The sequence below is a fragment of the Thalia democratica genome, chromosome 9 (genome assembly GCF_965202585.1).
Source record: "Thalia democratica chromosome 9, ktThaDemo2.hap1.1, whole genome shotgun sequence".
NCBI lineage: Eukaryota > Metazoa > Chordata > Thaliacea > Salpida > Salpidae > Thalia > Thalia democratica.
This window is the reverse complement of record NC_139173.1, coordinates 16,288,063-16,432,241: the sequence shown is the minus strand read 5'-3', so window position 1 is coordinate 16,432,241 and position 144,179 is coordinate 16,288,063. Positions and strand designations below refer to the sequence as shown.

General features: G+C 25.6%; 5 protein-coding genes across 5 annotated transcripts in view; 2 read left to right on the top strand and 3 right to left on the bottom strand.

Annotated features, from left to right (window-relative positions):
* Positions 1–4,956: 4,956 nt before the first annotated feature.
* Positions 4,957–24,561, bottom strand: LOC145844850 (beta-hexosaminidase-like). Its single transcript, XM_082952270.1, is given in 17 exon segments — positions 4,957–5,251; positions 7,011–7,147; positions 8,738–8,901; positions 11,587–11,761; positions 12,943–13,066; positions 13,288–13,389; positions 13,712–13,882; positions 14,068–14,187; positions 15,518–15,730; positions 15,860–15,969; positions 16,069–16,155; positions 18,635–18,762; positions 19,649–19,809; positions 21,224–21,461; positions 21,603–21,705; positions 22,033–22,187; positions 24,540–24,561. Coding segments are annotated over 17 exon segments (2,505 nt in total).
* A 22,621-nt stretch (positions 24,562–47,182) lies between these two features.
* LOC145844089 (uncharacterized) lies at positions 47,183–67,737 on the top strand. Its single transcript, XM_082951436.1, has 13 exons — positions 47,183–47,229; positions 47,348–47,600; positions 49,899–49,992; positions 51,499–51,621; positions 52,846–53,083; positions 54,318–54,554; positions 56,334–56,516; positions 56,875–57,595; positions 58,391–58,588; positions 61,359–61,524; positions 62,445–62,517; positions 65,883–66,017; positions 67,559–67,737. Exons 1-13 carry the CDS (start codon positions 47,189–47,191, stop codon positions 67,560–67,562), a joined length of 2,466 nt encoding a protein of 821 aa, XP_082807562.1. The 5' UTR covers positions 47,183–47,188; the 3' UTR covers positions 67,563–67,737.
* A 10,544-nt stretch (positions 67,738–78,281) lies between these two features.
* Positions 78,282–79,920, bottom strand: LOC145843943 (uncharacterized). The gene has a single exon (XM_082951223.1). The coding sequence runs from the start codon at positions 79,882–79,884 to the stop codon at positions 78,481–78,483; it is 1,404 nt and encodes a 467-aa protein (XP_082807349.1). The 5' UTR covers positions 79,885–79,920; the 3' UTR covers positions 78,282–78,480.
* Positions 79,921–102,607: 22,687 nt separating this feature from the next.
* On the bottom strand, positions 102,608–113,403 carry LOC145843894 (ceramide kinase-like). Its single transcript, XM_082951158.1, has 6 exons — positions 112,748–113,403; positions 109,878–110,060; positions 108,517–108,700; positions 107,492–107,681; positions 106,886–107,037; positions 102,608–104,129 (listed from the first exon to the last, which is right to left on the bottom strand). Exons 1-6 carry the CDS (start codon positions 113,364–113,366, stop codon positions 103,907–103,909), a joined length of 1,551 nt encoding a protein of 516 aa, XP_082807284.1. The 5' UTR covers positions 113,367–113,403; the 3' UTR covers positions 102,608–103,906.
* A 27,642-nt stretch (positions 113,404–141,045) lies between these two features.
* The window catches only part of LOC145844101 (uncharacterized), an 11,978-nt gene continuing 8,844 nt past the window's right edge, over positions 141,046–144,179 (top strand). The window contains exons 1-2 of the mRNA XM_082951450.1: positions 141,046–141,639; positions 143,392–143,494. Of these exons, the coding sequence (XP_082807576.1) occupies positions 141,064–141,639; positions 143,392–143,494 (679 nt within the window). The 5' untranslated portion in view covers positions 141,046–141,063. The remainder of the gene's footprint in view (positions 141,640–143,391; positions 143,495–144,179) is intronic.

Genomic DNA, 144,179 nt, shown 5'->3' with positions numbered 1-144,179 from the left:
CTTACCAAAGGCTGACGACCCATAGTTTAAATAATCCTTGAATGCATGTAAAGTTGCTTATTTTATAAGTTTTGAATTTAAATTATTTTTGCTTTCAAAATGTAAAATTTTTAATATTTGTTGAAAAAGTTGTTTATAAGAAAGGTTTTTATAATTTATACTTTCAATATTTATTAGGAAATCAAAAAAAACTACTTTTTGTTTAGTATTATGTTTTTTGAAAAGTTAATAAATGTTTTGTCTGTTGAATAAAGGCATACAAAGACTTTTTTGTTTAACTATGGTCGATATTTTTTATATAAGTAAGTACAACTACCAGTATTTAAAATTAAAGTTGTATAAAAACTATTTCATATTGTTTACCTTAATTATAATACTACTTTAAAGTTTTATAGTTGTTTCCTTTTTGTGTTTGTAATTGTGAATTGATAAACAACCAATTATCAAACCTCAATCTTTTTAGAAAAGTACTTTCAATTTTTTAATAAATTTTTTTTATCAATTCATTCTTTTTGTTTTTAAATTATATAGATAACTTTATTAGTCTATTGTTAAAGAATAAACTACTAAAAATTAGTTTTTCAGATTTTTATTTGTTAAAACTAATTAATGCTTAAACACTTTGCTGACAATCTAATGTTCAAAATTTTTAAATGATCATTCTGAACTCAGTAAAGTCCAAGTAAAAAATATGTAGATTAAAGTAATTTTTCAATTTTTTTTAACAGAAACATGATTTGAAGGAAACGGAGTTTTTGAAAATATCTTTTTAAGTATTTTACTACGGTCATTTCGAAAGCAATACTTTTTATCATTTGCAAATTTATAATTAAATTTTACGTTTGGTTAAGGTTTGTTAGAATAAAGTATACGAAACAGAATGATACTATACTATTGCCTTTTAGTATACTTTAATTAAAGTTTACCGAGACAATAAAAACACTAAAGATAATTATTGCCCGTAATCCGTATTATTCTTGTGGCCCATTTAAACCTAAAATGTCCTTTCTAACGCTCATAATAATCCTGTTATGATTAAAGATAGATATCTTGATGAATACAAGTATTAAGTTGGTTTCTTATGTTTTACTTAATAAGTATGAATTTAATTTTTATGTACAAAGAAAGTAAAGTTGTTTTTAAATAACCTTTATGATGATATTAAAAACATAAACTAGAGATAACTATACTTTATTTTCAGTATTGTAAACATTGTTGATATTCGTTAAATTATTATTTATAACTTAATGCTACTTTTTCAACATTAACACAAAAAACTTTGTTGACTATTTAAAGTCACTTTAATGTAAGCTTCAAGTTTTTTATTAAAACGTTGTATCAAAACTGTAAAAAGTTAACTTAGTTGTATAAAATTTATTACTTTGATATGTCAATGATTTAAAACACAAGTACTATATATAGTATTAAACTATATACTAAATTTTGTTAGTTTAGAACAGGGGTCGGCAGGCAGTTGGTGCTCGCGGGCCAAATTTCGAGTTTTCTAAATCTTCGCGGGCCACAGTTTTAGTTTTAGTGATAATTGAATAATCTTTTGGCATTAGTTTTGGTCACACAAGAGATAGTTTTACTTTTATTTACTTTATTACTTTAAATGACTTTTAGCCACAAAAAGAATGCCTATTTAATATATAAACATCTATTGGAATAGAATTTACATTGTTAAATTTACTTAAGTCTTAAAAGGGTATGTACTTTCGTAAACACTTAATGAGTTAAACTTAAAAATTAATTTTTTTTTACAACCTAACTTTCTATAAAAACCGAGCTTGAAAAAACATTTTTGGGTCACTTTTATACATTTTTTATGTTATGAACCACCTTTTCATATTTAAAAAAATGTTAACTTTTGAAAATAGTTTTTGCGTCTTAATAGTTTGCACTCTTTTGAAAACTTAGTAATTAATTAATTAAATAAAATTGTTAGCTATTTATATGTAGATAAGCAAAATAAAACTTTTAACATAATTAATGCTCGAATACTTTAATAAAATACTTTATTAGTATTTAATTAGTCTTTTACACGGCTGCCACTTCAGAAGCAAAAATGTCTGAATTATATTAAAAGTTTATTAAAAGTTAAAATAGCTAAAAACTTTTTCTTAATCAAGCTTAAATACATAACTAAAATATAAAAAAAATATAATAAAAAAAAATTATAATAAAATAATTATTATAAAAAAGCACAATATGTAAATAGTCAAAAAAAAATTACAATTAGTAAGCTAAACTACAGTCATAAAAACTATTCTAAAAATTCGAAGATTTATTCAAAGAGTTTGAAATAAAAGTTTGAGATACACCTGAGTTTAAAAAAAAACTTCTTAAACGGCTTTAATTAGTCTGAGCTTTTAAAAATTTTAAACTAGCCTGCCTGTTTGTTTTGCAACCCTGTTTGAAATAAAATTCACAAAATAAAGAAATATTGAAGTTTATTAACAATTTATTAATTATATAACTTAAAAATTATTGTATTTCAGCTTGAATAGACAATTAAGTTTTTAAACATTTGTAACACATGTATAATAAATTATTAAGCTATTAATGAATTAGAAAAACGTATTTTTTATTGTGCATTCTAGCAATTCTTTATCTGCAATAAAAATATTGCATTTAAAAAGAGCAAATTTGAATTATAAGACGAGCTATAAAAATTATAATACGTTAGTTTGGAGTTATTTCGAAAAACAAAAAAAAAACCGCTAAGTCAGTTTCAACAACGCACATGATTATTTTCAGTAACTACAGACTGATCAGAAAAAAACTGTTAAGGCAAATTAGAAAGTAGCAAAAGTAATTACTAAAAAAAGATAGCGTTTAGAGTTGAAAACTCATTTAAATATTTTTTGTTGGCGTTAGTAAAACATTTTTGTTTATTTTTTCAATATCAACAAGAAGTCGTGTTTAGGAAATGTCTGAAGATTATAAAGCCGCTTAAATCAAATTAGGACTTAAATTAATCTTTTAAGATGAGGAACTAATACAACAAATATTGCTCATTTAAAAAAAAATATTACAGATGGTTTTACTAATTTTGACATTTTAGAAGAATTTCTAGGTTTAGTTCCAAAACAAAGCACAATAATAGGTAAAACCATTTAAAAGCAAAGGTGCAATGCACCAACAAAAAGTTTTTAAAAGTACAATTTTTGCTTCTACTTTTAGTATAAAATTAAATTAAAGGTGAAAAAAATGTCTTTAATAATAAAGAAAAATTTAAAAGATACTGTTAAGCTGTTTTGAGTTTTTATTAATAAAATATAATTATGTGGTAGATTTTTGGTGTCAAAACGATATTTCACTACTTTACATGTAAAAATAGTTTAAAATTCCAGGTTTTTTCAATAATTCTCAAATTTTAAGGCTTTTTCAGACTTTTTAAGTATAAATTATTAGATTCCAAGCTTTTCAAGGATTTTTTGGCAACATTAATTGTTCACAGTTTTATGTATACAACTAAAATAAATAATAATTCAAATTGTATCAGCTGCAAGAATTAAATTTTAAAATATATGTTAATTCAAACAAACACTGTGCATTGAAAAAAACATACAGCATAAACTTAATTTACTACTCTTTAAAGCAAAAAAGTTAGTCCGAGTGATCAAAACTAGCCTGATATTTTAGCATAAAAAAAGTAATTTAAGCCAAAAACTGAAAAATGACTAAATTGGACTGAGATTTGAAGTCTTCAAATAATCATAGTCTGAGTGTGTGGCAATTTTTATTTGCTTATTTGATCGAATTTGAACTATTTCGATTAAAAATGTATAAACATAATAAACTATTTTTTCTAATTTAATTAATAGCAATTGTTTATATTAGTATGCAATGCATAAAAATTAAAAACTAACTTATTTTGCCAAAAAACACTGTTTAAAAAATCAAAAAGTATACCTAACAAAAACCTTTTTAATTTATGTCATATATTGTTTTGAATGTGTTAGTACACACTTAGATATTACATGTAGAAACAATAATGTTAGAAATATATGCATAAACTAAAGTTAGTATCGCTAAGTATTAAATAAAAAGTGGTTTCAAATGTAAGCATCTTTGTACATTGGTTTGCATAGGAATTAATTAAAATGCAAAGAAAACTTCTAAAAAATTAAAGGTATCAAAACCAAAATAAAATTGACCTTATTTTTTATTATTATGTTATTTTAAATGTTTTTGCGCACACTAATATATAACATTTAGTAATAAAAAACATCTGTAATAGAAACTTAGATAAAAAAACGCGTAAAAAAAACAAAACTGTAAAGAAATGACATTTTAATCAATTATTGTATATTACTTTTGTACAAAACGGAAAACATTTAGTTTATTTACAAAATAGGTATCATATAACTATCTTACTAATTTAAAGAACTTTTTATTCTCGTTTTTTAGAAAATAATTTGCTGTTGTAAGAAGAAAGTTATTATGAAATTAAGAAATAAAACTAGTGGAATGCTAACCTTTCTTTTTCAAATTTTTAAACTAAATAAGTAAAGCCTTTTAATTGTTTTAAAATGTTATTCAGGGACTTAAAACTAAGTTAATCAAACAAATTTAATTTAAAACATAACTTTGCTTAGCGGGCCACATTTACATGCTCGCGGGCCGCAAAATTTTCTTTAATAATAACGAAAAGTACTTATACAGAAAAACTTTGATATATTTAAAAACCTTAATCGAATTTGATACGTTCCTTACTAAACGGAAACTTTTAAGTTACAAGCGAATAAAAACTTGTGTGTTAGGTCTTTAACCTTTACACAATATATAATATTGTTTTATAAAAACCTACCGTATTCAAGAATTACAATAAAGTGGATTAAATTTGTTTTAAATCACAATTTAAGTATATAAAAAATCATAATGCTTAGTGTTAGGAATACTTTTATAAAAGCTAAACGTAAATAGTGAGTCTAAACGTAAGAATAGACTTTAAAACTGTTTAGCTAATAAAGCAAATAAAAGTAGTCCTAAGTAATAAACAGATACTGAAATTTTTAGGCGCATATAGCTATTATTACTCTTTAAATCTTCTAAAACAACTTCTCTGCTGACTCTTTCAGTTTTAGTATCAATAGTTCGAAGCTTAAGCCTTTTGTGTTCTATTGTTATTGACTGCCCGCATTTAATAGTTTTCCAGTCTGTAGTATCTAAACTTGCGTCTGCATACTGTACGCTAAACCGTTCAAATTCACACTTAGTTTCAACAGTTTCTTGTGAGACTAATCTGTTGTGACAAGTTTACTTTTATAAATAAGAATTTAATGTCTTAATTAATAAAGTTTTTCATTAGTTAATCAGCTTATATTTTATTTTTATAACATTTCCAATAGAGTACAAACTGAAATATGCAATCAATAGAAAACATCTATTTAAGCTAGTTTGAAGAAAAAAATATTTATTTCTTTTCTGTCATAATTTTAGTATAAAAGTTTTAGAGTGGTAGTTTTAATGGTGCTTTAAGAAAGAAGTATACTGTCAAAACTCTAGATGAGAAAAAAATGTTTCTTTAGTTTACATGTCAGACATTTTTTGTATTCCCAATAGTTTTCCATCTGTATAAGTAATTTAAAAAAAGGCATGCAAGATTTTATCCAGATTAAAAAATCTTTTAAAATAACATAACCTGTTTGTAAGTTTATCTATATTTTTTTGTAATTAAAAATAAAATAATTAATATTAAAGAGGTAACACTGGTAAACTAGCAAAAATAAAATAGTCTTGCAATTTAAAAATCTGATTAAAATAAGTACAAAACATATTTTAAATAAAAAGTTCTAAGCATAAACAAAATATTAATAAAATTTTCAGTAGTATAAAAGTAAAACTTAATTAAATAAAAATAAGTACTTGGAATAAGACTAAATATAATATTTCAAACAAAACAAATCATTAACGCTAACAAAACCCTTTATTAAAAAAAAAGTGTACAATTTAACCATTTATTTAATATACAGTACATGGATATTTTTCTAACTTTATCTTGGTTTTTATTGCACTTAAACTATATAAAAATAAGTTTTTTTAAAGTTTTGGTCAGTAGTGCTCGACAAAAAAAAAGAGATGTATACTTAGTTATATAATAAAAGACAGTTTCTTACAATCGTTTATGTATGAGATATTTCTATCTCATACAATCCTCAGAAAAGCTTTGGTTTATTAGACATGTTTTACAGAAAACTATAGTTTAAAATTTTATAGTTATCGTGACGTAGTAATAGTGGTAAAGATTTTCGTACATTAAGTTAAGCTTGAATTTATCCTGCTTTTTGTTTTGCTATTAATTAAAGAACTGGTGCATTTGTTCTTGAATCTGCATTTCTTCAAATGCACAAATTGTTAAATTAAGAGCAAAACAAGAAGCAGCGTAAATTCAAATTTAACTTACTGTATAAAAATTTTCACCATAATTACTACGTCACAATTCATAAAGTTTTTAAACTCTAAATTTCTGTAAAACATGTCTAATAAACCAAAGCTTTTCTGAGGATTATATGAGATAGAAATACCTCATATATGAAACAAATATAGAAAACTGTCGTTTATTATACAACTAAATAAAAAACTAAATAAATGTTTTAAGTTTTTTATAACAATATTAATATTTTACGTATATTTAATTTTCTATTTATTTAGATAACTTTAGTATATTTATTAATATAAATATGTATTACCAATAACATATTTATTCATTGCTTAAAGTTGAGCGTAAATGTTTAAATTAACTTTTTATTAAAACTTAAGACTTCGTTTTAGCCTTTACATAACTTTTAAAAGATTTTTTTACCTGACTTCCATAATATAAAAATCGAAGGAGTTTAATATTTAAAATTTTATTATTAAAAACAAATCAACACTTAGAACTTTTTTTGCCGTATTTTAAAATAAAACGTTTTATAAAAATATGTTAACAGTTTAGGAACTTTTTTAAGATATTCTTATACCTCATTTAGAAAAAAATCCTTTTCTAGTAAAACTATTCTTACCTAGCTGCCGGTGGAGCAATTCTGTATGATACATTCATTGCGTCCAGAATGTCAAGTTCTTTAGTGTTAAGTGTGTGAAGAAACTTTGTGTAATCAAGCTCCATTTCTGTATTGTCGCCAGCTCTTTCCCAAGCTGCCTGTTAGTTGAGCATTTATGTTATAAACTTTTTTAAACAACGACATGTAACAAAAAAATTGTACCTAACATCATTAGAACTCGAAAGAACTTTTTTCTTCTGTTATAATGAATAGCTTATTAGAGTATAAAATTGTCGATGCAAAACAATTCTAAAAAGTAATGACTAAAAGTTGTGTAATTAAATAACATTATATACTACTTCAAAACTCTTGCATTTAAAACAAATAAGATTTGTAAAATTTATACATTAGTTACGGTTTTCAAAAATTGTTAAAACATGTACATTAGACATTAAATAAAATCCAAACGAAAGAAATCGATTGCTTAATGCAAAACACAGTTTCGAAATGACATACTATAAGAACGTTCACGCCAACGTGTTACACGACTTTATTTCTTACGTATGATAAAACATGATAATAAAAACTAAAACTGTATACAAAAATTGAAAAAATTGTACTTTAACTTAAACATTGACATTTACTAATTAATCTTTTTTTTTTCATTTAATGATATAAACTTTGAAAATAGTAGCTTAGTGCTTTTTCGGTTTAAAAACTCATTTTAAATAGACTACCTTAAAGCGGCTAAAGATAATTTCAGTCATTAAATGTTAAAAAATCATATTGAATCTAGCTTCAGTTTGTTTAAAAAAAAAAATGCACTCAGTATATATATCTTAATTATATTATTAATACTTCAAAAACGTGATTGAAAATGTTTTTTTTTGCGCCTATACAAGTACAAAAAAAAAACAAGTATAAAAAATAAAATGTTGTTCATTTAATTACCAAATTAAAATTCGAAATAAAACAAATTTTGCCTACTTAGTTACCTAAATAAATAGTTGTATATAAGAATCGATCTGTATAAAATCTCATTGATGTTATAAACTAACGTAAAATTTATAAAAAGCAAGTTTTTTTTGTATTATATGTACAAAAGCATACAAAAAATTGTTTAGTGTTCAATGAAAAAGAATTTTTTCAAACATTAAAAAAAAATATATATTAAAAATACACACTTCGAAAATTTATTTTATACGTGTTGTTAGATTAGGAAAAAATTACTTTCTTGCACTACTATTCATTACACTCATGATATAAATTTAATTTTTCAAATATCCAATGACATTAAGTTAAAACATATCTATACAAATTTCTAACTCATTTTAATATTTATGTCACTGATAATTTAAATTTTCTAAAAACTTTATTGTACTAAAAAATTGTTTATAAAACTGTACAAAATATAAAAACATAATGATAAAACTTCTATTTAGTTATTGCAACTACTGGCTTTTTAAAAAACTTGTCGATATTCTAACATCTATGTGTAGATTTAATTAAATCTTACTTAAATGATTTTTATTGATATAAGAAACATTCATCAAGTTTCAAAACTTATTTATTTTATATAGCTACAAAAACTTGCATTTGAACTAAAACTGGCTAAAAGTTTATTTTATCAATAGACTTTGTTATTTTATGAATTTTATTTTAAGTAGTATAAAATTGATGTACTCAGGTTTCAAAAATATACGAACTGTTATTTTCTAATTTACCAATTAATTAAGTTGAACTTTTACCTCATGCCAAGCTCTTTCTGCAAAGGACAACAATCTTGGAAAAATCATATACTCCAACTGTTCATTTGTTCTCACAGTTTCGCTAAACAAGGCAGCTTGCATGCCAATGATGTTTTCTGGACGTTCGAGAGGTGTACAATCTGTGTCCTCACACATCTGGTTTTCTGGTAATCAAAGTTTAAATATTTATTTAAAAACTTTTAATTGTGTTCATTGAAAAAATTACTGTGTTACAGCGAGCCACGTATTGAGTAAAATAAATTTAATTTGACTATTTTCAATGATTAAGAATACCAATTTCTACAAAAATAAAAAGTATTGTTTATAAAATCAGAAAAAATGAATTTTTACAAATCTGTTAAGATTATAAAATTATTTGTTTTAGCTTACTTATTGAACATATGAAATCTTAAAAAATTGTATGATTAAATAAAAATAATCTGGAGAATATATTAACTTTATTTAATTTATTATTTACATTAAGTTTGCCAAAATACTTGATAAAAGAAACTAAAACAAGATAATTAAAATCTTTTTAATTTTAATTGCAACTGAATGGCTTTTTTGTAGTCATATCAAAATTTTTTGTATGGAGTTTAAGTTGGAACGGATCTAAATTGTACGAAGACAAAATTGCACGAGGTTACTAAAATGCACGAGGGAACTAAATTGCACGAGAACAAAATTGCAGGAGTGCACAAAATTGCACGAAGTCAAACTTGCACAAAGCCAAAATTGCACGAGGGAACAAAATTGCACGAAGCCATTTTGCACGAGAGTTAGAAAATACAAAAAAAAAATAAAAAGAAAAAATATACAGAAAAGAAAAACTAAAAATTAATTTAGTAAAAAATAAAAAAAGTTATTAACCGAGGGTAAGGGTTAGGGGTAACAGTGATAGTAAAAAAAAAATAGAATAAAAACTAATAAAAATCATAATGATAATAAAATTAAAAATAAAATAAAACAATTTGTTACGAAAAAAAAGCTACCGACCGAGGGTAAGGGTTAGGGGTAACAGTGATAGTAAATAAAAAAGAAATTAAAGAAAAAATTAAAATTAAAATTAAAAAAAATTTACCGACCGAGAATAAGAATTAGGGGTAACAGTGATAGTAAAAAAAACTAAGTTAAAAAAAAACAATAAAAAACTAAAAAAAAATAAAAATTAAACCATGCAAAGTTATCTCCGTGCAAAAGTGTCTTCGTGCAAAATTGACCTTCGTGCAAAATTGACCTTCGTGCAAAAGTATCTTCGTGCAATTTTGTGCACTCGTGCAACTTTGTCCCCTCATGCAATTTTGTACGCTTGTGCAATTTAGACAGCTACCCGCTTAAGTATAATGTTTAGTAACAAACATTTACTAAGAGCATTTTAGGTATTTTTTATCAATATATATTTTTAATGAACTAATATTTCTTATGTTTAATTACAAATTTATTGAAATTATTACTGCATCGGTCTAAAATACTAAAATATTTAAAAGCTAGAATAATTGTTTTTTTTTAGCAAACTATAAAAACTTTTCAAGTTTAGGAAAAAAACTTAGATACATTTTAATTAGATTCAAAACTTTTTATTTATACAGAGAATATAAAATATATACTAACACAATAATATTTTTTGAAGCTTAAAAAGCTGATGGTGTTTATTTATACTAGACCTAATAAGGATATTTGACTTTAAAACAAAATTCCAAAGTTGTATAGATTAATCTTAGTTTGTAATATTTCAGGTTCAAAGTTTCAATTGTTAGTTTTAAAGTAGAAAACGTCTAAAAAATATGCTAAAACTGGCTTAATGATATCTAAAATTAACGAGTACAGGATTGTGTCTTTTTTTTTTTCTGATCCAGTACTTAAAACCAATTTAATACAAATTCGTTTTGCTTTTTTCTTAAAATTCAGTACACTTAAATTGCAAAACATTCTAGATAAACTTTTTTATTAATTATTACATGATGCCCAATCGTTAAGTAAAGCATTGATGATTCAGATAAAAAGTTTAAATGACTCCTAACATAAAAAAGTAAAACAATGATTTTTTCTTTTAGACAAATCAACTAGTTTTATGTGTTTACGTAACTTATATTTTTAAATAAACAATAGTTTGTTTAACTTTTTAATAAAAAACTTATAGAATAAGAAAACTCGAACAGAATTTTAAGACTTTTGAGGTTTCCAAATAAGTTTTAAATGATTATTTTTCAAAAATATGTAGAAACTAAAAGTGTTTACTTGCAGTACTAGCTCATTCTACACTTTTTATATGACTAATCTAAATATAAAAACTTATGTTTTAAATATTTTTTAATAACATTATAATAGTTTGAAATCAATTATAAAACTTACAAGATGTATTAATTTTTTGAACTTTATACCTCGGTTAAAAAGAACAAATAAGTTCAAAAACCTTAAAGTTCTTACAAGTAAAGTCCTATTAAATTTATTGTTGCCAAAAAACAAAAGGAAAATTAAAAGAACATAAATAAATAAATTAAGTAGTTTAAACTAAGTATGTATTCCTCGTAAACTTCAAGTAAACAAGATAAAAGTGGGTAAATACTTTAACAACCTAGTTTTAGCGAAACTATATTTCAAAGGAAAGATAAAAAGCTTACTGAAATCATAAAGTTTACGTTTATGGTGATAAAGATGTTTATTTAAACTAATGTTTAAAACTAAATAAACTTTATCAAACAAACACTTAGTTTAAGCGAAAATTAAGCAAATAGTTTGTATAACGGTTCCTAATTCATTTTCATAAGCTAAATAAGTTATTGTTAAATACTTAGCTTAGTGTTAATCATTATAAAAAGTATTCTTTAAAATTTATTTAAATAACAAACTTGAGTAAGCTTCGCCACTTCTTTTGAAGTCCGAATTGTCATAAATGCTCAACGGTTTAAAGGAAAAGGTTTTTTTAAGATCTGTGAAACGAGATGCCCAATAATAACCACGTTCTTCCGGATCTGGTTCGTAAGGCATGTCAAAGTACAGGTGAGTTGCTTGCGCGAGAACAACCTTTAAGTTAGTTTTAAATACAATTGATACAAACTAACTATCAAATTTTCTTAAAAATTGTAAAACTTTCGAACTTTGTATGTAGAGCTTGGATAAAAATATAACCTAAAAAAAATTTTAGTATACTTTAGTTTTTGGTTGGCTTTTTAGAAGAAGTCAAAGCACCTTATTGTAAGACAGTAAGTATGTTGAAAAATAAAAAGGAATCTATAAAAACAGTTCGTTTGTGTCTTAGTTAATCGAAAAGTTTTCATTTAAAGTGTTTGAAAAAAAGTTTTTCTAGTCTTAAGAGTTTATCATAATGCTTACAACATTTGCCAATTTTTTTAATTGGCAAAAATTTCCAAGATCTAATTCTTTATCCAGTTTAAAAAAATTTACATAGAAAATGTTTCAGATTCTTAAGCAATTATTCTTTACTTAAAAAACTATATATAACAGTATTAAAAAAAATATTTACTATTTAGCAATTATCAGGTTAGTATATATTACTTTTAAGTAGTTCTCCATTTAGAAAAATTGAGAAAACGATGTTTATATAACAACATACATTTACTTTGTGATAAAACTGTATAAAATACAACGCCTACCTAATACTTTTTTAGACATATAATCTGCATCATTTTATTATTCTAGCTAGACACACATATATACACTTTATAGTAGTGACATCGATAAGGTACGCACTTTGAACTAAGACTAAAGTGCGTATTTATGTGATATGCGTACCCTTTGACTTCGAGGAAAATATTACTTATAATTCACTGTATAAAAACTAATATCTACTTATTTATAAAAAAGAACAATAAATTCTAGTTTATTTTAGATTTCTTTTTTCAAAACTTAATTATTTTTAGATAATGTTTTTGTTCCTTTAACTTCATTTTTTAATTAAACTTTTTCTCTTCCTTTGATTCAACTCATTGAAATAATTTAATGCGTACTTTAGGCAATCTGTTACTTTTTAAAGAACGTATCTTATCGATTTTCCTATTTTAGTCGGTCTTAAAAGCTAAAAGCCTTTTTTTTTGCTAAATTAATCCTACAACTTTTTTGCAAATAGATTCAACTGTTTATTGAATCATTTAATATCAAAAACTTTTTAAGTTTTCATTTGCTAAAAATAGAAAAAATTTAAATAGATCACCAGAAATGATAGTTTTATAAATATTACTTTTTACCTTATAGTTAGAATTTGCCAGTTTGTATGCTCGGTTTGATAAACCCCATTCCCATACATTTTGCCAAGCGTAAGTATAAACATCGTTAGAAAATAATTCATCTTTGTTATACGGTCCTACATCTCTGTACAACAAGGATAATACTTTACAATTAAGAATTGTTTATATAGTAAAAGTTAAGTTTTTAATATTAGTAACAAACAGTTACATACTTAATATATATTTTAAGACTATTTATCTTTACATGTATAATGTTAATTGGGTCGTTTATACACTAAACAATATTTAAAAATGTTTTTAATGATATAAAAATATAAAATGTTAAAAAAGTAAAAAAAGAGATACCCTATTGCTCCATCTTCCCAAAGTCCCAAGTCGATTGAACTATCAATTTTATACACCATTTCAGCGCTCTTTCTCAAAAAGTACTCACCTAACTCTTCGATGCTGTAATAAACTAACATTTAAAATAACAAACAGTAATACTTTTATACTGATTTTACATCTAATTGATAATTGACTTTGTTGTATTTATAACAGTTTGCACTTTGTGATTAGAAGTAAACTCATATTTTACTAAAAGTTTACTTTTTGTTTTGTAAATAATTAGTTTAAATTTTATATCAGCTCTAAACAATAAAAAAGCATAAAATAATTTTTCATTTAGTAGTAACATTCGAATAGTATAAAAAAAATTAAAGTCATAACTTAATGATCAATAAAATAAGTAACCTAAGATGTTGAATAAAAAATAAGTTTTAGTTGTAACCTTTTTGGCAGGTGTGTTAAGTTTTCATGTTTGTTTCTTTCTATAAAACTTAAACACTCCGGTGACCCTTTCCAAACATTTGCAATTTCATCACCTCCAAGATGAAATATCTTTAGATCTTGTGCACCTTTGTGCATTTCATACAAGTCCCTAACTATATCTTCAATAAAACTGTTTGAAAACGTTTATTAGGTTTAAGGTTTATTTGATTAAACATGTATAATCTTCTATTTACGGTAAATTATATAAAACGTAAATACATTTCAAGATAGACACAAATGGTAACATACTTCCAATATGTAACTCTAAATAGCAAAATCTTAGTGACAATAGAATTTTATAGAGATAAAAATAACCGAAAAGTTCCATCTAGGCAGGGATTAACGGCGTTATCAATAAACATTTGAACGGATAAAGCTCTTGTAGTGTCGTTTAAGTCTTGAATCAGATTAGATGCATTGCCAGTCTGCTGGTACCTTTAAATATTAGTAAACTTAAACGTTAATTGTTTTCCTTAGTAAAAATATAATATATAAACGTTTTTTAAGTCTTGAAAATACCAACATTTTAAACTGTTGTTTAAGTAGTATTTTTTTACTGAGGTACAGTTTAAGTTTAAACGTTATAGTTAAAAAGCATTTTTTTTTAATGTAAAACTCAGACCATAAAAAAGGCTTATACTTAATATTTGAACTACTATAAATATTTAATACTTGTGTAAAGCTAAAGTGCCTCAATACAGAAACCTCAGACCTATCTTTTATTTTTATATTGAAAAAACAGATTGTGTAAAACAATTTTTAAATATATTCTTAGTTCAAATTTAGTACACCGTAGGTAGGTGTCAAATATGCACGAAGGGACACTTTTGCACGATTATAAACATTTTTTATTCTGTTTTTTTTTTTACTTTCACTGCCACCCCTAACCCTTAACCTTGATCGGTAACGTTTTTTTTTCTATCATTGTTACCCCTAACCCTGTGAAAAATTCGCCCTTTTTTTATCAAATTGTATTTAAGTTTTCGGCCATTTTTGTGTGTTGGCGGTAAGTGCTTTTACTTTATTGCGTTCTTGTTGATGTAAGCGGTTTTTTACACTAACTTTGATAGTGCCAATCTGTAACTGATTTTTTTTAATTGCTGTAATTAATTCATTACAAAGATTAAACTATTTGCAAATATAAAACTGGTTGTTGTCATTTCTCACATATTTTTAATTAACAAAATTAGAATACTTAATATTTATTTTCTTGTATTTAATATTTAATTTCTTGAACATGGAGCAGGAAAATGTAGGTCTTGCCCCCAGCACCAAACGCTCTAAGCGTTTGGCTGTTAAAAAAAAACAATAAGACTGAGAGCAGCTTTAGCTCTATATATAAAAGTAATCCCTTAACGCAAACCTCAAGGGTTACAACCCTTACCCTAAGTAAGGTATTTTTTTAGTAATTTATTATTTCTTATATTTTTTACTCCCGTGCAATAGTGTCCATTCGTGCAAAGGTGTCTTCGTGTATATTCAACTAGTCCCCGTACACGTTAGCGCTTATTAAAATATCATTACTATTTTTTATCTGATTTATTTTTTCTTTTGTATAAGAACACTTTTAAAACTACGTTACCCGCGAGAGATTTGCTTTGGCAGTTCTTACCCGCCAACTAAAATAGTGTTCCTAAAAAAATTCTGTTTCTTTAATTGTTTAAAAATCTGTGAATTTGTAAATTTTGCTGTGGTAAAAATTTGTGACATCACTAATAAAAATCTTATAAAACAATAGATCTATTTTTTTGCTGCTATAATATACTTTGAAAACTTTTACTTGGCCAAGTTTGACTTGAGCGCGGCGTTAGCGTGTCCTGGAAAATCGAACTCGGGTATTACTTGCACTTTGTTAGTTTCCGCCTCTTTAAGAATTTCGATGTAGTCTTCTATTGAATAAAATTGTCGCTCTCCATTGGCACCTGATCCTAGCTGCGGAGAAACTCCTTCTGGTTGACCCCAGTCTTTGCTGTACTTTCTAAAAATTTGTTAATATCAAATATAGTGCAAAGCATATAGAAACTAAAACTTGTCTCATCTTTGTTATAGATGGCTGAAGCACTTTGGTAAAATGAAAGAACCAAATGACATCATTTATCATTTTTACCTGATACTACCGATTCGAGTGAGCTCTTCCCTACTCGGAATTTCAAGTCTCCATCCCTCGTCGTCAGTGAGGTGTAAATGTAGTTTGTTTAGTTTGTATCTACCCATCACCTAATTGTTTTTGTTTTCTTTTATTTTAAGCAGTTTGTTTATAATATTGTTGAATAAACCTGTTTATTTTTTTTAGAATTAGATAATTAAGTTTTATACCTTTATTATCTTTTTTATTTCATCTTTACTTTTAAAATTTCGTGCTACATCAATTGCTAATCCTCTATAACCGTATCTAGGTGCATCCTACAAAGCATAAAAAGTTAGTTGCAGATAGATACTAATTTTCTTAGTTAAATACTAGTAATAAGATCAATTTGAAAACAATTTGTATGAAAGCTCAAAAAACTGTTATAACGGATTTTATAATGTTTTAGTCAAAATTATACCAAGTGTTTAGGAATGTTCTTTAGAACATTTATTTAACTTAAATTAATTTTTTTAAACATCCTTTCAGCAGAAAAAATTATTTTAAACAACAAAATGTTAACACATTGTAACACATTGTAATTAACAAAAAAATATAACAACTGTACCTTTATTTTACTTATTTAGATTGTTTGCTGTTTTCATTAATTTGACATACATATATTATACATATACATATATATATATGCATAGTTGACATATTTGACACACACATATATATATATACATATATACATAGAATTAAGTTATTTAACTTGATAAATTAAATCTTTCATACTGAGCCCACATATATAATTACATGTACACTTTGACTTATGTTTTAAGATGTTATTACAATAGACAAACTGAAGATATGTTTTGTTTAACAGAACAGTGAAACAATTGTATTTGAAAACTTAGTGTATTATTAATATATATATGTATATATAAATTATATAAACTAAGTATTTTACTCTTTGTTTTTAAAAGTAAGATGCTACTTTGTTTAGATAAACTTCTTTGTGTAACAAAAGTACTCACATATAATTCTAAGCTAATAACCTTTAAAATCCATAAAGGTTTTGTAATATATTTATTGTAATTTATATTTTGTTTAGTTCACTTGTTTGTTTGGTTTGTTCTGTAAAATAAAGATTATGTATGGATTTTATTTTAACTATTTATTTTTAATCTGTTGTGTTTCTAACGCATATTTTTTTACATATAATTATTTGTTTTATGTTGTAGTTACGTTTTAAATTTAGTTAATCGTTAATGAATAAAAGAATTTATAGAAGCTTAAATTTAGTAACAGTTATATTATTATTCAACGTAATTTTGTTGTGGGCTTAGACCTTAGTTTCGCCTACATAAAACTTACTTATGGTTTAATTACATCAAGCTCAAGTTCTTCTACTACATAACAATCTATTGTGTACTTGCATTTATTACTTTATTAAGAATAAATACGTACTATCAAATATTGAATAACAACTTATTAAGACTTTTTTTATGTTTTAGAGAGTTTAATGTTCTGGGAGTCTTTTGTCTTTTCTAAATAAACAATGAACTTTACCGCAAGATCAACAACAACAGCATCCGAGACAATCCTACGACCGGTTTCGTCCTTATTAGGACTCATCAGGCAGGAATAGTCGCGAGAAACCGCTATTGTGATCTTAAACAAGCGGGCTTAAGTACAATGTACTGAAGCGACCGTTTGTGAGTAAAGTTGAAAAAATGACACAGCTTAATCATTCACAGCTCAACGTCTCAGACATTGTCAGCTTGTTGTGAGATTATAGTCTGCGCTCGTTTGATCAGTTTTAGCCAGTATTTATTTCGGCCATCATCAACAAGTTGAGATGTTTTATGCCATCGATAATAAACAATGAACTTTACCGCAAGATCAACAACAACAGCATCCGAGACAATCCTACGACCGGCTTCGTCCTTATTAGGACTCATCAGGCAGGAATAGTCGCGAGAAACCGCTATTGTGATCTTAAACAAGCGGGCTTAAGTACAATGTACTGAAGCGACCGTTTGTGAGTAAATTTGAAAAAAATTTGTGGTCTTTTCTAAAGAAATCAGATATTCTCTAATTTTATAAATTTTGGAACGAGTTTTTACGTAAAATATTAATGCAATCAGCTTTTGTTAAATACAACTGATTTTGTAAATTTACTTCTTTTAAAGGTTTTGGAATTAAACATGATTTATTTGTTTTGTTTAAAAAAGTTGTTGAAAATTTTATTAAGTGATTTTTTTAGTATTTAAAAGCCTTTAGTGCAGCTAAAAAATAGAAAGTAGATGCTAAAACTGATACAAACTATTTACTTTTTTTAGCATCTATAAACAGTTTTGTTACTGCAGAAAGTGATTATTAATAAAAAATAACGTTATAACCTTGAACAGATTGGAATTTATAGTATGCGTGTTATACTTAATTTTGTAGTATTAGAAACTAAAAAAACTTTTATTTCCAGTTTAGGTACAGTCCAACCATCTTGATGTGAGTCATCTAGAAGCTTCGATAAAGTTATACAACCATAAAAAACTCCTGATTCTGTCATAGAACTAACTGTTGCATGTGTTCTGGTATAGTAGTTGTATAACTATTTTACTACATAAAAATGACCGAACAAAAAAATATAACTAATAAAAAAATAATAATTCGTAGTTTTATTATACTAATTAAATGTACTTTTTTATTTAAGAACTTAAAAAGAAATTTTAATTGACAAAATAAATTTTTTTTATAAATCTAATAAAATGATAAAACACATAACAAAGGTACCAACTTGTTTGTAACTACTTGATAAGATTCTTCTTCACTTAAATTTGAAAAGTCTAAATCTACAGCAGCTTCTCGTAATATAACTGTGTAACTGTTTTCGTTTTCAACGTTATACATGGATTTTGTTTCAAAGCAATTACAGAGATCTGTGTTGACAATTAATACTAGTTTTAAAGTTATAAATATTTTTATGCAAGCAGAATAGTTTTCAATGATTAATTGTTTTAACAAAATGAAATAGTTAGACAAAAATATTAATCATTTTAAAAATTCATTATTGTATGAAGCCATAAAACTGAGGCCAACAAAATTCCAAGTTTCAATAATTTAGACAGAACTACTTTGATTTATAAAGTAATTGCTTATAAAAGCTTTAAAAAACAGAATTTTAAAATGAAATATAGTCCAAACAACATTTTTTTAAAGTTTTTGCTTATTTAACATCTTCAATAAAAGTACGCCTATATAAAAAAGAAGTATAAGGAAAAAAATGAAAAAGTTAAAACATAATAATTAGTTTTCAAAAAAAATTCTTCCTTCTAAAACATAACTAGTTTGATTAACAAGTTAAACTTATAACTACTTTAGTTATACAATATATATTTCAAAACTTCAAAAATTAACTTATAAACAAAAAAAAACTATTTTATACATATGAAAAGTAAATATCAATAAAACGTCGTATAACTAAAAAACTCTTGACATTTTTTTTATTAAAATTACTATAAGGAGTTTGAGCTAAGTTTATATCTAATTTTAACTTTTTTGTCCAAAGTTATTCTTTGTAGTCTAGGCTCTGAAAGTTACTGCTATAAGAAACCAACCCTACATGAATCAACGGTGTTTAAGTACACAAGTAATTATTAGTTTTAAAGTTGAGTGCTTTTTGTAAGTTTTTACTGCAAATTTTTTTTTTTATTGATCTTAAAAAATTATGTTGCTGAAAAACTTATCGCAGTTTGCTGACACCTTTATTTGTGTTTTGTCAAAAATACTTCTTTATTACTTTAAAGTAACAAAGTTTAAACAAACTTTCTGCTTTTAAGCAATTATTGGCGTCATTTAACTCGCATTTAATTTCTACTTTAGAAAAATAAAACATTTCTTCCTCCTCATCACTGAGTTCAACAACTGAAAATGGTTCAGGCGTTAGTCTTTTTGTTTCTCCATTTAATAGTTTTGGTTGTTCGTACCTTCGGTCAATTTTTAAACTTTAGTTTTGCTGAATTCAGCTAAAAACTATATTTAATCTAGAATATTTAAAATATATATTTAAAAAAAACTCTAAACTTAATGTCTCAGAGTAAAATGGAATAAACTAGACATATGGGGTGAATTTTTTTATAAATTCAATATGTATGTATAAATCTTTTTAGAATTTATTTAAATTTAGCCAAAGAAAACAACAGTTATTTTTTTCAAATGAAGCAAAAAAATTCCTATTAAAATAAAAGTTATCAGACTTAAAGTAGTATCTAATAAAGTAGTAATAATATAATGGTTTAACTTTATGAGTTTTTTACAAGTTTATTACAACACCATCGTTAAGTCATATCATATAAGTCATACAATAATGCTTTTGTTTACTAAAGCACTATTTTTTATTACAAGCGAACAAAGTGGATCTTTTCAATTTAACTTACTTTATGTTTTTTAAAACTTTAGTAGACTTATTTGTCACAAATATTAAAAAGTTTTGTTAATAAAGTTAAGAGCTATTTTAATCAGGTACAAACAGTTTCTTAATAAAACTTTGACATAAAAAAATGAAAAATAATTTTAATGATGACCAAAAGGTCTTCCTAAAAATGAGGACTTTTGATTATATTTTTAACGTCGATTTTTTCATTGTAATCAATTAACTTGCATAATATTTAATTAATAAAAAAAACCGTGTAACTGTTTAGTTAAACATAAGCTTAATTAATTTTAGTTTCTACCTAGTGGTTTAAATGTCAAACTTAATTTCCTTTTATACTACTCCGTAATTTTAAATTAAATTAGTTTGAAGTATCGTATATTAAAAGTTCAAAAAAAGTGTAGTACATTTGAAAAAAAAAAGTTTTTAACTTAACTACTCAAAATGTTTTTAGTTTTTTTTTGACTTAAATTTTTGTCTACATGACAGTTAAATAATGTTTTTTAATACAATTAAATTTTTTTTCTTGTTGTATTAAGCTTTGAATAAATTGATAAACATATGTTTTTGCGTTTCTAGTTTGTTGTACTAATTTACTTCAAACTAAACTATATTAGCTGACCTGTGCATTGTGCAAGTTGAGATTAAGATTTATTTTACAACATTTTTAATACATTAATACGTTTATTTCAAAGTAGAATAATAATTCAAAGTCGATCAAAAATAAACTTTTAACATTTTGTCTATTATTTAATAGTATTTTATAGTACCCTAAACTTTTTCAAGTATGTAGAGTTACACTTAACTTGAATTGAACTTTTTGTTGCTAACTTAGTTTATATAATGTTCTTCCGACAGGCTATTTTTTACAATTAACAAATTGAAAAAAGTACTTATTTTATTCAAACTAGTTAGGGTCTGCAAATTATAATACAGTCTTTAACGTGTGTTTTTTAAATTTAACTAACAATTTAAATCTCTCTTCTAGGGAATATGGCGCCCATTTGTCATAGTCATAGCGTTTATACTGTGCTTCTTCAGCAAAGCTACCGACAAAATCTGCTATATCAGCTGTTGAAACGATCGGTACAGCGCTCAGAGAGTTCGAAACAGAAGCAACAAACCAGTTCGGCATAAAATCAGTTCTTGATACACTCCAGTTTTCGATTGTTACATTTAGCTCAACAGTAGCACCAACTTTTATCACTTAAAGTTGTTGCAATCAAGTTATGTTTAAATATAAAAACTTTTGACAGTTTGAAACTATTATTTATATAGGTGTAAATTAGAAAAATGGTTTATCTTGAAACTAACAACTTGTAACTCGAGGCGTCATTTTAAATAAACTTCCTTCCATGTGCTCAAAGCCAAAACCAATTTCATTATCAGGGTCAAAAACCTCTTTTTCTAGCACCATGTAAATACAATTAAAATATATTTCCCATCCGTTCTAAATTAAAGTTTTTATATAAGGTTGAATATCCTCTTAATTTTGATATATTAAAAAATATTCTACGGATAACTATATACTTTATATTATATTTATATATAACCCAACTATTTATTTTATCTTGAAAGCCGTTCAAATAAAGTATTGTTACAAGTTGAAATTATAGTATTTTTTTAGTGTATGTTAACCTTAGGGAAACACTAGATAGTAAAAATTTCAAGCATTAAAGACTTTAAAAAATTTTATTCGTTAACACAGTTGTTTAAGTAATTGTGTTAAGGAAAAAATACTTTGGTAGTTAGAAAGTTAAGATAAACATTTACTTACCATATCAATAGCCATATTTCCTTTATTAAATAAGGAAATTTTAGTTGTGAAATTACGGTCGTTTCCATTTAAGTTTGTTAAGACTCTAAATTTTACATCTAGATTTTCACCAATATAATCTAAGTCTTTTTGTTGCAATGCATTGCTAAGTAGACCTAAATTTGTTTTTTATATGATTACGGTATTTATGTTCTAAACTTTTTACTTAACAAAACTTCAACTTTTCTTCAAATCTTAATAAAAATATTGTGTAACTCTCTGTGAAGTATAACAAAACGTATAGATTAATTTCTGTTCGACGATTGAAATGACCATTACTGTTTTTACTTAAAGATGCTTACTTGAAATATTAATAATACTTTTTTTTTAAAGAGTTTAATTTAAAACTAAGTTCAGAAATTTATTTCCGATTTTATTAATGCAAAAATTAAAGTACGTTTGATAGAATTAACATTTTGATGTCCGACTCCGGTAGCGCTTAAAATACACATAAATTGTACTTATATATATAATTTTATGCAAAAAAAAGACAAAATCTTTAACCACTTTAATATAACTTAAAATATTTAAAACAGATTAAAAATAAAAAACCTGATATTGTGATGTAACAAATGTATAAATTTATTCTCATGATACATGTAATTGATAAAAACCTCTCGTAGTATTGTTTTTGGTAGTTTATAAACACCTTTTTTGCATACAAGTGAAAGTAAACGAGCTACAAAAAAAAGTTGTTTGAAGTTTTTCTTCTTTATGTTTGTTTTTTGACAAATCACAATTGTAAACATTCCATAACAAGAAAGTTTTCGATTTACGACCAAAACACAAAAACTTAATTTAGTTTTGCTTAAACGAACAACTTTTTTGTTTTAGAACTTAAACTTATAACAAAATTTCTATTTATAATTATAAAGTTCACTAGTTTCTTAGAAAGTATGTTTAATAAAGTAAATTAAAACTGTAGAATCTTTAAAAACTATTTTACTTATTAAATTTTTTCTTATGGAATAAATTTTAAAGTAAAACAATAAACCGTTAAATAAAATTGTCTTTTTTTCGTTACGAGTCTTGAAAAAAATATATTAGATAAAAAATGGGTGCTAAAGCTATTTATTTAGACCGCTTTGATTTAGTGTAATCACTAAAAACATTATGCAAAATACCTAAAACATTTTATATATAAAGTACTTGAAGCGTCCCACATTATAACAAAAAATGCCACTATACTTTGATTAAAAATTAAGTTACTTAATGTAATTTCTTAAATAATTTAGCGTGATCAAGTATCTGAGAAAAACTATTTCTGCTTTTACTATACCAACTAACCTAAATATCCAACTTCAACACGTAGTATATAATCTTTTAGATAAGTTAAAAAGTTATAGTTTGTTTTTATGAATGCACCTTTATCCTTCCTTATCTATTGAGTCAAACTTTTTTCATTATTTTTGAGCACAGCCCTATGAAGTTGGGACGTTATGTTTTTTACTACAACAGCTCTTTAAAAAATATCGTTTATTTTCTAAATGTGGTAGTATTTAGCAATTAGTTTTATCTTAATTTTTTCTTTATTATATGTTTTCCAAAACATTTTTTAAACTTATATTTCTGACTGCACCAGCATATTAATGAAGCAAAATAGTGTTTTTCTTTTTCGAAACTTGTTTAATGCAATATTATTTCGAATTTTTTTTTTAATTTTTTGGAAATTTCTTTTTATAGGGACATTAAAAGATTTATAAATACACATTAAAAGTGGTTGCAAGATGATAGGCTGCTAAGTCTATAACTTTTTGATTTACAGGAAACCCTGGCAGAAGAATTAACTGAAACAGAAACAAAAAACTGTGAACATATTTCATAGTACTGTTTTGCAATAGATTTAAGAAAGTTATAGTTTTATAATATGAATATGCTATTTAAAAAGTTTAACAAAACACATTTCAGTTTTTCTTTAATTTGTTTAAGTGTTTCAAAGTAAGTCTTTTCAAAAATTGTATCTTACTAAATTAAACTGAATTGAAATTGAAATAAAACTTTAATGTCGTTATAAAGTTAAAGTTTAAAAATATAAAATGACGTAATAATCAAGTGTAAAAATTAACTAAACGCTAGTACTAAAAAACTTTCCTGTACTAATAAAATTAGTTAGATTAAAATCATACTAAAATAAACCAACGGAAAAACTAACAATAAAAATAAAACTACACTTCTTAAAAAAAGTTAAGGAACTGATTGCGTTAAATTACTTAATATAAGGATTTAAAAAGTCTAGTTTAGTATACGAACTTTTTCTGCTTATATAAACTGGGCCTTAAAGATTGAATGCATAAGACTTCCAGAATATGTAGCTCAAAAGAGTTCTCCGCTCTTACTAAAACTGAAAAGTTCTCTTCTTTATAATTCTCGCACTTTCATGATTGTCCAACAAATGTTGTCATATGTTGTCAAAGAAAATTAAAACGTGTTTTGAGACCCTTATCATAAATAAAGTGAAAGTTGTAAACCTTTGGGTCCTACCTTGGCCATATTTATGTTGGCTACCTAGTATGTGAGTTATTTTTGAACTGTAAACGTCCCCTTGTGTATGATTGGCCCTCAAAAGTGTCCAGTATACTTAAAATTCCGTACTTTAGAAATATTTCTAAGAGGTTTTCTAAGAAATTTTTTGAGGAAGTAAACCAGGTTTTGGCTTTGTTCGTTTAAGAGCAATTTTGTATACTGATCGACCTCTAAGTGGAATTTACAAAGATGTTTCTCCCACCCAGGAAAAAAATAACATCATCTATAAATTTAGTTTTCTATGTGGTAGTGACTACGTGGGAAAAACATCTCAAAAGTTTCACGTAAAAATCGATCAGCATCTTCCGAAAATCTTGAAAAGCTGATTTAATGGTCGTTCGTTGAAACCTGAAAAAAAAACATCTCTGCGATTGTAAACATTTGTTGGACAATACGCGTATTAAACGCAGAAACAGCTGTCCCAAGCAAAAGTTTATTTTGTGTATTTTAGTTCTATATATATATATAAGTATAAATAAATACAACTATTCAAAAATATAAATTTAAGCGTTTGTTAAGAAAGATTCGAGCGAAACAAGTTCACTAGAATGTTTAATAATAACAAATTAAACAGTATTCTTTATTACACTAACACATATTTCTTGATATTTTTCTTAATTTTAATAGCTCCGTTAAAGAGTGTTAACCTGTTAATACACAGAAACATGTGTTAGTGTAATAAAGAAAGAAACTAATTAATTTGTTATTATGATAAATAAATACATAATTTAACATTAATAATAAGAAGAAAAAAATAGTCATTGACCATGGGTAAGGGTTAGGATAACAGTGATAGTAAAAAAAAAATAAACAAGTTTTAACACGTACAAAACTGACGCCGTGCAAAAGTAACTTTTCGTGTAACAGTTACTTTGTGCAAAAGTGTCTTTCGTGTATATCTGACACCCGTACAAGGTATGCCTCTTGAGTTTATTTTATTCTAAGTTTGTTTAGTTTTCTAATAGTTATCTTTTTCATTTATTTCTTAATTTTAGGTTTTTACCAAAATCATTAAAATATCTCTAAAAAGGTTTTTAGTTTGTTTTAAAACATAATAAGGTTCATTTCCAGAACTAGTTAAAATAGAATAATTTTTAACTTTATAATTATCCGGTGATCTAAAGTCCCATTATATAGAGTAAAATTAAGCTCAGGATGAAGCCATCTGCTTATATTTTACAAATCAGTGTTCTAATTAAATACAACATCGTAAAGAGGAGTATGTAACAATTCCTATTAAAAAAGTCTTTTATTTCAGTATTAAATACGTATGGTAAAGTTGTTTAAAACCTATCTTGAGCATTTCAATTACTAAAATGTTTGTAAGTATTCCTTTTATGTCATATGGTACAATATATTAATATTTACCACAGATGTTTTCGTGTTAAAACTTTATTCCGACTAACGGCGTTTCACTGCTCTAAAATAAATTTAAGAACAGATCTACGGAGTCTATAAAATATTAACACACATTAGAAAAAAAGCATGTATAATCATGTATAGTGTTTATGTGGAATAAAAATATAAAATTGTCTACAAAAAATACAAACTTTTGTCGACAATTTTATAATTTTATTCCACATAAACACCATACATAATTATACATGCTTTTTTTCTAATGTGTGTTATATTTTATAGACCCCGTAGATCTGTTCTTAAATTTATTTGAGAGCAGTGAAACGCCGTTAGTCGGAATAAAGTTTTAACACAAAAACATCTGTGGTATATATTCCGATAAATTAGCTCATCAGGATCTCCAGGATTTAACGCCTTTTAACGTTACATCTTATATTAATATTTATTGAACAAAAAAAAATACGCTCAAAATATTTGGTCCTAAGACCTGGAGTACAAAAAACCTTTGGGTTATCGAGTTGCACACTAATTGGATACCTTTTCGTAAAACAATTGTTTTTTATTTGAGTTTTGTTGTGTTAACTTTGCTTTATAAGCATATAAAGTATAACTGTATGTATATGTTTGTGCTGTTATTGTTTTACTTATGTATTTGAACACCTTAAGTTACTTAGTTTTTATTTTAATAGAAAATTTTTTCGTTTTATAAGCAACAACTTTTATATTTGAATTTTTTATTAACTACATTATTAGAAGTTATATGTTAAATTTGAAGTAGATTAAATTAAAGTGAAGAGTTCATAAAACTAAGCAATATCACAACCATATGTCTTACTTACTGTTTTATGCTTTAATACTTTTAATTTTAAGCAATTTGACAACTTTTTTTTTGACTAAATTTTTTTTATTATTATAGCTTAAAAGCACATCGACATTACAAAAATATTTTCTAAATAAAAAAATCTGTTTTGAATATTTTGATCATTCAAAACATGTGAAACAACATTAATGATAACATTATTCATAGGTCAAATGTGATTAAGTCAATTAATTGAATAAAAAACTTGATTTTTTAAAATTTATCTTGCACCGTGACAATTTACCATTACGATTGAAAATAGTAACAACTGTTATATCTTAAGTAAGCAATAATAACTCTAACGTCTAAAAATGCAATCAATTAAAACTATATACTTCACTTGCATAAATGCAACCGTTATTAATAATAGTTTATGCTAGTAATTTTAAGCTTATAATTAAGCATTTCTAAAATTAAATAAGTTTTTACACTTAAAAGATAATATTCAATAAAGTTCTGTTAGATATTTGACAGTCTTTACATTTCAAATGTTTACAAAAAATTATTAATCTAACTGATAAAACTTTATCAGGTTTAAGCTTATGTTCTTCTTATAGCTTTGTCGATTTCAGTACTTTTATCTAGATTTAACATTAGAATAAAAAAATTCATAATTGTTACAAACTAAATGCTATTAGGTTATAAATTAACTTATGTAATTTTTACTTTATAGATAACAAGAAAAGTTCTCGACTTAATGATAAAGAGAATCATCAATTCAAAATTTTAAATTCCATTAAAAAAACAATGTCTTACTTGCTTAAACCAAATCAAACGAGATCATCAGTTGAATAAAATCTTATTCATATAGAATCTTTAGATTAAAACTTATAAAATCAACAACTTGCAAGGTACTCTTCTTTATTTAAGTGACCAACGTTTTTATGTGTTAAACAATCAACGCACTTCGACGGAGTTTTATAAAAGTAAAGTAGTGAAAAAAATTGAGATGATATAAATGAACATATATTATAGTTGCAAAACGTAATTACTATCTATATAAATATTCTGAGTGATTTATGGTTAAAATGACTAATAAACTAATTTTGGAACATAAGTGACCAGTTATTATACAATAAGTTATACAAGACACACAATTTCAAAAACACTAAATATATTTCAAACAATCATTAGCTACATCCTCTGTACCAAACCAGTGGAAAGTCTCATATGTCATACCAGTGCACAAAAAAGGTAGTAAGTACAACCCTTTAAACTACAGACCCATTTCTTTAACAAGCAGTTTTTGTAGAATTTTCGAAAATATAATTTCTCTAAAAATACTTGATCACCTTTTTTTAAATAAGCTAATTTCACATAAACAGTTTGGTTTTCTACCTAATCGATCATCTAGTTATCAACTGTTGAATTGCTTACACTCATGGTTGGTTTCATTTCTAAGCAATAAGTCAACTAAAGTTATTTACACAGACATTCAAAAGGCTTTTGACTCTGTATCCCATTTTAAACTAATAAAGACTTTAACTCAATACAAAATTCATAAAAGTTTAGTTAGCTGGTTCAAAGAGTTTCTTGAAAACAGAACCCATAAAGTAGTTATTGGTAACACTTTTTCAGAGTCTTTACCTGTTTTCAGTGGAGTGCCTCAAGGAGGGGTTATTGGCCCACTTTTATTTATAATTTATATCAATGATATAGCTTTAGAAGTAGATGTCGATAGCAACATAAATCTCTTTGCAGACGATACAAAAATTTTTAGCCATTCTAACACAATTCTACAAAAATCTTTGGATAAAATTTATCATTGGCTAAAAGAAAGAAAACTAGTTTTAAATCCTAGTAAATGTCAGGTTCTAAACATTCGAAAAAACACATCTAGTATCACTTCTGAATTTAGAATAAACAACATAAAGTTACCTTCAACTAAAGTGTTTAAAGATCTGGGAATTTTTATTGCTGAAAACCTAAAATGGAACCACCATATCAATTACGTTTATCAAATTGCATCAACTATTTCTTTTCAAGTTTTAAAGAGTTTTAAATCTACAGATATAAACATTCTCAAAAAAATTTATCTCGTTTACATTCGTCCTAAGTTAGAATACAACACACCAATTTGGTCTCCATACCTGAAGAAAGATATTAACCATCTTGAATCCATTCAAAGAAAATATACAAGAATAGTCTTCAACCGTTGTAACATCTCATACACTCTTATTTTGATAGACTCTCAAAACTTGGTATTAAGTCTTTAGAGTATAGAAGGATTGAGTTTGACTTAATTACTTTTTTCAAACTGATTAATAGTGAAACTACAATTAATTTACAGTCTATTTTTGAACCTCATAAATGTACTTATTTACTGAGAGGTAACAGCAGAAAATTTACATGCAGACATAATTTCAATAATAATGTTTGGCATAATTCTTTTTTTTATCGTTCAGTTGAATTTTGGAACAAGCTTCCAAACGAATTAGTTTCTTGTAAAAAAGTTGAGCATTTTCGGTTAAGGTTAAAAAAGTTTGATTTAAATAAATATTTTGTTAGCAAAATTCATAAGTGATTTTTTTTTGTTGTTATTTCTTCATTAACCACTGGTTGTATTTGTCTAATTTGGTTTAACCTATAGCTTTATTTTATTAGCGGCGCCTTTCCTCTGTGTATAAATAACCTGTTCCTTAATACATAGTTTATTGGGCTGTTAAAATGCTAGAGGCCTTGGGTTCTTAAGTTTTGTTTATAGTCAGTGTTCTCAACATTTATCAGCTACTACGAAAGTCCAACAAATGCTAAGTTATCTGAGTATTAAAGATTTGAAAGTAAATATGAAGCAGGCTCTCCTAAGAAAAATGAAAAACGTTGTTCATATAAAAGCGGTTCTAGTTATACGAATAAAAGTGAAACAAGTTGTATGGATAAAAGTTAAGCCGGTTACTCAAATGAAAGCTGAACCAGTTGTTCAAATAATGTGAAGCCAGTCGTTCGAATGAAAGTGAAACCAGTTTTGGAGTGAAACCATCTGTTCGGGTGAAGTTGAAGTAGGATATTGTTGTTCTCTTTTCGGAAGCACCGGAATTATAAATTTTGTGTTATAATTTTTGGTGTTTTTATGTTAATTTTTAAACTTTAATTAGTTAAACTCAGTTTTTTTTTTCATTTTTAATGTACAATTTTGGTTTATTATTGTCTTTTTGTTGTATGTCTTTCTGTATAAGTGGCCTAGGTTTTGATGCCTGGGTCCTTCGTATGACAATAAACTTACAATAATACAATAATCCTCATCAGTAGAGTACAAAGCTAACAAGTAATTAGATTTTACAAACTTATAAACTAACCAAGTAATCATAAAGTAATCAAGAGATTAATAAAAGACAAAAGCAATTAGTAACAGCTAAAATCAAATAAGTCCATATACGTTATAATTGATCTACAGTAAAACTAAACATAAATAAAATAAAAACAATCCTTATAAAATATTACGAAAATAAAGAAACAGTATAGTCAAAATCTTTTTGCTTACATAAAACAGGTTTCCTTAACAAAATACAAATGGCTTCTAATTTAATCGAATTGAAAACATTACAAAAAATTTTAATAATTTTTAAAACTATTTATATTAAAATTTATAACTGTTTGCAGAAGTTGGATTATTAACTAAATGTTCTGCAATACATGAACGTTAAGATACTTTTAAAACCTTGACCGGTATACCATATTTTTTGTTTTCAAAGCAAAAATTCTCTACACTTTTTGGTACATGCTCTTTAATTCGTTTTCTCAGATGCCTAGTCGTTAATCCAATATAACTTGCTGTACAACAGCTGCTGTATTGGTAGATTACCATACTTTTATTTAAGTTTGATACTGGATCTTTACCATCTGGTGTTTATCAGGGGCGTAGCGTGGGGAGGGACGCTGGCGCATGCGTGCCACCCAAAAAAAAAAAGAAGTAAAAAAAATCCGATATCTTTATCCTTTATTGTTTATTTTTTCTGCTTAATTTGCCTTTTTTCAACTATGTTTTTCTAGTATTCGAAAAGTAAAACGAAATTTCTATTACCAATTAGTGACAAGTTAAGGAAATTACCCAGTATACTGATTCGGTGCGTAATTGCAAATGCGCACCGATGTTGATGAAAAACTCCATTAGGAAAAATTTTATAACTTCATTAACTGCATAAGAATTTAGACTCAAACAGTACGCAACTAGTTAGTGCACCGCAGCAGTATAACCTTATGACAGATTTTTTTAAAAGGTCAAATGCTAACATTTTGTTAACAAACCATAAAGCTAAACCTGTTTTATAGTGATAATGATTCAAGAATAAACACATTGTTGTAAAAATAGCAATAAACAACTGCTAATAAAATAAAAATAAATTGATAATAAGAATAAAAAATATTAACAACATAATTTAAAAAAATAATAACAAAAAACTGAAAAAAATAAAAATAAATTAAAATAAATAATAAACAAACAGTTCATATTGTGATTACAGTTTTAATCTCACTATACAAAAAATAATGTTTAAATTATCTAAACTTAATATTTTTATTAAAAGTAGTTTATTTTTTTATTAAGATAACAAACAAATCAAACTTTGTTATTCTATCAGCCATAAAGTTTAAAATAATCAATTTTTGTAGCAAGTTAATTTGAAGTTTCTTTAGTCACATCATGAATAAATTTATAGCAACTTGTAAAACAGAATTTTTACAATCAATTTATAGTCTAAAAAACATAATTGATTAATTTTAAATTTATTTAGTTTTAAATCAAACTTTAAACGTTATTTAAAAAAACTTTCTTTTTACCAACTGTTTGTAGTATTTAAAAAATGCTATTCCCTAAAGATCTTAGAAAAAATGATTTTAAGATATGTGAAAAGTTATATTTCTTCTGAATTTTTAAAAGCATTGAAAAAATTGACCTTAAAAAATTTATATTTTAAACATTTTGTTTTGTATCAGACACATTTAGTAAAATCTTTCCACACACTCAGGTTTTTATGAAGTTTAGGAAAACTTTAGTATGACTCAGTAAAAATCAGGATAACTCAGAATGTTTTAAGTATTTTTAAGCTCAGGCTGACTAATGATAGGTTTGTTATTTTTTTACTCAGGGTAGATTTAGTGGTTTTAAAAGCTTTGTTATAAAGCCTAGTTTCTATTAGTTTAAAAACAATAAAAAAATCTCTAAAATAATTTAAAATGCTTATGATGGATGACACATGACATATTTAAACTAACTCAGGACAGTTATTTTGACTCAAATAGTGGTAAAGCAATCCTGAAATCTTCAAAAATAATTGTTTTTTGTTTTTTTTTGTAAAATATTTTTTATAATACTAAAGAAAAAGTAAACATTTGTTTTCATTAATTTTTAGATTATTATTTAAAAAAATATGCAAAGTAATATTTTATGGACTGTTGCGAGTCTAAAAATATGTCAGATAGGAAAATTATTTGAAGTTCAAAAGCTTGAATTGAAAAATAACAGACCAACACCAGATATTGCTATTAATCAAGACTGCAGTTCAAATGGTATGAAATTTTTATTTCTAACTTTGTTTACATTTCAGATTTTCTTCATTTGTTAAGATTTATTTTTACAGTTTTATATTGTAATATAGGTAAAAATGAAGAAGTTAAAAAATACTAGCTCCTTAGATTTCTTCTACAAAAAATTAAAACATTTAAAGCTTTCAATTTTAATACTGAAGATTTAACATTTTTATGTGAAAGATAAAGATAGTATATTAAAAGCTGCAACAAGCTAAAAGTATGAGTTGTTTTGAGTATAAAACAGTTCGTTTTTGTTGATATAAAACAGATATTGAACATTATTTAGAAATTGCACAGAGAATAATGTTTTGAGGTATTAATTGTTATACTTAATTGACTATTTATTTGTAGTTTAAGGCCATAGGGGGGTAAGCCATGTTTTTTAGAAGTTGATCTTATTTGAAAAAAATTTTTTAAGCTTTAAGATACTTTTTATTGTTTTAAAAAATTAGAATTATTTTTTGAGATATGACCAGTCAAAGTCGGGCCGCATAATAGGTTACCTATGGGAAGGGAAAACTTAAACAGCGAAAAAAAGCTAGTTTGTTTAAAATCTACCTCCTCTTACATTTTTCAAGAAATCTTCTTCAAACTTTAACAGTTTAATCTATATACAGTAACAAAAAATCATTACTTGTGAATTTAAAAATTTGTGGTAAAAAAATATTAAATTTATTTTTATTGAAAAAAAAATACTTTTTTTAAATTTTTTTTTATCAAATTTTTATGTATTTTAACTATCTAAATTCATAAGTAACGTTTTTATCTTGTAATGTAAGAAACATTTTCTAAAACTTGAAGAAGATTGCTTGAAAAATGAAGTAGGAGATAGATTTTTAGTAATTTTTTAAATTTCCTAGAAAATTGACCCCGAAAAATTTGCGGCCCAAAAGTTTTAGTTTAGGGGATTTTTCGAGAAAAAAATTTGCGCACCCCCTGACCAAAATACCACGCTACGCCACTGGTGTTTATAGTGGCTTCGAAGTAAAAACGATTCTAGGGTTTGCTGCATAATAAATATTTATTTTTTCAATTTTTTATCTACTTAATATGTAAACTTTTAGTAATAAAACAATCAATTAAACGAAATGAAAGAAAAGAAAACTAAGCAAAAATTAACTGAATTTTGTGTTTAAAAATGTATTTAAAAACTTGTCTAAAAACAAATAAATTAAAAAAAAAGAACTTTATATTTACTTATAAAAGGAGATAAACAATACTAATACGAACGTGTGAATACTTGATGATAGGCTACAACTTCTTTAAAGAAGGTAAAAATGTAATACGTTGAAATATTTTTAAATTAAACTTTTTCAGTATTTTGTGCTAAAAAGTGTAACTTTTCCTTTTGATTTAGTAATTTTAGTTGAATAGTGAAAATAATTTTACATTTGAATAAATAAATAAACTATTGTATAATTTTTTAATAGTTTTAAAGAAGTGAATTCTTCCATAACTGAACTTAATCTTTATAGATTAAAATAACTGTTCAAAATATAGTTTTAATTGTTTGCTAACAAAAGATCCTAGTGAAGTAACTTCACTGGAATATAAATAAAAACAAATTATACAGTAATCTTCCTTTATTCTACCAACATATGTTTCTGTGTGTCAACGAATCAACACACTTCAACTGGGTTCTGTAAAAAAATAATTTCTGTAATGAGAGAATAGAAGCATAGAATAAAGTAGGTGTATACATGTTTTCATTAAAATAATATATTTTCTACAGATAATAGTTATTAATAGGTAAAATACTTAATATTAAATCCGACTGTTATAAAACTATATAATATTTATGATTATTAAGTCTAAAATAAGTAAAGTAATCTAAATTACACAAAACAACAAACTATAATATAAACTATAATATAAACAAACAACTCACGTTAATGGGAAAGATAACTGATTCAAAATTTTTGGTCGTTAACTAATGAAAAATACATATATTGCAACTAATAATTACGTCACAATGTAAACGAGGTTATTTAAACTATTTAATTTGTATTGCAAAGATCATTAATTTAGTTTTTATGTAATCTATTATGAACAAAAATAAAACATTAACCATTAGGTAGAGAATCAATTAAATTTAATAAAACTTAACGACGGTGAAGGCAATAAAAGTCACAGAAACTCGATGTAACAATCAAATGTTTGTAATGATTGAATCAAAGTTATATAGAATAAGGAAGCAGATTTAGTTTAAATGTAAAAATCAAAAATGAAAAAGTTAAACTTTAAGAAAAAGCCAAAACACAAAAAAAACAAAATATTTTATTGGGCTTACAATGTACTGACCGATAACTAATTTACAGCGACATACATAAAACCATAATGAACTAAATTAAATATATACTGTATTCTATAATTAATAAAATAATTAGTTGGTAAAGTAGGAGTCGGCTGTTTAATTTAAATATCTCATACAGATATTTTAAATATTTAATAAGTGAGTTGTGTTATATATGAAAGTTAAAATGTAAAACAACAAGGTAGTCATATGCTAAGTATAAATATAAAGATAAGTACTGTAGCATTTATGCACTTAATAAAAAAAAAATAATAATAAAAAGTAACAATAACAACAACAAACTTCCTTCTATATCAAAAAAAATTAAATTCTGAATACTTGTCGAATTCTAAAAAAGTAATGATAGAAAGCAAACAATAAAAAGAAGCAAAAGCTTTTTTTTTAATTTCCTTAGAAATGAGATTTTCAAACAAAAGTTTGCTTGAAACAGTTATATCAGCTTACTAAATAAATACTTTATGTGTTTTTTTTGGAATGTTTTTTATAGCACTGTGTTATTTGCAAAGTTAAGGACGCTAAGACTAGTGCTATTCTGTAAGTCGTTTATATGTATTAGTAATAACAATGGCCGTAACACCTAGCCTATTGATTCAAATATATACAAACTTTCTTTGAATAAGATACTTATGATAACTTAAAATTTCATAAATTTTGTTGGTTGATTGAAATTTTGTTCTAAATATAAATTAGTAAATCAATAACTTTCACAATCATGTTTTCTTTTTGAAAAAGTTTTTTGTTAAGCTATTGCTTTTATAATAGTTTATGTTTTGCAACAATAAAGCATGATTTAATTCTTAGATATAAACTAAAGAAGATACATAGTTAAAAACTATATCGTAAAGTGGGTAGGTTTCAAATATGCACGAAGGGACACTTTTGCACGAAGACACTTTCGCACGAACGGTTTCTTTTTGCACGAACGGTTATTTTCTCACGAAGACGTTTTTGCACGGTTTGAAATTCTGTTTAAAAAAATTTACTATTTATTACTTTCATATCTTTTTACCACCATTGTTACCCCTTGCCCTTGGTCGGTAACTTTTTTTCTTTATTTTTATTATATTTTTTAATTCTTTTTTTAGATAACTGTTACCCCTAATTCTTACTCTTGGTCAATAACTTTGTTTACTTATTATTGTTGTTTATTTATTTATCTATCTATTTTTATTATTTACTATATTTTTTTTTTGTCAATTTTTTTACTACTACTGTTACCCTTTGACCCGTCGCCCTTAAGTTTACCAGCTTTTTCACGTTTAGATTAGTCAAGCTTTTAGTCAAGTTACATGCTAGTTAAAAGCTTACTTAATTCACAATTAAGTTGAAAAATTAATCATTTGCTTGAAGATTTTAATTTTTTGAGAAAATATATAATCTGAAAAGGTTGATATTTTACTTTATAATCTTATCTAGTGTTATGAAACAAAAAAAAAAGAAAATAATAATAAGTACACTTTTTTCACTATGTATGTGTGTTTCAATTTCCGTAAATCAGTTATTTACTTTCTAAATTTTAAGTTTTTGCAAAGCAAAATTTTTAAACCATTTTTTTCGTATCTATTTTTCATCATTATAAAATATATAAATTATTAAGTTTAAATATTTAAAAAAATTAAAGACTCTATTAATCACGTTTGACTTAATTATGTTGAATATACTTTAACATCTTTAATTTGTTTATTTCGTAACAGTTTTAAGTAACAAACTAACATTCTGAAAAAAAAAATAAAGTATATATTTAATGAACATACATATTAGTTGTATGCTGTTAGCGTTATATTTTCTAAAGTTAATAGTTAATTTTTATTAATAAATATATACGTTTTTATATAAAATTTTCGTCGATTTGTTGTTTATATAAAAATTATTTGAAGCTATGATTATTATTAACAATTATTAAAAGCAGAGTAAATTTTGTGTTTTATAACTTATTTTTGTTTAATTTAATTTTTATTTATGTCTTTTTATAACTTAATTATCTACATAATAATGACAAATTTATATCTACAATAGTTGACTTAGACCAGTGTCCTCTAAAAATATAGCCGCGATCTATAAAATGTTTTTACTAAGTTTCTGCATAAATTTTAAACAATTTTTTTTAGGTTTAATAAAATGTGATTTTACGCTTTGCAATGTTTGCTTAATAAAACTTAACTTTGATCACACTTTAGTTATTATTTCCAAACAAAAGTAAAATTGCGTAAAATTCGTTACATTACAAGACGTTGAATAATTAGCAATATTACCATTTGGCTGCATTAACACGACTTAATGTTAACTTATTTTCACAGCAAAATCGTCATAAGTTAAGCATATATGTATATATCTGTATTTAATCACATAATTTTTACACTTAATTCATCAAGATTAGATGCTTAACGATATAAGTGTAAAAAAAATTATACCATTAAGAAACACTAAAGTAATGAATGCTTTAATTATGGCATCTTTATAAACAAGACCTTGCATAAACTTCAGCAAAAGTTTTTATAGAAGTAGGTGCTGAAAGTTCTTAAATTAATTTAATTTCAATAGATATAGATTATTTTTGTATTTTTTTAAAACTTATTTATATTGAGGTTTAAACAATAAATTTCTAGACAGCTTCTATTTTACGTTAATGATAATTTATTTTGCTGAAAATTACTTAAATTTAATTGATTAACTAATTACCTAATCAACTAATTACTCATTTAAAACTATATAAAGTGTCTGTCCATTGCAACTTGTTAGTTTGTTTACTTGTTTACTTGTGATCATCGCTTTAGCGTGAAAAAATTATTGAGTATCAAACTCATTATAACTTTTGTCGTAATTGTAAACTTAGTTAGATCTAAAACCATTCTTCTTATAAATCTGCCTGTTTAAGATTATGTACCTTACCAATTCAGCCAATAACTAATGTCAAAGATCAGCGACATATATCCCATAAAGTTTTAAACTTCGAAACTTTAGATAGTTTACATTCCTTTTATACTTTTTTTTAGCTACAATGTAAATACATGATCGTTTAATTTTTTTGTCAGCCTATAAAATTTATTTTTTTATTATTTAATTTAAGTGTATACCTTAAACCATTTAACATAATTACTAAGTTTACAAATTACTTATATTCAGATACAGTTTCGATTTCGGACCAAGTATCAATATAATTTTTCTTTAAAAGTCATTTGTAAGTTGTGTAAAATAGTTTACTTTAAACATGAACATTTAAACTTTTGTAACGAGTAGTAAGGTGCTATCCAAAGTTACTAAATAAATTTGAATCGTTTATGTAATTTTTATATCTTCATCTATCATTTTTATGAACCAGTAAAGTTGATGTTTTCTGTAATTTTTTACTCTTAAAATATAAAAAGTCAATGAAAATTAAATGTTTAAGCTAAAGCTTTGTTTTTTATTAACAAACTTTAAAAAATTAAGTTATCTTTCTTTTTATTGTATTAAACTAAAATAGATTGGTGATTTATAATAGAATACTTTTTGACAATTTAAGCATAACACAATAAAAAATTAAACTTAAAAAGAAACATATTTGTGGAGATGTAGACAAGTTAATTTTTTTTTAAACTTTCATATAAACAAATGTAAACAAAACTAAAGTTGTAACTTAGTAATCACAGTACATATGTTTAGCGTACTCGTAATACACAAAAGCAAAAAGTTTAAAACCGGTTAAAATGACAAACCAAAGCGCAGACACCAGCTTGCAGATAAGTGATATTTGGTGATAAAAAAGCGCCCTTTAGCGAGCAAGATTTGAACAAGCTTGCAGCCACACATACGTAAATTGCAGGAAATTATCTAAAACTACAACGCTATAGACTAAATTAAACTTTTTTTTTTTTATTATATATTTGTTTTAACTTAACTATTTTTTTAATTAATGAGCTTTATTCTTTGTGTGAATTTTTAAACTGCTGTTTTTTGGTGTAGTATTTAATTATAGTAAGTTATAAAAAAAACTTCAACTTTTGTTTTAGTCAAGCATAGTCTTTCATAGGCCTGATTTTTTTTAATTTACTTTATATTGTTAGTTCAGTGATCTTTAAACTGTTAAAAACTATTTAATGTACATACTCACAAAAAATTAATTCTAATCATTTATATTTTTGCTGAAAAATTTAGTAAGTTAGTAAAATAAACCAATATAAGTAAGCTAATAAAGTAAACTATATATTTTGTATTTAATTTATCTATAAGATTTTTTATAGCTATCGTATTGTACTACACTATGAACACTAGTAATTTGATAAATTTTTCCATACAAATTTATTTGAATAATTTATGGTTTAAAAAAGAATTTGAAATCTCTTCAGTTTTTCGCTCCTTTTTTTTTTTTTTTAATAAAAATAATTTATGAGTCGATTAAGAAAAATTACTAAATCAAAAAACAAATTTTATTTTTACAATAAAGCTTTATAACTTTTAATTTTGATTAGAAATGAGTCATTTTTGTGTAATCAACTTCCTTTACTTTTAAACATTATTTTAAACTTGTTTCTTTAGTTTGTTTTAATATATTAACCTTAACGTTGTATCCATTTCTGTTTTTGTTTTTCTTTTAAACGGTTACTTTGCATATTTTTTTGTTACTTTTGAAATTTTAGTTATGAGTTGTTGTAAAATAAAAGGTCTAAATTTTTAGGCTAGTTTAAAATTTTTGCTAGATTTTGAATACTACTTATTTTCAATTAAGTAGTTCGATAATTATTAACCGTAGGTTTTTGTTGTCTCTACCAAAAACTAAAAAGTTTTGACTAGACTACACTTATTTATAAACTGTTCTCAAACAATTTTTTTCAAACTACATAACTTATTTTTATTTTACTTTAAAGAAGAATATATATGTGTAGCTGTTTTAAAATTTTATATTAACTCAAATTTTTACTGTATTAATGTTTTTATTATTATTATTATTAGTTTGCTTAGATCTTAATGGTGTAAAGTTTTTTGAAGCATCTTTAATTCCAGGTTTTAAAATGCATATTAAAAACTAAAAGTCAAATTTGAATCTTGTCCAAGTTAGAATAATAAAAAACAATAGGTTATCATTTGGTAAGCTTAAGCACCGTATTGTAAATCCTGTTGAATTTTAATTGAAAAAATACTTCTCTACTTAAAGGTTTTTCATAAAATAAATGCAAAAAAATTCAATTTTTATCAACTTTTTTGGTTGGACTTTACGTACTTTATACAAACCCTAACAGTCGTTTAGTTGGTTTAAAGCAGGGTTTCTCAAAGTAATTGGGGGCAATAACAGAAATTTAGGGGGCGATGAGGAGCAAAGGGGCATGAGGTCATAGTTTGAAACTTACACTAGATATTCTGGAGTTGATGATAAAGAGCAGAAAAAAGGTCTTAGGTGTTAAAATGGTAGTTTTTTCAGTAATGTTGTTGAAGGAGGCCATAGATTTTTTGATTTCTTTAAAGGGTGCCTTTTGAAAAAAAGTTTTGGAAAACCTGGTTTAGACCATAAAACAAAATAAAACCTATATGCTGTTATCCTAAAACTTTACTTCATTCATTAACTTCGTGTATTTATTTTACTAGTCATACAACTTTGATGTTATTTTAAAACTTTCATAGTATTTTTTACAATCTTTCTTACGTCTTTCTAATTTTTTTTGTGTTCATTTGTAAATAATAGAAGTAAAGTATTTTTTATATTGTACTACTGCAAAATTAGTATTGGATTTAAGCTCATTAATGAATTCTTTATAACTTTTTTGTAATAAAATATAATATCCATTCTAATACTACTATTTAATTAAAAAAAATATATATATATAATTTTTTGAAGGTTTGTTACTGAATATGTCAAGCATAAACAACGAGAGTGATAAGGACAATGAGTTTTCTATAAAAAGTGCATCCAAATCGCACGAGTTTTTAAACAGCGTGATTAAAGAACTTGAAAGTAGGCAGTTTAGTAAGAAACCAGGTCCGACAAAAAATGACACTCAAGAAAACAATGCACAAAAAACGTCGACATCGAGGGTTGCAAATGAAAAAAACAGCCGACCTAATTCCCTGGTCATCCCGCAGCCTCTTCCGAGGTTGAAAAAATCACCGCCACCTCCTCCCCCTCCGCAGAAAAACAAACCTTCACAGGTTGATTGTGAAACTAAAACTAGTTTCGAAGAGACTGAACAAAGCGACAAGGTCCAAAATGACATCGAAACGTTGCTCAACAACGCGTTTAAAAACCATAACAGGCTTCCGATACCCACAGACGAGTGTTTGACGTTCGAAGAACGCCGGTTGCACGACCACTACGGCTTTGGTGAGGAAATAATAGGAAGCTCGATGCAGAACAGGAGCTGTAGCATGATGAGTATTGACAATTTGGAAACTATTAGCTGCTATACGTACGACTCCATTGATAGCGAAGACTTTCTCATGTCGCCGAGACGACAGTCTTCAAGCTTCGATTACGAAAACACGAACAAAAACAAAAAAGATAAAAAAATCAAAGTACGTAAAAGAGACAAGTTAAAAGAAAAGTTTAAATGGAAAACCGGAGCGAGTAAAGAAGTACTGAACAGTAGTAAAGAAATATTGAATAATAGTAGAGATATTTTAAATAGCAGTAAAGAAAAAGTGACAGACGCTTTGTTAGACATAGCAAATCAAGCAGGAGGTAGATTAAAAAGGTTAACTTCAACCAGAATTAAAAGTGGAGTTTCCAAACAACGATCAAAATCAATAAGGTAACTTACTTTTTATTATTAATAACGATTTTACTTAGAAGTTTTAAAAAACTAGAATAAATATAACTAAAAGCAATACTAGTTGTTATAGCTCTGTTATACCGAGTCAGGCATTTGTCGAATGTCAGTTTCTTAAGTTTATATTTTTAAAATACAATAGAATATTCTACTTTACCATTATTGTTTGTATAAGATTAAAAAAAAACTTTATACAGTTTAAAAAAAATATTTTTCTTTTAATAAAAGTTTTTAGTTTAGTCTACTTTGTCTATAATTTAAAGTTTAGAAAAAAGTTTTTACAGTATTAAAATTAGCAAATTTTGTTTTTATTGTTGGCTTTTAACTTATACAGAACAATCTGTAAGTTCAGTAATAATTTAAGAACAAAAAGTGTGTAAAGTTTAAACAAACTTATTTACTTTTATTGTATATTATACTAGAATTTTCTGCTTTAAAATCGTTTGCTTCTATCCTAGCTTATACTAAAATTTTTATAATAATTAAATTCTTATATGTATTAAAAGTTTTATGAGTATAATCATAATTATTTTTTTTTCTAGTTAAAAACTATATCAATCAATAAAATAAAAAAAGCCTAACTGTTATTAAAAATGCGTTTAATCATAATAACTTTATATTGAAAAAAAAAACTATAAGTATAGTTTTTTTTAATCGGTATTTTACTGCTAAACATTGAAAAAACGATCATAACTTAATTTTTAAAGTTTTATATTTAGCTTAAGTTCTGACATATAACAATTATAGTTTAACTTTGTTTTTATAACGGTATACATTAAGTTTAACTCCAAGTTTTATATATAGAAAATATATAATAAATGTTCATCTCCTTGTAAAAAGGCAAGATTGCGTAAAACATAAAAGTAAACTTCAAATTGTATTTATTACTTTGTATACTAACATGGTAGTAATTTAAACTTTAACCTAGTAGAAAAAAAAGCAGCTTATATTCACTAAAGCTAATTATAGTTTAGAAAATATGTACGTTTTGTAAAAACTGCTCATTTGAAACTTAAAGCAGATAGTTTGTACATGAAAGTAAAAAATAAGTCGTATGTAATAAACAATTATACTTTTGTAATAACAATTACATAATAATTATATTTAAACTTAGTTTATGATAAAAAAAATTTTTTTCATACATGCCTGTAGTTTAAAGCTAAATTTATAGTTTTATGCCAAGCAGCTTAAGAAATGCTATTTACAGATTTTAATAATCTCAATTTTTTTATTTTACGAAAATATTGTTTTATTAATTTTTAAAATGCTTTATCTTTTCTTTTAGCTTAACTAATGCTTGAGTAGCATTTTTTTACCTGGTTATAATATTTTTTAATTTTAATTACTTTTCAAAACAGCTTACAACTTGTCTTTATCAATAAATTAAGATTTTACGGTTAAAAAATTGCGGTTTATTTTTTATTATAATTTAACTTATCTTGTTTAGTTTCAATTACAACTTTTAAAGTAAGCAGTTTACTTATTTTTTTTAATTTAAACAATTTAGTCAGAAACCAAAGCTTTGGCTTTATTGTAAAACAGTATTTAGTTTTTTATTAAAGATTGGATACTAAAGATTTCCCCTAAGTTTGTTACAGATTCATTTTTATTTGCATTAAAGTCAGTAAAAATTAAGTAATGTAGCTATAACATTATTACACCAGCAGGTATGAATATACAGCAAAGTTTTATTAGTTAGGAACTGTTTTTGTGAAAAAAAATTTTAAGGGGTTCTACTTCCAATTATCTTATATTTTCTTTACTAAGAATGTAAAAATTAGTTAAAATTCTTTTAGCCAGTTTAGATTATTGAATTGATCCTCTTAACAGCTTGGTTAACAGATTAGTTATAATCTAAATGAATACGGATTAGGAACAGTGGAGTTAAAAAAAAGAGTCCACAAGAAGATCAAAGAATTGTATAAAATCCGAGATTTTAAGTAGTTTTACTGTGTTTTCCAATACTTTTTTCTTTTAATTTTCAATACTTAAAATATGTACCTAGAAGCTACGTGGTCTATTTTCAGTTATTGATAGAAATTAATATTAAAAACTTTATATTAGTTTTATATTTAATCAAACTGTTTACACAAGTTTATGAAATTAGAACTTTCTAAAAGTTATCTGAGGTGATTCAGTTATTGCAGTTAAACTAAAAGGTTTTATGTATTTTATAAATAAAAGCTTTTTTTTGTAGTTACCTTTAATTAGTTAAAAATATTCACAAAAAAAAAATCAGAGCTGTGAATATTTTAGGCATATTTACTAGTAAGATCAAAGTGCACATTAAATTTATGAGTCATACTTTTTTTATAGAAAAAATATGTAGAATATAACACTATATTTCATTTACAATTGGTTTTAAATAGCTGTTTACTTTTCAAAAAACTTGAAGAAAATTCAAGAATTGCGTTTGTATCTTAAAATGAGTCTTTAAAACAGTGTTTTCTATTAAACTTAAGTTTATTTTAACCAAATGAAATAATTAGTTTTACAGATTTATTTTTAAAGTAAGGGTTAAAAACCATGTTTGAAAATTAAACTTTGAAAAATTCCAAACTATTTGTAATTCATTTTGTATTTTTTTTTACCTTTAAAAATTAAATTTTTTATTATTATTTCTATCTTGTTTCTAGCAAACCTTGAAGACGAAATAGTTATTAAAAATATATTTAAAAATAATTTAAAAATAAAGCTAAATTTTTTTATTTTTTTGACAGCAGAAAATTTCGTTACTAAAAGTAAAAAATCATAACCACAAAACAAAAATACAAATTCTATAGAAGCAAGAGTTAAACAAATAAGGTTTTTTATCAATTTTATTTGTATTCTTAATCTGTATTACAAGCTAAAGAATCAGTTTTGTTTAATAATACTTCCCATGCAGTTTTATAAAATAAATTTCTAAAGATATCCTTAATGAAAAGTATTAAAGTCATTAGTTTTAATGTTTTTCGGTAACTAAAATTACTTTTAAGTAACTAAAGTATTAACTTAATAAGATTGAAAACATGAAAAAAAAGCTTTAATTAGAATTCATAATTAAAAAGGGTGACAGTAATTACATAACTAATATTTTTATTACATGTAATAGTTTTAAATAAATTACAATTATAGCTAATAAGATTGAAAATAAAAAAACAAAATTGTGTTAAAAAGTTAGTTAGTTTTGATTGTATTTGATCTAATAGAGTAATTGTACTACGTAATTTTGTGTTATAGTTGCGTCACGGAAATAGATTTAAATTTTAAATTGAGTTTAAAAAAGAGAAAAAAAGGAGCATAAACTTAAAACTAATAAATATCAATTGAAAGCAAAAAGATGCGGTTTAGTTATTCAAAGTTTTTAAATGTATTTAGAAAAAATTTGCTACTGTAGTTCAGTTATAGTATAAGAACTATAAGAAACACATTTTTATAGAACTATTTTTCTTAAATACGCTTTTCTATTAAAAAAATAAAGAAAAAGATATTGTTAAATTTTAAGTAATTTTATTTTGCAATTGTAGTTTTTATTTGTATAGCTTTGAAGTCGAACAAACTAGTATTAGATATAAAACGTTTTTTTTTCCTTTGAGACATATTTTTTTAGGTTTAAATTAAACTTTTAACAGCTAGCATAATAAACTTATAAACAAAACACTTGTACACTTAAGAAATTGTAAGACAAAGTTTGAGAAAAGATTTAACCAAGGTTTGAGTTTCTATTTTCATAATGTTGTTTTTACTATTTTAATAGTGCTATGTTTTTCATAATTTTTTAAGTTTAAAAATTTACATTTCAACCTTAAAATAAAACTAGGAAGAACAAGTTACTTTTATCAGAGACTTAAAACTAAAAAGCTAAAAAAGTTCTTGCTATATAAATAGTTCACAGTAAAACATTTGTAGTTATAAAAATATAATAACACTCTTATAAACAAGCTTAAAGCTTAATATGGTGTTGTTTTATACACTAAATAAGTTTACAGTACAAGGAAAAACTAATTCGCTTGCGATTTTAAAACAACTTAGCTTAATTTGGTCTCAAGACACTTTATTATTTTTATTATGTCCATTCAAGACTTAATAATTCCGTACGTTTTTTAGTAACCTTTTTCTTATTTGTAACTTTTTTTTAAAGTAGAATTCTACTTTTTATTACGTTTGTAAAATATACTCTAAAGAACTTAAAACATATGACTTTTTTGTTTGACTAGTTTTATAACAGCAACCTTTAAAAGATTTTAATTCTTAGCACTATACGTTATAATATCTTTGATTATTTATTTTAAACAATTATTAAATAAAATTGTTTACCACGCAACAAAATTAGAACTTAAGTTAACCTTTAAACTTAATTTGTCACAATGCTAAACACTTATAAAAGTATGTTTGGTTTTATGTAAAAATGTTATAACTTAAAAAATTAGATTTTTTAGTTTTAAATTTTCAGTTTTCTTAACTTGTAATAAATTTTTTTCTACTTCTTTAGAACTTTTTTTTTTCTGAAAACTTAAGTTAAAAGTTTTTGATGTAAACTTTTTTTTATAAAACTATTAAATACAAATAAATTAAGTTAAAATTAAATAAACATAACAATATTAAGCTGTTTTTTTAATAATACTTATCAGTTGTTTTATCACTACTTTACACTTTAATAGAAAAAACAACTACTTACCATCAAAAGTATCCAATAGAAAAAAAAAAATTTTAATGCTAAAACTTTTCAACTACTTCCTACTTATAAAAGTATTATTGTTTTAAAAATAACTAAGGATTTTGACCTAAAAAATAAACTTTATTGTTATTTTATAATATTATACATTTGTTTATATAAGTATAAAAAAAACTGTTTAATACTTTAATAACGAAATCAGATTTCTAATATGACGATAAGTTGTAAAGTTTTTTTACCATATAAAATTTTATCTTTAAAAAAAAATATTAATCTGAGCAAACAGTTTATTTAAATCTTAATATAAAGTAACCATCCCGATATTTTTGTTGTTGTTGTTTTATATAAAATAAGTTTATTAAACTATTTTTTTTGAAATGAAATAAAAAATCATTAAAACAGCAACAATTAAACTAAATTCTTTTGCAATTACTTTTATTTTTTAAGTTTTTTTATAAACTCTGTTCGCCAGAAATATTAAAATAAATTTAAAAGAGAATTTAAACTTATACAAATAGAGGAATTTTAAATTTTTCTGATCAGTTATCTACTAACACTTGTATTGAAGTAAAAAAATAAAATAAAATTGATATATTGAATAACATTTACATATTTCCGTTTTATACGCAAAATATAGTAGAATATTTTTCAAATTATAACTATTTCTAAATAAAAAAAGTGATAATGACAAAAACATTGATTAACTTATTATAGTTTTAGTTGTTTACAAGTTGTTTTAATTAGATTATTTTCACAACAAGATGATACAAAATAGAAAGATAAGCTGAGTAAACATAGTTTAAATATCATTTTTCTACTTAAAAAAGGTTTTTGTTGCAGAGCACAAAAGTTTAGAGATGATAATTGATGATATCTAATTTGCACACTAAAATAGTAATGCAGCCAAAATTGTTCACTTACTTGTTTTAGTGCTTTTAGAATATAAAAACTAGTTTTAAATTTGTTTTTTCAAAATGGGCTGGAAAAAGTTTGCTAATTCAAATGCAAACAATCGAAACAGTCAAAGCAAAGACCTTAACTCAAAAAATCCATTAAGAGGTCGATTTAAAAATGCTATGAGCACGAAAAAAAGTACTCATAAAAAAACTATTTCTTCAAAATTTAACTGCGAACTTGATAAAGATATGCTACTTTCTGACGTTGTGTTGATAAAAAATGACAAAAGGTTTTAAAATTAGTATTTTTGTCAATCCTTCTCGATTTTTTTATAATATTTTATTAATTTTTCACAACTTTTTTTGGAAAAAAATTATAAGAGTAGTTTATGTTCAAAATTGTTTTAGATCTCTGACAGACGATAGTTCAGAAAAACTTTCGTCCGTTAAAGAAGCATTGCGATCTTCAAGAGACTTTTTAAACTTTTCAACTTTTTCTCAAAGCCCTGATGAGCCTAATTTAGAAGACTATGAATTTCCTATAATCAAAAAAGGACTACTTCGAAAGCAAGGAGGAAAAATAAAAAGTTGGAACTCGAGATGGTTTGTCCTTCGCAAAGACGGACTCCATTATTACAATAAAGAGGGTGGAAAATATATTGTAAGTTTTTTTATTTTTAAGAAAACATCATATTTCATGTCTTTTTGGGTCTTTTTGGGTCCTTTCTTGTTTTAATAACTATACTTTTAAAAGTATTGTTTTGTATACTAAGTTATATTTATTAAAGCTCTGTTTTGTTTCGTTTTATAAACTATTGTAATTTTAAAAATTTTAGCTATATATGAAGTTGAACATAAAGGTTTTTTCTTAAGTTTAAACAACTACTTTATATGGTTTAATCTGATTTTGAAATACCACGTCGTTCACATTGAAGTTGTTTGAAAACAGTTCTTACAACCTTAGCTAAAAAGTTGTACAATGTTTTTGTTATTTCGAACATATAAGGTAGTAATAATTGTTAGAGTAGGGGTCGGCAAACTGCGGCACAAAATAGTTAAGAGTCGAAAAACAAAATAACAGTAATAACTTTGTTTTAAAAGTAAAAACTATCTTAACTCTAAGTTATTCATAACCTTAACCTGGAAGTTTTAGTTTTTTTACTGACTTACCTTGAGTAAATTACATGATAGATTAATGATAGACATTCTTGTAGGTGAGATAGCGATAACTTGCTTTTAAAAAGTTGTAGCTTCATTATTCTTCTTAACGGTCGCCACTAGTGTTTGTTAAGATGATATACATAAATGAATTTCCAAGTGAAAAATATTAGTTTTAAGACTAAAAATCTGATGACTAATTTTGTTCAAAATATAACTTAGACTACTAAACCTCTTACAAATAAAATTGTTTATCAATAAGTTTTTTAAGGCATGTTTTGAGTAAAAAAATATTTACTACACTTATCAAATATCTATAAAGTAAAGTAAAAATAAAATAAAATAAGTTAAAACTGTATTTTTACTAGTTTAGTACGTAGTATAGTTCTGTTTGCTCTTTTTTTAACTTTCTATCAATGAAAACAAAAAATATTATTAAAGAGTACTTTTCTTCTTTAAAAGTATTCAATTTTTTTCTTCTAAAATAAAATTTAAACTTTCAGCTTAACAGAATCTTAATATTTTTAAATTCCATATGGAAGCTCTTCATAAGCATTTTTAATCTTTAGTGCTTCTCGATTTTATGTTTCTTTAAACAAAAAGGTCTATTATACTCGGATGCACGACTATTCAAATTCGGACAACTCAAATTCCGACAATTCAAATTCTTAATAAAAATTTGAAACGGCTAAAATAAAAAAAGTAATGTATATTTGTCTCAAATAAAAAATGCATATGTGAATCATATTAATATCTACAGGCCATTTTTTGCTTTTTGCATAAAACTAAATATTTTTTGAGATATGGCTTTATTAAAGTAAAACACATAGTTATTTTTAGTAATTTCAAAATATCTTAAAAAAACCTTTAAGATTTTGCAAAAAAGAAAAAAGTTGCTTGTAGATTTTAACAAGGTCTACGTATACATTTTTTATTTTTCTCAAATTTATATTACTTTTTGAGATATAGTCTTTTAGACATTTTTTTAAGAATTTGAATTGTCGGAATTTGAGTTGTCCGAATTTGAATTGTCATGTAACCATTATACTCAACTTTTATAGCTTGTATGATCATCATATATTTTTCACTTAAACACTTTTGATCAAAATACTTGTTTTTAAGTAACTAAAGTATCCTAATTAATTTTTTTATACTATGATACTATAACAAATTTTGAAACTTAACATAACAAAATTAAATGTTTCGTCAAATGTTAAGATTGTTTTATTTTTAGTATTGTTATATAAAAACTTAAATTTAATGAAAAACGTATTGAATTAAAAGCAGAGTAGAATGACTTATTTTAAATGCTAACCAAAATACAAATTTAAGCGTTTGCCAATAAAGATCTTAGCGAGACAAAATCACTGGAACTTAAAATAATAACAAATTTAAACAGTATTCTTTCTTTAACACACTAACACATGTTTCTGTGTGTTAACCCGTTAACACACAGAAACATGTGTTTTAGTGTAATAATAAATAATTATTGTTTAAATTTGTTATTTCTATTTAAAAGCACAGTACGTAATTATCTTTCTTGAAGTAATTGAATTACTATACTCCTCATCAAGATTAATAAAAAGGATTAATATAACAAGCCGTTATTTTTTTATTTAAAATCACTATTTTTATTTTAGACTATACTTTTTTGTTTTCGGATCATTTGAAAAACTTTATTTATACAAAAAAGTATGAACAAAAAAATCTGTAATTTTTTTGTATTAATAATGGTCTGATTAGATGATTTTATATATTAATAAAATAAATAAAGAATTTCAAAGTTTATTTGTTTTTGTAGGCAAGTATACCATTGATTGGCAACAAAGTATTTTGCCACACCGCATCAGTAGAAAGTGGACCTCAAAAACAATTTATATTTGAAATTTCACCAGGTAACTTTTTTTAGAATTTTTTGTTTTTTTTTTAAGCTTTTAAGCTGATTATCTTCTGGTAGCATGTTATTGATATGCGTAAATTTTGAATATTATTTAAAATGAAACTTATTTATGTATACTAAGATAAAATTGTCATAGAAACAAATGTATAAATAATAATCTTTGTATAAAAATATAGAAAACTATCTAAGTAGGGTGTTCAACATTTAACTCTGCTTTAAAAGCTATGCAAAGCGTGTTATAATTTTTCTTTAGAAGGATATTTTTTCTTTTTTTAAGCCATTATTATTTGTAAAAAATAAACATATTTGTTTTTTGTAAGTGCCACAAAATTGTTAGATATGTATTTATTGTTACTAAAACTTTACTAATTTTTTGTATTATAATTTCAAAATAAAAACATATAAATACTTTGCACTATGTAATTTTACAGCATTCACAATTGTAAATGAAATTACCAAGTAACTCATTATCATATATTTTAATTAGTTTCTATTTACTGTGTAAGAATCTTATTATTTAAACCAGATGTTCAATTAAAAGATTTTTTAATGTTAATTAACATTAATGTTATGTTAATCAAAAATAAAAATCGTCTAATAAATATTTTTAGTTAGAATTACATTGGTGGCTAACAATTCAAACTTTCAGATTATTTTTCGGGTTTTAAATAGTACATTTGTTACAATTTGAAGTTTTTTAGTAGTAACAATGTTAACTTATTTGAAACTTAGATTTGCTATAAAACTAACTTATAAGTTTTTCTTATAAAACATTTTATTGTAACTACTTCAAGTTTGTTGTCCTACGCTTGATCCAGGTATCAAAACTTGGGTCGCTTAAAATAAAAGACACATAAAAATAGAGACAAAAAAAGACAAAACAAAGAACTAATATTATTTAAATTCAGATAAGAAAATTCAATTTATTTGATTTATTAATCTATAAGAATACTTTTTATCTTTAAAAGCTACATTTTAGTGAACTTATTTAAAGTTTGATTATAATATTTTACAGATAAACTTCAGAACAAAAATTTTTGTATTATTTTACAAACACGTGCCTTGAGTTTATAAGTTAATTCTAATTAAATAACATAATGTAGTATTTAGTGTCTACAAATTTTATTTTTAGAATCTAAACTAATTCTACTAGTTTTTTTGAATAAACCTATATAAAGTTGTTATTTAATATTTTAAATCTACGGTTTTATGTTTTTTTAATTGGCATTTCATACTTGAAATTGAAAGTGTGTACTTATTTTGATGTTATGTTGACATATTATAATTTATTCTTCATTTAAAACTATACCTCATGATTTTAAGTTAGGATTAAAGGTAAGCAGGTAGTCTTTCTTTTTAGATTTTTATTATTTTTCATACATTTTTAAACCAATTTTAATTTTTCATTTTTAAAATGACATGTTTAAAAACTAGGATCTAAAATTAAATAAAAAGCAAAACTTAAAAAAACTATATTTCATTTAAGTTTAACAATAATCAGGCAAAAACAAAAGTCGGATGACTTCTAACCACGAATCGTACGTCCTGTCAACCAACCAACAACGTGATACGGATGAATGGTCACGAGCAATACAACGAGTAATATTATCCCCTTTTGGTGGTGGTATGTAATAAGTATGCCACAATTGCTAAAAGTACTAATAGTTTTTTTTTTCATGTGTTTCGTTTTTCATGTGATAAACAGTACTGATTAAGTACTCAAAAACTTTTAAGTTTTTACGTTTTTTGTAAAAATATATAACTTCGTCTTTTTTCTCAATAAAGTTTTTTAATCGTATAAAATTATACATTTAGTTTTATATTGAGTATTAATAGTTTTCAACTTATGTAAGTACAAGTAGAAATTTAAAGATTTGAAAATACCCCATTCTAATAACAAAATAATGTTTCGCCGTGTAGGGATCTTCAGTTATAAAAAAAAAATCCTAATCGAATTGAATAAGATAAACATACAATAGATGTTATTTTAAAAGCGTTTATAATAAACAGAAAAAATTACAGCGTTATGTAAAACTTATATCAATTTTATTTATTACTGTTGGTTAAAAATGTAATATATCTATATAGGGTAGATATGCATGAAGGGACATTTTTGTACAGTGTCAATTTCGCACGGGTTGAATTTATTTAATTTTTTTTTTCTATTACTGTTACCCCTAACCCTTACTCTCGGTCGTTTTTTTTTCTGTTTTTGTTTTACTTTATTTTTACTTATTTTAATTTTTATTTATAACATTTTTATTTTTATTTTATTTTTAATATCACTGTTACCGCTAACCCTTACCCTCAGTCAGTAGCTTTTTTTCTTCTTTTTTGTTTTTTTATTAACTTGTTTTTTTTTTTTCTAGATTTTTTTTTACATATATGAGTAGATATTTTTATTTTCGCGCAAAAATTACCTTTCGTCCAAAAATTTCTTTGTGCATATTTGACCCGTCAACATCTATATAATAACTTGAACTAACAACTTTTAAGTAAAATTAAGATTAAATATTTAAATAGTTTTAATCCTTAGTCCATGAAAGTTTTTGAGATAAAACACAAAACATGAACTTTTAAAAAAGTTATTTTTTACGCTTAAGAAAAAACTGAATTGTGTGTTTTAATTTTAATAATATTTAGAAGCATTATAAATCAAAACTATGAGCATTTTTAAAATTTTTAAATAAAGTAGTCTTTTTTTTAGAGCTCAAAATACAGAGATAATTAAGTTTATTTTTTTTCCCAATCAAGTTATTAGCATTAAAATTAGAAAAGATCATATATGTTTTTTAAAGTATATTTCTTTATAATACTTTTTATCAAATCAACAAAGGCAATAAAACAGGAATTTTCGGTCAAAGCTTAGAAGAAACATTAAAGTACGACTTAGAAAAAAGGAAAGTATCATCTCAGCTAGACAGTTCAACATCAGAGATTCCTATGATTGTAGAGGCATGTTGTAATTTTATTTTAAATGGAGAAAACGTAAAAGAGGAAGGAATTTTTCGACTTCCGGGAAATCATTTAGAAGTTAAAAAACTTCAAGAGTCTTATGACAAGGGAGACCGTCCGATTTTTGACAGGTTAAGTTACTTAGTTAAGCAAATTTGTATTGATTACATCCTATACTTACATTTAAATTCATACAACTACTATATATTTAATGTTTATTTACATAATTAAGACTATAATTGCTAAGCCAATAAAAAAAAAACTGCATTTATAAAATGAATTTGAATTCAATCAAAAAGCAACCTAAATTTTTAAATAAAAATTTAAAATAAACCAATTTTTTGGCTCGAAGAAAAAACAAAAAAACACTAAACTTTAATATAAAAAAATGTTATACTTTCTTATTTTACATAAAAACGAAAAGGTTTTTAATTCAAATTAACTTAATTGACCTAGCTTTTTATAACTTAGTTAGCATCAATTAAGATTTTAAGAATCATTAATTTTTAAGTTATCTTTTAGATAAAGTTCCGTATAATTTGTAGTTTAAATTTAGTTTCTCCTAACACTGGCTATATATACGGTTTAATGGTCCAAATGGGGTAATTTTAAAGCACAAACAACAGTCTTTTTTATCTTGTATTTAGTAGCTTACTTGTTGAGTTTTTGTAACATTCAGTTGTTAAGAAAAAAAGTGTATTTTCTAATGGTGTTTATGTATAAAATTTTCACAATTTAGAGAACTTTTTCAGCCCATTTTTTTAAGTAATAGAAATACAATTTAATGACAGAAGTTTAAAATGACATTTGTTAATTCAGAAAAAAAAAACTTTATTTATTACAAAACGAAACTAGTTTATTAAAAGCTTATTGGAAGTACTAAGTCTAATTAGTTCAAAACTAATCATGCTTTAGTTCAAAAAAGAATAAAGCATACTATATTTAAACTAATATCTGTAAAAACGTTGATTAAAAAAATTTACAATGTAAATCTTTTTTTATATCTTAATTGCATCAAATTAGGTTGTATACAAAGTATTCAAAGTACAGTTTCTTTATCGAAAACTAAACTAGACAAATCAAAATATTACATTTTCTAATAATTGTTATATAATAACTATATTAACATATGAAACTCTACAAACAAGAATTATCAAATATAGTTTATGGCTGTCAGCAAGGGCCATTTATGAACGGAGTAAAATAATCTACATGAAATATATTAATACATATATTTAAGTGCTTTATTTATAATCGTTTGCCAATTTTTGTACAAAACAACTTAAGATTGTGTTTTTTAATAATAAAAAGTATATAATATATGTAAACTTAAACCTTTTTTTAAAGTTGTTTTCAATTCAACAGTTCTACAGACGTACAAACTATAGCTTCACTGCTGAAGTTATACTTAAGGCAACTTCCTCAGCCAATAGTACCTTACAATCAGTATGGAACACTTATCAAAATTTGTAAATTACAACTAAGGTCTATTGATAACAAAGATAAGAAAAATTCTCTACAAATCGTTTTAAATGAAGAGAAACAAAAACTTCTTTTAGATGAAATTAATAAGCTTCCTTCACCTAATTTTAATCTCTTGAGGTAAACTCTTGGTTTTTAGAAAATACAATATTTTATAACTACCAATTAAAAAATAGAAAGTTAATATAAAATTCTTAAAAATCTGTAATGAATGCTTTTTATAGAACGAATGACTAATATTTTTTTATTACATCAGGTTAGTTTCTTACAACATTTCCCTATTAAAACAGTATTACTTATATTTTAAAACTTTTTAAACTTAAAAATTAAATTTTACTGCAGATGAACAAAACTTAAAAAAATTTTGTAAACATAAGAAAGACTAAAAATATAAGTATGCTAATTTTTGTTTTCTGCTCTTATGTTTTAACAATCATAAAAAAAACTTAATTTATTTAAAAGATTGACTAAATAATACTACTTTAGAAATTGTCACTACATTTGTTTAAAAAGTTTATAGAGTATGATTTATTTTCAGAACAATTTGTGTTAAAAAGTATAAGTTTGAAAGTTGCTTATTTTGCTTAAAACTGATATGATTTAAAACTGGTATTCGTTTTAGACGATTACAAACTTTATGTAGACTTAGAAAACAAAATATGCGCAGTTATATTTTTGAAATACGCAACATGTTTTCATAGTATTTACTGTATTTTACACATTGTAAAATTTGACTATTGAACACTTCTAACTTTACCGTTCAATTTGTTTTAAACGTAAAATTAAATTGGTATTTATAAATTTTAATTTAAAGATTTAAATTTAGTTTAATTCTAAGTAAAATTTTAAAAACTAGATTTAAATATTAGAGCAGCAAACTTTTTATAGCTTAAAAGGGTAGCTTCAAATTTCCACTGCTGTTTTTGAATTGCTTCAACATCATGCAAACAATTTGTATATTTGCTGAGTCAGCAAAATATTTTTAAAGTTTTATATATTTTTTTATATTTATACCCTAAACCCTAACCCACCTTACCAAACATAAAAAAATAAATCAAAAATTAAAAGTTTATCATAATTATAAAATGTAACAAGAAAAAAATGCTGACTCAGCAAATATGCAAATTATTTGAATGATTTTCAAGCAATTCAAAAATGTAGTGGAAATCTAAAGCCACCCACCTTAAACATTTTTATACTGAAAAATAGATATTACAAATTCAGAAAGTTACTAAATTTAACAATCCGTTGAGCGGTGGAACTCAGGAACTGTCTAAATTTGTAATAAATAATTTTTAATATAAGAATCTGCACCTTTAATTGATTCTTCTGTTAAATCAGTTTTAATCATAGATTTAACACAACTTTAGCCTAATTCAATAAATACATAGGTTACAATAATAAAAAAGGCTTACGAGTAATTAACAAAACAGTTCTTAAAAAGGTTTAAAAAGCTGCTCATCAAAACAATTATTTAAAAAACTAATAAACTACTTGCCCTAGATCAGGGGTCGGCAAACTGCAGCCCTCAAAGCCAAAATCTGCGGCCAACGAGGTACTTTTTAGCTTAAAACATACTTTTTAAAAACAATATAAACAAAAGTTTTTGTGGCAAAAAACTTGCAATTGGGCTCTTAGTTAAGTAAAACTCATCAGTAGTGCTCTTCCATAGCTTATTTTACCACATTTTTAGTTTAATATAGTATTTTTTATAGATTATTAGATATCTTCCAGTAAAACTTCGGCCAGCAAAGTTTTTTTTTTCTAATTAATGCGGCCCGTGAGTAATTTTTTATGTGAAAATTGGACTGCGACTTATAAAAGGCTGCGACTCATGCCCTAGATGATACCTTTTTTATATATTAAGTCTCTTAGCTAACACCTTAAAAAATTTTAAAGGTATTTATGTTGTTTTCTTTGGAATGTTCAGAACTACTCTTCAACAAACAAAATGGATGCTAACAACTTGGCTCTTGTAATAGGTCCTAACTGTATGAGAACAGAAGAGAATCAGGGATTGTCAATGATGAGTGACAGTCCTTATATTCAATTTTTAATGAGACAGCTTATCATGCACTATGAGTTTGTGAATTAAATTTTAATAAAAAAACATATTTAGTTTTAAGTACTTGAACTCAATTTTAAAAAAGGTAAGCGATGATTGTATTACACCGATCAACTTTTAGGTTATGATATTAAATTTCACAATTACTATTTAAAAGCGCAATACATAGTTTGTAAACAAAATATGTTTTCATTTATTCCTTTTATTGATTTCAGTGAATGTTTAACTTTTTTATAGGTTTACTTAAGCTTTTTTAAAAACTGTTGAATTCATATATTACTATTATTTTTTTAAAGTAATTTTTGTGGTTCATAACAGCTACTTTACTACGAAGCTATAAGTTTGTTTATTTTATTATAAATAAAATTTGTTTAGGTTGTATTTTCCCAAACTAGAGAAACTACCAAATAAAAAAGAAACAAAGATTTTTCAGCAAAACGATGAAAACCATACTTTCTCGTCAACAAACCTAAGAAAAGAGGAAACAAAAACTTTAAAGAGTACATTTTCTACAGACTTAAATGAACGTTTAGAACTTAAAACAAACAAGCAAGATGTAAACAAAAGCGGTAAAACTGGTTTTACACAAGACAATGCTTCTCAGCTTACATCAACTCCTAAAGCTACACAGATTTCTAGCGAATCAAAAACACCAATAAAACCACCTAGAAGAAAAACTGGATCGACTGCTATAGCAAGAAAGCCACCTATTTTAATAGGCAGAAGAACATCAGCAGATATGATCGGTTTAAGAAAAATGTCTATTTCTAACAGCGTCAATAGTTCTCTAAATGAGGAAAACTTAAGGCAAAAAGATAATAAAGAAACGAACAAAGACAACACTATACCACTAAGTAATTTATCGTTATCTAATGTAACAGACTTAAATAATGATTCACTTCAAGCACAACATGATGTCTTGAGCGATCAAAAATCAAAATTGATACCTAAGCAAGAAATTGTTGGTAGAAATTCTAGTTTTGAACTCTTAGGCATTGCAGATAAAAATCAACAGATAAGTTTAGCTGGTCATGGAAACTTGTGCAACTTTTCGCAAATAGAAAAAGACGCGATCGATAAAAGTTATACAGCTGAGGTTTGATATGAAATAAAACTTTCAAATAACTATTTTTCATCGTAAGTAGAAGGTATATAATAAGAATGATAAAACAAACATAAACTGTTTTTATCATTTTTTAGATAAAAGCAGTGCTTATTATTGACTCCCTTGTATTAATATTTAGATACTTAATGAGCTGTTTATCAAAAAATTCTATCAAAAATTCAGCGATGTTCAAAAATTATCAAAAAATTTCAAGATATTATTAGTTTTCAAAGTAACATAACATATGTTTTATTACAAATATGATATTACTGATTTTTCACTATTCTTATCTCTTAAAATAAATAACATCATAATAATATAATTATTTTAATATCAATTTTGATAAAACGAACAAATTATACATTTTTTATCACTTTTATTTAGTTCAAACTTTTTTTATGTAGTTAGCAAAGTTTTCTAAATTTTTTTTAATAAAAATTTTGCAAACAGTATTTCTATTAACACAGATGTTAAATTCACATTTATTAGTGAAAATAATGATTCTAAATGTATAACAATAGAAAAATTTACTTAAATTTGTAGCTTTTTTTTAATGTTCAACAATAATGACTAACTAAATCATTTTTGAAACTACTAAAAAGATTGTGAAGTTGCTAAATAATTCTGTGAACACATGTTAAGTACTAGTATGATTTTTCTTAAACTTTTTATCTATTTGTTAAAACATTTTGTACTCTATAAATCAAAAATAACTGTTAGAAATTTATAAACAACATACTTGCATTATAAGAATAATTTTTTAAAGAAGTATAATGAACATGATAGGTCTTGTTACGTTCATGTTCAACTACTACCGATGCAACCGATATGGATTCAAAAGCAAAAGCTCCAAGTGTAGCTCAACGTAGTGAAGACGATATTAAAAAAAGTAGCGGTAATATTGAAATCCCTTATTCGGCGCTTAATGCAACCGATATTAAGCCTACATATGAAGATTTGTATCAAACAGTTCAGAATTCTAAAGTTAGTTTTTAATTGTTTTTATACTGATTTGAAAATTACAAACTTTTTGTTGAGTATATATTACAATTTTAGGACCTTTAGTTACCAAAAAAAAATGTTTTTATTACAAACTTAACTTTTAAACTATTCTCTTGACTTGACTCATAAATTGAAACTATTTAAAAAAGTTTATTTAGTTTGTTAAAAGATAAAAAAATAAAATAAAGGTTACATCCCATAAAAAGATACTTTTAAATATTTTTTCTTCATCTTACTATGTTGTAAAACATATAGTAAAAAAAATTAAAAACTATAAAATAGGATTTGAAAACACATTTAATTTATATAAGTTTAGTTTATACTAAAAACTTTAGTTTTCCATCAGAGGTTTGTTTGTAAAATACAGGCAAAAAGTACACAATATACACACCAGGGGCGTCGCGTGGGGTGTTGCACTGACGCAATTGCACCACCTAAAATTTTGTAAGAAAAAAATAAGTATCTATAACGTTTAGTAATTTTTTAGAACAAAACTCTAATTTATACAACGACTATTTTGCTCACTACACTGCATGCCGCAAACTCTTAGCTGACTGCCGCAAATGAACTCAAAATAGCAAAATTTCTTGAAAAGTTACCGCAAAATTAATATCTTGCGGTAAGTAAGCTAAGTTGAAAATTCCCTAAAACAGTACATGTTTAAGTATCATTCCACAAGCGATTGTAAACAAAAAATGAAAACAAAGCATAGCAGAGACAACTCGAGCAGGGACAACTCGAGTATAGACAACTCGAGCAGAGGCAATTCGAGGAGAGGTAACTCTAGCAGAGGCAACTCGAGTAGAAGGAAATCGAGCAGGGACAACTCGAGCAGATACAACTCGATCACCGGCAACTCGAGCAGGGACAACTTAAGCAGAGACAACTCAAGCAGAGGTAACTCGAGCAGGGACAACTCGAGTAGGGGTAATTAAAGCACCGGCAACTCGGTTTTTTTTTCTGCACCACCTAAGAAAAATACCACGCGACGCCACTGATACACACTAATTAATTACACTAACTTATATATGTATATATATATAAAAAATGTATATACATATATTAGTTATTGTAATTAATTAGTGTGTCAAAATTACTATAGTAAATAATATTTTTCAATACTTATATAATAAGTAGTATATTGTATACTTTTTGTCTGTATTTTACAAACAAACCTCTGATTGACAACTAAAGTTTTTAGTATAAACTAAACTTTTATAAATTAAATGTATTTTCAAATCCTTTTTCATACTTTTTAATTTTTTATATTATATGTTTATATATATATATATATACCACATATGTTTTTGTGTTAAAACTTTATTCTAACTAACGACGTTTCACTGCTCTCAAATAAATTTAAGAATAGATCTACGGAGTCTATAAAATATTAACACACATTAGAATAAAAGCATGTGTAATTATGTATAATATTTATGTGAGTAGTAGCTATAAACGAACTTTATGGTTTAAAACAAAGTTTAGAATAAATACATAAAAATATAAAATTGTCTACAAAAACTACAAATTTAATAAAAACATGTACTAACCTCAAAAAAGCTCTAGGAATAGGCAAGTTTTTTTTTTAAAGAAACATAAATTAAGTTGTGCAGAAATGTTACGAACAAATTAATCAATAGGTTTTTCAGCTTAAAAACAAACTATGCAGCAAAATGTTTACTAAAAATTTTAACTAAATTTATAATATTTATACAATACAATATACACGGTATATAATAAAATAGAGGAAACATGTAATATTAAACTTAATGTTTGTGATTGTGTATGAAAATATTGTGGAATAAATAAGCACATAAGTAGACAGAGTTATTTAAAGTAGAATCGTCGATTGTGAGGACAAATATTCGATAAATCTTGTCGCTTGTTCAGAAGTAGGTCTTTATCTTCTGCTGCAATTACTGCTCTTTCTGTATTGCAAGTTGAGCAAGTTCTACTTACTCTATTGGATGTATGTTTGATCTTTGAAACAATACTCCACTCCATGTTTGGCCTTTTACCGTACCTGTGAAAAAAGCTCCAGACATAATCCGATAAACGCGTGCTTTGTTTTTTATTTATATTTTTAAAAGTATGTTTATGGTTAGAATATCTATCTTTGAAATTACTTGCTGTACTTCCGATATAAATTTTATCAGGGCCCTTACTTTCAACTTTAACTTTATAAATTACATTTTTAGTTAAATAATTACCTTTTAATGGGCAGTTATCTTTATTTATTTTACGGCAACTACAAGTTTTAGGCTTAACACTTAACTTATCACTATTAGGCTTAGTTGGTTTTGAATATTTATTTATAGTATTATTGTTATGCATTTTACTTATACTTTTGGCTTTATTATCACTTACTTGTTCTAAGTTTTCTTTTATCATTTTAGCAATACTTCTAGTTATACGTTGATTATTATAATCTACACTATTATTAGTGTTATTAATATCAATATTTTCCCCTAGTTTTTTTTTTTTTGATTTTTTGAATATTCAAAAAATAAAAATTAAGTTTATAATTTATGTTACAGATTTTTAAAAGCTTGTAAACGCGAGTAAATGATCTTCATACATTAGTACAACATTCAAAAATCAAAGCTAATTTGTTTAGAGTGTTGGTAAAGAACTCACCATTAGCTTTTTATTGAATATTGTATACAGCTGCAACAAATTACTAAGTAAACTTATTTCAAGTACAAACTATAGTTGTAAAATCTATTTTTATTTGATCAATAATTATTTCTAGACAGAAAGATTGCGTATAGAAAAAGAACAAGAAGAGAGACTAAACTTACTTGAAAAGCAATTTACTAATAAACTTCAAATAAAAAACAGCTTACATTCAAACGAAACGACGGCTTCAAAAGTAGTAGCAAATGAATACTCAAGCCTCTCTGATAAAAACGAAACAGGTAATTAAAAAATTTTATAATATTTTTGTTTTCACAGAAAATCATTTAGTATATGTTTTAGAACTAACAAACAACCTATCTAAAGTCTAAGAAGAAAATAAAAATAAATGATTACAATTAAGTTGCGTTAACAGTTGTTCGCTTTTTTGTTAGCTTACTTTTGAGTATCTTTAACTAAGACTCAAAAATTTGCAACTATGTGTACAGTAAATATATATCTAATAGTATTAGACTAATTTTACTATAAATTTTTAAAGTACCGAATTTAAACTTTCAAAGTTAAAGTTAACAAGCTTATTACAACGTAAAACTGAAGTAGCTAGGACATAACTACTAGTTCCTACTGTTACAAACTTATTTTGCACATATAAGGTTCGCTTATTTAAACATAATTAACAAATCAATATTATGATTTACTATTAGTTTAAAGTAGGATAGGCAACGTACGGCTCGTGGGCTGGGTCCGGTACGCTAACGGAAATTTTAGACCCGCGACATATTTTTAGCATCGTAAAACCTTGTGAAAATTTAAAATTTAATTTTTTTTAACAAGTATTGATTTTTAGTACACATTAGTATTTTTTAAATGGTATTTCATTGCTAATTTGCTTTAAAGAGATTTTTTAATAGTAACATTATTCAAATTTACGCTACCCTTTAAGAATACTCAAAAAAGTCTGGCCTGCGAAGACGTTTTATTGTGAATTTGACTCGCTGACTAACAAAGTTGCCAACTTTTAATTTAAGACTTTTACTAATTGAAATAAATTTTGGTTTTATTTTGTTGTTTCTTATTACATATAATATATGAGTAAAGAGCGTCCTTAATAAATTATATTTCAATGCGACATTACTACAATGAAGTTTTTTAGTTAGTTTTTCCTGTACATTAGAGTAACCACAGTTTATTAATTCTTTAGATTTTCACAACAACATAAACTATTCTGACCAAACTAGCAGAAGTAACGCAACAAATTTAGATTACAAAACAAGGTTATTTTGTTCTAAATAAAGTTTTACAACTTAAGCACAAAAGTCTATATTTCTAAACAAAATTATATCCTGTCTAGTTTTATACATTTTAATAAATTTACTATTTTTATCTACCTTGCTTATAAAAAAGTTAAAACAAGCATTGTTTGGTAAATTTTTTGTATAAAAACAAAGTTGAAAAACTATACAACTGTTTTGAAATTAGTAGATTTTACTAGAATTACTTTTATATGTTGTATGATAGCTAAACAGATCACGTAAAAATAAAAAATAAAATATTTTTAAACAAACAATTTACGAAAATTCTTTAGTTTTATATTAACGTTGTTTGTTTTTTTTTAGACAAATTTTTAATTTACAAGTTTTCTTTAAGTATTCATAAAGAATACTAATGTTATTATTAATGTTTATGAAACAATACAAACTCAGCTTAAAAAACTAAACTTAATAAAATATGTAAATTTAGTCTAAAACCGTGGTCTTCACTGTGTGCATTGAATGTTTTTTAGGGTGCATAAAAGTTTTTTTCAGTTGGACAAAGTTTTTATGTTAAACGGAGGTATGTAATGATTTTTTTTTAACAGACGAAAACAATGAATTTAGTTTTTTCTTTAATAAGCTTCAAGCGGTTTTACTCAAAATTACAGCTAAACTTAGCCCTTGTGATTTAGTTTTTATTTTATTTTTTTTAAATAGTACCCACTCGAAAATGTTGACACTTGTTTTTTATTTAATTGATAAATGATACTTCTTTCTGAATTTAAGATCATAAATAACCATTGAAAATATGGACATCTAAAACATATAAAAAAGGATTTGCTTTCGGTTTTTACTTTCTTAAACTAAATCTTATTGCTTTAGTATTTTTTGCTATAAATATGTTAGTGTAAAGATAAAAAAGTTATAAAAATAATAAATTTTTTCACCTAATAGACTTTATTATTTTTGTATGCAACTAATAAAAAAAAAGTAAAAGATTAGTATTATCTGTTATGTAGTAGATTTGTTCAAATAACAATACTTACCTGAAAAAACAAACTTACTTCTACTGAAAATATAAGCCGAAATACTACCTACTTTTAAAATAGCATAATTCCTTTTTTTAAACTTAAAAGTAACTTCAGTAATACTTTTTAGTAAAAAATATGGTTAAAAGTTTTTGATTTAAATAACATAAATTGTTTCTCTGATATATAATCATTAATCTATGCTATGATAGTTATGACTTATATTTTATAAATACGCATGTTAATCTGCTTTATCTCCTTGCAGCACTATTTTTTTAAAAACTTCGTAGAACTGTTATTAGTTTAACACAGAGAAGCTTTTTTTAATTGAATGAAGGAAAGTACTGAGAAATTTTTTTTTGTTATATATTCCAGCGAACTTGCTTCGTTAGGATCTGTATTAACAAATCATTAGCTTGTAATTTTTAATATGTATATGAATTAATAAAATACAACACAAATTTTTTTTTAATTGGACAAGTATTAGTTATACTAAAACAGTTTGTTTTTTATTAAAAATTAATACATTTTGGATATAAAAAGTTATTATTACGTTAAAATATGTCTAAAAACTATTATTTACGTATTTTAGTTAAATTACGCATTTTTGCCTGTAATCTTGTGTTTTTAACTAGACGATTGCTTTACTATACTTAGTTTTAGTAGGAATTATAAAATGGTTTTGTTTGGTTAATATGTGGAACGTGAGCGATAAAGTAAACCATTGTTATATAAACGATGTCAATGGAAAAAATGTTGTTTGGAGAAAGTATTAAGCGACCAAAACATTTTCTAATTTTAACCTCAATTTAACCCATTTGGTTCTTTAAAAAAAATTAAGTTTTTGCGTGTTTTCAGCTCACTAAAAAACACTTTTTTAGCAGTTGTGTGTGCACAGACTTTTATTAACTAGAAAATCAAATGTTTAGAACAGAGTCGGCAGCCGTTTTTAAGTGAAGGCCAATTTTTCTAAAAAAGCTGCTTGCGGACCGCACTGTATTGAAAAGATTTCAGGGAAGCAATCATTTTAAAACACTGTTATACTTTTATAACCTACTGTTATAACCAAAACTGTTGTAAAATAATAAACTAGAGAGAATTATATTAACATACATTAAAGTTAGTTTAAAAAGGCCATAGAAAAAAGCTGTGTGAACTCTTTTAAAAACAAAACAACAGATTTAGAGATCTTTCGTTGATTTACATACAGTAAAATTGGTTTAGAAAAAACCATAGAAAATATAAGTCTGTTGTTTTTGTATTTAAAAGAGTTGAAACAGCTGTTTTCTATGGTTTTTTTAAACCAACTTTATTGTATATAAATCAAATTATTCAAAACTGTTCAATTTATAATATAAGCAAGGCAAACTATCTAAACCATTTATTCTTAAATAGAGAGATTTAGTATAGAATTATTATTTAATAAAGTCTTGATTGTGTTTTTTGCCTTTAGACTTAATTTGTGGTTTCAAAAAGTATGTTTTTAGCTTATTAGCACCTCACGAGCCCATATGTTTTGCCTTGCGGGCAGTATTTGGCCCACGAGTCATAGTTTGCCGACCCCTTGTCTAGAACACGATATAATTAAAATATACTATTGATTAAGAAATCGTAGTACTAGACAAATAGTTTTTAGAATAGAACCTGTTATTTAAGTTAATAAAATTATTTATAAGAGATTAAACCATAATATTTATCAGTACAATTTATCTTTATTTGCGTGTATAAAATATTTTTTTATTATTTTTATTATAAATGTTAGAAAAAATTTAAGTTTACAATTATATACTGTCTTTTTAAAGTGTACACCTGTGCAAACTAGTGTGCATAGAAATTAATTTACTGTGCAGAGAAAGTTTACTAAGGTACAATATTATCCTTAAATGGCATTTGTTTGGGTTTTCACGTTAGAATAAACTAAATATAAGTTAAAATTTCTCATACCATTATTATACATTAACACAGTCAAAACATAATAAGATTAATGTTTTTTGATAATTATTTTTACATATATAAACGACAAAAAAAGACGCTCAAAATATTTGGTCCTAGGACCTAGTGCAAGAAGAATCTTTGGGTTGTAGAGTCGCACACCACGGATACCTTTTAACGTTTTATCTAGCCCAATATTTTTTTTTATAATCTGATGTGCAAAGAACTTATTTTCCAGTAATTTAAAGTGAACAGGTTGTGAAAAAGCTGAAAACGACTGTTTTAAGTATAATATAATAATATTTACTTTTTTACTTATTTTTACTATATTACATAAAGTATTTGCAAGTTACAAATTAGTTATCAATACTGTAGATTTTATGTATTGGTCTTCATATAATAAAAAAATATATTTTAATTACGCAGGTACGAAAACGAAGTTAAACGACATAAAATAACTAAGATTAAACTACGTAATGCAGAGAAAGGACTTGAGCAAGAACAACTAAGAAATAAACAATTAGAGAAGGAAATACAAGATTTTTACAAAAGTTTAAACAGGTTTGACTTACTTAAAAACCACAAAAGATAAAGTACGTTAACCTGCCTCTTAGATACTTATTTCTTTGGTACGCCCTGCCGGTTGAGCTCGCACTTTTTAGCTGAAAAAAGCTGTGTTTAAGTTTTATTTTTAATTTGAGATTAAAAAATAACCTAAAAGTAATAAAACAAAGTTTTTTTATTTAAGATACATTAAATTTAAACTATTTAAAACTAAAGGAGCCAGAAAAAAGTTATAAACTTATAAAATGTATATCAAGTTCAGTATCTAATAAAAAACACTTTACAGTTAATTTATTTAACAAAAATCACGAACAATGTAATTTGAATTCACATACCCTATATTAAAACATAAGAAAAAAATGTTTAAAAGGTCGTACAAAATTTGTAAAAACGAGAATAATGAAAATTCTCATTAACATTTACATACCTCATGATTGGAACATAAATTAAAGTTCGTATAAAAAAACGATATCAACGGAAATAATGAACATTTTCATAATTGACATCTACATACTCCATGATTGAAATATAAATTTAAAAAGCGCACAAAAAAGCCTGTTAATGAAAATTAACATGAATTAGATTTAGTGTAGGTTATTATAGACCAAAACTTCTTGGGTATCCACCGTTGGTTGGGTATACTTTTTTTAGCCGTCTTAAAAGTGGGTATCTAAGCGGAAGGTTACTGTATTAATAATTTTCATTTCAAAACAAGTAAGACTTAACAATTTAAAAGTCTAAAAAGCAATCATTGTAATTTAATGACCATCAAAATCGTCTTTGAAATTTAGAGGCACATCTAAAAATTATGCAAAAAAAAAACATTTTTATGATTAACTACGTATGCTAGTTTGTACAACAAATGCTTATGGACTGACAAGTTAATTTTAAATTTATTTTTTTATTTTTGTTATCTATTATTTTAAGCTATTTAATTTAGAAAACGTCAAAATTTATAAAGTTACCCTAAGCACCACTAGTAAAAGTTAAATACAAACCACATGTGTATTTGCATACAGGATTACACCTGTTTAGTTCGAAAAGTTTTTTATCTAATTTCTTTATATAATTTCGTATGTCTTTTTTAAATGAAACACTACTTTAAGCTATCGCTAAACTTATTAAAAACAAAACTAAGAACAATAGGGTAGTAGCTAAGTGCTGCGTCTTTATTACATATTATTTTGAAAACCTTATTTTAATAAAAGCTTTGAAAGTTAAATAAGTAATGTATACACAGTTTGTTTTTATCAATATGCATTGCAAGTTTAAACTAATTAAAACAAGTCCAAAACTTTTTTAATATAAATCTATAAAATAGCTTTTTAGGAATAAATGTTTAAATAAATACCAAAACTTTTGTATTTCTTGAATAAAGTTTTAAATGGTCATGCGTAAAACGATCGACCAACGAAAAGCTTAAGGCGATTAATTTTGTATATATACAACAAAATATTCACAAATAAGCGCTACTTGAAAATATTAACTTTGTTAACATTTTAACTAAAATTTCAAAAATCATTAAAATTGTTTTTCAGCTAATTAAATCAGACCAGCTTTTGGAAGAAGTTTGTTGAAACCTTTTCATTTTTTTTTACTCAACCAGCTAGTACAACACTGTCAATCAGAAAAACATAGTCTTCAATTCTATTAGGAAATCTTAAAACTAAGAATTTTTATTATTATTTGTAACAACAAAATATTGTTTCGATTCATAAAATCCATTTGTTACAAAAAATTAATATATAGTGTTTTAAATTACTTTTTTATTGTGCTGATCTATTATAATAAATTATTTATATGTACTAATCCTAGTTCTTAAGAATGAAAAAGTTCAAAAAAAAGTTTTTTCTTGACTATTACCACCAATATTTTTCATTCGATAATTTTAAATTTTTAACTACAGCTTTACTTTTGAGTTTACCACTGTATTAAGTGTGTTTGTAAATCCAATGACTCGTATTATGAGTTCTGGTGTATAAAATACTTGACTTAAAGTTATACTTATATTATTTTTTCAACGTTTTCTTATATTCAGTCTGTTAATTATATCATAAACAAGAAATATTTCAGTGAAGAGTAAGATTTTCTAAACTATGATTAACCCAAAGTTTGATTTTCTTAGAATACTTGATCATTATGGCTAAACTAGACTAAATCTGAGTTTAAGGTCTTCAAGTCTAATAAGATTAAAGGAAAAAGTTTTTTAAACTTTTTTAACAATTTTTAAGTTATATTTTTGTTTCAATTATTACATAAACTTTTTTATTTTTTCTTTTATTAATTGTCTTCTTACTATTTTCTTGAAGTATGTTTGTAGTTTGATAAGTGTAGTTAATTATATTATCTAAGGTATAAAGTTTTCGAGTTGTTTTTTTATACCTGTTTTATATAAGTACTTTTTTTAAACAAATTGGCAATATTTTTAATTCTAATGTTTTCTAGTTTTACAATTGTTTTATTTCGATAATAAACTTCATTAACTTGTAGATTGATTTATATGTAACTATAGTAATAAATTTATTTATTTTTTATAATTTTTTCGTTTACTTATAAAAATCTTTAACTACTTAATGAATAAGTTAAGCTGATCAACTCATACTAAAGATTTTTTATTTATTTACGTTTTTAATCTATATGAAGGTTTTTTATCAAAAGGAGTAATTTTTTTATGTAGAATGTTTTTTTTTCACTTATTAAGGTATGTTTTCAAAAAAATCTGCACGAATTATGAAAAATTTTATTTTATATTACAAATTTTATGTGTTTCTTTATTATTTTGTATTTATTGATATCAAAAGAGGCCATCTCTTAAAAAGTATGTCTACTAAAACTTACTACATGTAAAAATTAAAATAAAAACGTAAATAAAAATTCGATAGCCCGTTAATAATTAAGACATTGAGTGTTAAATTAAAAAGCTAAGATTGGTGTGACTTTTTTTTCTTTTTTTTTGTCACTTTATTTTTTCTAACAACAGTAACTAAACAAATTTACTGAATACTAACTGGACAACAAACTTATCAACGTTTGATATAAATTTAAAATTATTAAAACAATAGTTGTTAAAACAGTTTTATGATTTTGTAAAAAGTTTAGTATTTTCATTTTCATACTTAAAACATTTTATCATTAAAGGTTTCAACTTAAATAAGTTGTCATATACATTTTGTTTTATACTTGTCGCTTATAAAAATGTTGTTAGTTTATGTATTTCCATTAATAGTATCATATTCATTACTTTGTTGTATTTTTTAATGAACTTTTATTATAATAACGAATTATCATAGCTTATTAAGAGAAATTTAGCTAATTGAACTTAGACCATATCACCATTATGCTTATTTGAACGGACCGTTTAATTGTTTAATTTTTGTTATTTGTTGAAATTGTTTTTTCTTGTAACTTGACTTCAGTAATGTATTTATAACTACTATTAAGTTTAAAAGTAGTACTAGAAACTTGTTTATTTTTAACTTATAAAACTATCAACGCTTTTTAATATAGCCATTTTTACTAGGTTAGTTTGTAAAATGACATCATAAGTTATAATAAAAACTTATTAATATACAGTAACCTCTTGCGAATCTATGCACTTTGCGTCCACAGCAAAAGTTAGTAACTAAAGGAGAGAATATATTTAAACGAGATGTAGCAAATAAACCTACTGTGTTAGCTTTTTTCTTATAGTTCATTAGATTAAATGTAGTTTGGGGACTTTCCTACTTTTAACCACTTGTTTAATTAACTAGTTTTCATTCAAGTTGCACATATGTATGTAGTTTAGAGCTGTAGTGGTTATCATTTCTTGAAAACACAATTTTGAAATATAAGAATGTTTTGTTAATACAAATTGGGATTTATTGAGTTCGAATGAAATGTTATACCTTAATATTGTGAAGAACAAAATATTGTACCTTGTTTGGTTTTAAGGTATAAAAGAGGGTTAAGACACCTAAGATGTAAAGGACAAAGCTATGGAGTTCAATAGATTCCTTATGGAAGGCACAAACTAAAAATGCGAAAAAAAAGTTTTGCTAAAAAACTACTCCTACTATGTTTTTTAAACTATTTACTTAAATTTTTTTTTTTGAGAATTCTAGAATTCGTAACTAAACGAGAGTGCGTAACCAAATGAAAGCGTAGATTCGCGAAAGCCTTTCGAAACCGAAAGGTGACGGTAATCTAAATATTTCTAAACATTTAACCGACAATAAAATAAGCTTCTATGCAACGATTTCGTAGTTTTTAAATACGAAGCTTACTTTTGTAGCTTAACATGTCGCAAAACAATACCAAATCTACAAATAATTTAAGTATTTTAAAACAATTATCACTGCTACCTTTTATTTAATACTTAACACTAGTTTACAAAATTTAATTTCAAAACAATCACCAACTTAAGTTTTCAAACCGAGAATTTAGAAAAGATCATACATACTCTAAGTTTAAGGTTTTTACCTTATTGATTACAGTTACAATATATTCTTTAAATAGTTAAGAAAATTAGCTAGATAAAAACAATTTATTCTAAAAAAATTAAATATTTTATATAATATTTTATTTGTATAGGAACATTTCATTGATTGATAGGTATACTTAAAAAAAAGGTAAAAATAAGTATGCCGATTTATATACAAAAAATTTTTCACCTAGTTTATACATTTTTAAAAACTCTCTAACAACTTGAGGTATAGAGGGGTAATCCCTTATTATTACTAAAATTTTTCTTCGAATTTTAAACTTAATCAGTCATTACTAAAATGTTGATACCAGTTTTACAATAGTTTGAAAAAGAAACAAACACATTATAACAGACTTAAAAATTACAGTATAACTAAAAATAACTCAAAGAATAAGAATAAATATCATCAAGACTTTTTAAGATTAACACCAAACTTTTAGTTAATACTTCTCAAGTTCTCAACTAACATGAAACAGACAAATTTATTAAATTTATTAATTCCTTAAGTACCTAATTTACTTACTTAATAGAAAAAATTATAGATATTAGTGACCAATATATTCCAACTAAGAATATCTTAACATAAAATAAAATCTAGACCCTGGATAACAAAATAAATGATAAAGTCAACAAAAATAAAAGTAAGTTATAGAAAAACCCTTGCAAAAATAAATTCATTAACCCACAGGAGTACAAAAATATAGAAACAAATTTTTAAAAATCATGACAAAACTTAAGCATACTATGATAGAATAATAGAAAATTTTTTAATAAATACTTGAAAGTAATAAATAATATAACTAATAGACAGAAGAAAGATAGTCATTTTTAAGATAGGCTGGATGAAAAATCATATATAAAACCAATAGACATAGTAAACAAACTTATCACTCATTTTTCGAACAATAGAAAACAGACCTCAACATAAAAAGGTAACCCACTAGATCAGGGTTTCCCAAACTCATTTACTAAATCGCCCCCTTTTCAGGAATTTTAAAAATAATCGCCCCCTACGATTTTACAAAGTAGTTTTTCTCTTGAGTACAAACTTGGAGCCAAAAAAGTTGTGTATGAAATGTAATTTAGTCTGGTATTTCTTATGCACGCACTTTTGGGATGTATTCAAAGTAGTTTACAGGGCTTGAGAAAATAAGTTACAGTTGTTTTCTTATAAGCCCAGATAAGTGTATTAAATTTAAAATACTTAATCTTGTGTAATCTGTAATCAATCCTGTTTAAATATGAATTGTTTTGAAACTAATATAACTTTTAGGGTAGTGGTAAACAACTTTCGTAATCAGCAATTCATATTTACTAAAAAATCTTTTATAGTTTTAACTCGTTAAAAAAATGTAATTGCGGGCTGCATAATTTAATAAAATAACATATAAGAAAATTAAAAAACTCGAGCAAAATTGTAATAAAATGATTTAGTTACATTGTGATCTACGAAATACTATTGTGAACTGAAAACCAAATTGAAAGTGCATTTTAAAATATTAAGTTTCAAAAAGCTAAATTTTGTTTAATTTGCACAAGTAGTTTTCAAGTTTTTTAGCAGGTCGAACATTGACTGAATCTTAACCGTACGTTATCCATTCGAAATCTTAACTAAACCTGACATTTTAATAATCTTTCATATAACGAAAATTGGACATTTAGAAGTTAATACTAAGTAACCTAATTAAGCTATTAGTTATTAGCCTATAATAATTTACCAGAGTAGTGAAAAACTAAAAGCTAGTGTTGAACTATTAAATTAAACAACACATTTTAATTGCTAATATATTAAAAATTAAGTTTCAATTAAAACAATTTATTTAGATAAAGCAAAAAACAGTTGTATCAATAGTTTAAATATCTTTATATATAGATTTTTAACAATAATAAATCAAGTTAGAAAATAAAATTGAGTTTAAGAATCTTTTAAATGAAAAATTTAAAGTCATTTTAAATAGAGGCTTTAAATGTATACTCTTTTAAAACCAAAAAAAAAATTGAAATAAAAAATTTAATGGTTATTAAGATTTTTTCATTTATACTGATTAAACAAGTAATAACAAAAATATGTCAAATAAATTTCTTTCAAACAAATACTTTAATCACTACGCTATAAAAACTTTTAGTGTAATGTAAAACGACAAATATAAACTACAAAATTTACCAGGTTAAAATAAAACTATTAACAGATTTAAAACATACACCATTTAATAAATACAGTAGAATTCCGCTTGAAATCGCACTTTGAACAAAATCAAAAAGTACAAACTCAAAAGTTATTACCTTTTTTTTACAAAATGATAAATTCAAATATGTTATATGCAACAACATTATAAATAAACATAAAATCAACTAAAACATAAAAACAAACATTCATTTAAAAAAATATATTTATATAAGATATTAAATTATATGTATTTTTTGTTTTATTAATACTAAGTTAGTAAAAGACTTTATTTAAGTTAAAGTTAAGAAAATATAAATTTGCACTTTTTTTGGGTAAAAAGTGCGAACTCAAGAGGAAGTCTACCGTAATTAATATTTATTAGGCATTATGCAAACCTGTTGTAGTTTAAATAACTTAATAGATTTTTTATTATAAAAAGACTACTTAAATACAATACAAACCAAGTTAAATAAGAAGTATTTTAAAAGATCAAATAAAATGAAAAAACTTTCATAAAATAATGTCTGCTACTGAAGTCTAATATAATGTTAAGGATGAGGTTCTTGACTGCTTACAAGTTTTTCTAATCTGATTCTTAATCAGTAAAATAAAGCCTCCTTTACAAATATCTAGATTAGATCTTTTGCTCAAGATGTTGATAATGAACTGAAAGTTTTTTCAACAACATAGCTAGAAGGAAAAACTATAAACAACAATCTAAATTCCTTTCAAATGATTTGATACTTTTGCCTTATTTTTTGTTGAGTCAAAAAGCTTTCATATCGTTCTTTGAATAAATTTACTTTAAGTTCAAGGTCAGTTTGTAAGTCTGAGAAAGTTTCCTGTAAGTCGTTTACTTCAAAAAGATCTGCCTCGAAGGATCCATATTTTTATCTATATGTTAACTTTTTTGTGTCAAAACAAAATTTTACTATATAATATGTTGAAATTGTTAAAAATTCCAGATTTTTTAGTTTTTTTTTACCTAAATTGACAAATTCCAGGTTTTTCCAGGTTTCTAGGTAAATTGGCAACTCTGTATAGTTTTATTTTTTAGTCAACTTAGTGACTTTTCAAAAAACAATTGAAAATATCATGAGGTGATAATTGATAATAGATAACATAGATTTTTACATACCATTTATGACCCCAAATAACATATGTTTCAGGTTATAAAATGGTGAGAGGGATTCCGATCGTCTATGATCTATCCATTTGTTAGATAAGAAATCATATAAATGAAAATATGTAATTTACTTGAAAGTAGAAGTCATAAGTATACTTGATTTTTTTCTCTATATTTTACGTAAACAAAACAAATTTTTTTGTTTAAGTTTTATCTCAGGGTCAAATATTTAATAGCAAGTCAAAATTAGTTTTATAACAAGATAAAAAGTTGAAATTTTATGACAGCCAAAAATTTTAAAATCGCCCCCTTTTCGCCCCCTTACTAGTTATCGCCCACCCTATCGCCCCCTTACTAATTATCGCCCCCCGACTTACTAAAATCGCCCTCAGGGGGGCGATATCGCCCACTTTGGGAAACCCTGCACTAGATGATACTGACAATCTTAGAAATATTAGTAACAGCTTTTTTTAGTTTGATGTAACAAAAACTAGAGCTTAGATCCAAACAAAGCCGGTGATATCTAACAGATAAAGACAGTTTATCTCTGAGAAAATTCTAAAGAGTAATAAAAAATATTTATCCAGTACTAAGTGATTCAATTAGCTTGAATTTTATGAAGTTAAATAACCAATTGACTACAAACTTGCAAAAGTATTACCTATTTCTAAGTTAAGAACAAAAATATCACTAGGAAAATAAAAGTCGATTTCACGTTTGTCTAACTAAAATAAAACGATTTAAAAAGTTATCCACAATCGCCTGTACAGTTTTTTTGAAATTATTTTCTAAAAATTATCTTTTTTTTTTTGCCTTGTTAGAACTTGTCGATGGGGTGCTGTTTAGATAAGGGAAGCGCAGTTTGTACAGTTTTATTTAGGGTTTCAGTAAAACTTATGATAGTGTAGATAGAAAAATTTCATTAAGGAAGTCAGAATGTTGTGGTATAAGAGGCGATGTGCGTTTAGTAATTAGATCATATTTAGACGGAAGAAAACTATTCGTTAGCTTTCGAGGATATGAATTAACCTGTAAAAAGTAAAGTTGGATAAAACTAGAAGTATGCTTGTACATCCAAAAAAAAAATCGGAAAGTATAAATCTTTACAAGTTAAAAGTGTAAAAAAAGTTAAAACATACTATTATAAAGACAAATAGTTATAAAGAGTAATTTAAACCTGCCAGAACACATAAAAACTATTTTTTTAAATATGGTGTTTTATATAAAATAAGACACTTTTTACTTAAAAAATAATTTCTTACAATCCTAAATTAAAACTATGAGCAATGTTAGGTTTTTTTTTTCCTCTGGGAATAATCAAACAAAAAATTTATAAATGCTATTAATGCTCTCATAAACAAAGAACTTAGATGCATACAATATAAGAAATATGAAGAAAGTGTTGGTAACTTAAAAAAGTGTTAAAAATCTGTGTCTACATGAAAAAGGTTTTTTATGTTAAAAGTTAACAGTAATTTGTCACTAGATAACTAAATGATTACTTTGAAATATAAAAAGTATCCATAAGTATCATACGATGTCTTCAAACTTTTTCCTACCTAGATTCAGTTTTAGGAGTGGTCATAAATCACTAGCCTACCAAGGTAGTAAATTATGTTTTAAAAGTTAACGTTTATTTTAAAGGTGTAGGATTAATTTTAAAATAATTCATCAAGTAGTATTTATAAAAGTTTTATTTGTTTCTTTTTATAAAAAATAGTTAAGTTTATGGTTAAATTCACAACTACAAAAAGTAATAAAAAAGATGTTTTTTGTTTATCATTTTAAAATAAATAAAAACTAAATTTTCAAATTTAATTAATAAAACTGTTTCAATCACATTATTAAATGAACAAAAATGAATAGTTAAAATAATAGCATAAAATACTGATAAGTTTAAAGTAAAAATATTTCAGCTTTTTCATTTTTACCTTCTTTAAAGAAGTTAAAACTAATCTTTAAAGTATTCTTATGTTTGCTATTAAATTGTTTATTTCTTTATAAGTAAGCTTTTAAAGTTTAAAAGTGCTTTTTACTTCAATTTTTTCAATGTTTTAGGTTTAGACTTTGTTTCTATTTGTAAGGTATCAGACAAGTTTTTGTGTTCATTTTGAAAATAAATTTTCCAAGTATTATTGGTTATTGAACGACAAAAAAGCACTAAAAACATTTGGCTTTAGGATCTGGTGTACGAAAAAATCCTTCAGTTATTTATTTGTACATCACTTGGATACCTTTTAACGTCTTGTCAAGGACAAGTAAATCTATTACTTATTTAATTTTCGTTTACTTTTTATCATTTGTTGAAGTTTAAAACTTTAAATTTTGAAAAATATTTTTATTAGCTCGTATTAGATTGTAAAGGCACGACTGGTTTACGACTCGATAACTTAGTTAGCTTACGTTAACTTAATCAAATAAACTATTTGAAAAAAAATTCTAATTTATTACTTTATTATATTCTTGAAGTCATACATAATTTTTTTAAGATTTAACGTTCACTCTTTAGCATGCATAAATATTTATCGTCCTTCTCATAAATCAAGAAATAGTTTTAATATTTTTTCATACCTTTATGTTTTCTGTCATTACTTAACCAATTGATAATACTCCAAAATTAAACTGCAAAATGATTTCAAAAGTTGACTAATACTATATCAAAACTAAAAGAAATGCCTTAGTGCAATTTGCTATTTTTACGTCATAATCAAACGCATAGTTTTAGGAATGACGAACTATTACTTAAAATGAAGTAAGCTTTTATAGTAATTTTCTATGACAAACAAAACAATTACAAACTTTTTAATGGTTTTTGTTAACATTAGATTCGTCTACGTTGTTAATACAATTTAAAGTAGTTTTACTTTCATATACTTATTCACACATAAATTAATTGATCAATTAATATTAATGGAAAACTTGATGAGATTAACTAAATTTCGTTTGAAAAACTTTACAATTTTTTACAATAGGAAATTTAAAAAACGTATAAACTTATTTAAAACGAAATTTCGCTTAAAAACTTATTAAATTTAAATACTATTTCTACGTTACCTCAATTTTAACTATTTTTGCAAACGTATAAATAGTATTTGTGAATTTAATACAAAAATATGCTAATAACAATTTCTAAAGCGTATATTTTTTATAAATATAAGAACAAACTATCACTGTTTTGTAAAAACAAGAACAAGTTTATTTTTTTTACATAAGTACTTTAAGCTTATTTTTAGTAACCATAACCATACTCGTTTGCTTTTAATAACTTAATAAAATGCATTGTTATTTTTAAGCAACTAACTAACAACTGTACATTTTATAGTCAAAACAGTTTATCCTTCTAATAATGTTTAATTTTTTTAATTAAAGACTATAAGAAAACCAGTTAGTAGAACCAAAGAAAGTTTTACTTCCGTAGAACACTATTGTATTGTTATCGACACGATAAATAATATGATTTTAACTAAAAATAAAAATACTAGAATGAGTTATATATTTATTTTTCCTTCAGATCAGAAAAACTTTTAATCATACAGCCTACTGTAAGATTTAGAGAATTAAAGTAACGAAACTATTTTGAGATGATAATTACAAAAACAAAGTAATTTTAGCTTTTTAAGCGAATTGATAATAAAAAACATTATAATAATAAGTGACTGATGACACAAAACTGCATTCGATAAAAACTAGTCTAATGAAAACTATGAAAAATGTTAAACAAAAAACAAAGACATTTGTTATTAAAAAATTGTTAACTACTGCTGTTTTGAACGAAAACTTTAAACAATTATGCCTTTAGTATACACACATAGGCTACACTTTTCATCTTAAAAATTATTATGTTCTTATAGAATGATATACTTTTGTTTTTTTTTACGAAATTTAAAAACAAATGTGCAAAAAAAAATTATTTAATTTATGAAGAAGGTGTAAGTAGTTTTGTGAAGTGTAATACTATGTTTTATAAACATGAAACAAACTGATGTTTTACAAACAAAAGTAATAATTCGAAGTTTATTTTTTGAGTATATGAAATTAAAATTGAAAGTAAAGAAGAAAGAAAAAATAAGGGACTTATAAACAAAAAAGGGTTTATAACTATAAACTTTAAATTAAGGGAGAACTTTTTGTCAATTTTGGTTAAAAAAAACTTTAAATACTTGTTTGAAATTTATTGTGTATTAAATCACATAAACAATTTCTTAACACTTGAAAATTACTTTATTGCTAAAAGACTAACTAACTATTAAAGTTTACCTACTTACTACTAAAATTGTTAATCTTTGTAAAACCGTGAAACTATGTATTTCAAGAGTTTAATAAATTATAACTAACCAAATATTTTGTATTTAATTACTTTAAATTGCACTAACTATTAGGTAACAAAAAAAATAAGCAAAATATAAACATTTAATTTCTAATTTTAACTTTTTTATTGAACCTTTATAGTATTGAACTTATAAGTAATAAGTATTGACATACCACCAAGTTCGTTCTTAAATAACTATCTAAAGAAATTTCAGAAAATATCATATAAAACTGAATAAAATTTATCAAGTTAATTAGTATTTATTTATATTTAACTACTCAACAAAAAATAATCAGCATTTTATTTTTCATGCTATTTTTGTGTGAATATTGTTGAACAAAGCATTGGTCAACAGCACTTAAGCTTACACTGCACCAACTAACTAAATTTAATTCAAAAAAATGGATTAGTTGATGTAGTGTTAAACTGAGGGCCAGTATTAAATGAAGATTGTGTCATAAACGGGTTAGTAGAAACAGAACTTGATTGTGGTTGAGCAGAAATTTCTTGTTGGCCAGAAATCATGAATGGATTTTTATTTGTTTGTAATTGATGTGGCTGAGATGTTTGAAAAAATGGATTTGAATTTGATACAGGCTGACTTAAACTATTAGCAAGATATTGATAATTCGAAACCATATTAAGAGGATTAGGTTGCTGATATCCGTAAGGAGGAGGTTGTATTGGAGCAGTCGCTTGCATAGTTATTTGATTTGGAGAAACTCCAAACACAGAATTTTGATTTTTTGTTTCAAACAAACTATTTTTAGAGCCTGTATGAAAATTCTCAGTTGGATTCATTTCTACTGGCTGCTCATTGTTTAAACCTTGACTAATTAGATTTTTTGAAGAAACATTGTCAAAAACTGAAGTAGTTCCATTACTACTTTGTGAAGGGGAAGAAGTCATAAACATAGAGTCCCATAGGCCATTACTTTTACTTGAGCTTGAGTCTGTAGTTGGTTGTTGACTTTCTAAACTAAAGAGATTACCAAGATCTGCATATCTATCAATTTTTTTTGGCTGAACACTTAAGTTTGCCGTAACATTTGACTTAGGTGACTGAACAATGACATTGGGATGTTGAGCTGTATTTTGAAATGAAACTTGTTGACTAAAGTTTTCAATAGTATTAAATGGATCAAAAGACTGTTGTGAAGAACTTTGACTGAATGCTGAATCAAAATCAGCAAAATCATTTTTAAAGTTAACATTGTTTGAATCTGCTTCAGTTTTTACATTGAAATCAGCAAAATCATCAATCACGTTTTCTAATGAAGGTTTGGCTTTTGGCAATGGCACAGTTGCCTTTTTAGACAAACTTTTAACTAAAGGTTTGTTAACAGTTGCTTGACTTGCTAACTTGGTAAGTTTTGTTTTTGATTCATTAGCAATCTTGTTTTCAATCTCTTCAGGAGAAATATACCACCTTTTTCGTTCGTACTTTTCTTCCATAAACTTCTTTAACTTAGAAATACCACTATTTAAATCAGGTTGAGCTTTTGATCTAGCATCATACTTACCCAAATAAACTTTGGTACAAAACTCATTTCCTCTTTTTTGTATTAGTGTAATTTCAGCAGAAGAAAAAGTTGCCATTGAAATAGACTTTACTCTATGAGGGGGATTAATTCCTCTTAATATTCCTCCACATGAAGTACAAACAAATGAACCAATTGTTACATCAATGTAAGTTGGACCTCGTTGTTGACATTCAAAACATTTTTTATTTGCTTCACATGATTGTTGTAACGATTTTAAAATTTTTAAATGTTGATCTTCTAGTTTTTTAGACATTTTGAGACTTTATTATGTTTGTTAATTTTTGTTTAATTACGTTTATCTACAATGAAAAATTTGTTTATAGATATAACTAAAATATTCAACTTTAATGTAGGATTACTTGAACTAGCAAAAAAAAACATTAAAATCTAATAACTTTGAAAATTCTAAGATTTCAATGTTAATTCATAAATTTGTGAGATTGCAATATTATTTCATAAAAACTTACAAGGCTTTAAAAAAAAAAATTCAAAAACAATTTAATTTTATAAGTTTTATAATTCTAAAAAAAAAAAGTTCAAAATTAATTTCACCTGAATTAAATGGTGAGCTAAAAGTTAGTTTAATTGTAATAGAGATGATCAGAGAAAATCATTTTAAAGTGGAATTATTAATACTTTAAGCTATAAAGTATTAAAACCATAAACTACATATTATATGCTTAGTGGTAGTAATACTTTAATTATCTTTAGAAAAACTAAGATGTTTTTGTCATTAAAACAAAGTACTATACTACACCCTCTGAACATCAACAACAATTAATGAGATTATCTCAACCAGTTTTATCCTTATAACAGGGTTGACAAAGGTTTTGTGAAAAAAGTTCCAGGTTTTCTGAAATTATTCCAAGTTTTTGGAGGTAGCATCTTTATTGTCTGTTTTTAAAAATTTCAATTTAAGTTAAAAAACTGCCATAATCAGTATTATAATATTTATAAGACACTTAAAAAAATTTTAAGGTGTTAGTTTTACAATAAATAAAGTTACAAATGCAACAAAAAATATTATTGAATTACATATATGCTTTGCATCTAATAAAAAATTAGTTATTTTACATGTAAAAACTATCAAAAATTACAGTTTTTTTGGTTTAAATCATCAAATTCCAGGTTTTTCTAGGTTTCCAAGTTTCATGAGCCGTTGGACAAACTAAAGTTAAGGTAAAATTTTAATATTTGTGGATTATGTGGAGGAAGACGTTTTGGTCATCTACACACATTTTAAAACTATCAAATACTTAAATTGTATTATTCTAAAAATAATAAAACTTAATTTATAGAAAATAAGAAAGTAAAATTTTTAAAAGTAAATAAACTTAAATTTATTACCAAATAAATATAAAAGCTTGTTTATAAATGTTTCAACAAAATGTTACAACATTCTAATCACGTAGCAGAATGTACTTGTTTAGGTATTAAAAGTCACCTGTAATATATAAGCATAAAAGTAAAAAATTATTCATGTTCTAAAACTTTAGTGTCTAATGGTGTTGTGATTACATAAAACCTAAATAAACTAAAACTTATAAATTAAAATAAATTAAACTTAATAAAACAGTTTTTTTGATTATTTTATAAAAATACTTATTTTTTAAGCTATTTTTAACAGGGTTGCCACTCTTTGTGTCAAAAAATGTCTGAGTCATCTTTTTTTTCAAATCTTTAAAAAAAATTTAACTTTTAAAATTATTAAAAATAAAGTACTTTAACAAAACTGGTTATTAAATAACAAAATATTCAAACTAAATTCATGCAAAATTGGTCCTTAAAATCTAAAACTATACTGAGTTTTTTGTAAAAAACAAAACTATCCTGAGTCAGCCTGAGTTTGAAAATAAAATTCAAAATATTCTGAATTATCCTAAGTATCCAGAGTGTGTTACAACCCTGTTTTAAGTAAATATATCACAAGAGGGTAACATATATAAACTATTATGTTCATTTTGGCTTCCATAGTCCATTATATATTTAAAGTTTTTTTAAAACGCTAAATTGTAAATACTAAAATTAAAATCTACTTAAACAGTGTTTTTTTTTTTGATTATATAGTATTTTAAACAGTTTCATCCAATACTATTGCTGATATTTTCCAAGATTTATTTTCAAGGTTACAAACAACTACACCACCACTACTTTTGAAAAACATGTTACTTTAAAGCAAAAAGATAATAAGACTTTGTATTTTATGCTATTTATAAACTAAAAAAAAAATCTGTACAATCTGTACTAAATGTTTACATCCTAGAACATAATAAATTTTTACTTCCTTTAACACACCTATGTGGGTAGATATCAAATATGCACTGTGGAACACTTTTGCACAAAGGGACATTTTTGCACAAAGACATTTTTGCAAGCGCCAATTTTGCATAATGGGTCACTTTTGCACAAAGACTTTTTTACAGAAGCTGATTTTTTTTTTATCACTGTTACCCCTTACCTTTACCCTCAGTTGGTAACTTTTTATTCCTCTTTTTTATGTATTTATAAATTATCTTTTTAATTATTTTTTATTTTCTTGTTTTGTTTATTAATATTTGCTGTTTGGGTTTTAGTTTTAATATCATTGTTACCCCTAACCCTTACCCTAGGTCTGTAACTTTCTTTTTTTAGTTTTTTTTCTTTTTCTAATTTTTTTTTTCTCTAGTTTTTCTTACTAATAATATTTCTAATTATTTATTATTTTTATTATCACTGTTACCCCTAACCTTTACCCTTGGTCAGTAACTTTTTTTCTTTTTTTTTTATACATATATATTTTTTTTTTACTCTTGTGCAAAACAACTCTTCGTGCAAAAGTGTCTTTGAGAAAAAGTGTCTTTGTCCAAAAGTGTCCCTTTAAGCATATTTGACCCTTCGTGCACAAATGTTTTAGTGCACATTTGAACCATTACCCACCTATGTATGCCTTTTAAGTAAGAAATACAAAAAGTTTAGTTGAACTTTTATTTATTTCAAAGTAAAAATGTTCTAAAAATTAAAACAAGTCTACTAATTTTCAGGGTAGCTAATGGTTTTTTAGACACTTCTTCCATTTTTTCTAAGTTCTTAGAATTACAAATTGTCTTATCTCATTTTAAGAAAACTATTAAACTAAATTTACGTAAAAATTATTTTACTTGTAATAAATAACTGAAAAGACACTGTAATGCTACTTCAACTGTGTTTTATAATAAATAAATAATTTTTTAAGTTTTCTGCAATACTTACTTAACATCTAATATAATTTTAATTTTATATATACAAAAATAACAATAAATTGCACAGTACTTGATTTATTCAACTGACGCATGTTTCTTGTTGTCAAAAAACTAACACATTTTCAAAAAGTTCTAAATATAATGCTAATATTTCTAATTGCAAATAGCATTGAAAACAAAAAGATCATAAAGATTATGGACTTGTGTATTTACTAAATATAATCCATAGGTTAAATAGATTAATAACTTATAGTAAGTATATAATATTTTAATCATTCAGTGTAAAATGAGTAAACATAAGTAAATTAATAAGCAGTAATTAAATAAAATTTACAATGTCATAAAAGATTAATGTATATTATTACTTGTAGAACTGTAGTTTAAATATTTTAATTAAGTATCATTTTTTAGTATTTATGGCTTTTATTCATTTTCTTCATCTTCTTTTCTTTTTTTCGGTACTTATTTTTATTCAGATATCTATACAATTGCGTTAAAACACAGAGAATCTGGGTGGTTTTACAGTTGTCTGTAATCTACCTACTTGAGACTTTAAATGGCAAAAAAGTATAATAGTAACTTATTTTTGCACAAAGGGTCAAATATGCACAAATAGACAGCTTTGCACAAAGACTATTTTGCACAAAGGGACATTTTTGCACAAAAACAATTTTTCATAAAGACATTTTTACACCGAGAGTCACTTTTGTACTAGGGGTCACTTTGGCACAAAAACACTTTTGCACGGAGGTTCACTTTCACACAAAGGGTCATTTTAGCACGAGATTAAAAAAATAAAGAAATAAATATAAAAAATTAAAAGACAAACTAATTTTTTTAAGTTACCAACCAAGGGTAAGGGTTAGGGGTAACAGTGATAGTATAAATAAATAACAAAAAATAGTAGTTAAAAAAACTTAGAAAAAATTAAAAATAATAATATTATACCAAAAAACAGTTAATAACCAAGGGTAAGGGGTAACAGTGATAGAAAAAAAAAAACATTAATAAAATTTAAAGTAAAAAAAAGTAAAAAATTTCAACCCATGCAAAAGTGTCTTTGTATAAAATTGACCCATCGTGCACAATTGACACCATGCAAAAGTGTCTTCAACAAAGATGTCCCTTTGTGCAAAAGCGTCTTTGAGCAAAAGCATCTTAGTGCATACTAGACCCTTTGTGCAAAATATTCAAAACATTCATTTGTGCATATTAGACTCCTACCCAAAGAAAAGTGTTTCAGTTGAACAAAGCAACTACTGTGCAAGATATTTTTGTTACTATCGAATATTCAAATTAACTTGTTTTGTTAGGATCTTTATTAGCAAACAGTTTGCAAAAAATTTTATCATATTTTTTATGTATTAATTTTCACTTAATAATAATAATCTTCACTTTGGTGGCAGTTAACATTCCCACACTTATAAATTTTTATACTTAAAATGTTAACTTCTTTTTTTTAGTATTTAATTTTTGATTAATTAGTAAATGTTTAAGGAACAGATATAATTACACAGGATGTAACCCAGGGGTCGGCAAACTGCAGCCAGGGGGTCAAATGCTGCCCTCAAAGCCAAAACTGCAACCCACAAGTTACTTATTAGTCAAAAAATACTTTTAAAAAACATAAAAATAAACTGTTCTGCAACAAAAACTTACAATTAGGCTCTTAATTTAATAAATACTATTTAAAGGTACTATTTTACTGCTTATTTTGTTATATTTTTGGTTTAAAATAGTATTTTTTCTACTAATTACTATATTTGTTTTTAAACAACTGCTGCCCTCACAACAACTTTTTTCGAAAAAGTTTCTCTGAGAAAATTGGCCCGCGAGTTACAAAAGGCTGCCGGACCCCTGATGTAACCTACTTGCATGACCTTCAAAATATCATTATCAGTTATCATTATACCAGGAAAAGTTAAATTGATGTCTTTCTACTTAAAAAGTTGTTCAGGACTTAATTTTGTCCACTATTTTGGTTTAAAACTTCAGGTTTTTTCAAGGGATAAAATTACAGCTTTTCTAATTTTTTTTTAGCCTAAATTTCATATTTGAGGTATTTTTAGTTAAAATTGTCTCCCTAGTTTTGTTAATTTTTTGTAATTGAAAATTTAATTGTTAAACTTTGAAAATTTTATTTGACAGAATGTTTGAAAAATTTATGAAAAATTGAGAACATAGTCTTTTTTACCTTTTTAGTTTAATATTTCCATAAGGATCCCACAAAACTTGAAAAATTTGTTTGCTTATGTTTCATAAACTACTGAGATTTTTAAACAAGAGAATAAAGCAACTGGTACTGAGTTATTGTATACAAGTAAGACTATAAAAAGTCTTAAACTCTCCTCTGCTATAGCCTTAATTAATATTATAACATATTTAAAAGTAAATAAATATTCTGGAGATTTTTAAAGAGAAATTAACATCATTTAAAACTACTGGTTTTTTCAGGACTGGTTTAAATTCTAGGATCTCTCTTTAAAATGTGAAACATTATAATTTTTGTGGTTTTTTTTAGTCTAAACTTTTAAAGAACTTTTCAGGCATAATGTTAACAATGGTTCTGCTAAATAAAAAAAAATAAGTTGAACTGAAAACTATATAAAATTATTAAAGTTACTTTTGTTTATCTGTTGAACCTTTGGATTCTGACTTTGTAAAAGAGTTTTTAAAGCAGTCATTAGGACCCTTTGGCCATCAGTCTACCTTCTATAAATTTGCTGATAGACTTTTGTTGCTAATAAAATATTAATAGTAATATAATATATGGTGTGCAGCTCGATGACCGAAAGGTCTTTCTCCACACCAATCCATCGACCTTAGTTGTGAGCGTTCACATTTTTCTTCTTTCTTTCTTTCTAATCAGTTTTTAGTGAGCAATGGAACAACAATAATTTTGTATAATAATGATTTTTTAATTAAAGATTAAAATAAAGACTAAAAGACGATTTTAAGGGAATCTGTTTTGATGCTACCTTATTCTAAACTAAATGGCTAGGTTTAAAATATCAAACTTATTTTTGGAAATTTGGCTAGTCAAAACTATTTAATTCAAACTATTTTTTGTCATTTCTATAACTATATCATTTATACCTAGGATAATATAAATTATAAAAGAAGTATAAAATTTTTCCAAGTTAAAAATTAATCAGAAATATTATATCTAAGAAGTATAGTATTAATAATATGGATACTAGTTATTTTAAAATTCATGGCACACCTAAATCAGTTCTGATAACAATTTTCTCATGTTAGAGGTGCTTTCCCATTATGACAAGCCAAGTTTTTTTAGGTAAAAACTTGTTAATTTAATAAAAACGGTTGACCTGAAGTTTATGAATAAGATCATCATGTTATCAATTACTTGAATTAATTTTAAAACAAACTAATAAAAATATGTAAGAAAAAAATTACCATATTGCAAAACTTATGTTTTAAAACTATTAATGTTCTCCTTTTACACAAACACTCTTCTTAAAGATAAAGTAACATAAAAATCATGTTTTAACTTAAAAAAACTTAAAACTACTTTAAACAACTATTTCAAGATTCTAAGAAGTTTTCTACGTTTTCAACCTTGTATGAACAAGTCGTTTATTTATAGTATTGGTTATTATCATTTAAAACCCGCTAGTATTTAAGCTTCAACTGCAAGTTTTCAAATTTTGCATTTATTACTAAATTGTAGTTGCCAAAGTTTGAGTACGGTGTAAGTAAAGCAATTGTAAAAAACAAAGTTTTTTTAGTTCAGTAGGTCTTCGACTTCAAGTGTTTAGTCTTAGCAATACAGAATCTAAAAATATGAAAATTAAGTTGTTAGATTTAGTGGAACTTTATTTCTTTTAAATATAAAGTAAGAAAAAATCAATAACTAGTTAGTTTTACTTCATACAACTAGGATGTACTGCTCCAGTGTTGCCATAGTGAAAAGAAAAAAAAATGAAACTGCTCCATTGTTGCTCTTCCAACTGAACATTGAATTTATAACAAACATGTATTTGTAATAAGTTAGTATATCACGCTTATAAAAGTAAGCTACTCGTTTCTATAAAATTTATGTTAACTTTGTATTGAAATTTAAGGTAAAGATTTTTTTAACGTTTTATTTAAATACATCGCTTGTCAAATACATACAACCGTGCAACAAAATCGATCAGTTATAAACTATTTTGTTGTAAAATCTAAATAAACTTCAATATTGGGTGACGCAAAATGAACTAATCAAAACGAGTCTCTTGCATTACTGATGCTACTCTAGTGTGTAAAGTAGAGCTTCAATTTGAGTTGTTGTGAGCAAAACTGTCGAAAGCAGTTAAAATTAATAGTTTACAAAAATTATAGTTCCAATCAAAATGCATTATTCACGATACTGATGCAATTTTTTGGTGAAAATTAAATAAATATCTTTCTTGGTTGAGTTTATTTACGAACTAATTGCAAGAATGATAAAACCTGTACAACAAAACAGAATGAAAGCTAAGTAAATATTTATACATCGCTCCCTAGATTTTATCTACAAAGGAGATGAAACGACACATTTAGCTAGCAAAATAAATAATTTAAAGAAATTACAAACTTAAATACAGTTTTCAGTGCTAAAATCAAAGAAGTTAAACTCAAAAAGAACATACACCACTAAAATATTACAATTAACTCAGTTTACAATTAAACAAAATCATTATTTAAAACTGCAGGTTTGTATGTACCATTTTCAGCATCTTAGATCCTTCTCCGGATTCTTACACGACCAGAACGACGCAGTTTATTCTCTGGCGACACTCCATCGTAAACAATATCTCTTTCAGATAACTTAGATTTATTATTAGAATCCAAACGAGACAATACACCGTTTCTCTGCTTTGTTGAGGACTCGCTTTCATCCATGCAATTTGAGCCCTCAGGTGAAAAGAAGGTAGCTGGTTTTGTGTTGCAAATCTTGCTAATCTCCAACATTGAAACATATTCCTTTTTGGGAGCGCACGACATCAGCATTTTTCTTGGAATCACTTTTCTGATCATTACTAAAAAAGACAAACTTCTGCAGTGGTATGTTTTTTCTCAGATAAGGAAAACTACTTCGAGATTTCCAACCAGGAAGATTAAATTTTCCTAGAAACTTGCGATTTCGTACAGTTAAGCGACCTGATCCACCAATATTGAAAACAGATTGATCATAGTTTTTTAGTTCCACTATTACTCCACTTTTCCCCCATTTGCTAGGAAAGTTACCTTTTTGGTTTTGTATCATGATATTGTTGTTGTGTGCTCACTTAAATTTTCGAAAGACTTAACATAACAAGACCTAAGAGCTTCTTCTTACTCCATATGTTACGCCACATGTTTAAGATCTTCGGCTTATTGTAAGCCATAACTTTCTTTCTGATGTAAGGTGATGATGAGTCCTTTACATTTTGTCCAAAAAGGATCTGTGCAGGGGATAGCTTGCATCCTGGATCAGGCGTATATTTCTGCGTAATTAAAGCTTGTACCATTTGTCGTTATTTAATTCACCATTTAAACGAACATTAACAATCGCTTAGTGGCCTTTACTGCTAATTGTGCCCTACCGTTTTACATAGGATGATATGCAGATGACATACTATGGTGTATACCCCATCATTTTAGAAAATCTTTGTTAACTTTTGCAGAAAACTCTGGACCTCTATCTGAAGATATTTCAACTAAAACACCGAAAGTGACAAAAATACGACGCAAAGCTTTACATAGCCCTTTTGAACCAGAATAACAAGTATTTCATTTTTTGTTGTTCTGTCTAACCTGAAAGTCTGTCAGCAGCTACAAAATAATACCACCCTTTAAAATAAAATGATCACAAACAATGGATTCAAAAGAAACTTTTAGAATCAATGGTTCAATTGGAAGTAGGCGAGGATTGCTTGGTGCAACTAAATTACAACTATTGCAATTTTTCCGACAACCTTGAATGTAATTTGTTATTCCCGCTGTTATTTCTGGAAGCGATTGGTGAGCACACTTATCATATATAGATGATGCGTACATATTTAAAATGCACTCTCTCATCTTTTGATTCTTTGCAGGAATGCAAGCGAATGGAAATTCTTTTGGTCTATCAGGGGGAGGAGTTCTAGGTATACAATCACAAGTTTGCAATTTTAATGGACAGTGCAGGATTTAATAGTCGCTTCAATGCGAGGAAAATCACGACTTATTATATCAAGTTGTATGCAGGCATTTCTGGAAAGAAAAAACCTTCCAGTACATGGGCTGATATATACCATTCTTTTGCTATATGAACTTTACCTTTTACACCTTTAGCCATCAATTCCGTAAAGGTAGCCCATTTATTTTGATCTGTTCTCTCTTGGCCGCTACCATTTTTCTTTTAAATGGTATAAAATTTGACTTCTTAAAGCCATTTTTTCAGGTAACTATCAAGTTACCATAAGCATGACTGTGCACCCGTTCTGTAACAACGTTGATTTTGTAATAATTTTGTCTAGGGCGTTTTATATTCATCTGAGTGTATGCTTGTTCCTCAATAAAAGCTTTTAGTTGAATTGTAGGATGTTTCAGTGATACTAATTCTTTCCATTCACTCAAAGAATCAAAAACGTAGTGATCAAGTTTGACTACATTAATACTATCATAAACATCAACTACCTAATCAAAATGTTGTGTATATGATCCACCAACCAGAAGAGTATTTGTATCATATGCACATTTGTTGTCATCTTGATAATCTTTTTTCCTGGATTTTATCCAGCATTGTTTACAAGTAGGACACTCAATATACTTAATATTTTTTTGCAACAATTTACTAGATATTTTACTACATTTATTACAAGTTATTTTACCACTTGTTTTTTTTTGTAGCTTTCCTTAAGGATTTGTATGAGGAAACTGAGACCGTAATAGCAGGTTGTGTCATTGCATCACGTGTCATCTCTTTTGCTTCAATAAAAGCAATTGTCTCATTGACATCTTTCTATTCAAGGTTTCCCCGCCCTAACACCTCTTTGCGGATATCCTCATCTGCTAGACCAGTCACCATAACATCCTTTAGGATTACGTCTGTGGAGTCTATTACTTAATCACAGCCATCCTTTGGGCAAGTACAGCTGTAAGAGCATGTACAGGCTTTTTTCTTTAAACAGGCGGCAAATGATCTAGTGTTTTTAGTCAAATCCTGTCTTTCACTAAGAAAGTCTGATCTTTGTACAACATCTGAAAACAGAATGACTTCAAGCTGTTTGATCATCCTTAAAAGCTCTTGCTCACTTAAATTTACTACATCTTCATGTCCCTTCAGAATAGCATTGTCTAGATCTTCCTCACAGCACTGGTACAGTTAACGACGTTTTTCTACATCTGTAGTCACCATGCTGTCTTTGAAAATAATCCATTTTTGCACAAATATGTTCCAACCCTCTTCATTGCAGTCTCTCCTTATTTGAGGACGGTCCATCTTTGGAGGCTTTGGTTTTGAAGAACTTGCATTAAAGGGAACATTGTTGTGAATGATAAGCAAAGAGGGAGCTACATAAGCATCAACATCTGGTGTTTCATATGTGCAACTATCAAGAGAGCATTTAATCACAGGCGTTGTTGATTTAATTCAGCAATATTTTATCATAAATAAATATCTTTCTTGGTTTGGTTTATTCACGAACTAATTACAAGAATGATAAAATATGTACAACAAAACATAATGAAAGCTAGGTAAATACTTATACACAAATTAGAACTACAAACTTATCACAAGAAACATTTAGCAGAGTATTCGATTCAAACGTCTATTTGCACAATTCTCATTTTAGTGAAAAATCCCTTATCTATTCCAGAAGTTACAATTTTTTTAATGTTTGCAGTGTTTTTTTTTAATTTTTTTTTTAATAAATAATTCACAATAAATAAAAATTTAGCGACTAACTTAAAGCAAAACGCAAGGTGTTTTAAAAAGTTTGTTGACTAAAACAAAAATAATTTTTCAACTTGAAAAAAAAAACTCACTATCTCGTTTTATACAACAAATTTCTTTAAATGCCTTATATTTAACTTTAACTTATTTTATAAATTTTTGATTTATTTAAAATTAAATGTAAGTTATAAAGGTAATTTTTGCAATATTACTGTTTTCTTTTAAATGGAAGAATCATCACTCATCTGTATTGCCTAGTTTTTGTAAAATAGCATTTAATAAGATAATGTTCAATTTTGAGTAGTACCTTAAGTAATATAGATAAGGATTTGTCTGTTGCAGACCCTAAACAGAAACTCACTGGTTTATAAAACTAATCCAATTGCAGCAGACACGTATAGTAAAAAGTTTAGGGGACAATCTAGCCTCAGGAAATTAATCAAGCTAAATAGAATATTTTAGTTAAGCAATCATCACCTACTGGTTTCAAACAGGTTTAAGTTCGTGATTGTTAAACTTTTAGTGATTGATGGTTATTGTTTCACGACTTTTATGCTAAATGTGATTTTACTTTTCACTTCATTATATATCTTAAAAAAAGTTTAGCTGTTTTAAGTTATTATTTTTTTAAGTTACAATAATGTTGCCATTATTTTCCAAACTACATGCACCTTTTTTTCAGTACAAAAGTTGTTTTTAATAAATGATTAATTTATAGTTATAAGTTTTTAAGTTTATTGTTAGGCAGATACAGATGCTCTCATGGATTTCAAATATAAGAAATTAGCTATAGTAGGTAACAAAAGGTTTTGTTTTGAGTTTGTAATTTTTTATAAATTGTAATTTTAGTTTTTATTACTATACATATAGAAAATTAAATTAAATTGTTATTGAAATTCTAAAAGTTTTTTTTTTAATAGCTCATAACAACATTTTCAAATGAAGGGACTTTTTTGATGAGAAAATTTTCCGCATTCCCTAATAAAAACACCACGCATCGCCACCATTGGTCAAGTACAATAACTTATAGTTTTGGTCAAAACAACTTAAGTTAAAGTACAAAGAGTTAATTAAAACACGAAAATTTAAGGCGCTTAATGAAATAAAAGAAACCAAATTATGATAACTTATAGAAATTATACTGAAGAGCATTTGTAACTTTAATAACCTTGGACTTTTTTTTGTAAAAAAGCTTTTTAAACACTTAAGTGATAAGAATTACGTGCATTGCATAAATTAAAAATCTTCTTTTCTTATAGTGTTTAGAACAAGAGTCGGCAAAATGCAGCCGGTGGGTCAAATGCGGCCCTCGAAGCAAAAAAACTGTGGCTCGCTATGTACTTTATTGCTAAAAGTTATATTTTCAAAGCAATAAACAATCGTTTTAGAGGTAAAAATTTACATTAAAGTTCTTAACATAGAAATTAGTAAATACTAATGCTTTATAACTGCATATTTTATCAGTTTATTTTAACTTTCTTTTCAAGTTACAATTTTTTTTAAGCTGCCCGCAAAAAGTTTTTTGCTATACAATGCGGCCTGCGGACAATTTTTCTTAAAAACTTAACCCAAAACTGCCGAATCCTGGTTTAGAACATTTGTGATTATGCAATAAATATTTCAAATGACTTATTTGGGTATGTGTCAAAAAAGAAAAGAAAGGTTTTTTTTTTGAATGAGGGTAAATTTTGCACGAAGTGTCACTTTTGCACGGATTATAATCTTCTTATTTCATTATATTAATTCAATTTTTTTCATTTCATTTTCCAAACCCTTACCTTTAGATGGTAACGTTTTTTAACGTTTTTATTATTATTTTCTTTATTATTTTATTTTAACTATCATTGTTACCCCTAATCTTTACCTTTAGTCGGTTTTTTTTTCATATTATAATTTATTTGTATATACGTTTATTTAGTATCACTGTTAGCTCTGACCATTGGTGGATATTTTTTTTGAATTTATTTTTATTTTAGATTTATATAAAATAAATATTTTTTTTTTTTAATTCTTGTGCAAAAGTGACCCTTCGTGCATATTTGACCCGTCCCGATTTATCTGTGGGCTTGATCAAACCAGTGTCTATACAACTTCTTAGTCGTTTAAAAACATATTGATTTCTTATCAGATACATTCTTTGTGATATTCTGAAAATAGTTAAAATGTCGAAGTAAAATTTGAACTTGTAATTTTTTTTTTTTTGATCGGTTATAGCATTCTTAAAGTGTTAATTAAAAATTACTAAATCAACTGAATTAAAGGTTTCTTTGACTGTAATTTCTACTCTAATTTCAAAAAAAAATTATTCATAGATCAAGTAGTCTCAAATAAACAGGACATTTTTAGATCCTTGTATAACTGTTTTTTTTCAACTTGGAGATACTTTTGTGAATTATATTTTTTAATAATATTTTTTAAAAAGCACAGAAATCTAAAACTGTTCTTTATGTTACTTAACTTTTCATGCAACTTTGATTTTGAAGAAATTTAGAACATTCTAAACCAGCAGTCATTTGGTGGCCGCGGGCCTCATTCTGAAAAGAAAATATTCACGCAGCAGTTGTAGTTTTTACTCTTCATAACAGACCCAAAATATCTACTTTAATTAGCAATATCCCATTAACTGTATCTAAGACTTCTTTTACTGCTCATTTCAAAGTTCAGAATAACCAGTTGTAATTTAACAGCAGTCTTGCCTAGTGGACAATGTATTAAAAGTACCATCAAACGGTTGCTTCATGTTTAATATTATAATCCGTTCAAAGATTGTCGACTGCAAGTTTTTCGGTTGCAGCTAACTGACAAGTTTCAATAAGTACATAACCCAAATCTCAGTCTACCGAAGGCTTGTGGTCTAAAGACCGAATTGGTAAGATCAAGCCTTGTTAACTTGAGCTTTTTCTCACGGCATTTATAAGTCCAAGCTAAGACTCTGTATTTTTTCGCTGATGTTTTGAAACTTATATATATTTGATTTGCACAATAACCACAATTACCTAATTATAAAGTTAGGTTTTTAAGACTAGTTTTAATTAGCCTAAGTTTTAATTTCTTATTAGTAACATTTTCTTTAAGTACTAATAGTCTCTTACAATGTACTCGTAATTTGTTAATTATTATTCTAAACCATCAGCAGTAACGTCTAAAACAGTATCAAACACCTAAACCCTAATGTCTTATTCCATACTTTTATTCCTAATTTAAAAGTCTAACAAGTAAACCATTGCTATTCTTAAATTAAGATGTATGTAGTAACTAATAATATTTTTTAAACTCTGCAGGATAATTTTCAGACTTCTGGGATAAAACTGCCGCACGATAACTTGAGCATGACAAATAAAGTTAAAATACACAAGCTTTTATTCAATATTTTTTCAACTAGTTTTTTTATTGAAATCTTATAAATCTGCTGCAGAGCAAAGTTATGAACGTGTAAGTTATAAATAATTAGGTTCTAAATGTTTAAGTTTAACTAAAGGTACAAAAATGAAGAATGTGTTAGGTTAAAATTAAACTAAGTGCACAATTCGAAGAATAAAAAAAATCCAACTAATTGCCTCAATTATAAACAAGACATCAAGTAAAAATCGTAAATCAAAAAGAAAAATTTTCAATAATAAGTTTAAATTTTTATTTTTTGAAAGTCTGTTGAAATCATTTGAAAAGCTTGCGGCAAAAGCGATTTATGTAAACTTTTCTAAGAACTTAACAAAAATATAAAATTTATAAACGTTTATGAAAGGAAGCTTTTGAAAACAAAAGAGGTCAATTCAAAAAAAAGGGAATAATGAAAAAAAAGAAGAAAAAAGTGGCAAGCTGATACGCTGGAAGTTATTGCTCCTTAACGGATGGAGTTTTAATTTATTTTTTGTTATTTTTGTCCGTTTTATTTTATATTATTTAGTTTTGTATAAAATAATTATTAATTCTTATTCCTCGAGAACTTATGTAGGTTACAAAATAATTTCGACATAACATGTAAGGATGTTTACAGTTATAATGTTATAATATTTAAGTTCCTCAAATCCCTCCTGGTATGCTAACAGTTTTCAAGAATTTATCTTGATCAATCATGTAGTATATAAAAATATATTTATAATGTTATAAAACATTTATAACTGTTTGTTATTATTTTATTGCTTGCTTTAAAGGTTCTCCAAGCAAAAATAATGAGTCGAACTAAAAGTTTTGGAGATGTTTTCGACATAGATTTTTTTTTATATTTATGGGAGCCGATCATTTCTAACTTAGTAAGTAAATCTATTTTGTATTTAAGATTTCCTTAATCAGAATTTATTCTTAAAACAAACTCTAAACTTCATAAAATTGTTTTTTTATTGAAATATACGTTTTTGTTTAAAAAAAACTTAGTGTTTATTTTTATTATGTTCTACTTAAAATATACTTTTAATATCAAATTTATTTCAATTTATTATACTTACAATTTTTTCTTTAGTTTTACTTTTTTCTTATAACCAATCTGCTCATATCGAACTTTTGTTTTTGAATATACAGTAATTACTACACGACAATCATTCTAAAATAAGGAGAAACCAGGGTCTTCTTGCTTAACTATTTTTATCTTAATCTAGATTTACTGACAAATAAAAATAGCTGTGTTAAAGATTAAAAAAAAGTAGAATTTTTTTTTATATGCTACGCAAACTATGAACCACAAAATAGTCTATAAATTTTTTTTTTTAGTTTCCGTAACATTAAAAAAAAACTTATAAATAGTTTTTTTTTCTCTTTAGTTTTTAATAAAAATATCGTTATTCGTCAGTGAAATTAGATTTTCTTAGTTTTTTTTTTTTTGACTAAATAAGAAGACCTTAAACAATGACAAAGACTGAAAAACAAAACTTGCCAACATTCCCATAAATTAATTTTGTGAAATAACAAAACACTGACTATTGTAGTTAGTTCACTGAAAAATATTGCGAAAAAAATTAGTAAAAATTTATACGTATTTTTGAGATATTCTACCTAGACTAAAAAAAGCCAAAATGTCTTACTTTTTCTATTTTATTCTACCGACCCAATAAACCCGAAATCGAAGTAACTTGTTTTAGCTGTATCATGTTGCTATTAAGTTCTGTAAAAATATACTTCACGATCAAGAAACTGTTGTGTGTTGAAACTTTTAAGGCAAGAAAATAATACAATTTTTAGCTACCTAGACCTAGAGCAAAACGAAAATTCAATGACACTTAAACAGACTTGTATATTAATACAACAAGTACGAGGATGATCAAATTTCGTCTAGTTAATCTTCTTTAAAATTTTCAGATAAGTTTATATAATGTATGAAAAGCATTATCATTTGATTGACTTTAAATGTTTTAAGTACAACTAAATAAAAACTTATGTTGATATATATATTATTTTTTATTTACTTTATTTAAAAAAGTTAAAAAACGTAAGCACAAACAAAATAACAACAAAAAAAATCACTTTTACAAATGATAAATAAATACTTATAGTTGAAATAATTATAATTACGAGCAAAAGATTGTAAAAACTCTTTTTATAAAGTAAATGTAAAAAGTTTTATATATAAATTTTAGCATGAATTCAAGTCGTAATTAAAACGTTTTGGATATTATATAAACTTAAAAGTAAAAAATTTTAAGGAGATTGACTAGATAAAATTTGATAATCCTCGCACTTGTTACATCAATAAACAAATCTGTTCAAGTGGTTTTATCTAAAAACAATGATTTTCCACTAAAAAAACAGAAGTGTTCTAAATTGTTTATTGTTTGTTTAAATTACATTATCTAAGCAGGTCTTTGCAAGTTGTGGAACAATTTGTTCAAGTTTTTAAGCTTAAAGTGGAAATTTACAGACTGTAAAATGGTATCAGATTAGTCATTACTAATCTACTACTTGCGCTAGACTTACAACAAAGCTTATAGACTGTAATATGAAAATCTTTGTACCTGTATATTATATTTGTAAAAATTAATTTTTTTAAATTTACTTGTTATAATATAATATTCTAACTATCTTAATAACAAGAATATACAATTTTAGTGTAGTAAAAACAGCTTACTTTAACAAACTAACAAAGCATAATTTAAAAGATAAAAAAAAAGTTCGATTTAAGCAGGTTGATATAAAAAAAATCTAATTAAGGAAAACAGTTTGAAAGTAAAGTAAAATAAAATGATTTTATTAAATTTATTTTAATTAAAGCTATATAAACATGAAGTTTTTGTTAAGACAAAGCATTCTATCTGAATAAAATTTTATTCAACTGATGATCTCGTTTGATTAAGTTCAAACGAGTGAAACATTGTTTTGATAATAAAATTCAAAAATATGACAAGATAAAGTGAACTATATTTTAATAAAAGAACAATTTTGTTGACATTAGTTTGGTTTAAAATAAACACTGATTAAAATAAATCTAAAAAATAAGAATTTTTAACTGATCGGGTAAGAAACGATCGGGTTAGAAATGATCGGGTTAGAAATGATCGGGTTAGAAGCGATCGGTCCCTCTTATCACTGCATTCAAGTGTCGTCGCTGCATGCTCACGGTTGAATCAGGTCCCGTGACTGGTTCTTTTATCTTATACTACCTTGCTCTCAATGGCGGTGTTTTCTGACACGCATTTCACAGGAATTTTCTCATCTGTGTTGCTCTCTCTCTGACACTTATTTCGCAGGAATTTTCTTCATCTGTGGTGCTTTCTAAGACCTGTTTTAGAGGAATTTTCTCATCTGTGGTGCTCTCTAAGTGGGAGATGGAGCCATGTGATAGCAGAATTGAAATTTTGGGTTTAGTTGACCTGGGAACTTTGAACCATAAGCAATGTAGTCCACTGCTGAAAGTTTCTGAGACCAAGATAATTAAAATATGTGAAAAATAAGTTTCAAGGTGCAAAAGAATAAAAATTATTTGCATGTTACTATAAAAAATTTAAAACAATGTTTTGAAAATCAATTATTTAAAATCTTTTGAATTTAAAAAAATCCTAACAAGCATCTAAACCCAAATCTATTTCAAACAACTTTAAAAAAAACATTATTTATAGTTGTAAAAAATAAAAATTAAATGCAAAAAAAAATTTTTTTTAAGAAGTTGCAAAATCAACTAGTTTTCAAAATAATCTTTTTCATTTATAACTATGTAAGCATTGCGCCTGCTTTCCGAGAGAAGAGAGGAGTCTTTTTTTGCGTGTAGCAAACCGTATAAAATCAAGCGCCGCGAGAAGGGCGTAGTTTTTGGAGAAGTCATTCGATGTAGGCATTTTAGCGTAGGCATTAGACGTTGGCATTCGAGGTTCGTTTTTAGCGTAAGCAAAATGAGATTTTCACTGGACGAAGAGAAGTTCACTTTAGCGTAGTCACTTTAGATTATCATTGGACGAAGGCGGCCATTTTGAAGTTATCCTTGGATTGAGACAGTTCGATTTAGTCATTCGATTCAGTTCTTTTGACTTAACTTTCAGTCTCTTGATTCATTATTTTGGTTCAACACGTTTTAAGAAAAACCAGGTACGTTTACATCTAGTAAAAGTATTGACAAACAAACCATCGAGCTCTGACCTGCACGTGTGTGAGTGTTTCTTTTTTACATCGTGTTGTATTTTTTAATTGTTGATTAAATTTTGAGTGCTAAATCGTTGTCTAATAACAGTAGAATATAGTTAAGTAAATTAAGCTGTTAATATTAGTATATTGTAAGCTAACCTTTTAATTACGAAATATTACGTTTGGTTTAATTAAGCTATTTACTTACTTTAAATCAACTACGGTAAGTCGTCAACGTAACACCAAGACCAGCCTCGGTTCATCACGCCTCATTCCAGTTTTGTAACACTGAGATTAGCCTCGGTTAATTACGATTTATTCCTGTTCGCAACACTGAGACCAGCCTCGGTTAATTACGATTCATTCCAGCCCGTAACACTGGGACCAGCCTCAATTAATTACGGTTTTTTCCATTTCGGACCCTCTACGTTGAGTCAACACCTCAAACAATAAGTACCACTAATAAGAAATCCAAAATCCTTTGACAACCAACCTCACTAATCTGGTCAAGAAGCACGCGAAGCGTGCACACTCGGCTGACAAGGCAGTGAGTACTAGTAGACGTGCCCAACAAAGTAACCCCGAGCTAAATACAGCCTCTGACATGTTAACAGAGAACCCTACAACAGTAGGTGCTCATAACCTTGAGAGAAATGTAACAGCTGAGGGTTACAACTATTTTATTCTGAATAGTTATACAATACTAGCTATAACAACAAATATAAACCATATTAAATTTCACAACAGTTTATGTAAAGACCATACCAACAATTTCTCCTTAAAGAGTTTTATAAGTTGCCATTAATTTTTAATAACAACAAAATAAAGTTACAGCTTGAATTTTTTTTTTCTTAATCAAATATAAATAGACTTATGAAAATTGTATATTTTATTCGCGACCGGTTTCGGTGGCAAGAGATTGCGACCTTTTCAAGCAAAAATAAAATATAAAACTGCATATAACAATGTTAGTTAATTATACTGTTGTTTAAAAACTTATTCATGCGTGAAGAATATAAACAAAAACAAAAATGTTGCATATTCGAAAATTCAAGCATATCAGAGTATATTTAGGTAAAATTGGTACTAGTTTTATTCTTACTTAATACTTAAACAAATATAAAAACTAAACTATCAAAAAAAAATTACAAGAGAGTTCACATAGAAAAATAATTAAACTGGCTGAATTAATTTGCATTCAATATACATTTTTTGTCATTATTATGTTTCAATTATTAAAGAGTTGCAGAATATATATTGCTTTTAAAACCAAAGGCTAAAACAGACAATTTAACTCAAAAGTTGTTAAATAATAAACTTGCAAAAATAATTTTGAAAAAAACTTTGAGTAATAAAAATTAACACTATAGTCAGAATAATTTTGTTCTGTTAAGCATTTAAAAAATTATGTTTTAATCAGCTTCAAAGTTAAAACGGATAGTTTTTTTAAAAGCTCTTTTCAATTGATCATATTATAATGCAACATTTTTAAATACAAAACATGTGAATTAAATAAAAACTTTAAAAATTAGATTCAAATTTAAAACTTTTGCTTAATGCTTTTTTTTGTCCAAAACAATATTTTTATTGAGTAAAAATGTTTAATGAAAACACCCTTAATTGTGAAATTTTTTCAAAATTTTAAATTTGAAAAAATGTAATCTAAAACGGGCATCAATAAACCATGTTTCCAGAACTCACCATTCATTAGTGTGTAACACTAATTGTTAAGGTTAACAATTAGTTTTAACATGTTAAGGTTTAAAAATACATATATGTATATATAACTTCAAAAATCAAAATATTTCCAAAGAAAAAATATTCATAGTGATTAAAGCCTGAGCAATTAATATTTCTAATTCTCCAAACATATACTAATGAGTATTTCCTGAATTTATTTTTAATAAATTTAATATATCCTGCAACATAAAAAATATATTGAGCAAAAAAGTTCCAGTTGTTGTTTAAAACTGTGAATTGACTGCTGACTGAAGACTTACCAATCGAAACATTGCATTAAAGCTATTTGATCTAATTTATGTAACTTGGTTAATTTTTTTATAGTAATTTCTGATATGTTTGAGAACTTTATGTCAGGCCAGAACTGCCCATTTTACTAAAACATTGTTAGATTGCTTTGCAAAGGCACAACTTGAGGAAAAAAATTCACAGTTGAAGAACTAAAACCAGGGGGTGAAAAATTACTTTGTGAGGAAATGAAATTATTATACGAAGTTTGGGGAGAAGAGGACTTTTGAGTAAAACCAAACATTTTTGAATCAAAAGTCAAACTAGTTGGTGGCAGCTTGCGGGCCTGACATTGTTTTTATCAGTAGTAAGCATATTTTGACTAGTACTATTCTTATTGGGTGTTCCTATAGATGTTATGCCTTTGTTAAACTTTGTTTTTGATGATTAGACAACTGATTTGATCTATGGGAAGTTTGAGTATAATTCAACTTGCTGCTGTTGCAAAACATCACTTCTTTGTTTGTTATATTTTCTTGAGAATTTTTTGTATCTATAACAGTTTTGTTCAGACTAAGGCTGTCACTGCCCTTAATTGATTTGTTGAATTGGGACTTCACACCTTCTTTGGTATGAGAATTGATGATTTTGATTTTTAAAACACTTGCCAAAGAAGTCTCTAGAATGTATTTTCTCATAATTGACCTGTTGGACTGGTAGTTTATTCCATCTTTAGTTTGAGGGTAGTTGATTTTGTTTACTAATACACGTGCTAAAGGAGTTTTTAGGATGTATTTGCCCATATGTAACTTGTTGGTCTGGTAGTTTTTTTTTTGTAAAGAGAACTGATGATTTTGTTTTTGTTTCCTGAAACATTTGTTAAAAGAGTTTTTAGGATGTATTTGCCCATATATGACTTGTTGGTCTGGCAGTTTTTTTTTTGGTAAGAGAACTGCTGATTTTGTTTTTGTTTCTTGAAACAACTGCCTTGACTTGCACCATCTCTTGTTTTGCTCATGTCTAAATCACATACTTTCTGAACTCTTCGAAACCTAGAAATAGGCTACTTGATATCTTGTCCTTTAAATGTTTTGGTATAAGGTGCAAAAAAAGAAATTTCTGCAATATTTACTTATTTTTTTAAATCGGCAAGCTTTAATGTTGAGGTCCTGGCCACTCACATGATGGAGTTGTTTTTTTATTAGTAACACCTGTGTCAAAACTCCACCTTTTTCAATTAGGAATGCCTTTAAGCTTGTAAAGTCTCTATCTTTATGGTCAGTACATAAGGTCTAGGCCCACATGTCTTTGTTAGGCCAAAACTCCCGAATTATCTAGTATTTTTCAGTTTCATTAAAAATTCCATTATCAGCCAAGCATTTCTCAAAATATAAAAATTGTTGTTTTGGATCTTCAATATCAAAGGTAAATCTTTCTAACCATTTTCATCTTCTATCTTCAAAGTTTAAGTTTTGTACACCTTGTTGGTTTGTCATTATGGCACTATTGATATTTCCTGAGTTAGAAGGTTCTACAACTGACATTTCCTGAGTTAGCTAGAAGGTACTATGTTTTAATCCGGTCACTAATTGTAACTCTATTGGCCTGCCTTAAGGGATTACTTTTATATATAGAGCTGAGTGACTTTTTATATAATTAAATACAAGAGCTACAGAGTTACAAATAGTTTAATCTCGTTTATTTTAAATTAATAACAGCAATGAGAGTACAATTTATAAGAATACGTACAAAATTAGTGCAAAACCAGTTTAGAATCAAAAAACTCAATGAAAACATTAACCGCCAACACACAAAAATAGTCGAAAACTAAAATAAAATTTCATGACAAAAGACGAATTTGTTACATAAATGGTAAATTTTAAAGAACTTTATTTTTCTTTTAGGGTCACTAAAAATACTTCACACATCTTCTTGGTCAACTAAATTAAAAAAAAAAAAAACAATAAATATTACCTAGAACTAAAGTAACAAGCACACCTATTCTAAAAATTTCAGTTATATTTATTAAAATTAGATTAACAAAACCTTTTTGTTTACTCTTTTCTGAAGTAACTCATAAAAAGATAAATGCATGTCCAAAATTTTGAAGGTTATAATAAATTATCACAAGTATCTATAAATGTAGAAGTTTTAAACGTTTTTAAATAAATTTCAAAATAACTGGATGGGTTTTATAAACTTCAAAAAATAGTAATTTTAATAATTAATTCTATGCAGCAACTTTTATTACTGAACAAAAATATGATTTACTTAAATAGCTAATATGTAATGACTTTTAAAATCATTTATTATTATTATTAATTTTTTTAATTATACAATTCACCACTTTTCATAATTTATTTACAAAAAATAACAGCGAAGTAACTAATATCATTAACAAGTATTGAAAAAACAAAAATTTTAAATGATCAAGTGACGATTAAACATTAAGTACACAATTTGAAATAAAAATAGTCAGATAATAGTTATTTTAGACTAAATAAAATAACACAACCTAATTTTTTTAGTTTCCTATATATTTCTTCATTATTTTCATTAAAAAGAGCTTAGCAGTAAAAATTACCATAAAAAAATCAGCTATAACAGAACACTTAGTGAACAACCCTATTTGTGGAGTTAGTATTAAAATTTCTAGGTTTAGTGTTTCGATATATTGTTTAAAAAGTTTGATCTTATCAGACTTGAAACTACTTTGATGCTTAGGCAAACCTAACTATTCATAAATAAAATAAAACTTGGCTACATCATTGCCTTATTATGTTAATACCCATTTGTGTTATTTAAATTGAATTTTGGTTGATTAAACTTACTGCGTTTATTGGTTATCTAATATAATTGTTGTTTTAATGTTTTGTATTATGTTGTACCAATTTAATTGTATTTTCTTCGGAGATAATTGAAGAAATATATAAAATTGTAAACTTAAAAATTGAGCTATTTTATTTTAGTAACTAAAAAAAATTTAAGGTTCTAATTATTAAATAAAGGTTTTATAAAAACTTGAAACTATACAATTGAAATTTAAAATCGACACTGTAAAAATTTATATGATCCGAAAAATATTGATTTAACTAAAAATGTATTAAAAAACAATTTAATAACACGCTTTATATAAACCTTTGATTTGTAACTAATTAAATACATATAACACGATTTAGCAAAGCTTATCAAAAAAGTTTTGTATACATCACAAGTACCATTACAAGTATGGTGTACTATAAACAAGTTTTATCATTATAGTCAGGTTCGAACAAGTAAATAGCTTTTTTAAAGAACAATATAAAATATAAATTGAAATATGTGAAAAATGTAAAGACAAAACAATAACTTAAAAGTTTGGCACACATTATATTTGTTTGACAATATACAAGATTGTTGGCTAAGCAAATGGAAGCATTACTTTTATTTCATTGAAGATCAAATCGTAAGCATTAAATACGAAATGCATATAATTGAAATAAGCAAGTTAAAAGATGAATACAAGGGCATTTAATTTGTTTTTCGCTTAATGCTGCAATAATGTTCGAACTGTTTTAAAATTGAAAATAAACACACTTAAACTACTTTTAGCACTAAAAACAAATGACATTATAGTATAAACACAACTAAACTTAACATCGTATTCAACTTTCAATCCCCCGCGCAAACATGTTGACCAGGCCCCGGTGAACCCACAGCACCACGTTCGGGTCTTCTATGAACTCACCGTCCGTATTCCAGCAAGATTCGTGCCGCTTGTCGCCTTTCGATTGAAATTTTTCCTCGTATTTGAACGCTTTCACCCTTCTGACGTCGACGAACGGGAAGTCGAAGCGATCTGCGTGGCCGACGTGCGCGTACAAGTACCTGCGTTTTACCATGAAATTTAGTATGAAAATTTGCTGTTTTTAGGGAGGGTGTGCCGCAGACTTGGTAAAATGCACTGTGTTTAGTGTTAAAAAAAAACCAAGCAGTACGATTTGAATTAATCAAAATAACAATTTAAATCGTGCTGACTCGGATTTATTAACACTAAACAAAATGATTTTTACCAAGTCTGGTATGCATAGTTTATTTTTTACAAAAAAGTTTTTTCTAAGAATAACAATAACTAATAATTTCATATAACTAAGTAAACTAAATTTTAATTGTGTCTTGCTGTACTTCGTATTTTTATTCACACATTTAGATTTTGTGAAAATAAAAAATTACAAATAGATAAAAATTTAAAAACTTTATTGTCTGTCTAACATTTATTTTTTGACTCGTACTTTTAACTGAATGTAGAACTAATTGATTTTGAACGCATATTACCCTTTAACACATAGTTCTGTGAAATAACTTATGAAACGTTTAAACTGATAATCTAACTTAAAATATTCTACTTTATAAAAGTTGTGTCTTTTTATACAATTCTGTATTAAAAAAAATTTAAGGAGAGTTATAATTTATTTAAACTATAAACTTATGAAAATTCTATTTAATATATATTGTAATAATATAATTTTTTATTTAAAATTGTTGTAGCTTTAAAAATGTAGAAAATAATTAATTTAGTCAAGCTTGATTTCTAACGAAACTGATGATACATCTTAGTTTGTTTTGAATCAAATAATAGTAAAACTAAATTATCTTTTACTTTTAAAACTCTTCATTTTCGTATGAAAAGTATACTTGAGACTCAAATGTATATTTCTCCTTTTTTACTCCCCTTAGACCAGGGTTTCCCATACTTTTTTTTCATAAGGCCCCCTTGGATGAATTTTAATAAGCTATGGCCCGCTCCAACAAGATTTCTCAAAAAACTAACCTTAAATACGCCTAAGACCTTTTTTTGTTCTTTATCATCAACTATATAACATCTAGGGTATGTTTCAAATTATGACCTCATGGCCCCTTTACTACTCATCCCCCCCTTGGCCCTTTTGCAGTTTATAGCCTTCTAAATTTGTGAAATGGCCCACTTTGGGAAACCCTGCCTTAGACGAACGTCAACATTTATTTTAATTTTATTTTAAGTTTAAGTATTTTAATCAGTTCAAGTGTTAAACAACATAGATGACAATCTTTTTGAAAACATTTGTTAAATGATCTATATATTACAAACTTAAGTTTTTTAATGGTTAAAGAACTCATCCTGTAATTAAAAAAATATTTAATTTAAAGTAAAATTTAATAACTAAAGCAAAAATTTTGTTCATATGTTTTTTAATTATTATCATAAAAATTCTAAATTAATTTATTTGTAAAATAAATTGCATAAACATATAAATGTATGGGTAAAAAGTATATGTTTGTTTTAAGAGTAACCAGCTAATATTTATTAACCTTTGATTAAATAATACTATACTTTTACTGCAAAAATCATACTTACTATATTCTAGTTACTGAACTCTAACTTGTGTATAAAAATGAACGACCAAATAAAAAAAAATAAAAATATTTTTGATATAAGTTTAAAGTTAATGCACGCGAGTAATCATATGATATTAGCAAATACAGCTAGATGACAATTAATATTTAACATTACAATTTAGCACATACTAAAAATTTTTATTTGCAACTAGATTTAAATGCATCTTTAATTTTATTTTGTTTCACTTGATTAAAAAAACAATAAATATGGAAACAACTCATAAATTTCAAAAGGATTTAGTTTTTTAAAGTAAAAAAAATTAAAGAATAATTTTATTAACTAAAATTTAATTTTTAAACATATTGCTTTATATTTTTATCAAAATTTTTGTAATAATTTATCTAATTGCGAAAATACTATTTAATACAAAAATTATAATTTGTTTTAGTTTTAACAAGTGTATATTTGTATGTACAAGAAAAAAATCATAAGTTTAAATGTTTTTATTTGAACTAAATTAATTAAATATTTACAGAAAAACACACATATAACATTATTAAATATTATATAGACAATATCTATACCTTCATGGTAAATTAAAAGTTTATATTAAGATGTAGTTTTAATAATTGATATGCATACATCCTGTTTTTTTATAATATTAGAAATTCCACGTAATTGACATATAAAACAACAAAACATGTATTCTAGTATTTTTATTTTCTCATCACCTTAGTGTAGCTCTGCTTTTACTCTGCTTTACGTTAAGGAATAAATTGTGGTTAAAAAAATGTAATTTATTTACTTTTTATTACTTAAAATACTGATAGATGTTATAAATAGTAAATGATAAAACAAACTTAGATTATAGTGTAAATTAGTAAACATAAACATCATTCTTTCAAAATAAGCACAGTAACTACTTTAGTTATAAAAAACCTAAAAAAAAAAAAAAGCAGTTTTTAGTTATAAGTTTTGTTAATACCAGTCATTTAATACATATTACGATTATATTTCAGACTAAAGGTATATAAACAGTTTAAACCATAATTTTGATAGTCTATAGGTTGAACTGTAAAATGTACAAACTTGACTTAAATAGTTTAATTTTACCTAAATTAAATTAAGTACTGCACATTAATCTTTTTTATTTGGCAATAAAGATCCGAAAGTTAGATTTTAGACCTAAACTTAAGACAGATATGTAAAAGCAAGTTTTTTGGGTTATGATTATTAATATACTTATAAGAAAAAACTAAAACTTAACCTGAAAAAATCAACTTTCGAGCATTTCTCAACAAGTATCAAGTCGGTGTTTCCATCAGCAAGATGCGCAGAAGGGGAAAGACCTAACGGGGATTTTCTGCATGCGCAACTTATTACTGCACTAGATACCACAGTAAACTTTGATTCGACTTTCTATGTAAACATATTAAGACTATAACATCTACTGTTTAAAAATATTAGAACAATACTAGAACAACAGCTTATAAAAATTACTATACGCCACTGTATTTGTAATAACTAAGAAAAAATGTTCAAACTACGTCAACACAATTAGATGAAATTGAAAAACACGATGGCAAAAAAACGATTTCAAGCTTTTTTTAATAATAAATACTAATTAGTCTTTTGATTTAAAGGTGTATCGGAAAACTTATAAACATTTAAATTTTCGTAATAAAAATAAGTTTTTTTTTGTCTTATAAAATTAAAATATTAGTCATAAATTGTACACAGTGAAAAAGATTGATAAATTATTCAATATGAAATGCTATAACAATGAATCAACTAACAAATGTTTCCGATTGTAAGACTTTACTAAAACTGAATTTAACAAACAAGAAGAAGTACTTTATTATTAGCAAAATACCTTCCAATCGCTGGATGAGTAAGTGTCCGTGTCTTTTTCAGATTTGCTGTTGCACATTTGGCAAGGATAGCGGCAGACTGTTTTGTCTTCACTAATATTTTCATTAACAATATTAGTGGCAGGCAAGTATGATATGCAAGCAGCGTGAGAATGAAGCTGTACAAATGATTTTAAACCAGCAACGTCATACCTATGAAAAAAAAAATATTTGGTGCAATTTAAACTTATTTTTAAATGTTACTTCTAAAAATTAATTAATTGCTAATAGTTAAAAACCACTTATAAAAACTGAGGACAATTGAAAAAAGGGGTAGTTTCTGAAAAGTAGGTTTGAAAATAAAAAGTAAAAAAGTTTTTATACAAAAGAACACAATTAAAAAAGTTTATCCTAATAGTGTTAAAAGTATTTTTTAAATGATAGAACTTTAAATTTAAAAAACTTTACTAAGGTGTTTAAAGTTTAATAAACTCAAAATAGAAGTGTGATTGCAAGATTGCCAAAGGATTTTTGAAAAAAAAAAATCAAGGTTTTCTGAATTTCTTCCCGATTTTTGAAAGTAAAAGTTTTTTTGTTGTTTTTTAGTATAAAATTAAATTTCATGTTAACAACTGTTTTAAATGATATTAAAATGTTAAAAATATACTGTAATACTGTTTTAAATGTATTTTAAAATAAACAAAATTCTAAATTATAGAGAAAAATTTATTGTATATGATAGATTTTTTGTATCTAGCCAAAATTTCATTGTTTTACATGTAAAAACTGTTAAAAATTCCAGATTTTTCCAAGTTTTTTAGTGAATTTATTTCACAACTCGGGTTTTTCCTTTATTTTTATCTCTAAAGTTCTATGATTTCACAGGATTCTAGGTTTTTTGGCAACCCTGTTATTAACATATGTTTTTGTTACTTACAAAGCTTTGCAATACATATAAAAATATTTTTAGACTTGTCATATACTTTTAAGCTTATCGAGTTTTTTTGCTGTATTGATTTTAGATAGTTTTTTTACTTATATATGTTACCTTGCTGGTCCAAGCTTTCTCATTTGCTCGCTTTCTTTTAACACGTTTCCGTAAAAACCGTATGAGGTCATAGCAAATGAAAACTTAAGCAATTTGCCCTGGTGGTTGTGAATGCTGCAAATGTCGAGTGGATGAGAATCACCCACTGCAATATGCAAAGCTGAAGTTTCCGCATCTTCGTTGCCTGATCATTTCAAATGGTTTAAGTAAGCTTACAATACTAATTAATTTTTAGTGATGAAAAAGTTTTTAAGTTTGTATAAGTTAGAGATATAAAAAAACAAGTAAAATTACTGCTCAAGCTAAAATTATTTTAAATCTAAAACTAAAATGCTTTACGAAAACATTTAAAAACATACGATTGTATAAAAATTATGTTCTCAACAGTCGATCTCAAAGTATTAGCACATATTAAGTAAAATGTATAGAATTTCCACATTGTTTTTATAATTTAATAAAACGTTATAATGTTCTCAAAGTGGGCAAAAATTTTATCTTATTTTTTAAACACATAGGCATCAAAGCACACTATTAAAAAACTGAATTATTATGATTTATTTTTGTTGCTAGGACACATATTTGTTTATAGATTTAGTGTATTTATAATTTTACTTTGATGATCAACAGGTCTTTTTGAATTAAAAGAACAGTGGAAAAACTTTAAACACTAAATAATATATGATTATGAATTAAAGTGCTATGTATACATAAATAACATGTTAATACTTTTTTTAAACTCGTAACTAATTTTTAGTATATTAAAGAAAAACTTCTTTAATTGTTTTTTTTTTAGTAACATTTAAAGATTATTAAAGCATTGAATTTTTGTGTTTCTTGTTTTACTATTTATTTAAAAAAAAATTATAACTAAAAAAATAAAATTAATTTAAAGTTTAAGTAGTTAAAAAAGTGAGAATCATACTGATTATTAGTAGGAAAAAAGAAAGCTTATATTAGAACATTCCTAAATAGTTTTTTGTTTTACAGTTGTGTTGAATATAATCAATTTTCTTTACTTTATTTTATAAAACATCAGTTTAACTAAAAACTTTTAACAGCTACATATCAGTAAAAACTGTTTATTTTCTTTATAAATAGTATAAAAAAATTCAAGTTAAGTACAAATTTCATAAAAAAAGAAGAAATATATATTGATTAATTATAACTCTAAAATACTTTGATAACTTTACTTAAAATAGATAGAAATAGGTACTAAAACTATAGTTGTTATAAATTAAAAGATAAAATAAATTTAATAAAATTCTAATTTAAATTCCAACAACTTTTATTTATTCCAAACTAAGCACACAAAAAACCTAGTTAACGTTTTCCTAAAACCAAATAAACAATTAGACAAATACCTTGCATTGAATAAACAAGTGCATTTGTACTTCCAGCAGGTATAATTCCTAATCGAAAATCTGGCTTAACATAATTAAATCCACTGACAAGTTTATCAGCTGAAACATCAATAGATTTGTCACTTATCTTTTGTGTCTTACAAAGTAAACCATTTACTATTTCATGAGCAATTCCATCACCACCTTTAAAAAATCTAGTTTCAATCTAAATAACAAAATATGTAGTAGTATCAAACATTTTACTCTAAGTTTTAGATTTAAAAACAATAATAAAGCAGGGTTGCCACAGATCAAGCTGAAAAAAAAATCTGACTTTTCTGGACTTTTCTAAATCAAACTCATAATTAAAACCAATTCAAAAACACATAAACAAAGACATGAACTAATTTATTTTCCAATCTTAATTTTATATAGGTTAAAGCAACAGTTATTTTGCTGGATTCAATCATATAACTTCCATTGCACCATTAGAACCATCTATGTATGATCTATGTATTTGCAATAAACAGCTCTGTCAGCAAAAATTGTATCTTTATCACATAGCAATACACACGTGAGGTCATCGAAGAATTTAACTTATTTCTTCTAAAATTCAATAAGACCCTGAAAAAAGGTGAATTGCAAAAGCAAATTTTTTTAGAAAATACCACAAGCAAAATACAGTTTTTTAGTGTTCATGTTTATATCAAATTTTCTGACTTTTTCTCAAAACCTCTATTTTTTCCTGATTTTCTTGACCAGCTTGACTCTTTGGCAGTCCTGAATTAAATTTAAAGATAACCTTATTTTATATACAACTGTAGCTTAGGACATAATTAACAGTGTATACATATATTAAGTTATTTTGATTAATTTATCTGAAATAACACGTTAAGTAATGTTACTTACAAAAATATTATTGTTTTGAGATTCTTAGCTTTTTAAAACATAAAATAAAAAGTTTTAAAGAGCTGTTTAACTTGAGTAGTTTCAAGTTTACCTTCAGTATTTCTATTAGTTGCTAAAAATTTAAGATGTGTACCAGTATTATAGTTAGGTAAAAATATTTACTTTAACTTTGTATCATTAAAAAAGTAAATATACTTTAACAAAGGGTTGATCATGCCAATTCGATCATCAGACCACAAGTTTCGGTAGACTGAGACCGGTTTTGTCCTTATTGTCACTCATCAGTCAGTCTTAACCGAAAAACTTGCAGTTGTCAATCTAAAAACGGTTTATGATGCTTTCACATGAAACAACCATTTGCTGACAATGATCAGTGACGTCAGCATTGTCTTTTGCCGCGCAACGTTTAAAACATTGTCCACTAGGCAAGACATCTGGTACGCTTGTTTTAAGTACAATCAACAAAAAACATCGGCGAAAGTCTGCAGAGCAGAAGCATGGACTTTTGTTTACCGTGAGTATACTTTAACTTTTATATTTTGTTGTTTAAAAACTTAGCTAAAATAATTTATACAAAATATGTACTATGTTAAAACTTTGAAAGCTTGGAGCTTATCAACTAAATAAAATTCCACTTTATTTTTATTAGTTTTAACAATAACTAAAAACTATAGTAGGTTTTTATGAGGGGATAACAAAATACTAATGCTCAAAACAAAAGAGTTGTAATTAAAGAGTTTACAAAAATTATATGATTTAAAACTATGAAATAATTGAAGAACAGATTTTTAAGAAATTTTGATTTAAAACTCAAGCTAACAGTAAAGTATTAGATAACTTACCTATTATTAATATATTACAATTTAGTTTAACAATTTATACACTAATTTGTGTACAAAACATTTAAAAAAATAACATTGATTTTTTCAACTCTTTGATAAAATTATTTACCAACCTTATACAATTTTAATAAGTTTATACTAGCTTAGTATAAATAATTTAAATCTTGAGCCAGGTAAATAATAACAAAGGTAAGACAATAACTATAATAGTATTTTATGACAAAACAACTTGGAAAGAAAATACTTTTTTTTTATATTAAGAGAACTACCTGGATAGTAGGTTCAAAATTCTATCCAGAGCAAGAAACACCTACCATCTCTCAGTTCTAGAATCTTTGTTTATTAGAACTCGCAAGCCAAAAATTTGCAAAAAAAGATATTTTTACAATTTAAAATTTTATAAAAAGCGTGTTTTTAGTATTATTGTTGTCATTTTATGTTGTATTTTGAAATGTGCTTTTTATTTAATTTAGTTTAAGGTTTAAAAAAATCTACTATCTTTAATGTTTTTTTAGCAATTTTGTCTTATAAATTACTTCAAACCAGCTAAGTATAACTCAATTTTAATCTAAACCTTTTTAAACATTCTTTTATACTTTATGACGTAACTATTTTTTGCTAGACATTTTAAAACTATTGTTTATAACTAAATTTACACTATAATACTATCAGTTTTTAGCAAGATTATTCTGAGGATGCGCTAAACAAAATTAATTAATAAACCTTTTTTAAATGAGTGACTTATATTTAATTTTTTTAATAAATATCTATATAAACTAATATACATAATTTTGATGTCTAAATAAAAATGATCATATAGTACATTTAGTAAATAGTTGATTATACAGATTATATACTGCAAATTTTTCATTGCCAATTGTCTCAAAAACGTCCAAGTAATTAGTGTTACAGTCGTTTTATAAACTTTAAAAAAAATATGCATAAATTAAAAAATCCGCAGTAGTCCTAATAAATTCTTAATTATAAACTTACTGAGTATTTATTTTTTTACGTTTGATGTTATTAATGATAAGTACTGTTAACTTTGTTTATAATTAAATTATGCATAAAATTTATTATGTAGCCTAACTATTAGTATTTTGATAACTGAAGTTAAAGTATAAAAGAAAAACAACTAACCAACAGCAATAATTCCACAAAACTTGGAAATATCTTTTTCTTCTACATAGTTTCTAGCATGGTTTTGATATTGTGTGTAAACAATTGTTAAACGTATCCCTGCTAAATTAAATACAGGCTCAACTACTGTTTGAAAAATTTCTTTTGCTCTACGTCTACCTCCATATGGATTTACAAAGACAAGTAGTTTTCTAGGTCTTGGTGTAAAATTATTTTCTAGCAAATACTGATCTCTTTTATTAACAATTAGTTGTGCAAGTTTATCTACTATGTGAGGATAATTAGTAGATAACCTAAAACTTTTTCTTCTCCATTTTCTTTTTAAAGAACCTTTTTTTAGGTAAAATTGAATGGAGAGTAAGCATTTATCTTCTGTAGGATATTTACCATCAGAAGTATTATAAGATTCTTTGTGATTTCCACATGCAGCTATAATTTGTTCATACTTAATTATGTGATTTGAATCAAGTGTTTTGTTGAACATTAAACTTTTGTAAGCAGGTCTAATGTAATTTAATTTTAAATGGTCTGTTTCTAAACTAATAGTAAAAATTGCACCTTTACAATCAAAATAACAATCTTCATAGTTTGGTAAACTTTTGTCAGAAACTGCAGTCATTTTTAATATAAATTTATAGAATTTCTTTTATTTTAAAACATCTGAAGAATAGAAATGTGTTAAACAGTATTGATTAAAGTAAAAACTTTGAAACATAACCTAATTCAGTTTTTTTTTGAGGCCTAATTTTAATATATTTTTGTAAAAGTGAAACTTTTGCAAGTTTTCTTTTTTTAGTTTGAGTAACTGAAATTGCTACCAATACTGCTAGAAAACTTTGGAGCAAGTAATAAAATAATAAGAAAATAATTTAGTCTTTGAAAATATTTATCAGCTTAGTTAAAAATAACAATGTTACTAAACTGTTACATTAACTTGACTTTTTTATTACATATGTTATATAAGTTCACTAAAAACTATTTATTAACAGATTTAGAATTTGAGTATCACAAGCTGTAGCTTTTAACAATTTTATCTAGTGGGTTAACCATGCAATCTACTTTTAATAATTGAAAAACAAATTAAAAAAATATTTTTACTTATATTTAAACAGGATAGATTTATAACCTTTGTGTTCAATAAATTATAAAAGTAGCTACTACTACAAGATGAAAAACTAGCATAAGCTAAAAAAAAATACTCTAAAAACTGTATAAAATTTTTAAATATATTGAATTTTAAAGGAAAATGAAAAACTTGCTATTTTTAAAAAATAAAACTAACTTAGTCAGAAATTTTTTGAAAGTTTCTTAAAATATCTATACTTGGCCTGCTTTTTTTATTCAATTTAGCTTAAGTTAGCCTGAGTGAAATACTACCATAATAACAATTTAAAAAAACAATCCTGATATGCTGAAGTAAGTTTTAACTATATTTTTCTGTCTAATAGTTTACTGCTTAATAATTGAATTAAATAGTCAGTAAACACAAAATTGGTGGTATAGATTCCATAATAAAAATTAGCTAGTTCTTCTATCAAAGAAAAAAATGCAAAACACCTAGCAGTTTCTGAAGTAACAAAAGCAGTTAAAAATAATGATTGTAACTTTATGTTTAGTGTTTAATGCATTTGAAAGAAAAAATATTTATGATATCAATGTTTTTTTCTTCTTAATAAAACTTGGAATAATTGTTAAAATAAATTACAAACTAATGAAAATGACAAATACTTTTGCCTTCATGATGGGGTAACCACTAGTTTTTATAAATTTGTTTTAGGCTTTCTATTTATTTTCCAGATTTTTAAACATACAAGTTTTCTTGTAAATTTTTAGTATAAACTTAATTTCAAAGTAAAAATTGTTTTAAACAGTATATAAATATTTAAAAGGTACTCTAATGCTACTTTAAATGTGTTTACTAATAAACAAAATTCTAAATGTAACAAAAAATGTATAATGTATACTAGCCATTTTGTATCAATTTTATTATTTTACAAACATGTAAAAATTTATAAACTACATTTTTTTTTCCTGCTTTTTTTTCAGAAATTTTAAGTGGCAGGTTTTAATTGCCTAAATTTTTAAATTCTAGATTACTACAGGGTTCAAAATTAGTTGGCCATTGTCTCAAAAGTAATTTTTATTTAGCAATTCACTTTAATTATCTCTGAAGCAATAGATTTATAAAATCATAAATTTCTCACTCAAGGTATTTCAACATTTTTTAAATGAGTGTAGCAAAAAGCAAACTTATTGATAAGTTAAAATTATTTATTATTTAAATCTGGCAGTGAATACACAATTGGATTGTTGATGCATTTTTTGTTGCAGCATCTGTATATGCTTGCTTGAGAATTTGAGCTTCATGATTTTCCCACACTTTGTAGTTTTTAATGTTTAGATTTTAACTTTGTGAAAGTTTGCCAAATGACGTTTCACCAAGGATTTTTTTCAGTTAAATAGATAGTTTTAATTTTGTTGGTTAGTTTAATGTTATTTTAAAAAAGGGGAGGTAGAATTACAGGTGATGACAACTTGCTTGCTTGACCTTCAAAAAACGTTTATTGTTTTTTTTTTTCTAAGGTAGAAAAACATCAGAAAATACTCACTCTCCCCTCTGCAACGATAAACGTTTTCTGAAGGTCAAGCAAGTGAGTTTGAGCTCATCACATGTTATTCCACCTGCCCTATCTTTAAATTTACTAAGAAAAAAAAATTACCTTTTAACTAAAAACAAAACTAAAAATGTCTATGTAATAAAAAAAAAATTAGCTAACTGAAATAAAAACTAATCCTAACCCTTCATTAAAAAAACCTCTGGTGACACGTCATTTGGCAAACACTCACAAGGTTAATCTCAACACTAAAAACCACAAAGTGTGGGAAAATCATGAAGCTCAAATCCCCAAGTAAGTATTTGCCGACGCTACAACAAAAAACACACCAACCATCCAATCATGTGATCACTGTCACCAGTGTGAACTCACAATCAGCTGTTGTAAATTCAAATAAACCAATATCTAATTTTAAGTATTTAGTTCTAAAAAATAAAAAATAAAAACTAACTAGAATAAAGAAATACTGTAATTAGGAAAAAAGATACTATTTGTATTGAAAAAAAAAACATATATATATATCAACAATAAAGTCAATAAATAATAAGAGTTTTAAAAATTTGTTAGTATTAACTTTGTACAAGACTCAAAAAATAAAAAATAAATAAAAATAAAAAATAAAATAAAAAATAAAATAAAAAAATAATAAACAAATAAAATAAGTGAAAAAATAAAAAATAAATAAAATAAATACTAAATAAATATAAAAATAATAAAAAAAAACTAAAATTTTTAAAACAAATAATTAAAAAATAAATAAAAAACTTGTATTAAATTTATACTTTCACCTCTAATTTCTAATAAAACATATAAATAAAATGAATTATCTTAAATCTAACACAATAACTAAATTAAAACAAGTAAAACAACTTGGCAATAAACAAATTTTTTTACAATAATTTATAACAATCACTCTTTCATTACCAGGACATTCATAAAAATAAAGATCCACACATTACAATCTGGTCCCAAATAACAAGAATCAAATTTCAACACAAACAAACATACATGTAGAAGCACTCTAGATCTACTCCATGTAGTTATTCAACAAAAAGCTTTTATATCTAAATTTAAAAGGATCTTTTTTTAAGTTTTTAAAAGTTCCAGGGACACTAGACCAAAACTTGGGACCCAAATACCTAAAGCAGTTTAGGCCAAGTCTTGTTCTAGGTCTTTCAGTTATATAATTCATTTTCTTTGAAAATCTTGTATTGTGTGAGTGGACAGAGCTAGCAAGTGTAAATCTATTGTGTTTTACATCAAACCCTGTTATAGTATTACGCATCAACTTACAAATTTGCAATTTATACACATCCTTTAATTTTAGCACACCAGTTTTTTTAAACAAAGGGTTTGTTGTGGTCAAAGCAGGCACACGACAAACATACCTGATTACTCTTTTTTGCATACAAACAATTGGTTTTAAGTAACAGTCAGCAGCACTACCCCAAACAGATATACAATATTGGATATGCGAATAAAACAAACTATAATATACCATTTTAAGTGTAAATGTGTCCAAGTAGTATCTCAATTTTGACAAAACATAACAACTCCTAGACAATTTCGATTTCAGAGAACTCAAATGTTTCTTCCAATTCAGCTTATCATCCAAAACCACACCAATAAGAAAACCATTAACCTTAACACTAAATTCACAACTTTTGGAAGTTTTATTAAAAAGCAAGAATTTAGTTTTTGAATAATTAATAAAAATTTTATTAGCACGCAACCATTTATCAACTTTAACCAACTCCTTATTAATAGTTTCATTTAAATACTCAGGATCATTGTGTTGGTAGCTCAAGCAGGCATCATCAGCAAACAATTTCATATTTATCTCAGTAGAGCAAAAAATATCATTAATATACACAAGAAACAACAAAGGACCCAAACAAGAACCTTGTGGTATTCCAACATTCACAATTTCACGCTCAGACACAACATTATTTATTACCGTTGATTGACTTCTATATTTTAAATAATCTTTAAGTAAATTTAACATTGAACCTTTTATATTATAATTTTTAAATTTAGATATTACAATTTTATGATTAACCGTGTTAAATACTTTAGCCAAATCCAAAAATACAGAGCAATTTATTAATTTTCTCTCACCAGCCTCAATTAATTCATCAACAATCTGATTCACAGCTAGTTCAGTCGTACTATTCTCTCTAAACCCATACTGTTTTTCATGTAGCATCTCATTCAACAAAAAGAATTTTTTCAATCTCTCACACACTAAAAACTCAAAAATTTTTGAATATGGGGATAAAAGAGATATAGGTCTGTAGTTATTAATGTCATTTTTTTACCAGATTTGTAAATAGGAATTACCTCAGCAAATTTAAGCGACTCAGGAAACACACCATACTCAACACATTTATTATACAATTTAGAAAGATAAGGAGAAATTATTTTTGCACTGAGCTTTACAAAACGAATATTAGGGACATCAAAACGCACACTTTTATTTGGATTTAAAGTTTTAATATAATTCAGAATCTCACTATCAGAAATTTCATTAAAGACAAAATCATTTTTAAGTGAATCAGACAAATACTCATCATTCTTTACATCAACAACATCTTTTCTTGTTTTTAACAAATTGTCAGCAATATTTACAAAATTTTTATTCATTAGATTGCCTACACATTTTGGGTCATTCACAATTTCACCACACTCATCAAGCACACCTTTAATTTTACAACTCGACGTAGATTTAGTGGAAACGATATTATTTACAATTTTCCATAATCTTTTACTATTTTGTTTATTCTTTTTAACTAGTTGTTTATAATAAAGTGTCTTGAAACATTCTATTACTCTGTTTAGTATATTTCAATATTTTTTAAAACAAACAGAAATTTTTTTTGTTTTATCTTTAATGGCAAATTTAAACATAAAGTTTTTAAAGTTTATTGAGATTATTATACCTTTTGTTATCCACGGTTTAGCTTTTAGTTTTTGTTCTTTTTTACTTAATATTTTGACTGGAGCATGATCAAATACTGTCCCACTAAAAATACTCTCAAACTCATCCCAACATTTATTAACATCTTCACAATTTTCAGCACACAGGTTCATGCCTCTCAATTTCACACTCAAATCATTCAGAAAAGCTCCAACTTCAAACTTGCTGAAGTCCTGAAAGGACCTCAGATCACAATACTCATTTTTGGACTTTTCGCATTTAATTTCACAGATAACAGGCATATGATCAGATATATCATAATCCACAACATTGACATTTAACTTTTCACAATCAAAACTAGAATAAACATGATCAATCAAAGAACTAGACAAATAATCAGCAGAATGCCTAGTTGGCAAATCAACAAATTGCAAGGCACCAGCACTAGAAATACAATCCAAATAGTCAAAAGTACACTGATCTCTATTAAACAAGTTTATATTTATATCACCACCAATTATATAATATTTATTCTTTTCATTTAATAGGTCTAAAACTTTAAGGAAATTTTCTTTAAAAGTATCAAATGCAGTGCTTGGATGTCTATATACATTACCGACTACGAAAGATTTATTGTTTTCAAGTTTAATAGAGATCCACAAATCATCTACATCACACTGCTCAAAAGACACACCTTCTACAAACTCATAAGAGTGGCAAGCTCTAACAAAAAATGCAACACCACCAGATTGATTACTATTAGACAATTTATTTACAAAATCATATCCATACAGCTTACCTACAAAAGGTCTCGGATTTGTTAGCCATGTTTCACAAACACAAATTACATCAGGCAACCCCTCACTTACACTCAAAAATTCCTCAATTTTAAAAAGATTTGCATTCAAGCTTCTTATATTCATAAAAACAATACTAATACAATTTTTCTAGTTAAATTTCACACTATACAGATCTAAGTAACTCTCATTCTTAATTTCAGAAATACTAGGTTTAACAGATTTATAAAAACAATCATAATCAAAGTTGTTAACATTCTGAAAGGAAAAACAGACTCCTTACATATTTCACAATAAAACTTGTAACCACCTTGTTTATATAGGCTTAGTTTCATTTTATTTTCAGAAGCACACTCAACATGACATTTTTGGAAGCATATAAAACAGGTTAAACAATTTTTTAAGTTTTTACAAAACAACTTACATTTAAAACATACAGACATTTTTAGCTCACAGGTTTTCTAAAAAGAAGGGTAAATTATTTTTGCACATTTCTGCAAACTTTTTAATTGATACTTTTGAACATTTAAGACGTATCCATTTAAAGCAGCCTTCACAAAACAAACAATCATCTAAATTTGAGAATTTTTTAAAACAAGATTTGCAGAAATCATCACTCCCAACATTAATTAGTTCTAGGTTATTTACACAGTCTATGCCAGGGGTCGGCAGGCAGTTGGTGCTCGCAAACCTTCGCGGGCCGCAGTTTTAGTTTTAGTTACATTTAAATAATTTTTAGTTTTAGTTTTAGTCACACTTTCAGTTTACTTATATTGAGTTTATTATTCTGATTTGCTTTAGGCTACGCATATACTATCTATTTAAATAAAAAAAAAGATTTAAATTTACAATGACTAATATAATAAAGTCTTAATAAAATTTGTAATACTTTACACAATTAAACTTCAACTTAATATTTTATTATTTTACTTGCAACCTAACTTTCTATTAAAACCAAGGTTGAATTACTTTGAGACACTTGGATACATTTTTTATGTTATCAACCACTTTTACATACAAAAAAAAAATAATCATTGAAAATGAATTTTAACAATTTGCATTCTTTAAAAAATTCGGTAATTACTTAATTAAAAAATTACTTAATTTGTAATGAAGAAATCTATATTTTGTTTTTTACATAAACATAATAAGCTTATTACTAATTTAATAGTCTTTTACATAGTTGTCACTTTTACAGCAAAAATGTTTAAGTTGTATAAAACCAGTCTAAGTTTGTTAAAATTTAAAAAAACTAAAAACCTGCTGTTAGTAAAGCTTAAATAACTAATTAAAATATAGTTAAATTTTAAAAGTACAAAATATGTACGTAGCCTAGAATAAGTTACAATAAATAAACTACACTAATATCATAAAACTATTATGAGTATTCATATATTTACTTGAAGTAATTAAAAAATAAGCTTCACACAGACCTGAGTTTTCGAAAAAGGCCTTAAACAGGTTTAACTTAGTCTGAGTATACAGATTTCTAAACTAGGCAGTTTATTTTGCAACCCTGTTTAAAATAAAATTTGCAAAAAAAAAACGAAGTTTATTAAGAGTGAATTAAATAAACACAGAAAAAATAAATGTTATAAGTCAGCTTGAATGTACAGTTTACTTTTTAAAATATTAATAACGAAAAAACAAAAATTTATTAAGCATTTATGTAACAAAGAAGAATTTTTTTTAGCATTATAACAAATCTTTATCCGCAATAAAAATAGTAAATATGAAATATAAGACGAGCTATAAGAATCAAAAAACGTTAGTGAAGAGTTATTGCAAGAAACGAAAAAAAAATGCTTACGTCAGTTTAACAAATAACATGATTATCTTCAGTAACTACAGACTGATCAGAAAAAATTGTCAAAATGTCTATAATGCAGCAAAAGTAACTAATAAAAAGGAGATACCGTTTGAATTGAAAACTTTTTAAAGCATTTTTCTTACCAACTTAGCTTGGAATTAAGTTATTCTATGAAATGTGGTACCATATTATGACACTCGAAACAAAGTTAAGACTATTGGAGTTTCAGATAAAACTCCTATAAAACAACTATAAAAATTTACATAACCTTTGAAACATTAAACTAATAACAGATTTTAAATTTTTAGATGCAATAAAAAACGTATCAGACAATTTTTTTTTCTACAAATTTTTTACCTTCAATTGTTAGAAATTAAATTCAGATCCTACAAAAATTACACTAAAATAACATAAGTTAAAGTGTAACGTTCATATACAATCAAAGATTTATGCGTGATATAGCTTGATTGCAGTTGTTTTATTTAAAGTTGTTCCAGACTTTTCCAGGTTTCTAGGTATAGTTTACAATGATAAATAATGATGAACTTCAAAAACTTTATAAGTTTCAACCATGATAAATTATTTTTTTTATAATGTATCATCTTTTATCTAGCTTATTTTATAAAAAAAAAAGTTTTTCCTGTGTTGTATAAATACAACATCAAATATTTGTGCTATTTACAACCCTAAGAGAGAATGTAAACAGTTCCTGGGTTGTCAAAGGTTTTAAAGAAAATTTTTATGTTTTCTGAATTCTTTAAAGGTTTTTGAAAATACAATTTTCTGGGTCTATTTTTAGTATAAAATTAAGTTTAAGGTAAATAAAAATTTTTAATCAAGATAGCAACATTAAAAAATGGTGTTAAGCTTTTTAAAATGTGTTATTCAAAAAAAAAATTGTATTGTAGATTTTTTGTGCATATTAGAATTTACAATACTTTACATGTAAATACCCAGGGTTTTTTTTAATTCTCAATTTCCAGGTCATTGTAGCCAAATTTTCAAATTCAAGGTAATATGTCATCACTGATTGTTCACACTTATAAATTAATGTAAACAATACTTCAAAGTATAGCAGCTGCAAGACTTAAAATATGAAATATGTTATATTTATAACCATAACTATGAGTATAACAAAACATAAATCATAAGTTTTGTTTTCCTCTCTTCAAAGCAAAAAAGCTTTGAATTTAGATTTAAATTTTAGAAAATAAGAAGCAATTCAAGCTAAAAACTGAAAAAAATGCTTAAACCGGTCTGAGATTTGAAATGTCTTCAAACTATCCTGACAAAGTCCAAGTTTGTGACAAACTTAAGTTGCCTAATTGCTGGAATTACAACTATTTTTATTAACAATTTGTAAATTTAATAAATTTATCACTACTAATTATAAATATCAATATATAATATATTGTGCAATTTATAGTATACAATATTTAAATTGATTACTATGTAAGTTGGTGTTTTTAAATGTTTTTGTGCACATTCAGATATAACTTACTGTGATAAACTTTTTACATGTTAAACAAAATACCTGAATTGTTAAGAATGAAGTTTTAATTAATTACTGTGCATTACATATAAACACTATGAAAATCATTTGCGTTTAGTTTATTTACTAAATAAGAATTGTTTATAAACAACCTTTGGAATCCAAGCACCTCTTTTTTCAGCTGAAAATTTGCTGATGCAATAAGAAATTATTGTGAAACTGATAGAATCCTCACTCAAAAAATGATAATTAGTCTTTTTAACAACTTTAAATCAAAGCAATAAATTCTTTTAGATGTTTTAAAATGATAAACAGGGACTTAAAACGATATTAATCAATTTAAAATAAATTACCAAAACAAAATTCACCAAAATTTATTTTTGCTCAGCGGGCCACATTTGGTAGCTCACGGGCCGCAGAAATTTCTCTCGCGGGCCGCATTCCATTCAAAAAAAAAACGTGCTCGCGGGCCGCAGATTTACCCTTCGCAGGTCGCATTTGGCCCGCGGGCCGCAGTTTGCCAACCCCTGGTCTATGCAATAAAAAGGATCTTCATTATTAACAAAAAATTTAAACTCATGTTCAGATAATCCACAACAACTTAAATGGAACCATCTTTCACAACTATCACAAAAAATAGAATCCAAATTTGGGGGTTCAAAGTCATTTTGACACACCCTGCAAACACATTCTAAATTAACTAAACTATCTAATTTAAGCTTTAAAGAAGTTATCTAAACATATAATATTTTTTTTAATATAATTAAAAGATAAACAAATAGCTTATTGTTGGTTCTGCAGTTTTTCAATATTTTCAACTGAGTTGACAACAATTACTTTAGATTTCTCATTCTTTCTCAACGAAATTGTGCCACTTGAGGACCATGCATATTTCCAACCTTTTTCTTTTTGAAACCTTCTAGCAAGATAAAGAAGGTTTCTGCTAGTTTTTGACAAATTTTCATAAAGATAAACCCTTTCTGCCTTTATGTCATTCAAATCAGCATTAAACAATTTCTTTTTTTTCTTTTATTACTCTAACTTTTTGGTCTTGCGATTTGAATGTAACTAATATAGGATTAAACATTCTCTTTCCTTCCTTCTTCTCTAGGTTGGTTCCAGCATCTAAGGTCCTCAAGCGCCTAATTTTTCCTAACTGATGTCTCTCTATTCTTGGATCTACTTTCTTCAAAACTTTCATTGCAACAATCTCAACATTTTCATTTTCACAAGTTGGTATACCCTGTATTTCAACATTGTTGCCTATCATCCAATTTCAATCTGATTCAGCTTAATGTTTGCTTGCTTGCCATTTTCCTCTATATCAAACATCTTTTTAGTCAACTTCTCGTTCTCCAATTTCACAGTATTTACATCCTCCTTGATTTTTTCATTCTCTGTCCTCATATCATCAAATTTTGAATACAAAAAATCAAGTGAATGCTGTAAAGAGTTTTTGATCAGCTAGTTTATCAGTAACTTCCTTCATTTGAGTACAGTAACCTCTTGCATCTTTACGCACTTGTGACGTTACGCACTCTCGTTTAGTTACGCATTTTAGAATTCTAAAAATTCCAAAACTAAAACTTTTTTTTTCAATTTGCACAAATTAGGTTGATTTTTTATTTTTTTGTTTAAATGAGTTTTTAAATGCTGAGTGACCTCTTTATAACTTTAGACTTTTTCCTTGACTAATTGATAAACATTTAGCTATACCTCAGTATATAATAAATTTTTTTAACAGTAGGAGATCAAATTAAAATTCTAAAAGAAATATGACTGTGTTAAATAATGATAGTTGAAAGAAACAGTGAGAGTTTAAAACACAAAGAAATAATACAGCACTCTTGCCCTATATATGAATAAACATCTAAAAAAAATCTAATGAAACTTCTTAGCAAAAAGTAGCAGTGATAAGATAAATATAGAGTTTAGACTTAACACAATTCTCAATTGTTTTTTTTAGTAAATAATCACTAATATTCATTTGTCGTTTTTTTAGTTTAAGTTCTTCTTCTGTAACACAATATATCTTTAACACAATGCAAGACAATTTTATCCTAATGTGGGCAAAGGTCAAACTAAAAAAGTTTTAGTAACATAAACAATTTTTAGTAAACATTTTGTTATATCTTATATATTTTTGTTCAAAAGAAGAAATCCATTACAGCACCAAATGCATATTTTTGTAAAAGGCTATAGAAACAAATTTTAAAATAGACACCACACCATTTCTTATTTGTAAACAAATGCTTAATTACAAACTGAATTTGCTAGGTAGAATAGTATACAAATGTTAAGTTACAAATAAGTCACATACAAATAAAGATAAAATCTACTTATTATTAAAGTTAGTGAAAGTTTTCTATAACTATTATTTTATATAAATTTAAATCCTTTTTTTTTTTATATGTTTAGTTTTATCTTTGGTTTTCATATTTATAAGTTAAGTTAACAAATTGTTAAAAGTTGGAGAGTTCCCAGTCTGCTTTTAAGTAGTTTCAATATCAAAAAACAGCCATTATAGTAAGTATATTTGGTTATCTCATATCTTTACGCACTTTTTCTGTGGACACAATGTGCGTAAATAAGCGAGAGGTTACTGTACTAAGCTTATCAGTTGACTCTTTATGCACTAAAGTCAATTCTCAATCAATCTTTTCAACATAACACTAGTAACTCTCTCACCCATATTCATTTAATAGTTCTATTTACTTATATAAACTTATTCTAATAGAAATGATTCAAATAAAACCTTATTCAAATATTATAGAGGGAAGAGGAAGTCTAATGATTTTTACCATAAAAAAATTAATTTAAAATACACAAGTAGTGGTCTTTTACTAATATCTTTTTACTTAATATTAACTTTTACATAAACTGTTGTTGTCAGAGGGCAATTAGGGTGAATATGAAAAAATTATATTTAGAGTAATTTTTTCCAAAAAAAATAAAAAGATTTACAGCAAGGATAAAAACTATTAGAGTAGTGAACTTTGATTTAAGTTTCAGATCTAGAAAAATTTCTGAAACCAAACTTTATTCACGTCCAATAAGAATCCAATAGGACTGTTTTATCAATTCAAATTCAGATACAGCCTAACAGACACAATTTTTTTTTCAAAAAAATTTTGGTTAAATACAGTTCTTGGCAAGTTAAGGCAAGAGTTGTAGAAGCTTTAATGGTATGGTCTGACTCTTTTAGATACTCAGTCAGATCTTCAGTTTTGATATTTTTCAAATCATACTGTGCAGATAGTTGGAGAAGTTTATTAAATGAAAAACAATCTCTGGAGTTGAATGCAAGAATCAAACCAAGTTTTTTTTTTATGGTATAAAAACATCAGTCTCAAACTCTACCCCTTGCAAGATAAACGTTTTCTGGGGAGTGAACATATTCAAAAAAAATTAGATCAAGAATAACAGTACTAAAAAAAAAGCTTAGAATTAAAAAATGTAAACGGTTTTAAAAACATTAAATGATAAATTTTCTCTCCAGTAGCATTTTAGAAATAACAATGTTTTTGAAAAAAAAATGGTTATATGGTTAAATTAGTGCAACATACCAATAAGACATTGCAGCATTTAGTGTAGAATTCACCAAATATTCGAACTTGTTTTCAATAGATAATTTATTTGGAACAAGTTATCAAATACAAAGAAAAGTGTATCTTCTTTTTTTAAAACGTCTGAATTTTCTGAATACAGTTTTTATTTGTTTTTGTTTGATTTATGTTTAATATATTGTTTATTGAACGATAAAAAAGCGCTCAAAAAGTTTAGTCAAAGGATATGGTTTCCGAAAAAACCTTTAGTTATCGAGTCGTACACCACAAGATTAATCTTTTTTTTTCTATTTATAATATCCTATAAACACTTTTGTCAGCAATTTCTTATATAGAGAATTAAAACTGGTTTTCTTAATCGGAATGTAGTCTTCTGCAAGAGGAGACGAGTCTGTTGTGCACGAAGTCATTTTGCGTCAGCTGCAGATCAAAGGCGCTTCTGATTGGATAATAACTACTTATTTTATATAAATTAAACATTAATAAATTTTGTTTTTTATTTATATGTATATATATATATATATATATATATAGATACATATATTTATACAGGTAAGGGGTTAGGGATAAGGATATAGATGTTTTTTATATACTGCTGTTATAATATTTCACCTTTTTTGGAAAAAGATATAACATTATGCAAACAAAGTAAAAGGGTAAATAATGGAAACATGTTATACGACAATCGTTCTAAAACAAGGGGAAGTTTGAGTCAGTCTTCCTGACTCAAAACTTCAAAACACAATAACTTTTTTATTCTTAAAGTCTATTTTTAACATAAATTAATAGCTAAATGATAGAGCTAAAATAAATTTTTTTTTTTTTTTTTTTTTTAGGTTTATTGGGTTGGTGGTAGAAAAGTCGGACATTTTGGCTTTTTTTAGTCCTTAGAACATATCTCGAATAAATACATATACTTTATTATTAATTATATTTTTAATATAATTGAGTGATTTAACTAAATTCTTCAGCGTCTTTGTTTTTTATATATACTTAATATTTTTTAATATATAAGCCATTTTTTGTTTTTAAATTTTTGCTTAGTCAAAAAAAAGGATTTTAAGAAAATCTCAACTTACTGACTAGTAAAAATGTTTTTGTTAAACACTTTAGAATAAAATTATAATTTTAATCTCTTTATAAAATCATGTTGCTAGAATTAAAAATAAACAAAAGGGTCTACAAATCTTACCTAGCTTAGGGGTAACATAACAATGATAGTAAACCATCGCTTTCAGCCACTTTTCAAGCCGACACGACAGATGAAACAACTTAATAGTTAGTTAGCTTCAACTAAGTTTAAGCCCATACTAAACTGACGTCTAAACTTTATTAAAACTATTTAGATTTTTTGTTTTTAGATTACTACAGGGTCAAAGATAAATCGAACAAAATGAAGTTTGCACCTTATTGGCAGGAAAAATTATTGAAAAATAAAACCAAATATAAGTTTTGAAACTATTCAATGTTATTTTCTTATATTGTTGAAACTAAAGATGTTTTTAGCTTTTATAACATAGCTGGTCACTAGAGACTAATTTCAAGTTTTAGTACTTTGTTTTATATATGCAAAGTTTCAAATTAGTTTTTAATTCATTTCTTTAATTAGCCAAGTAAAGTCGTTAGTAACAGTGACTTAAGTTTTTTTAAATTGAATTTTACTATATAGCTTAGTTTTAAAGTAAAGTAATTTGTACTAATTAATCTTTAAATTATTCATTTTAATTTGTTTTACGAGAAACCTATGGAACTAGAATTAGAAAAGAGCTCATTAATCCGTTAAAGTTGTTTTAACTTTTTAATAAACTTACTAGTTTCGTTTTAAGACTAGCTTGTATAAGTTTTTAATACTTTTGATTTTTTTTAATAATTTTTTTTTGAGATATTACTAAACAGTTATAACTTGCATTCAAGTTTTTCAAGTTGGAAAATGGTAATTACAAGCCATAGTTTAAAAAAAAAGGCAATACGTTGTGGTTTCCATATAGTTGAGGTTAGATATAAGTTACAAAGTTTAGATTTCCTAAGATCACAAATCATAAAGATTTACTTCTGTTTTAGGCAAGAAATAGAGTTGAAATAAAGCATGATAATACTTTAACAAGAAATATTTAACATAGCTACATTTTTTTTTAAGATAGAGGTTATTTTTTTAATATTAAGCTTTTCAAAACGTATCTTTTAATAAACCTTATTAACAAATTATTTTGAAAACTTATTAAGAAAATCACCTTAAACAACTAAAAACAAATATTATACAATGTATGAAACAATTTGCTATATATGCAACCATACTGCTACAGCCAGAAACAGTTTTGTAAAGTATTTTAAATTAAATTTATTAAAAAATTAAAATTAATCTAATTAAACTTACTTTACAAAAATTGAAGAAATTTTCCAATGAAAACTATCTGATATTTTTTACTTGTATATTTTTCAATAAATTATAAATATAGGTATACAACATTATGATATTCAAACAGATCAGTTGCAGCAGTTGTCAAAGAAGTAAAATTTCATTTGTATTGGTCTAGACTTCAGACCTTACTATATTTCAGTCCTGGACAAGACATTAAAAGTTATCCGTGGTGTGCGACTCGATAACCGAAAGGTTTTTTCGAGCACCAGGTCTAAGGACAAAATAATTTGAGCAATAAACTCTTTTTTTGTCGTTCAATAAAGAATATATATATCTTATAGTATAGAAATGAATTATTATTTCTGCCGCTATTGTAATCATATAAAACGTTAATTTTTTTATTATTTAGTTCACTTTAATTTATGTAACTTGAATTGTGATTTTATTTGTTTTTCATGTAATGACACAAATGTTTTTAGTAAAATAAATACTTTATGTGTATAAAATATCGATTTTAAGATAAAGTATTTTTTTAATTTCAAAGTTGTTAATAATTGTGAAATTTTTATTTCCCTTCTTGTTATATTTTCTCCTTAGATAAAAAATATCGTTATAAAAGTACTATTTTAAACTATTTCGATTTATGTTTTATTTTGTTAAAATATCTTTACTCTTTTTTTTAAATAAGGTATGATAAACTCATGTTTGAGTTGTTTTATTGTTGTGAAAGCTCGTAAATTTCTAGTAAGAGTTTAATATAAATTTTGATAATGAAAAAGAACAAAATATACAGAACTTATTCGAAAAAAATTTCAAAACAAGTAACATAAGGTGATTTTGGAGAATATATTGATTTAAACAATCTAAGTTTATCAGCGGTTTTTAATTCTAATAAAATCTATTATCTAATGCTTATAAAAAAAGATATATATATGTTGTTCACAAGAGCAGAATTGAAGCTTACCAAGTTAAAGACGAAAAAAGTAAAATAAATACATAACTATTGTTTTTTTTTATTTTAGCAAAAAAAAATTACAATACGATAAAATTTCTTATTAACTTATAAAAAAACTTTAAAATATGATTTTTTGGCTTTGAAAAAAGTAAATAAATTATTGTAAAGTATAAATTAGTTTTAAGAGTTTTTTTTCGACGGTTATTTATTTTTATTTTTAAGATATTGAAGGTTAAACTAAGCTAAAACAAGCGCTAATTGGCTTACCTTATTTCATAGACGGAATCTTTGATTTGGCTTTAAGCTCTAAATGAGTTAGAGGCTTTCTGGCAACCAGTTTTGATATAAAATTTAATAAAAGTTTTTTATTATTATACTAATATTAGTTTCGGATCCGTTGTGTTATTTAAACTTAAATCGTCAATCAATTGTTTAGTCTAGACTAGAGACAATTTAAAAATAAAAAACAGAAATTTTACAACAGATAGATTTAATCAAGCTTCAATTTAACTACTCTACTTTTAAATTAGGATACCAAATAAAATGTCAGAGTAGAAAAGATATGTAAGCATAATCTCTTTGCTAAAACTTTAGTGTTACTTAAATCTAGAGGATGTATAACTTTAACTTAGATCGTCGAGCACCTAATCTTAGCGATTTAAGATCAGAAAAGTACAAGTTTTGAATCAGTTTTTTTGCTGCTCTTCAGTAAAAACAATTCGTTTTTACGCTTATACTTTATTATACTGACAAAATTTCGCCCAAATTATAAACAGCTCTTAACCACACTCTACCTACACTACAGTCTACAGAACATCTCTCTAGTGACCTGGTCGGCTGCAGTTTTAATTCTTTTTTACTTACAAAATTTTGGCAAATAATGTAAAGTGGTACAGCAGTATATTAAATAGATTTAAACCATTATCATTATTCTTAATCCATCTTACCCAAGTATACAAAAAAAAAACTGAAATAAAAGTTTTATTTCTTAAGACTTAAATTAAAAATAAGTAAGCATGAGCCAATCGGAAGCGCCTTAGATTTGCAGCCATCGCCTAATGACTAAATAAAAATTTTTAAAATTATGAAAAAAAATTAGAATTATATCAAAAAATTAACGACAACCATTCTAAAATAAAGGAAATTTGAGTAATTTTCTTGATTGAAAACTTTCAAAACACAACAATTTCTTTCTTTTTCTTTGTCCTTGAATAATATTTTTACAGAATCTAGTAGCCTAATGATACAGTTAAAATTAATAATGTTTTGTTTGAGTTGGTGTTTATAGCGTCGGTGCTAGAGCCCAAAGAAAAATGGGACATTTTGGAATTTTTTAGTGCTCGAAACATATCTTAAAAAGTACATACATATTTTAACTTTTTAAAAACTATTCTTTTTTGTCCTGGACAAGACATTAAAAGGTATCTGTGGTATGCGACTCGATAAATGAAAGGTTTTTTCGTGCACCACGCCCTAGAACAAATATTTTAAGCGTTTTTTTGTTGTATTATTATTGTTTATTGAACGACAAAAAATACGCTCAAAAATTTTGGTCCAAGGACCTAGTGTACGAAAAACCTTTCGGTTATCGAGTCATACACCAGAACAGTTTAACGTCATGCCCAGGACAGTATAATAAGCTAAGAATACTAAAAAATACAATAAGTTAACTCAATTGGTGGGTAAAAATATTTTTTGAGACATAGGCCATTTATAGTTTTTTTAGTTATAGTCTTTAATTAGAGTCTTCTCGCTTAGTCAATAAAAAAAAAATAACACAATTTAAATTAATTCAATATTAAAGATCCTTTTGTTAAACATGCTGAAAAAAATGTTTATATTTGTTTTGAAACGATCAGGCTAGAAGTGATCGGGTTATAAATGATCGAGTTATATATGATCGGGTTAGAAGTGATTTGGTTAAAAGAGATCGGGTTAGAAAAGATAGCGGATTAGAAATGATCGGTGTTTGCTAGCATATTTTTTAATTATCCGAATGACTTATTTTGTAAATTCTTATTTTTTTAATCTACTTTGTAAACAGTTTAACTTTTTTGTGATATATAGCTTTGCTTTTACATGGTTTAATGACTTTTAGAAACGTTGCCGTAAAGTTAAAACGACTTAAACTAAATAATGAAAAAAGATGAATTAAATAAATACTTGCTGTACAAAAGCAAGTTTCGATTTATTGTCAACAAATATCATTATAATTATTCTGCTTATAAAACTTATATAATATATATGTTCTAATTCAATAAACTTTAAATGACTAAAAATATCTTAGATTAGTTGCAGTACAAAAATTATGACATATCAAATTTATTCACATAGATAATAAAAAAAGTAACTTTAATTTTTTTTATATATAAGGATATATTAAAACAATTATCCTCTTTGTTAATTTTCGATCTAAATCAAGTTATTTTAATTATTTAGTTCTTTTTTACAATCAGAATATTTAAATTTCACGTTTTTGCCAACCTGTACACTTATGTTTCTTAATACTACCTTAAAAATGGTTTTTAAACTAATTTTGTGATTGTTGAAGTTCATAGAAGTGTAAGGCAGAAAAGCAAGGCAAAATAATTTTCTTTAGAAAAAATAATGAGTTAAGGAATATAATTATACTCATTAGAATAATAATAAAAATTCAGAAAACCTGGAAGAAATTTCTTAAAAAGCAGTGACAACCCTGATTATAACTTAATAAATAAAATTCTAATTGACACTAATGGTAGCAGTTTAATAGACATCATTTATAACACATTTCTATAGTTAGCAGAATATTGGCAACCTTAAATTCATATTTATATCCTAGGGCACCAAACCTTAAATTGAGGTTGTATAGTTTTAATACTTCATATATGTGTTCTTGTAAGTTGTCTAAACCTTAACTTTAAATTAAATTAAAAAAAAAAGCATTTCTGACATCATAATTGACACTTGAAGACAAAAACCCGTAAAAACCGTCTAGTTACGTATATCCTAGGACACCAAACCTTAAATTGAGGTTGTATAGTTTTAATACTTTATATATGTGTTCTTGTAAGTCGTCTAAACCTTAACTTGAAATAAAAAAAAAACATTTTTGACGTCATAATCTGTCATAACTTTGACAAAAAAGTACAACCTGTCATATTACAAACAACTAACATAATAATTGAAAATGTTTGAGTTGTAATTAACATCTTTTTAGAAAAAAAACAACACTCAAAATATTTGGTCCTAGGACTTAGTGCACGACGAACCTTTTGGTTATCTGTGGCATATCACAAATACCTTTTAGCGTCTTTTCCATGAGTTTTATCAACTCCCCAGAAAACGTTTATCGTTGCAAGGGGTAGAGTTTGAGACTGATGTTTTTTTACCATAAAAAAAAAAAAAAAAAAAAAAAAAACTTTATACTAATTTTTACTAAACATTGGTGTTTTTATAATTGCACATTTGCATAACCAAATTTTAACATGTGGTTATTTTGAACAAAAAAAAAACATTATATAAAATATATACTACAATACATTATATACTATAAATTTATATATAAAAAGCGCTGATTAAGTATACAAACATTTAAAATGGTGTTGATGTTTTATATTAGATTATACCTAAATAAATAAAATATAAATAATACTCAGTCTGATTTGCTGAGTCAACAATTATTTTTATAGTTTCAGTTATTTTTTTACTCATTTATATCCTTATTCCTAATCTACATAACTGAAACATATTGAAAAATAATTAAAAATAAATACGTTTTTATAGTTAAAATTAACAAAAATAAAAATAATTCATTTTTGCTGACGTAGTTTTCAAATTTATATGCTAGATTTATGCTAGAAATGTTTATTATTTTTCATAAGTATTTATATTATAACTTAACTTTATCTGTAAGGCTTAATTACATAAATTTAATAAAACTCAGGCATTTTATTTATTAATCATATATTGTATTTGTTTAGAAAAGGTGCACTTTGTATAAAATCAATCTTATTTTACTATATTGTAGACTTCTACTAGATTAAAACAGAAGAAAGTATTTTAATTTCCTAAACATGTGGCAATGTAATGGAATATCAGTTTTATTTTTTAACATTTAGTTAAATATTGAATACTATAAAATCATTTAACCAGAAATCAAGTTGAATTAACACTATTTTAAAATTAAGAACATACATATAAACACCATCTCTACAGAAAAATTAGTTAAGAAATTCAAATTTTCCTAGTGCACCTCAATAAATAAACTAAACTTTAATTAAATAGTAGTTATCAATATTTTAGTTTAAGTGGCTTTTAGCTGTTAGTATCATATTAGTATCTTATTACTATTTTTTAACTTTAAGATTTTTAATCAACAATAACATAAAGACAATTATGAGTTAGTATAAATGTAATTAATTTCGTTGTAAAATAAGAATTAAACTTTATCAAGAGACTGCTTTTTGATTATTTTTCTGTTAAATATAATTGTATTTGTTAGTTTAATAAAAAACTCAGGGTAGCTTGATAAGTAGCCACACGATAAGGGTGTTCAGGACATTAAGAATAACAGGGTTGCCACTTAACCTGGAACAACATGGAATTTGACAGTTTACCTGGAATTTGAAAAAAAAAATTACCAGTTTACCTGGTAAACCTGGAATTTGAGAAAAAAACCTAGAATTTTGAACAAAAATCACTAAAAAACTTGGAAGTTTAAACAGTTTTTACATGTCAAGTATAACATTTTCATTATTATTATAAAAATTTAACATATCAATAATTTTTTTTAATCATCATTTTCTTAATACTATTTAACACAGTTTTTTACCTTTAAATTAACTTTTAACTAAAAATAGACCAAAAAATGAGTTCTTTAAAAATCTAGAGGAAATTTTAATAACCTAAAAAAAATTGAAAAACGGGTGGCAACCCTGCAATAAGTCAGGCTATTTTAAATTCATTTCTAAACTCAGACAGTCTCAGGGTAGTTTTAAGACTATTAAAGACTAAGTCACTTTATTGTCTTAAGTAGGATATAACAAAATACAAAAAAATATGATCTTTGAACACAATTAAAATATGTTTCTTTTTTTAGATTATACTGAAACTTTCTGAATATAACAATGCCAAAAAAGAAATCAGGTATTTCAATACTGTTTAAGTCTGACAGGTCTAAAATTGTAGAAGCTGCAATCTAATCAAACTTTTTAGAAATTCTCAGGGTTGCCACTTTACCTGGAAACCTGGAATTTGACAATTTAGGCAAAAACAACCTGGAAAAACCTGGAATTTGAGAAATTTTGAAAAAAAAACATGGAGAAACCTGGAAATTTGATCATAAAACCTGGAAAAACCTGTAATTTTTAATAATTCTAATATTATCAGTAGTAAAATTTTGATTTGACACAAAAAATCTATCATATAAATAAGATTTTTTGTCATCATCAAAAATTTTTTTATTATAAACACAATTAAAGTAACTTCACAGTATCTTTTCAATGTTTTTATGCTATTTAATACAGTTTCTTCTATAGAATTTAGCCTGAAACTTAAAATAAACCCAAAATTGTGTTATGGTTGCCACTGATCAAGCTTAGAAAAATTTCCTTACTTTTCCTGACTTTTTCCTGACTTTTTACCAAAATTTTCCTGACTTTTCTAAATCAAACTCTTATATTAAACTTATTCTAAAATACATAATCTAACACTTGAAACTATATAAAACTTTCAATCTAATTTTAATACAAGTTAAAATGAACAGTTTTTTGTTAAACTCTATCATCAAACTTCCAGTACATCACTTAAACCATCTGTTAATGATTGATGTTTGTAATAAACAGCTCTATCAGCAAAATACTTGTACAATTACCTTATAAACACAGCTTGTCTGAAAAAAGACACAATTTTTCAGCATTTCCTATTATAAATGTTCTAGATAAACAAACGATATATAAGGAACTTTTACATTTAAAACCTTGAATTAATAACGAACTTCCACAACTAAAATCTTAAAACAATAACAATTATTTACGGTTGAAACATTAAAACAATAAAGAACACATTTTTTAGAACTTCCTACCATAAATGTATATAAATAAACGAAAAGACATATAAGGACCTTTTAAAATTAAAACCTGAAATCAATAAGGAACTTTCACAACTCAAACCTTAAAACAATAACAAACTTTTACAGTTAAAACATCAAAACAATAAAGAACTTAATCAAATAATGTTTTTTTAAATGTGTGTACTAAAATTTATTTTCTCTGTTTTTTTATTAGCACTTCAACCTCTTCATTTAATGAAGATATGGTTTCCTTCATCTGGTCTGCATTCCGCTTCATTTTCTTGGCAGATAAAATAATATGCCTCATTTTATTTAAATTGCTCTTATCTGCTGCCCCTACACTTGTTGAAGAGAATATTTTCTCTAAATCAAGCCACAACTTGTGGGCTTCATTTCTTTTCTTCTGGCACTCATTTATTTTTACCTACAACTTTGCTGTCTCTTATTCATCCTCATCCTCCATCTCTTCCTGCCTTTGTTCTTTTAAAAATGCTTGATATCTGATTTAAAAAAATCTATATTAAAAGTATACTTAAACGAATTTTAATTATAAAATATTACCTTAACACTAAAACATAACACTCTAAAAAATACAACATACCTTGATTTTGCGGTGGCTAACGACATCTGCATATCTTTCGAGACGTTTACTTGATATGGTTCTAGTTTGTAATCATACATGTAATCTTTAATTCTTCTTCTGGATTTAGTACTTTCTTCTTTCATGTTATCTTCATGCAGAGTCTTGTTAATACTAAACCCTTGTTCCACCTCCGCCTGTCCATTGTGCAAAACAAACAATGAATGCAACAGTTTTCTGAGAGAAGATTTGGTACAAACTCCCAATGTTTCAAAATAAAACTGGTCCAAACGATCTAACTTTACTTGAAGCTTTTAAACTTTAATACATTCATTGGGCAATTTATCAAAGTTCTAAATTGATTGATGCTCTCATCACTTTCAGTGTTGGAGCACATTTTTGTTTCGTTAAGGAGTGCACAATATTGACAAAACTCTAAACCAGAACACTGACTCCTAATTTGTCTAGGTTATGAAGATTTAGGCATGACATATTTTAACAAATTTAGTTCCAATAGCCATTCTGCTCCGGAGACTTTCAACGGCTTTTATAACAAATACTCTACATTCTTTATGAAAATTTAAGATTTTTAGTACCTCAACTAGGTCCTTTTTCCTAAAATTTGAAAGCAAATTGGTTGCTGCACAACCAAGATCAAGGGCAGGTTTCAGGGAAGCTTGATCATTCAATTCAATTGTGAATAATTTGGGAAGGCTGAGGTTCAAAACTACCCCGTATTTCATAAAGATACACAGCAATTTAATTACTAAGCACAAAATGTCCTCATGCGTAAAGGCAACAATAGGCTGGGTACTTTGGTATAGTGTTAATTTATACCAGATTAAGGCATTGGAAATAAAATTATATTTTTATAAATTTCTAGGAAAATTTTGGAATTTTTTTCTGACTTTAAAGGACTTTTAATCAATTTTTACCATTTGAAGGCTTTGGAAAACAAGGAATTTTGTAAATTTAAACTGACAAAATCTGATTTTTTTAAATTTTATAAATTTCCTGACTTTTCCTGACTTTTTTTCAAAACCCCCCATTTATTCCTGACTTTTCCTGACTTTTCCTGACTTTTGTCATTTTTTTAAATTTTTCCTGACTTTTCCTGACCGAGTGGCAACCCTGTGTGTACTTATAAAAACCTGGAAGAAATTTGGAAAACCTGGAAAATAATTTGAAAAAACGAGTGGCAACCCAGAATTCTGAAAGAAAATGAAAGTTGGCCTTTTAACTCTTTCTTGTGTAATATTTACACAGGAAAATTTGCGTCAAAGGAAAAAAAAACTTATACATTTTAAACCTTAAGCTTCTGTGGAAGAAAAAAAAGCAAGTTTAACAAAAGAAATAAACCAGCTTAAAAAAACACAGAAAAACTCTGAAAGCCCCCAAGAAACATTGAGTGTAGAGCAAACTGATAAAAAAATTCGTGGAAAAAATAGTTTTTCTCCTGTTAAACAAAAACAGAGTATGAAAAGAGTCACAAGTAGCCCAGGAATGACGTCAGAAATGCTTATTTTTTTATTTTAATTTCAATTTAAGGTTTAGACAACTTACAAGAACACATATATGAAGTATTAAAACTATCCAACCTCGATTTAAGGTTTGGTGCCCTAGGATATAAATATGAATTTAAGGTTGCAAATATTCAGCTAACTATAGAAACGTATTTATAACAAACAAAAATATTTTTTTATAACCACTAATATAGAAGAAAAATGAAACTGAAAAGTTCCTGTAAATGGTTCAAGCTTTTTTGAACAGTTTCTGCCACTTAAAGTTATAGTAACCCAACTTAAACTGAGTGTTTATAAAACTTTCAATTTAAACAAAAACAAAAAAAAATCTGAAAAGTTAGTAATATTAAACAATAATCATAAAGAATCTTAAATTTTAAATAATAATTCTTTGAAAACTCACTGAAATTCTTGAAACAAGACTGTCCAACACTCTTGTTACTCGGACCACTCATGCTTATTATGCTAATTTTTATTACTTGAAAAAATATGCCAACTAAAGTTAAGTTGAATTTTTTTGAGATTTAAAAAAAAACTCAGGCTAAATCAGGCTTATGTGAAACTTTATCTTATTATTATAGTAAGTTTTTTGTCCATATGATGGACCTAGGCATCAAAACCTAGGCCACTTAAAAAAAAAGACATAAGAAAATAAATCAAAAGTTAAAAAATAAAAATAACACAAAAAATTCATTTAAAACAAAGATGAAAGCATGTTTTAATATGTTTTATATAAAATTAATATAATAACATAAAAAGCAAAATTTTAAACCACAAATTTTTGTACTTATTTATTACTACTTATGATGTAGAATGGTCAACATGAAATATTTAAATGCATAACAACAAAAACCTAAAGCCCCATGCACATCAACAATAGATTGGTCAGATAAATAATCATTAAATATATAGAGGAAAGGCGCTGCTTTTAAAATTGAAATATGGACTAGGCTAAATCTCAAAATTAAATCAACAGTTTGTTAAATTACTTACTAATTTTTATAACAAAAATTTTATTTCAATCAAACTTTTTTAACTTAAATTGAAACACTTCTACTTTTTTGCAAGAAACTAATTCATTTGGAAATTTGCACATATTTCAACCCATTGATTTAAAAAATATGCCAAGCCTGATGATTAAAATGATGTTTGCATGTAAATTTTTTGTTATTTCCTTTCAGTAAGTAATTAGTTCTATAAGGTTCAAAAATTTATTGTATATTACCTGTAGTTTCACAGTTTACTAGTTTAAAAAAAAATTCTTCAATCTTCTGAGAGTTTAAATATTTTTCCTAAATCTCAGGCTAGCAGGGTTGCCACTTTACCTGGAAACCTGGAAAAACCTTGAAAAACCTGTAACTCAACAATTTAGGCAAAAATAACCTTGAAAAACCTGGAAGTTGAGAAATTTTGAAAAAAAACCTGGAAAAACCTTGAATTTTAACAATTTTTACATGTTCAGTAATAAAATTTTGATTTGACTCAAAAAATTTATCATATAAACAATAAAAACTTGTCATCATCAATAATTTTTTTATTAAAAAACATATTTAAAGTAGCTCTACATAATCTTTTCAATGTTTTTATACTATTTAACACAGTTTCTTACGCTTAGACTTTACTTTAAACTAAAAATAGACCCAAAAATGTGTACTTTTGAAAATCTGGAAGAAATTTGGAAAACCTAGAAAAATTTTTGAAAAAATAAGTGGCAACTCTGGGCTAGTTATTATGACTTTAGTATTACTACTTTCTAATTACCAAGTCTTTTTGTTATTGTTATGAAATTGTTCAGTATTCAACAGAGTTGCAGAAAAACCTAGAACTCTGAAAAATCTTTGAATTTGACAACTGTGGTAAAATAAATTGACTAACCTGCAATTTTGAAGAAAGTTACTAGAATGAAAACCTGATTAAAACTAGAATTTTGAACAATTTTTCATGTAAAAACATAGAGTTTTGAGATATACAATAAATCTATCATATCTAATAATTTTTTTTGTATATTTTTAATTTTATTTATCATAGAACTCATTTAAAGTAGCATTAAATTATTTTTTATTTTTTTTTATTCTATTAAGACAGTTTTATACATTACACTTAGTTTTTTACTAAAAAATGAAAATAAAAACTGTACTTTCAAAAAACTGGAAGAAAATTTCAAAAAATCTTAACCCTGATTCAAGATTAATTAACATTAATTTTTTAGATTTTAGCTTATACTATTTTTTTAAATTTTTATAAACTCAGGTTAGTTTGATCTAACTATGATAGTTTTTCATCACTCAAATTTTTTTTTTATATTAAAAGATACTTTAGTTAACATTATATGATTTTAATGCATACTTTTTTGCACTAGAAATCTCAATTAGCAAAAAAAACAGGAAACCTTGAATATAATTAAAAAGTCTACAGTATAACTCAGGCTTTATTTTTTAAAAGGCTTTTTTAAACATATAGCTTTTTGATTTTTTTTTTTGAAAAATTTAGGCTATTTTGGATAACTTCTAAATGTTGTGATAGTTTAAAAGAAGTTTTCTTAATTTAGTTTTTTTCACTTGATATAAAGTTCTTTTGTTTTTTTTATGTATTTCAAGCATTAAAGCTTATTAAGAGACTGAACTTTTTGGCATTTATTAAATTAATTAAAAAAGCTTTGGCTGACCAAGACAGACTTTGTTGCTTCAAAGATTGGCAAGTTTATTAAAGTACAATAAAAATTTTTTAAAGTATGAAAACATCCATGTTTTTAATATATATTTAATTTGAACTAATAAAAAAACTTTGATAAATATTCTTCTTGAATGAAAACAAATTTAACAAAAGTCCTTTAATAAAGTCAGTTGTAGCTAAGTGAGCTAGGAGTAACAGCTTGGATGTAAAAATGATTTAAGGTTAAAAACTTTTATACAAATCTAGTTAATTTCTAGTTGCTAAATAAACTGTTCTTATGAAATTAAATATTATTGCTATAAGTGTTTATATATGTAAGTTGGTATGAATTTAGTGTACATAACTTCTATTTTAAATAGTAATGTTTCATTAACATTTTAAATATATTGCCTTGCTTAATTTAAAAGCTTGATTTTTTTTTGTGTTAACATAAGTCAAAAATGTGTATTTTTCTCACTTAAAGCTTGAAAGTTTTAGTAAAACTCATTTGTTAGCAGTATTTTGCTAAACTCAGGCTATTTTAAATAATTTCCAAAATTACTTTACTAAAAGCATCTGCAGTTGTATAGAAATTGAAACAATACAACTTTTTTTTTTCTATCTAACAATTTGCAATAAACTATATGTATATTTATTATGTTTAAAGAAACTAATTACTTGCAGAAAAAGTTTTTTTTTTTCAAAAGCTAAAAATATGTAGAATAGTTTTTATACATCTAATATAGTATGCTCAAAATAAACTATTTTTAACCTTTAAAAAAAAGTTAAGGTATATTTTATGTATTTGAAAATTTAAATAAAAAGTTAAAAATAATTTCAAAAATAAAAACAAATCTTTTCTTAATAATTTTCTAAATCCTGTCCTTCAGCTGCATTTTTTTATCCCTGATTTTATAGAAGGTTAAATCAAAGGAGTTTAAGCTTCATTTTTCAAAACAAAACATTATTTTTTTAGAAACATTTCATAAAAAGACAATATGGCTAATATTGAAGAAGAAATGCGAAGGTTTGAAGATGCTATCAAAACTGATGACAGCACCCTTCCACCTCCACCTATGTTTAAAGTTCAAAAAGATGGAGACAAACCAACCAACACAGATAAAGTTCCATCTCCAATGGTTCCACCTCAAATTTCTAATGCACCTAATTTTGGTCCAAACTTTGGTTTTCAGGGCCCACCTAATAATGGCCCAATGCCAATGAATAACACAGGACCCATGCCTAACAATTTTGGACCAAGACCAATGCTTAATATTGGACCTCCTCCACATTTTGCTATGGGTCCTAGACCGATGGGAGGACCACCATTGGGACGACCTCCAATGGGAGGACCTCCTATGGGGGGACCTCCAAGATTTGGTCCACCTTCAGGTATGCCTTTTATTCCAATTCCACAAATGGACTTTTCTGGATTACCTGAAAAGAAAACAGTATATTCAAGTGCTCCAGTTTTAAAAAAGCCTAAGTTAGAAGAAACTGAAAAGCTTAAAGATTCTAATGATCAAGTTCAAATTGGCCCTGCTAAAAGCAGTTCTGTCAGTAGTGATTTACCAGTTAGTGCTAAAAACTATTTAAGTAAATTTTTAACATTTAATTATAATTTATTATATTAAAGTAAGATAAGGTTTAATTTAACATCAAAAATGTAAAAAGCTTCCGATTCCTCTGGTTTCCTGTTATTGAAATTTTATTAAGAAAACAGCACTGTATTTCTTTAAAAATTTCATAAAAATGCTTGATTTTTTTGAAATTACTATTTGCCTAGAGCAGTATCAAATTTACAATTTGTTATGATGGATAGAAAAGTGCTTTAGTTATTTAAAAATACCATTAAGCTTTTAAAATGCGTTATGGAGCCTATTATACTTAAAGATATTATATTGATCTAAAGCATTTACTTATCATAGTGTTCTTAAAGATCAGGGTTTTCCTAACTTATTTCATAATCACCCACTTAGTAGAAATCAAAAAAATAATCCCTTACTATAGTAGTTTATTATCTTTTAGTTTTTCGCCTCCGTATTAGTTGTTGCCCCTTGATAGTCAAAATTACTCTCAAGTAAGCAATACCACCCATAATTAATTTAGGAGGCAATACCACTGCTCTGAACTATATTGAATTTTAACCAAAACTTTAAAAAAGCATACTTATTTATAAAATAATAAACTTAAAACTTATGATAAAGAAAGTACAATATTATCAACTAATAAACTTGTTGTAGCAAGTGAAAAATTAATATGAACAGTAGCTAAAGTCAGTGGTTTTATAACTCTAAAGATCTGCACACAGTAGATCAGTAAATGAAAAGTCATGTGCAAGCTTGATTGTTATAAAAATACATACTTTAAATAATAACAAATTGTTATTTATAATGTTTACTTTACTAAGTAAAATATATTATTTAAATCTGTCCACAAAATATAAAAACCACAAGTTTACATATAATATTTTTTCAAAGAATTTACTCTTTGATTTTTGTTTTCCCTTTCTGGCTAAGTCTTAAAAAAATATTGGGAACCCTTATGTATAAATGCTATAACTAAGTTTTTATAATTTTTGTTATGGTTCATAAAAAATAAACTAAAACACCAAAACTTACTTGTTTTAACTTTATTAGGTTTTCAATTTATCTAAAGTATTCCTTGTAATTTATGTGGTAATTCATCCTAAAGTAAGATGTTGTGAGGACTATCATTAATTAGGTCTCAGTAGATAATTACTTTGGTGTATATTGCATGTGCCATATAATTTTCCTTTTCTAGTTAAAACAATTTAATATTTTTTAAAGTTCACATAAAGTTTAATTCGTTACTAATTTTCCACATGATATACCTAGATATTTTAAGTGAGTCATTTATAGCAATGAAAATTTGTATAAAAAATAATGGATTTTCTAATATATATACAAATTACAAAAACAAAGAGCGTGATTATTTTCTAAATTTTGATGTTGTTCAATTTTTTATATGTACCATAAATTTATTTTTAGTAATGTTTCATAAAAACTAGTAGTCAATTTACTTAAACTAATCATCTTTTCTTTTTGGATTTGTTTTATTTGTAAAATGTTTACTTATATAAATAATATTTAAGACATTTTAATTGAAAATACTGTATATTAAATTTGTAGTAGCTAAACAGAAAATAAGATTCATTATAATAAAATACTAAGAGTTAGCTAGCTGATCAAGTTTAATACCTAGTATTTTAAATATAACTTAGTTGCTAGTACTAATTAAAAGCAGTACATTTTTCTTGGTTTTTTTAATCAAACACTATTTAACATTTTAATGAACTTTTTTAGTCGAAGGTAAAACCTAATGAGACAGAAGTAAAACGAGTTGAAACAAAGCAACCAGTAACTAGAGTGCCACAATACAATAGAACTGTAAATAGAAGCCAACTACGTAAGTTTCTATTTTGTAATAGTTTTTGAAGTTAATAGCATTTGTAATTTCAGTAGAAACATTGATAAGGTAGACTTTTTGAGAGGTTTTCAATAAACCTTGATTATAAGTTTATTTTAAGAAATAACTTTACAGTTGATATCTTACAGAAAAACAGCGATAGTTTTTATTTGTTTTAGTTTTGATTAATTTGAGCTTATTAAAAGTTATGAAATTGATCAATTCAAAGTTTTAGATTTTGTTTACAAATCTATGTTTTACTCCTTTGAACTAAATCAAACAAGATCATCAATTGAATAAAATATGTAATTTTATTTATATAAACATGCAAGAAGACATTAGACTAAAATTTGAAATAGAATTGGTATTTATGATAAAAAAAAACAAAATAAAACTTATAGTTTAAAGCTACCAATTAGGAAAATCAAAATATTACCAGGTTAGTTTATGTTGAGGTTAGAAAAATGTAAGCTACTTAATAATATAAAAAATTTAAAACTTAAACAAAAAAATATATTTACAATTAGCAAACTTGTAAAATTCGTAAACAACAAAAAACAACTCTTGCAACTAAAACACTAGACTGAATAACTGCTTTTACTAATTAAGAAAATTCAACTACCTTAATTGTGACGAAACTATAAAATCTTATAAAATTCAATAGTGCTTTATATTTGAAACTTTG

Bases quoted from the DNA above. Each gene is read 5' to 3' on its own strand.
- LOC145844089 (XM_082951436.1), top strand. From the start codon at position 47,189: ATGCTACTTTCTGACGTTGTGTTGATAAAAAATGACAAAAG. The intron at 54,555-56,333 runs GTAAACTCTTGG...AAAATTTTAAAG, and splicing joins CCTAATTTTAATCTCTTGAG to GTATTTATGTTGTTTTCTTT. The intron at 62,518-65,882 runs GTTATTTTGTTC...TTAATTACGCAG, and splicing joins AATTTAGATTACAAAACAAG to GTACGAAAACGAAGTTAAAC.
- LOC145843943 (XM_082951223.1), bottom strand. From the start codon at position 79,884: ATGTCTAAAAAACTAGAAGATCAACATTTAAAAATTTTAAAATCGTTA.
- LOC145843894 (XM_082951158.1), bottom strand. From the start codon at position 113,366: ATGACTGCAGTTTCTGACAAAAGTTTACCAAACTATGAAGATTGTTAT. The intron at 110,061-112,747 runs GTTAGTTGTTTT...GATTTTTTAAAG, and splicing joins TTGTGGAATTATTGCTGTTG to GTGGTGATGGAATTGCTCAT. The intron at 107,682-108,516 runs GTAACATATATA...TTTTTTTCATAG, and splicing joins AGAAAGCTTGGACCAGCAAG to GTATGACGTTGCTGGTTTAA.